The 144,179-nt window shown below is 41.8% G+C and overlaps 5 protein-coding genes across 9 annotated transcripts in view; 2 read left to right on the forward strand and 3 right to left on the reverse strand.

Annotated features, from left to right (window-relative positions):
* Positions 1-2,173: 2,173 nt before the first annotated feature.
* Positions 2,174-62,435, reverse strand: pth3r (parathyroid hormone 3 receptor). Of its 2 annotated transcripts, XM_014158628.2 has the most exons (13): positions 61,755-62,434; positions 32,408-32,513; positions 28,430-28,540; positions 26,705-26,829; positions 25,098-25,192; positions 21,534-21,687; positions 19,012-19,165; positions 12,850-12,910; positions 12,697-12,763; positions 12,304-12,398; positions 11,705-11,846; positions 10,295-10,336; positions 2,174-3,048 (listed from the first exon to the last, which is right to left on the reverse strand). In XM_014158628.2, the coding sequence occupies exons 1-13, from the start codon at positions 61,815-61,817 to the stop codon at positions 2,521-2,523; spliced, it is 1,743 nt and encodes a 580-aa protein (XP_014014103.1). In that variant the 5' UTR covers positions 61,818-62,434; the 3' UTR covers positions 2,174-2,520. The 2 variants fall into 2 exon arrangements, with proteins under 2 accessions (XP_014014103.1, XP_014014104.1); XM_014158629.2 differs by lacking the exon at positions 10,295-10,336 and having other exon boundaries at positions 61,755-62,435.
* Positions 62,436-63,206: 771 nt separating this feature from the next.
* On the forward strand, positions 63,207-66,870 carry taco1 (translational activator of mitochondrially encoded cytochrome c oxidase I). Of its 3 annotated transcripts, none has more exons than XM_014158626.2 (6): positions 63,207-63,294; positions 63,630-63,928; positions 64,054-64,163; positions 65,398-65,531; positions 65,695-65,857; positions 66,199-66,870. In XM_014158626.2, the coding sequence occupies exons 2-6, from the start codon at positions 63,634-63,636 to the stop codon at positions 66,406-66,408; spliced, it is 912 nt and encodes a 303-aa protein (XP_014014101.1). In that variant the 5' UTR covers positions 63,207-63,294; positions 63,630-63,633; the 3' UTR covers positions 66,409-66,870. The 3 variants fall into 3 exon arrangements, with proteins under 3 accessions (XP_014014101.1, XP_014014100.1, XP_014014102.1); XM_014158625.2 differs by having other exon boundaries at positions 63,244-63,439; XM_014158627.2 differs by lacking the exon at positions 63,207-63,294 and adding an exon at positions 63,346-63,364.
* Positions 66,871-67,130: 260 nt separating this feature from the next.
* LOC106579083 (mitochondrial amidoxime-reducing component 1) lies at positions 67,131-70,701 on the reverse strand. The gene is made up of 2 exons (XM_014158624.2): positions 70,362-70,701; positions 67,131-68,251 (listed from the first exon to the last, which is right to left on the reverse strand). The coding sequence occupies exons 1-2, from the start codon at positions 70,613-70,615 to the stop codon at positions 67,513-67,515; spliced, it is 993 nt and encodes a 330-aa protein (XP_014014099.1). The 5' UTR covers positions 70,616-70,701; the 3' UTR covers positions 67,131-67,512.
* Positions 70,702-93,938: 23,237 nt separating this feature from the next.
* Positions 93,939-118,404, forward strand: kcnh6b (potassium voltage-gated channel, subfamily H (eag-related), member 6b). The gene is made up of 11 exons (XM_045702585.1): positions 93,939-95,804; positions 111,569-111,994; positions 112,462-112,855; positions 113,048-113,247; positions 113,685-113,937; positions 115,528-115,721; positions 115,930-116,041; positions 116,131-116,391; positions 116,486-116,675; positions 116,924-117,116; positions 117,262-118,404. The coding sequence occupies exons 1-11, from the start codon at positions 95,664-95,666 to the stop codon at positions 117,544-117,546; spliced, it is 2,649 nt and encodes an 882-aa protein (XP_045558541.1). The 5' UTR covers positions 93,939-95,663; the 3' UTR covers positions 117,547-118,404.
* Positions 118,405-136,868: 18,464 nt separating this feature from the next.
* The window catches only part of LOC106579081 (DDB1- and CUL4-associated factor 7), a 20,306-nt gene continuing 12,995 nt past the window's right edge, over positions 136,869-144,179 (reverse strand). Inside the window, exons 3-7 of one of the 2 annotated variants that reach the window (XM_014158619.2) lie at positions 141,289-141,400; positions 140,543-140,661; positions 140,003-140,212; positions 139,646-139,763; positions 136,869-139,015 (exon numbers count right to left, since the gene is read on the reverse strand). In XM_014158619.2, the coding sequence (XP_014014094.1) occupies positions 138,843-139,015; positions 139,646-139,763; positions 140,003-140,212; positions 140,543-140,661; positions 141,289-141,400 (732 nt within the window). In that variant the 3' untranslated portion in view covers positions 136,869-138,842. Of the gene's footprint in view, positions 139,019-139,645; positions 139,764-140,002; positions 140,213-140,542; positions 140,662-141,288; positions 141,401-144,179 lie in introns of both variants that reach the window. The other variant, XM_014158618.2, reaches the window with a different exon arrangement.

The raw sequence follows: 144,179 nt of genomic DNA on the forward strand, positions 1-144,179 counted from the left end.
GCAGTTCTATGGAGTAAGAGTTTGACAATGCATGGTTTATGTTATCAATACCACAATATACCGTACATAATCTGTCAACACTTTTCCCCCAAGATAAACAATGAAAAGAGTTGTTACAAAAGGGTGAGTGATCTTTAAGGCTTGAAATATACAATTCTTCGTTTGATTCTTTTTAAATTACAATACAAACCTGACTGCCTAATATAGCCAATTACATACAGTGCATTCGGAAAGTATTCAGACCCCTTCACTTCTTCCATATTTTGTTACGTTACAGCCTTATTCTAAAATGAAAAAATAAATAAAACATCTCACAATCTATAAGCAATACCACATTATGACAAAGTGAAAATAGTTATTTTGTAATTTTTGAAAATGTATTAATAATAAAAAGCAGAAATACCTTCTTTACATAAGTATTCAGACCCTTTGCTATGAGACTCAAAGTCCTTGAGATGTTTCTACAACTTGATTGGAGTCCACCTGTGAAAAATTCAATTGATTGGACATGATTTGGAAAAGCACACGCCTGTCTATATAAGGTCCCACAGTTGATAGTGCATCTCAGAGCATAAACCAAGACATGAGGTCAAAGGAATTGTCTGAAGGAATTGGCCTCAGTAATTGTCCGCCCTGCCAAACTGAGCAATCGGGGGGGGAAAGGGCCTTGGTCATTGAGGTGACAAATAACCCGATGGTTAATCTGACAGCGCTCCAGAGTTCCTTTGTGGAGATGGGAGAACCTTCCAGAATGACAACCATCTATGCAGCACTCCACCAATCAGGATTTTATGGTAGGGTGGCGAGATGGAAGCCACTCCTCAGTAAAAGGCACATGACAGCCTGCTTGGAGTTTGCCAAAAGGCACCTAAAGGACTCTCAGACCATGAGAAACAAGATTCTCTGGTCTAATGAAACCAAGATTGAAGTCTTTGGCCTGAATGCCAAGTGTCACATCTGGAGGAAACCTGCCACCATCCCTACAGTGAAGTATGGTGGTGGTAGCATCATGCTGAGGGGATGTTTCAGCAGCAGGGACTGGGAGTCTAGTCAGGATCGAGGGAAAGATGAACAGAGCCTTGATGAAAACCTGCTCCAGAGCACTCAGGACCTCACACTGGAGTGAAGGTTCACCTTCAAACAGGACAACAACCCTAAGCAAACAGCCAAGACAACGCAGGAGTGGCTTCAGGACAAGTCTCTGAATGTCCTTGAGTGGCCCAGCCAGAGCCCGGACTTGAACCCAATCAAGCATCTCTGGAGAACTGAAAATAGCTGTGCAGCAACTGTCCCCACCCAACCTGACAGAGCTTGAGAGGATCTGCAGAGAAGAATGGGAGAAACTCCCCAAATACAGGTGTGCCAAACTTGTAGCGTCATACCCAAAATATTCAAGGCTGTAATCGCTGCCAAAGCTGCTTCAACAAAGTACTGAGTAAAGGGTCTGAATACTTATGTACAGTAAATGTGATATTTACGTTGGTTTTATTTTTAATACATTTGCAAAAATTGAAAACCTGAAAACCTGTTTTTGCTTTGTCATTATCGGGTATTGTGTGTAGATTGATAAATAAATAAAAACTATTTAATACATTTTAGAATAAGGCTGTAACGTAACAAAATGTGTAAAAAGAGAAGGGGTCTGAATACTTACCGAATGCACTGTACATATCAAGTGTGCTATCACTATCCAAAATAACAATTTCTTTACATCTGTGCTTCCTGTGTGAAGCTAAGGTAAATCCTGAGCTGATATTTTACTGTTTTAGACATGTGTTTTTGTTATTTTATTAATCTATTATTGTTTTATGGTAAAGTGTATTGGGATTTTAAATGCACTAGTTTTGCTCGTTGGGCGATGGGCCCCAGGTAAGGATATCATCAAATGCAGCCTACTGCTGCTTATTCATCGCTGTAAAACACTTAATTTCCACGTTTTTCTCAGATAAAAATTACATCTCACTACAATAGACAAATAGTGCATGAATTGTTATGCAGACAGAGAAGAGATCAGAGAAAACAGACAAGCAGACAGACAGGCAAATATAAAAGGAAAAACAATAGTCTGTCTAACGATGATACAAAGCAGAAGATATCAAATGCACCTGACAAACAAATATGGCACGTGTACAAAGGCATGCAGGACTCCACATTCCATAATTGGTGCAGCAACTCACTAGTCATTGGTTTCTTTATTACAACCACTGATAAATTACATCACCAATCATGCTAAAAGTACATGTTATTTATTCATGATCAATGGATCAATGTTCCATTGGTAATCGTGTCATTAGACCAGTTTACACACAATGATTCTTTAACCCCAACTAAATGTACGTAGTAGCTAAGTCTTCAGACATCAGTCAATCAAACAAGGGATTCAGGGGAGATTCAAATAGGTCATTGGAGATCACTTGAATGGAGCCTTGATATGGATCCATGGCAGGAATCTGGATAAGTAAAGCTATCTGATACAGTGCTGCTCTCACTGTTAGACACCATAGATCTGACAGTTCCAGTTCACAAGATGGTCTCTAGTTCCTTTAGAGACAAAGAGCAGCAGGGGTCCTCATCTCCCAACCGCTGGGGCACAGAGACTGCAGTCTCTGTCTTGGCTCCACCACCACCCACTTGGATCCCCTCGTTAGCAGCCCTGGGGTGCCTGGGAAAGGCACCAACACCGGCCCCAGCTCCAGCCCCCACCCCGGGCCTCCAAATGACCAGTTTCTGCCTCGGGGTCTCCGTGTTGCTGGGCACATAACCTGGCAGGTTGGTGAGGGGATGGAAGGTGGAGGTGAGGCGTGGCTGCCTGCTTCCCCCTCCCACGTTGCTTCCCCCAGCTCCTCCCACCCCAGATGCCCCTCCCCCATTCAGGGACATTCCTCTGGGATTGGCCACAGTCAGACTCACGCTGTGGGTGGTGGTGTGTGACATCATACCGCCGTAGTAGCAGCTGCCCCCGCCCCCACTGCTGGTCACCCGGGTCTTCTGTTTGAGGTCCAGGGCCAGGCTCCGCCGTAGCCATGCCTTCTTTACCTCCGCCTGCACCTGGGAAGACAGGAATTAAAGTGGAACTGACAGTGTTTTAGCAACATTAAATCTTATAAAAATCTGTTACATTTTCTGACAAGCGAGCACTTAGATATGCTCGTTTTCATAAATTCATAGAATGTTTGGGAATGACAGAGTAAGGCATTTGTGAAAATTCTATAGTAATAAACAGTGAGAAAGCGGCCGTGTGTTTGGACAATTAATAGACACTGCTGTAAATATAACCTAATAAAAACATCGGTCTCATCCAGGACCGGAGTCTATGCAGACCGGTGTGCCATAACCAATCAGAGCTACAGTAGCCCTTTATGCAAAAAAGCTATTTGCCACACGGGCCTGCCATCATTCACTTTGAACTGGACTGTGTGTTTACAGGCAGTAGTAACAGCACGACTTTAGATTATTAGAATGCATTCGGCAAAAGCCACAAAAATATGTAAATATCAGGGGAGTCCTCTTACATTTGGGAACTTTACAGTCCTATTGATCAAACCATGATAAGGTAGGCTCTCTCTCCCTCAGTTATGCACATCAACAACAAGATCAACAACTAATAGCAAGAGCAAGATGAGCTAAAATCTAACGACGGAACATTAGATAAACCCTCTCAAAAATGTTCAGCTAGTTGGCTATCAAAATTGCACTGATTAACAATGGGGAATAGTAGCTTGCCCGTCCTTCTGCCGCTTGCCTGCCAATGCATGCTTGTCCCAACCCACGTTTTGACAACTGAATGGGAACTTGCCTGACCGCCCATTTGATCGATGCCAAATACATTTGATTGACAACTAAGTGTGTGTTTGTAAATTCCCTTCAGTGTGTCAGAGGGCGCTCTGGGTCGTTCGTAAATTCAGAGCATTGTCAAATAGTCTGTTCGTAAATTCAGAGCGTTTAGCTCTCCGAGCGTTCAGACTGCACAATTAAGTGATAATGCCCGAGAAGCCGGTGTTTGGAGGATATATTGGCACAGGTGTTGTTAGGCCCGAGACGAAACACCGGCTTCGAGGGCATTATCGCTTTTATACAACGGGTTACCAACATATTCAAATAATAATTGACATATTTTCATTAAAAACTTCATTTTGTTGAATTTATTCATACCATTTCATCCTTCCACAAGATATAGTTCCGACACAAATCTAGGATTGCTACCCAAGCCGGCTGGTCGTTCGTTCTATCGGTTCGGTTGCCAGAGACGCGACCCAGTCGTTCAGTCTTTTTGTTCTGTATCTACGGACGCGACGCAGTCATTCATTCTACATGTCCATTGCCATACTTGCTGTCAACATTCTTATCCCTTGATTGCTAGGTAGCCAACTTCGGCTAACTTACAGTCACGTCAAACAGTGCAGCCAGAATAACAACAGTAGCTGCATTTATTTAGATACATCCATAACAATGAGCTAAAGATGCACGATTTCGCCTGGCATAAAAAATGTGCACTCTCATCAGGACACTGTTGTTCAGAGGAGCTAGCCAACAACACAGCTAAAACAATCACTTCAAACTGAAGCTGGAATGACTGCAAACTAGCTGCACTTCGTTTCTTTTTACCTTTTTTCAATTGACATTTCTTTGTATATATCTATACAAATTATGGCAGCTGATTCATGATTTCGACTGGCTGAGAAATGCTGCCTGCCTGTCTCGTCCCGACTCCCGACACGTTCATTACTATGGGACAGCTGGAGATCGAATTCGCATTTGAAAATATTGAAACAATGTTGTAAATGTCAGACAGACAGACAAGGTTAATACAAATCTCTGCTGTTGAAAACGAAATGTTTGTCTAAAAGAAATGTGAGATAATGTGTAGTTGCATTTTATAGAGGAGATCAAGTTTATAAATTGCCTGGCTGGGCTGATGAGACAGTGGATTGAGCAGTCAGATGGAACAGAGTAAATAGGCATTTTAACATCATAGATTTAACCAGTGGTAACATGTGGAATAGGCACCGACAGGAATGCGGTTTTAACCAATCAGCAATCAGGATTAGAACCACCCGTTGTATAACGCACTATTGACACTGGACAGTTAATCTGAGCGTTCCTCACAATGGCAGTCAAGCACACAAAGTTGGGTAGCTTGCTAACTACTTCTGGACACAAATGATAGAAGAACTCACACACAGGAGGCTGGTGGCACCTTAATTGGGTAGAACGGGCTCATGATAATGACTGGAGCGGAATCAGTGGAATGGTATCAAATACGTCAAACACATGGTTTCCAGGTGTTTGATACCTTTCCATTTGCTCCGTTACGGCCATTATTATGAGCCGTTCTCCCCACGGTAGCCTCCACTGACCATTTACTCACCCTAGCAGGGCTGGTTAGGCTGTTTATATGTTATCTAGTGTGTTAGTGACCAACTGTGCTGCTGGCAACAATTTAATTACTTTTTTGGCAGACGTTTACTGACACCGGTCATATTCAATGGGTGTTGTGCTTTCGTTTGTAAATTCATTAGTTATTCTGCGCACCAGAGTGAATTTACGTATGCAAGAGATATGCTAACTGGATAATTTAAGTTCAGCAAAGCTAGCTAGCTAGCAAAGTGATTCACATTTATTGCTAGCTAACCAAATGGCAACATGTGGAACAACATGTGGAAAAAGAAAAGAGGTCTTATGACACAATGACATTCCCAAGCCATAAAACTGCTTAACAATTAATCAAATGGCCACCGGACTATTTACATTGACACCCCCCCTCCATTGGTTTTGTACACTGCTGCTACTCGCTGTTTATTATCTATGCATAGTCACTTCACCCCTACCTACATGTACAAATTACCTCAACTAACCTGTACCCCTGCACAATTATTCAGTACCGGTACCTCCTGTATATAGCCTCGTTATTGTTTTTTTATTGTGTTACTTTTTATAATTTTTTACTTTAGTTTATTTGGTAAATATTTTCTCAACTCTTCTTGAACTGCACTGTTGGTTAAGGGCTTGTATTTGGCGCATGTGACAAATAAAGTTTGATTTGATTTGATTCGATTAGTTACATTCATCCGTTTTTGTACAAAATATTGAGTCATTGAAACTGAAACAGTGCATCACGAATGAAGGAGGCAGCAAATAATGTACCAGGCCAGCTGTGCTTCAATGAACTGCATCCATCTACAGTGACAGCCTTATTCTAAAATGGATTGAATTGTTTGTTTTCCTCATCAATCTACACACAATACCCCATAATGACAAAGCAAAAACAGTTTGAGAATTTTTTTCTAATTTATAAAAAATAAATAAACTGAAATATCACATTTACATAAGTATTCAGACCCTTTACTCAGTACTTTGTGGAAGCACCTTCGGCAGCGATTACAGCCTCGAGTCATCTTGGGTATGACGCTACAAGCTTGGCACGCCTGTATTTGAGGAGTTTCTCACATTCTTCTCTGCAGATCCTCTCAAGCTCTGTCAGGTTGGATGGGGAGCGTCGCTGCACAGATATTTTCAGTTCTCTCCAGAGATGATCGATCAGGTTCAAGTCCGGGCTCTGGCTGGGCCACTCAAGGACATTCAGAGACTTGTTCCGAAGCCACTCCTGCATTGTCTTGGATGTGTGATTAGGGTCGTTGTCCTTTTGGAAGGTGAACTTTTGCCCCAGTCTGAGGTCCTGAGCGCTCTGGAGCAGATTTTAATCGAGGATCTCTCTGTACTTTGCTCCATTCATCTTTCCCTCGATCTTGACTAGTATCCCAGTCCCTGCCGCTGAAAAACATCCCCACAGCATGATGTTGCTACCACCATGCTTCACCGTAGGGATGGTGCCAGGTTTCCTCCAGACGTGACGCTTGGCATTCAGGCCATAGAGTTCAATCTTCATTTCATCAGACCAGAGAATCTTGTTTCACATGGTCAGAGTCATTTCGGTGCCTTTTGGCAAACTCCAAGCCGGGCTGTCATGTGCCTTTTACTGAGGAGTGGGTTTTGTCTAGCCACTCTAGCATAAAGGCCTGATTGGTGGAGTGATGCAGAGAAGGTTTTCCTTCTGTAAGGTTCTCCCATCTCCACAGAGGCACTCTGGAGCTCTGTCAGAGTAACCATTGGGTTGTTGGTCACCTCCCTGACCAAGGCACTTCTCCCCCAATTGCTCAGTTTGCAGCTCTAGGAAAAGTTTGTGGTTCCTAACTTCTTCCATTTAGGAATGATGGAGGCCACTGTGTTCTTGGGGAACCTCAATGCTGGGGAAATTCTTTGGTACCCTTTCCCAGATCTGTGCCTCGACACAATCCTGTCTTGGAGCTCTACAGACAATTCCTTCGACCTCATGGCTTGATTTTTGTTCTGACATGCACTGTCAACTGCGGGACATTAATAGACAGTGTGTCTTTCCAAATCATGTCCAATTAATTGAATTTACCACAGGTGGACTCCAATCAAGTTGTAGAAAAATCACAAGGATGATCAATGGAAACAGGATGCACATGAGCTCAATTTCGATTCTCATTGCAAAGGGTCTGAATTGTTATGTAAAGAAGGTATTTCATTTTTTTATTCTTAATACATTTGCAAATATTTCTAAAAACCTGTTTTCGCTTTGTCATTATGGGGTATTGTGTGTAGATTGATGAGGAAATGTATGTAATCAATTTTAGAATAAGGCTGTAATGTAACAACATGTGGAAAAAGAAAAGAGGTCTTAATACTTTCCGAATGCACTGTATTCTGCCAACAATGTTTGCAAGGAGCCTTACATATGAAACAGCCTACAAGGCAGCATCCTGATTCATCAGCCTGTGAGCATTCCAGGAATAGAGCTCACCCACTCCATGCGCGCAAAAAGGTTATTTATCTCGAAATTGGTTCACAAATTTGTTTTCATCCTTGTTACTGAGAATTTCTCCTTTGCCAAGATAATCCATACACCTGACAGGTGTGGCATATCAAAAAGCTGATTTAACAGCATGATCATTACACAGGTGCACCTTGTGCTGGGTACAATAAAAAGTCACTCAAATTTGCAGTTTTGTCACAGGACACAATGTCACAGATATCTCGTTTTGAGGGAGCGTGCAATTGGCATGATGATGGCAGGAATGTCCACCAGAGCTGTTGCCAGATAATTTAATGTTCATGTTCATCTACCGTAAGCCGCCTTCAACATCATTTTAGAGAATTTGGCAATATGTCCAACCGACCTACAACTGCAGACCACGTGTATTGTGTCATGTGGGAAAGAGGTTTTCTGATGCCAACATTGTGAACAGAGTGCCCCATATTGGCAGTGGGGCTATGATATGGGCAGGCATAAGCTATGGAAAACAAACACAATTGCCTTTTATCGATGGCAATTTGAATGCAGAGAGATACTGTGATGGGATCCTGAAGCCATTTTATCTGCCACCATCACCTCATGTTTCAGCATGATAATGCACGGCCCCATGTGGCAAGGATCTTTACACAATTCCTGGAAGCTGAAAATGTCCCAGTTCGTCCATGGCCTGCATACTCACCAGACATGTCACCCATTGAGGATGTTTGGGATGCTCCGGATTGACGTGTACAACAGTGTGTTCCAGTTCCTGCCAATATCCAGCAACTTCGCACAGCCATTGAAGAGGAGTGGGACAACATTCCACAGGCCAGAATCAACAGCCTGATCCACTCTATGCGAAGGAGATATGTCGTGCTGCATGAGGAAAATGGTGGTCACACCAGATACTGACTGGTTTTCTGATCCACGCCCCCACTTTTTTTAAAGGCATACTATATATACAGAAACGTATGTGGATAGCCCTTTAAATGAATGGATTTGGCTATTTCAGCTGCACCCATTGCTGACAGGTGTATAAAATTTAGCACACAGCCATGCAATCTCCATAGACAAACATTGGCAGTAGAATGGCCTTAGTGAAGAGCTCAGTGACTTTCAATGTGGCACCGTCATAGGATGCCACCTTTCCAACAAGTCAGTTCATCAAATTTCTGCTCTGCTACAGCTGCCCCAGTCAATTGTAAGTACTGTTGTTGTGAAGTGGAAAAGTCTAGGAGTAACAATGGCTCAACCAAGAAGTGGTAGGCCACACAAGCTCACAGAACGAGATTGCTGAGTCCTGATGCATGTACTGCGTACACATCGTTTGTCCTTGGTTGAAACAATCACTACCGAGTTCCAAACTGCCTCTGGAAGACACTTCAGCACAATAACTGTTCGTTGGGAGCTGTTTTTCATGGTTCGGGCTAGGATCCTTAGTTCCAGTGAAGGGAAATCTTAACGCTACAGCATACAATGACATTCGAGAGACGATTCTATGCTTCCAACCTTGTGACAACAGTTTGGGGAAGGCCCTTTCCTGTTTCATCATAACAATGCCCCAGTGCACAAAGCGATGCAGAAATGGTTTGTCGAGATTGGTGTGGAAGGACTTGACTGGTCTGTACAGAGCCCTGACCTCAACCCCATCGAACACCTTTGGGATGAATTGGAATGCCAACTGCGTGCCAGGCCTAATCGTCCAACATCAGTGCCGGACCTCACTAATGCTCTTGTGGCTGAATGGAAGGGAGTCTCTGGAGCAATATTCCAACAGCTAGTGGAAAGCCTTTCCAAAAGAGTGGAGGCTGCTAAAGCAGCAAAGGGGGGACCAACTCCATATTAATGCCCCTGATTTTGGAATGAGATGTTCGACGAGCAGGTGTCCACATACTTTTGGTCACGTAGAGTATCTGTGACCAACAGATGCATATCTGCATTTCCAGTCATGTGAAATCCATAGATTAGGGCCCAATTTATTTATTTAAATTTACTTATGTCCTTATATGAACTGTAACTCAGTAAAATCTTGGAAATTGTCACATGTTGCGTTTATATATTTGTTTAGGATATTTATACACAGTTATGCACGCTAACAACCAGCATAGGTAACAAGCTACTTAGCTAACTAGCTAGCTCACAAGTCTAGCCAAGTTAGCTGCGTTATTCCTTGAACGCGATTGACTGTAGTCTTTGGGGCACACAGCCAGGGAGACAATTGCCAGTCAAGCATTGTTCAGGGCTTAAAACATCAACGCAGCCACAGCGCTCCTTGATTAAGTGATTATTGTGCATCTGAACAAATCATTAGATGATGTGTGTAACTTTTGATTATATCTTCATCTCGACAAAACAATTGTTGTTATGTAGTGATTATGAGATAAGTCGTGACATAACGAGGGAAAATTATTTTTTATTCATATGTCCTCTCTGGACTTCCGTAGATATGCAAAATGAGGTAGGTTGTTCTGCATTTACCTCCCCATTGCAGAAACAGTAGATGAATGCCACAAAGAATCCCTGAAAGGATAAAAGGGAAAAAGCCCAAGTTTAGATAAAGGAAATAGATTTAGTGCTGTTCGACATTTATGAACAGGACTTAGGACAGATTTTTAGGATATAACATAAATCTGTCATCAATAGTCATCAACAGATGATGGACAATAGCCTGCATAAGATTAGCCTTTTTTCGTCATGAGTTTTGTACTGGAGGCAGCTCTGCAGAGTGGTGTCTAGCTAACACAGCCACAAAAAAAGACACACTGCTAACCATAATGCCTAACCCTAACCCTTCTTAGGGCTAGGCCCTTTTTTTTCTCAATTTCCGCCTGAATGACATGCCCAAAGTAAACTGCCTGTTCCTCAGGCCCTGAAGCTAATATATGCATATAATTGGTACCATTGGAAAGAAAACACTTTGAAGTTTGAAGAAATGTTAAAATAATGTAGGAGAGAGAATATAACACAATAGATATGGTAGAAGAAAATCCAAAGAAAAACCAAGCAGAATTATTTTTTTGAGAGACCATCCTCTTGGAATGGCAAGTATAAGGTCATATTGAATATTAGCTCCCTGGATGCAATTCTTATGGATTCCACAGGGTGTCAGCAGTCTATGTTCAAGGTTTCAGGCTTGTAACTTCAAAGACGAATACGAAATATCAGTTTTAGTACAGGAACACAGTCTTGGAAATTCGTGTTTGCGTGTGAGAGACCACTGTAGCTCAGTTGGTAGAGCATGGCGCTTGCAACGCCAGGGTTGTGGGTTCGATTCCCACGGGGGGCCAGTATTTAAAATATGTAATAAAATGTATGCACTCTACTGTAAGCTGCTCTGGATAAGAGCATCTGCTAAATGACTAAAATATCAATGTAAAAAATGTGTGCCATGAAGACAGGACGCACCTGCTAAAATCGGTTACCTATTGAACATACTTCTTTCCATAAGAAATATTATAGTTTGATTACATTTTAGGGTATCTGAGGAGTAAATAGAAACATATTTTGACTTGTTGAAATAAAGATTACATTTTCGGATTCCTTTCTCTGCATGTTGAACGAGTGGATTACTCAAATCGATGGTGCCAACTAAACAGACTTTTTGGGATATAAAGAAGGATTTTATCTAACAAAACGACACTACATGTTATAGCTGGAACCCTTTGGATGACAATCCCAAAATTAAATAAAGACCAAAAATCAAATGGTTTTTTTTATGAATTTTTACAATATAGCCAATTGTTACTTTTCAGCTGGCCTATCTATGGGGAAATCACTCAGTTCTGCCTCCAGGACAAGACTCGTGACAATAAACATCAACCTGCGATCAAAACACTAGAAAAATTATGTTTTTCTCTCAGGGAGTATTTGCCCTTTGGGGTGTCTGACCTGGGAAGAGTTGAAGAACATCTCGTAGTGCATCTGCACCTGCCACAACAGGCCCGTAACCTCAGTGTAGGGTAGAGCCATAAACACCATATAGTGCACTCCAAACAAGGGCATCAGGACAAGGGTGGATTTCAACAGCTTCCTGTGGACAGTAGCAGACACAATTTTACAGATAATATTATAGCAGTGAAGATGCTATTTATCTATGTTTGAATAGTGGCCTTGATTTAGAGAAACATGAAGCTATGTAAGACAACTTAGGATTTATCATCAAGATACAGCCATTGTATGGTGATTTCTGATTTCAAATTATATTTTTCAAAACCCAAATTTACAGTCACATGTCATGCAATCAGGAAAAACTAGCCTAGGCTGTATCGCAAGTGAAGAAATTGTGGGTTGTATCATATGCATAAAGCATGTATCCATTAATTTATCCATGCTATTACTAGTACTGTTTATTACATTACTAGTGCATTACTAGTTTATTACTAGTTTATTGTCAGTCTTTTACTGTTTATTACAAGTGCATTACCAGTTTATTACTAGTCTATTGTCAGTCTTTTACTGTTTATTATTAGTCTAATGCAGCCCCTCACCTGTACTGCTGACGGGGGTCCAGTTTGCCTGTGTTGGTCTCCCACAGCTTAGAGGCCAACACTCGGATGATGTTGAGGAACAAGAAGAAGTTCACCTGTAGGAAGAGTTAGAAATAGATGTAAGGTGTCCATATTAAGACAGCCTCAGAGTCACAAGGAGTTGGTGTAACAGTCACTCTGACTTCGGACACCGTATTCATGGTATAAAGTTGGAGATCAGCGGAAAGCGGAGACGTCCAATAAATAGTACCTTTCAGCTTTTGAGTTTATTTGGATTGTGTCAAATAAAATGTTTGATGTGAAATCAAGGATGCTATCAAACCATAAAAAAGGGACAAGAGACCAGTGCTTGTGAAGTGGATGAGTCTAGGTGAAAAGGAAATATTTGCTTACTACAATGGCTGCAAGAATTGGGACTTGATAGATCCACTTCAGATTTCCCGCACTGATGTCCCAGCACCTGCAAATGTGTGTAGAATAGCTACTGTTAAGTGTGATTATTCACTTCAATGTGATGTACACACAATTATGTATAAAGGGACTCACTGAGTGTCTGCCAATGATGCTCGCGCACTGACCCAAATGGACACAAACACCGCAGGGACACCTATGAGAGAGGGAGGCAAAGCGGTAGGAGGGTGAAATAGATTAATGTTGAATAATGTTGAATTCCCATCTGTGCTATCTTACATACACAACAAAGGTGTCTTTCCAGGGGGTCTTTTCCAATGGCGGAAAAAGTACCCAATTGTCATACTTGAGTAAAAGGAAAGACACTTTAAAAGAAAATGACTCAAGTAAAAGTAAAAGTCACCCAGTAAAATCCTACCTGTGTAAAAGTCTAAAAGTATTGTTATAAATATACTTAAGTATTAAAAGTAAATGGAATTCATAAAATATACTTAAGTATCAAAAGTAAAAATTATTTAAAATTCCTTATATTAAACAAACCAGACGGCACCATTTTCTTTGTTTTGTTTAATTTACGGATAGCGAGACATAATTTGCAAACAAAGCATGTGTTTAGTGAGCCCACCAGATATTTTTGTTATTTTTTAATTTAACTAAGCAACAGATCAGAGGCATTAGAGATGGCAAGGGATGTTCTCTTGATAGGTGTATGAATTAGACTATTTTCCTGTCCTGCTAAGCATTCAAAATGTAACAAGTACTTTTGGGTGTCAGGGAAAATGTGTGAAGTAAAAAGTACATAATTGTCTTTAGGAATGTAGTGAAGTAAAAGTAAAAGTTGTCAAAATATGAACAGTAAAGTTCAGTACAGATACCTAAAAAAACTACTTAAGTAGTACTTTGAAGTATTTTTTACTCAAGTACTTTACACCTCTGGTCTTTTCCTACAGGTGCACTACTCACATAATCTGATCTCACAACACATGGAGGAGTGTTTAAAGGGGCAATCTGTGGCTTCTTTTAAACCCTTTTTTGGATTTTTAGATTAATGATATATACCCAGTGGCGACCAGTCATTCAGGGCAGTTGTTTTGAGCCCCACATTTTTAGCATTAACATGCTTTGCATGTTCTTTTGGCATTAATACATGTCACATATCAGTTTACAAACAATGTAAAATAATATATACTGCTCAAAAAAATAAAGGGAACACTTAAAAAACACATCCTAGATCTGAATGAAAGAAATAATCTTATTAAATACTTTTTTCTTTACATAGTTGAATGTGCTGACAACAAAATCACACAAAAATAATCAATGGAAATCCAATTTATCAACCCATGGAGGTCTGGATTTGGAGTCGCACTCAAAATTAAAGTGGAAACACTACATTACTTTGATGTAATGTCCTTAAAACAAGTCAAAATGAGGCTCAGTAGTGTGTGTGGCCTCCACGTGCCTGTATGACCTCCCTACAACGCCTGGGCATGCTCCTGATGAGGTGGCGGATGGTCTCCTGAGGGATCTCCTCCCAGACCTGGACTAAAGCATCCGCCAACTCCTGGACAGTCTGTGGTGCAACGTGGCGTTGGTGGATGGAGCGAGACATGATGTCCCAGATGTGCTCAATTGGATTCAGGTCTGGGGAACGCGCGGGCCAGTCCATAGCATCAATGCCTTCCTCTTGCAGGAACTGCTGACACACTCCAGCCACATGAGGTCTAGCATTGTCTTGCATTAGGAGGAACCCAGGGCCAACCGCACCAGCATATGGTCTCACAAGGGGTCTGAGGATCTCATCTCGGTACCTAATGGCAGTCAGGCTACCTCTGGCGAGCACATGGAGGGCTGTGCGGCCCCCCAAAGAAATGCCACCCCACACCATGACTGACCCACCGCCAAACCGGTCATGCTGGAGGATGTTGCAGGCAGCAGAATGTTCTCCACGGCGTCTCCAGACTCTGTCACGTCTGTCACGTGCTCAGTGTGAACCTGCTTTCATCTGTGAAGAGCACAGGGCGCCAGTGGCGAATTTGCCAATCTTGGTGTTCTCTGGCAAATGCCAAACGTCCTGCACGGTGTTGGGCTGTAAGCACAACCCCCACCTGTGGACGTTGGGCCCTCATACCACCCTCATGGAGTCTGTTTCTGACCGTTTGAGCAGACACATGCACATTTGTGGCCTGCTGGAGGTCATTTTGCAGGGCTCTGGCAGTGCTTCTCCTGCTCCTCCTTGCACAAAGGCGGAGGTAGCGGTCCTGCTGCTGGGTTGTTGCCCTCCTACGGCCTCCTCCACGTCTCCTGATGTACTGGCCTGTCTCCTGGTAGCGCCTCCATGCTCTGGACACTACGCTGACAGACACAGCAAACCTTCTTGCCATAGCTCGCATTGATGTGCCATCCTGGATGAGCTGCACTACCTGAGCCACTTGTGTGGGTTGTAGACTCCGTCTCATGCTACCACTAGAGTGAAAGCACCGCCAGCATTCAAAAGTGACCAAAACATCAGCCAGGAAGAATAGGAACTGAGAAGTGGTCTGTGGTCCCAACCTGCAGAACCACTCCTTTATTGGGGGTGTCTTGCTAATTGCCTATAATTTCCACCTGTTGTCTATTCCATTTGCACAACAGCATACAAAATGTATTGTCAATCAGTGTTGCTTCCTAAGTGGACAGTTTGATTTCACAGAAGTGTGATTGACTTGGAGTTACATTGTGTTGTTTAAAACCTGTTGGGGCTACAGGTTAGCAATGAACCCCGAGCCGGGATTGCTAACAAGGCTGGAAATTCAAAACATAAAAAATCTAATAATTTCAATTTCTCAAACAATCAACTATTTTACACAATTTAAATGATAAACATCTCCTTAATCTAACCACATTGTTCGATTTTCAAAGAGGCTTTACGGCAAAAGCATAAAGTTAGATTATGTTAGGACAGTACATAGCCACAAAAGTACAAACATCCATTTTCAATTCAAGGTCAGGCATCACCAAAAGCAGAAACCAGCTTGAATTATGCACTAACTTTTGTCAATCTCCATCAGATGACACTCCTAGGACATTATGTTATACAATACATGCATTTCTTGTTCCATCAAGTTCATATTTATATCCAAAAACAGCATTTTACAGTAGCGTGAAATTCAGATTTTTTCTTCTCTGAAATGCTTCCGGTGAACATAACAAAATTACTATTCGAAAACATTGGTAAATTATAATATTGTCATTCAAAGAATAATATATTATCATCTCGTAATTGCTACCGAATGGCCAGATCTCAAAATAACTTTACTGGGAAATCACATTTTGCAATAAACGGGGTGCTATGCTAAGAACAACAGGCTATGCTATACAGTTAGCATCATCTAAAATCGATAATAACATTGTAAATACCCCCTTACCTTTGATTATCTCCATCAGAAGGCAGGATCCCAGGTCCGGAAGGCATTCCAGGTCCGGAACAAATGTGGTTTCTTTTGACAAAGTTCATAATTTATGTCCAAATAACACCAAGTACTTAGCGTTCATTATGCTCCCACAAAACGTGGTGTGGGGCTGGTAAAATCACGCCGAAAAGCAAAAAAACCTAGTAAATAATCTATTTATGTTCGTTCAAACATGTCAAATGTTGTTTAGCATTAATCTTTTGGTCCATTTTTAACGTTAAACATCAGTAATATTTTCACACAACCTATCCTATGTCTAGATAAAAATTATGACAAACTCACGTCTCTCAGATTTATGCGCAGGCGCAAAAAAATGAAGTGATGACATGTCAACTTCCTTGGATTCTAATTTGCTCTCTGTTTATCATAGACGCTTCAAACAACTTTATAAAGATCGTTGACATCTAGTGGAAGCCGTAGGTGTTGCGAAATGAATCCTTTCTCACTATGGTATCTATAAAACAATGACACTAAATAGTACAGTCACAAAATCCACATTTTTTTGGATCTATTTTTCACAGGTTTTTGCCTGCAATATGAGTTTTGTTATACTTACAGACACCATTCAAACTGTTTTAGAAAATTCAGAGTGTTTTCTATCCGAATGTGTTAATAATATGCATATCCTAGCTTCTGAGTTGGTGTAGGAGGCAGTTAAAAATGGGCACATATTTTTTTCAAAATGTCTCAATACTGCCCCCGAGCCCCAACAGGTTAAGTGTTCCCTTTATTTTTTTGAGCAGTGTATATCATTGAGTTAATAAAGCTGCATACAAACAGGGTCTCTTTTTTGTTTTCTTGAGTAAGCCGGCTCCAAAATGCAGGCGTTTCAGCCTAGCGCAATGCTTTCTGTGGTGGTGGGGCAAGCCAGCAGAAAATACAGAGCATTGCGCTGTGATTGGCTCAGTGTTCTGTCACTCATGGGGACTTTACTTCACTGCCAAGTGGAAGAGCAGACCTTGAAAATTCTAGCCCTTCGGCTGCTGCCATAGAAGTGCCCATCCAAGAAGGCTCAAGGTCATTGGCCACAGATAAAATGATGTCAAATCACGTTATATGTACAGTAGCTTTGATTGGACTGATCATGTCAACATCATACTTTCACAATCTTAGCTAGCAGTCATCATCATGAATCAAGTCGACAATCTACTGGCAAATCCTTTTTAATCCTTGTCATATGAAGAGAAATAATGGAGAAATTATAGATAAAACATATCGGTGCTCATCGGCCATTGGACAAACATTTCACAACAAGTTGGAAATCGCAAATTCAACAATGAGTGGTTTGGAAGGAATCAGTGACAGTGGCTCTGTGGTCCCAAATCTGGGATTAAGGGGTTATTTTCCAAGTTTAAAATGATAAGCATCCAACATTGGCCATGCTGTCAATGAAGCATGATTTGTGCCGCGCACAAAACAACTGTTAACTCGAATGACTGCCACGCCACCTTCCTGTTCAAGTGAGCCGAGCACAACAATGTGAGTCCAAAAATATATTGTTTGCTGCTTCATAAATTATGTAATATGCCAGGGAGATATGTATACTGTAACTAAGAAAGTAATGCTAAGTGTATGTTGTGTAGTAAGCTGTTAGTAGCCCATGTGCCTCACCCTAATAATTTGGTATATTTACCGCTCTTAATTTCGCCTACTGTTCTGACTGTTCTACTGTAGCCTATAACCTGTTTTAGAGAAATGTAATCATCAAATATTGTAAGAGCTTTCATTGTCTGCTTATATGCCCCCTTTACTTATCCTACGGTTCTAACTTGGTGTACAGGGAGAGCACTGTAAGAACGGCACATGTTCTGAATTCTGTTGTTGTACATTTCAGAAGTGCTAAACAAATAGTTATATTGACCAATGTAACAGTCCTAGCTCGGTCATTGTCTTAATCGAAATTATGGATTGCCTCTTATCCGCTTGTCGTTCCCTTATGCCATAGTTTGTACATCTCAACTGTCATTAGAAACCACATTTGTTTAAGCAAGTCAGCCATATCAGCTATGTTTTTTTAAAAGACAGTAAATGAGGCTGAATGAACTGTTTTGCTGCCAGACAAGGCTCCGCTGATAGCCAGGTGTAGCAGTGGTAAGATGTTGGGACAGCTTTATGTAGACCCTAACAGTTTGTGGGCACCGTTTGCCACTGTTATAGTGCAATTAATGTGTTGTGTTGTGTAGTGGTTTTGCTGGCATGCATTCGACGGTTTTTATTTTTTGCCCCACCAACATTTATATGCTAAAATCGCCACTGTATATACCCATTGATTCTTGAAGAATATCACTAATAAATGTTTTGTAAACAATGTAAATGTGAACAAACACTGTATTGCCTCAAAACATGATTAAAACTATCATTTTGAAATCATGGACGGCCAGTCCTTAGTATGGCCTGTCCTTGCAGCCTTAGCTCTGTCTATGATTTTGAGAGTGGTTACATTTCTCCAGCCCCATCCCCAGCTGTTTAATAAAACAGTGATGGGGTGCACGCTTTGTTATTGTTTTATACTGCAGATTGCCACTTTAACGCCTCAGGAACCCAATTCATACGATATATCAATCTTCTGAAATGGCTGCAAAAAAGACAACTTGAAACGTCAATGGGCTGAATCACTGGTCTACACGCTTAGAAAAAAAGGTACCATAAAACCTTAAAGGATTCTTTGGCTATCCCTGGAGAACCATTTTTTGGTTCCATAGTAGAACCCTTTTTGGTTCTAGAACCTTTTTAGGTTCAAGGTAAAACCGTTTCATCATAAAGATTTTTTTTAGGGTACCTCGTTAGGTGAAATGGTCCTACCTGGAACCAGAAAGTTGTATCCTGCAGGGTGTGTAGGAAAACTCACCCCAGCCGATGATGGTGAGTGCCCACAGGTAGTTCTTGTCTGAGAGGAAGGCCATGAAGATGAGGCTGTGCAGGTACAGTCCCTCCACCAGGATCCAGTAGTGATTGGTCGCCAGGAAATACAGGAAGAGAGTAACGGCCACCTTACAGCCCACCTATAGGGTGCCAGAGAGAAGAGAGTTGTCATGTTCATATTGTTAATAAGAGACCTGGGACATTCAACATATCATCAGATAATGGTTCAAATGGATCAATGGGTTAGAGCAGGTGGGGCAAACTATCTGTAGCTTAAACTAGATATAAAGTATGTCAAAATTATAATGGACCTATATATTTTCCAATAACGGCCCTTTTTCTGGCCCCCTGGGATAGAGCACGGTGTAAGGAACATCGAATTGTGGGATTGAATCCCGCATGGGCCACATATACTGAATGTTTGTGTCACTGTCAATGTTGACATTTCTGTAATTAACTTTGGATAAAATCATCTGCTAAATGAATATCTTATTTTTACTTGACATTTTCAGAGACATCAAGACTTGGGAGGAGTTTCATCACAGGGCCTATCACCAAGGGCAACTGAACACAAAAACCAACATCTCTAGTTGAAAACTGTGTCGTCGATATTGGTCAGAAACATTTATTTACAGTGCCAAAACTGACAAAGTGTAAGTAGGATAAGGTTGGTCATAAAGTCAATATATTCCAAAACAGAGTTTTGTGAGATTAGTGTAACTGAGATCGCAATGACTTACATGAGGGCTGGGTTTTGATTTTGATCATTCCCACTTGCCCACTAACACAGGATGGTAACGCCTAGGGAGAATTGTCATGCACGGAGTTTGCACACTATCCAATCGTACGGCAGAACCTACAGACAGTGAGACAGACCTGCCCACATTACGCAGCACCTCAGACTTGTTTACATAAGACAACACATTGCCAATGTTATGTTAAAAGAACACTTGGTCCCTAAGCCCTTGATGGAGTGGCCACTGCTGATGTGTTTGATAGTATTCACTCAAGTCTACCACTGTTTTGGAAAAATGAGAATTGAGACAATGCGCATCCCAACTGCCACTTGTCAATATTTCTAAATTCAAAACCTATTGGCGAGCATCCAATTTGGATATAAATGCCCTCAGATTAAAGCTGAAAGTCTGCACTTTCAGCTCATATTCATTATTTAATTTCAACTCCAATATGCTGTGGTTGACAGCTAAAATAATAATAACTTGGTCAATGTCCAAATATTTTTGGACCTGACTGTATACAGGGGTACCGGTACCAAGTCAATGTGCGGGGGTACAGGTTAGTCGAGGTAATTTGTACATGTAGTTAAGGGTAAAGTGACTACGCGTAGATAATAAACAGCAAGTAGCAGCAGTGTAAAAAACAAAGGGGGGGGGGGGGGGTCAATGCAAATAGTCTGGGTAGCCATTTGATTAAATGTTCAGCAGTCTTATGGCTTGGGGGTAGAATGTGTTAAGGAGCCATTTGGACCTAGACTTGGCACTCTGGTACCGCTTGCCGTGCTGTAGCAGAGAAAACAGTCTTCGACTTGGGTGACTGGAGTCTGACAATTTCTTGGGCCTTCCTCTGACACCGCCTAGTATATAGGTCCTGGATGGCAGGAAGCTTGGCCCCAGTGATGTACTGGGCTGTACGCACTACCCTCTGTAGCGCCTTACAGTCGGATGCCAAGCAGTTGCCATACCAAGTGGTGATGCAACCAGTCAGGATTCAATCTTAGTCCTGTATTGACGCTTTAACAGTTTGATGGTTCTGAGGGCATAGCGGGATTTCTTATAAGCGTCTGGATTAGTGTCCCGCTACTTGAAAGCGACAGCTCTAGCCTTTAGCTCGGTGTGGATTTTGCCTGTAATCCATAGCTTCTGGTTGGGATATGTACGTACGGTCACTATGGGGACCACATCATTGATGCACTTATTGATGAAGCCAGTGACTGAGGTGGTGTACTCCTCAATGCCATTTGATGAATCGCACAACATATTCCAGTCTTTGCTAGAAAAATAGTCCTGTAGAATAGCATCCGCGTCATCTGACTGTGCGCGAGCGAGTCACTGGTACTTCCTGCTTTAGTTTTTGCTTTTAAGCAGAAATCGGGAGGATAGAATTATGGTCAGATTTTCAAAAAGGAGGGCGAGGGAGAGCTTTGTACACATCTGTGTGGAGTAAAGGTGGTCTATGGTGATTCAAGAGGGACAAACAACAATAGCAAACATAACACAGCCACATCGAACCACATTTCTTAATGAGCAGCAGAAAAGCCCAGGGAAAAATCGGTGAGTTCAGCCACACTTTAAGAAAAGATCTATGTAGCTTCCTCCTATATGTGCAGGTGTGGGGGTACTACTTATATCTTACTGTTTACTGTTGTTTGTTTCCTGCTGTGTTTTTCTATGTGGTTTATGTATGTGTGAGCTGTGGGAAAATGTTCCTCGTATAGGACAATAAACTTCAATCTAATCTAATTTTAGTCAGTACAGAAGTGCACAGTACCATATGGGGTCTCTCTGCCAATTCCTCTGCTTCAGTCTTTCCGTCATCAGACATGGCATAGAGGACAGCATCCTTCACAAAGATACTGATGGCCCGAAACACAAAGGAAGTGAAGAGGTGAATGTGGATGTAGTTCCGTGTGCAGTGGAGACGCCTGGAGGGAAGAAAGAGAGCGAGAGCGAGAGATAATAATGTTTGCAATGCTTCTTTCACTAAATCAAACAACAGCTCAAATAAACTTTTGTCATAGTAACCATCCAGAACATGTGAAACAAAAAATAAAATGAATCCTCCAAAACCACCCACTGAAAACACATCAGATCTCAGCCGTCTGATAGCATTGTTGAGAAGTCATTCCAGTGCAGATTACAATAGGTTCAGAGACCCCAACAGCTACCTATGAGACCTACACTTGTCACATACTAATCACATGAATAACAGATAGGTATCTTAGTGTGCATTTTTAAATTATGAGCCTACTTGGTTTAGCCACAGAAAAAGAGTGCAACCTTCCCGCTAGCCATGATTGGCTAAGATAATGAGTGGGCTGGACATGCCGAGAGATGAGTTTAGATTGGTCTGCCATGTAGCACGCTTCTGTCTATTTGAGCTGGTCAGTATGTGTTGGTAATCCTGTCTAACGCGGCTTTTTTATGTATCATGTAGTAAAACTGTATAAGTGTTGCTCTCCACATTCTAGAGAACCCGAGTTCAGTGGAATTAGAGTATGCTAGCTAAGGAGATGTAGAAAACACCTGTCTCTGGATTACATTTTCAAACTAAGGGCAACCATGGCACCCGTGACAGGAGACGCGTCCATCTATGATGTACACAGGTAAGAAAGTAGTTTCATTTCAAGTTAAAGTGTACTGTTAGCTAGCTAACGTTAGCTGGCTGGCTCGCTAGCTAACGCTACGTGTATGATCTTATTATTCGTATCTCACAGCCATTTGCATGGCTAGCTAACATTGAACCTGGTTGGTTAGCTACCTGCAGATTCATGCAGAGTAGTAACGTCATGAGTTGGGATTATGGTTCATTGTTTAGCTAGCTAGCTACATGTCTTAACAAAAGACTGCAAGTAACCATTTCTGGCCATCTAACGTTACTCCGATTTCAGAACACTCTCGTCTGAGTGTGCCAGAGCACAGACTAACTGATGAATTTACTAATGCTCAATACCAGTTGAATATGGCCGTTGTCAGTAAACATTGGCAAAAAAGCATAATTAAATTGTTGCCAGCAGCAGTTACAGTCACCACTCCTCTGGATAACATGAATACAGCCTAACCAGCTCTGCTAGGGTGAGTAAAATGGTCAGAGTGGGGTGTTCTCTCATTATGTATTCGGAAGTAGCTAGCAAGCTAGCCAATGTTAGCCAGTTAGCTTGGGTGCTTGACAGCCGTTGTGAGGTCAGAACGTTCGGATCAACCCTACTCATCCGCCAGAGCATCCAGCGTGCACTCTGAACGCTCCGAGAGTGAAACGCTTTGAATTTACAAACGGACAATCTGACAGCACAGTTGCAGTCACCAACGCTCTGGATAACATAACAGACTAACCAGTTCTGCTAGTCGAGTAATGTTCAGTGAGCTGTTCTCTGATTTCTGTCTGGAAGTAGCAAGCAAGTTAGCTTGGGTTCTTGACTGCTATTTTTTATTATTATTATTATGAAAAAAAAAAAAAAAAAAGAAATACAGTTGAAGTCGGAAGTTTCCATACACTTAGGTTGGGGTCATTAAATCTCGTTTTTCAACCACTCCACAAATTTATTTTTAACAAACTATAGTTTTGGCAAGTCGGAACAGACATCTACTTTGTGCATGACACAAGTAATTTTTCCAACAATTGTTTACAGACAGATAATTTCACTTATAATTCACTGTATCACAACTTGATTGGAGTCCCCCTGTATTCAATTAAATGGATTGGACATGATTTGGAAAGGCACACAACTGTCTATATAAGGTCCCACAGTTGACAGTGCATGTAAGAGTAAAAATCAAGCCATGAGGTCAAAGGAATTCTCCGTAGAGCACATAGACAGGATTGTGTTGAGGCACAGATATGGGGAAGGGTACCAAATGAATTCTGCAGCATTGAAGGTCCCCAAGAACACAGTGGCCTCCATCATTCTTAAATGGAAGAAGTTTGGAACCACCAAGACTCTTCCTAGAGCTGGCCAACTGGCCAGACTGAGCAATCGGGGGAGAAGGGCCTTGGTCAGAGAAATCCGGAGTTCTGTGGAGATGGGAGAACCTTCCAGAAGAACAAGCATCTCTGCAGCACTCCATCAATCAGGCCTTTATGGTAGAGTAGCCAGGCGGAAGCCACTCCTCAGTAAAAGGCACATGACAGTCCATTGGGAGTTTGCCAAAAGGCTCCTAAAGATCTCTCAGACCATGAGAAACAAGATTCTCTGTTCTGATGAATCCAAGACTGAACTCTTTGGCCTGAATGCCAAGCGTCACGTCTGGACAAAACCTGGCGCCATCCCTACGGTGAAGCATGGTGGCAGCAGCATCATGCTGTGGGTATGTTTTTCAGTGGTAGGGACTGGGAGACTAATCAGGATCGAGGGAAAGATGAACGGAGCAAACTACAGAGAGATCCTTGATGAAAACATGACAACAACACTAAGCGCACAGCCAAGACAGTGCAGGAGTGGCTTAGGGACAAGTCTGTGAATGTCCTTGAGTGGCCCAGCCAGAGCTCGGACTTGAACCCGATCAAACATCTTTGGAAATACCTGAAAACAGCTGTACAGCGACGCTCCCCATCCAACCTGACAGAGCTTGAGAAGATCTGCAGAGAAGAATTGGAGAAACTCCCAAAATACAGGTGTGCCAAGCTTGTAGTGTCATACCCAAGAAGACTCGAAGCTGTAATCACTGCCAAAGGTGCTTCAACAAAGTACTGAGTAAAGGGTCTGAATACTTACGTAAATGTGATATGTTTTTATTTTGAATAAATTAACAAAAATATTTGCTTTGTCATTAAGTGGTATTGTGTGTAGATTGATGAGGGGAAAACACAATTCCATCCATTTTAGAATAAGGCTGTAACGTAACAATGTGCTAAAAGTCAAGGGGTCTGAATACTTTACGAATGCACTGTGTATAGTGCAAACTAATGGGGCGAAGTCAGTGAAGTTCAGTCTCTTGCATCTCTGCACAGCATGGCATTTCTTCTGCGCGGCAATCCTGGAGAAAGAGCGCTGCCATGTACGGGCGCAGTTTAGAGGGAACATTGAATGCCAGTGTGGCAGATTCATCTGATATATATATATATATATAAATAAACTGGAAATACGGGTCTTTATAAGGGGGTCCTAATTGTGCTTATATCACCGCAACTAATTATTACCACATCATAATGCAATATACCATTCTTAAGTAAAGTGCTATTATTTACTTTCTACTGACCAAATGTTTTCTTTGGTATTACACATGCAATAAATCACCTCTGTCTTAACTGAGTCTTATAGATTTGTATGAATGGTGGACTAGTGTATTGGTATTGCTATAGTAATACTACTGAAGAGGAGCATTAAAGGGGTCTTACTTGAAGTAGCAGAGAATCGAGACAGCCACCAGTAGGGATACCAGAGAGATGGAGTAGCCAATGGTGTACATCAAGTGTAGCCGCTCAAACACCTCCTAAAAATGGAGAACAAATACACTCAGCAAATGAGCGTGTGTGTGTGTGTGTGTGTGTGTGTGTGTGTGTGTGTGTGTGTGTGTGCGTGCGTGCGTGCATACGTGTCTCTGCATGTGTGTGTGTGTGAATGCGTGTGTGTGTACGTGCTTGTGCGTGTGAACAGGAACAAAGTCAAGAACATGCTGTTCACAAATGGCTACGGTCCACTGTTGAAGACCACAGCTCGTAGTGGGTGAGTATCATGATGGACTGATGAATTCCACATAGGGTTTTGATGTGATTCTTTTTTTTATGCCTGAAAAACATTCTTGCCACAAGCAAAATGCTTGGTCAACACAGGGTTACTAATTCATGCATTGTGGTTGACACCATGATACCTCTTCACTTAAAGAGACAGAGAGGGCTTTGTTCAGGTGATAATCCCTCCTGAAAAATAACACACTACCATTTCAGTCATTTAGCAGCCACTCTTACGCATTTTCACACTTTTTCCTTACTGATCTCACGTGGGAATCGAACATCCAACCCGGGCATTGCAAGCGCAATGCTCTACCAACTGAGCCACACAGGACTGACACACACACAAGCGCACGAATGTTCCCACACACGCACAGCACAACCACACACACAACCACAAACACACAGTCTTGTACAGCTAACCTTGTGGGGACACACAATTCAGTCCCATTCAAAATCCTATTTTCCCTAACCCTTAACCCTAACCCTCTCCAGACCGGTCGGATGTACAATATAGAAATAGGGCAGAAAGTTGCAATAGGCCCGTGCAACCCAAGTTTTGATACCAGCATAAACAGAAACCCTCTTAAACCTAACCCTAGAGGGGCTACCAACACGAGGAGGAAGTTCAATAAAAAATTATGTATTTATTTGCTCAATGAGGTTTTGTCTTTTTTATATTTAATTGTATTATATATAAAGCACATTAACATAGCACTTATCTTTGTCACACTTAATCCCTTCATCCCTTGGTGTGATTTCCAATTATGTACTTACTTATTTAATTGTTTATCTATTAATTTATTGATCCCGTTTGTCTGTTTTATTATGATTTATTATATAACATTTGTTTTAAAATTGAACTTGTTTACCCCCACTACTATCAACAATTGTCTTCCTCCTGTTGTTGAACTGTCATGGGTGACCCCTCTGAGCTCTCGGCCTCTCATGTTCTCTCACCTTCTCCTAACCAGTCTGATGTACAATATAGAAACAGGGCAGAAACCTGCAATAGGCCCGTGCAACCCAAAGTTTGATACCAGCATAAACAGAAACCCTCTTAAACCTAACCCTAATTCTAACCTTAACCCTAACCCTCTAGAAATAGCATTTGACCTTGTGGAGACTAACAAAATGTCCCCAGTTGGTCAAATGTGTGTTAGTTTACTATTCTACACACACACACACACACACACACACACACACACACACACACACACACACACACACACACACACACACACACACACACACACACACACACACACACACACCTCCTCCTGGCTTCTATGGCTAGACAACAGGTAGGTGGTACACTCAGTGTAGTTGGCCCAGGTGCGGTTGATGCTAGGCACCTGCTCCCAGTTCCCTGAGGCATCACATTGACGATAGGCCTGACCTGGGGGATGGGAAGAAGAGGGATACCATCAACATTAGTACAATAGCCTTAAAAGGGGCAAAACAGAGCTTTTGCCTCAGGAGAGGCTCTTGAGCCAAAAGAGGTCCCTTAAATGCACAGAAATATTGCCCAGAAATTAAAAAGACCCACCTCCCAAGCCCATGAGCAAAAGCATACACTGAGTGTATAAAACATTAGGAACACCTTCCTAATATTGATTTGCACAGCTTTTGCCCTCAGAATAGGCTCAATTCATCAGGGCACAAGGTGTCGAAAGCCAACATCCACAGGGATGCTGGCCCATGTTGACTCCAATGCTTCCCACAGTTGTGTCAAGTTGGCTGGATGTCCTTTGGGTGGTGGACTAATGTTAAATTGTTGAGCTTGAAAAACCCAGCCTTGCACCTAATACCCTACCCCGTTCAAAGGCACTTAAATCTTTTGTCTAGCCCATTCACCATCTGAATGGCACACATACACAAACCATGTCTCAATGGTCTCAAGGCTTAAACATCCTTCTTTAACCTGTCTGCTTCCTTCATCTATTTAACAGGTGACATCAATAAAGGTTCATAACTTTCACCTTGATTCATCTGGTAAGTGTATGTCATGGAAAGAGCAGGTGTTCCTAATGTTTTGTACACTCAGTGTATATTGTTAGACTTAAACTGAGGATTGTGTGCTTTTGTTGTATCTTATGTGTATGAACCATACAGACAACATTCAAGCCTGAATTTGATATTAACAACTACTGTAGCTACTAAACTTCCATCGTGTATATTTAAAGCAAGGCTGATACGTGTTACATCTAATGTAATGTGGAGTTAGACTCCTTATGATAGAGCTTGGGACTGTTGTAAACACATGAACAAACTTGAGTATGCATGCAGATGTCTGCAAGTACTGTGCAAAAAGAGTACTTGATTTGGGAAGGGTGAACTGCATAAACTGAATTTGCATTTTGCAATGTGCACTTATAAGGAATCGACTGTTATTAGAAGGTTGGATGAAAGGTTCAGTGTCCCAGCTTGCTAGCCGTGAGGCTACTGGTTTTGTTTGGTGGCCATGAGGCCTTTCGTTTGTTTCTTTGTGTTTAGTTTGGGCATTCCTTTGGTATTCTTCCTTTTTGTACATATTTATGTTTTGTCACCAATTTAACAAAGAATAATCCGCTTGGACTGGCTGACCAAGAGGTCAAGAGAGACAGAGCTGGCCAAGGTAAGGTTACTGTTTCCCTGGGCAAATGTACATTCAACACTTAGGCTTATACGCAGATTTCTCACATAGATGCATATAATTCATTCAAGTCACAGATCATGTAACTAGGCCTATGACCCCTAGACAAAGCGAGTGCAACAATATCCGTAGGCTTGTTATTGGTTTCGTAACACAATACATTTTACATTTAAAAACCTGAAGACCAGTGTCTGCTGGTAAACACAATCTATCACTGACTTGTCATGATTACGTAAGTGATTGATGTATGTGGCCAATGTACTGTATTTCCTTCTACTGTATGGGGTTTGTCCATTAGTGTATTTAAAAAGAACATAGCAGCTATTGAGGTTTAGGTTAGTGATCTAGTCATGAGCCAGCCCACCTCTGTGGTTGAAGTCGTAGATGTATTCTGGACATAGCACCGAGACCAGCTGACTAGGCTTCCCTCTGGGCCAGCAGATAATCCCATCCCACTCCGGTACACAGTCGTCTTCTGCAAAAATACAACAGCACAGATGGCCATTTTGTATGAGTCATTGTGCTCTTACTTTAAAATCAGTAGAAAATTCACCCGACATTTCATAATATACAATGCATTCAGAAAAACTCAGACCCCTTGACTTCTCCACATTTTGTTACGTTACAGCCTTATTCTAAAATTGATTCAATTGTTTTTTTCCCCCTCATCAATCGACACACAATACCTCATAATGACAAAGCAAAAACAGGCTTTTATACATTTTTGCAAATGTACAGTGAGGGAAAAAATATTTGATCGCCTGCTGATTTTGTATGTTTGCCCACTGACAAAGAAATGATCAGTCTATAATTTTAATGGTAGGTTTATTTGAACAGTGAGAGACAGAACAACAACAAAAAAATCCAGAAAAACGCATGTCAAAAATGTTATAAATTGATTTGTATTTTAATGAGGGAAATAAGTATTTGACCCCTCTGCAAAACATGACTTAGTACTTGGTGGAAAAACCCTTGTTGGCAATCACAGAGGTCAGATGTTTCTTGTAGTTGGCCACCAGGTTTGCACACATCTCAGGAGGGATTTTGTCCCACTCCTCTTTGCAGATCTTCTCCAAGTCATTAAGGTTTCAAGGCTGACGTTTGGCAACTCGAACCTTCAGCTCCCTCCACAGATTTTCTATGGGATTAAGGTCTGGAGACTGGCTAGGCCACTCCAGGACCTTAATGTACTTCTTCTTGAGCCACTCGTTTGTTGCCTTGGCCGTGTGTTTTTGGGTCATTGCCATGCTGGAATACCCATCCATGACCCATTTTCAATCCCCTGGCTGAGGGAAGGAGGTTCTCACCCAAGATTTGACGGTACATGGCCCCGTCCATCGTCCCTTTGATGCTGTGAAGTTGTCCTGTCCCCTTAGCAGAAAAACACCCCCAAAGCATAATGTTTCCACCTCCATGTTTGACAGTTGGGATGGTGTTCTTGGGGTCATAGGCAGCATTCTTCCTCCTCCAAACATGGTGAGTTGAGTTGATGTCAAAGAGCTCCATTTTGGTCTCATCTGACAACAACACTTTCACCCAGTTGTCCTCTGAATCATTCAGATGTTCATTGGCAAACTTCAGACGGGCATGTATATGTGCTTTCTTGAGCAGGGGGACATTGCGGGCGCTGCAGGATTTCAGTCCTTCACGGCATAGTGTGTTACCAATTGTTTTCTTGGTGACTATGGTCCCAGCTGCCTTGAGATCATTGACAAGACCCTCCCATGTAGTTCTGGGCTGATTCCTCACCGTTCTCATGATCATTGCAACTCCATGAGGTGAGATCTTGCATGGAGCCCCAGGCCGAGGGAGATTGACAGTTCTTTTGTGTTTCTTCCATTTGTGAATAATCGCACCAACTGTTGTCACCTTCTCACCAAGCTGCTTGGCGATGGTCTTGTAGCCCATTCCAGCCTTGTGTAGGTCTACAATCTTGTCCCTGATATCCTTGGAGAGCTCTTTGGTCTTGGCCATGGTGGAGAGTTTGGAATCTGATTGATTGATTGCTTCTGTGGACAGGTGTCTTTTATACAGGTAACAAACTGAGATTAGGAGCACTCCCTTTAAGAGTGTGCTCCTAATCTCAGCTCGTTACCTGTATAAAAGACACCTGGGAGCCAGAAATCTTTCTGATTGAGAGTGGGTCAAATATTTATTTCCCTCATTAAAATGCAAATCAATTTATAACATTTTTGACATGCGTTTTTCTGGATTTTTTGTTGTTATTCTGTCTCTCACTGTTCAAATAAACCTACCATTCAAATTATAGACTGATAATTTCTTTGTCAGTGGGCAAACGTACAAAATTAGCAGGGGATCAAATACTTTTTCCCTCACTGTATAAAAAGTGAAAACAGAAATATCACATTTACATAAGTATTCAGACTCTTTACTCAGTACTTTGTTGAAGCACCTTTGGAAGCGATTACAGCCTTGAATCTTCTTGAGTATGACGCTACAAGCTTGGCACACCTGTATTTGGGGAGTTTCTCCCATTCTTCTCTGCAGATCCTTTCAAGCTCTGTCAGGTTGGATAGGGTGCGTTGATGCACAGTTATTTTCAAGTCTCTCCAGAGATGTTTGATCGGGATCAATCCAAGGCTCTGGCTGGGCCACTCAAGGACATTCAGAGACTTGTCCTGAAGCCATTCCTGCATTGTCTTGGCTGTGTGCTTAGGGTCGTTGTCCTGTTGGAAGGTGAACCATCGCCCCAGTCTGAGGTCTTGAGCGCTCTGGAGCAGGTTTTCATCAAGGATCTCTCTGTACTTTGCTCCGTTCATCTTTCCCTCGATCCTGACTAGCCTCCCTGCTGCTGAAAAACATCCCCACAGCATGATGCTGCCACCACCGTGCTTCACCGTAGGGATGGTGCCAGGTTTCCTCCAGATGTGACGTTTGGCATTCAGGCCAAAGAGTTCAATCTTGGTTTCATCATACCGGAGAATCTTGGTCTGAGAGTGGTCTGAGAGTCCTTTAGGTGCCTTTTGGCAAACTCCAAGCAGGGCTGCCATGTGCCTTTTACTGAGGAGGGGTTTCTATCTGGCCACTCTATCATAAAGGCCTGATTGGTGGAGTGCTGCAGAGATGGTTGTCATTCTGGAAGGTTCTCCCATCGCAACAGAGGCACTCTGGAGCTCTGTCAGAGTGACCATCGGGTTCTTGGTCACCTCCCTGACCAAGGCCCTTCTCCCCCTATTGCTCAGTTTGGCCAGGTGGCCAGCTCTAGGAAGAGTCTTGGTGGTTCCAAACTTCTTCCATTTAACAATGATGTAGGCCACTGTGTTCTTGGGGACCTTCAATGCTGCAGAATTTTTTTTGTACCCTTCCCCAGATCTTTGCCTCGACACAATCCTGTCTCGGAGCTCTACGGACAGTTCCTTCAACCTCACGGCTTGGTTTTGTTTCTGACATGAACTGTTAACTGTGGGACCTTATATAGACAGGTGTGTGCCTTTCCAAATCATGTCCAATCAATTGAATTTACCACAGTTAGACTCCAATCAAGTTGTAGAGACATCTGAAGGATGATCAATGGAAACAGGATGCACCTGAGCTCAATTTCGAGTCTCATAGCAAAGGGTCTGAATACTTATGCAAATAAGGTATTTCTGTTTTTTATTTGTAGTACATTTGCAAACATTTCTAAAAACCTATTTTTGTTTTGTCATTGTGGTGTATTGCGTGAAGATTGATGCATTTTTTTATTTATTTAATCCATTTTAGAATAAGGCTTTAACATAACACAATGTGGACAAAATCAAGAAATCGGAATACTTTCTGAATGCACTGTATCTCAGATGATACGATACATCTGTAATTACATTTCTAACAGAGGGCCATTAACAATCTGTATCGAAACACTGCATCATAAGTCACGTGACGGTGAGTCGAGCTGGTTTTCCTATCATTTATCTCACATCTAACCTTCTGTTACTATGGAAATACTTCCCTCCAGGATATTGGATTGATATAGCTTTTGACTGTACATAAACAGGAGGAAGTGACAAACAATCTTATTTGTAATCAATTACAATTTATCCGATATTGGACTGATGGTGGTTGACACAAGATAAGATGATTTTACACTTTCATTCATAATCTGGACAACCACTGCACCAGAAACCTTTTCTGTACCTTGATTTTCAGTTGGGTGCATAACTGAAGCTTAAGGGGATCCCAGTGAAATCATAAAAAAGTATAGGCTATGTCCTGTAACAGTGTTTCCCATACCTCTCCTCCAATACAACCAGACTTCCCATGTATTTGATGTATTCTAGAAGTATACCTAGGTTTGGGAAACACTGTCCTATAACTTGCGATGTGGTTAAAGTAGTTAACACACCTTTGACTATGGCCAGCTGTGAATGGATTATCCTCTCACATTTGGCACGGGGACCAATCAGGAGGTAAATCTGCTCGTCTCGTGTGATGACATCATCAGAGTCTATCTATGGTAGAGGGACAGAAGAAGATCATATTACCAAGTCAGGAATGATGACTTGACACCAACGTGACACATGCCATGATTTAGGCGAGACAGTTGGCTAGCAGCCAGCATATCAACAGTCAATGGTCAGACTGTCCACTGCTGCATGTGACATGACATTAAAAAGTTGTTTGTCTCAAATGATGCGGCTCTCGAATGACAGTTGTCATGTCGTGTTCATGAATCATTGCATTATGTAGTGTTTGTTTAACAAGTAGGGTTGTGTGTGCAGACAGGGCGACATTTGTTTTATCCTTCAGGTGTGAAGTCTAAGGTCTATCTACTTCTTATCTTACCCTTTGTCTGATCATGCCCTTATGTCCAAAACCTCCACCAATGAAATCTGAGGGACAATTAACTCCTCTGTCATGGATGTCGTAGGAAGGAGAAGCAGACCAAAGTGCAGCGTGTGTGTCATTCCACATTTTATTTACACTGTGAAACTATGCGATACATAAACATAAACTAAAGAATAAAACGTGACGCAGAGTTGAACCATACACTACTCAAAAAAAACATCTCCCACAAACACAGGTGGAAAAAAACCCTACTTAAGTATGATCTCCAATTAGAGACAACAAGGACCAGCTGCCTCTAATTGGAGATCATCTCAAACAAAACCAACATAGAAATACAAAACTAGAACATGAACATAGAAATAGAAAACATAGGGGAAAAAAACCTGTCACGCCCTGACCTACTCTACCCTAGAAAATAATATCTTTCTATGGTCAGGACGTGACACCCTCAATCGAAGCCTCGGAATCCAAACTGAATCGTTCTGTTTCACAGTTGTTTTACTTCACTGATTCAGTATGGCCATCTTTTCATTAAAACCGTGTGTGCCTGTAAAGAGCGGCATTGTTCAAAACTAATTTGTCAGTGATTAGATCACCTTTAACCAATCAGAAAACAATCTAATCCAAAGCTATGGGACTCCTAGAAGAGCAGCTGTTGTGATTGTTTATTTGGATCCCCATTAGCTTTTGCAGAAGCAGCAGCTACTCTGCCCGGAGTCCACAAAAACACAACATGACAAGAAACAAAACACTGATAAACAAGGAAAGTCACACAAATGTAAAATATATAACTAGATACAGACAACGCAACTAAAAAATTATGCAAACAATACAGCACAACAAATGTATGTGTTAGTGTCTGGGTGTGCCTGTGTTTATGTGTGTGTCCCCTCCATGAATCGTTTCTCTATCTGTTTTTTAAAGGCTATTTTGCTGTTTGCTTGAGCAATTGCAGATGGAAGGGAGTTCCATGTGATCATGGTTCTGTATAAAACTGTGCATTGCTGTAAATTTGTTTTTGGACTCGGGGACTGTGAAGAAACCCCTGGTGGTATGTATGGGTGTCTGAGCTGAATGTTATTTGACTATGCAGACAATCTGGAATTTACAGCACAGTGATATTTCTCATAAAAACTAGAAGAGAAGCAGTTGATCTCTCGTCAACCCTCAACTAGGAAAGACTGGCATGCATGTTGTTGACGTTAGTTCTGTATGTGCAGTTAAGGGCAAGGGGTGCTGCTCTGTTTTGAGCCAGCTGCTGCTTTGCTAGATATTTATTTTCTGCAGTTGACCATATTACCGGACAGTAAACAATACGGGACAATTCCAGAGCTTGAATAACTAGTACAGATGATTTTGGTGTAAAAAATGCATAACATCTTTTTATAACAGACATACCCCACCCCAACTTCACAACAATTTTGTCAATATGACTTGCCCATGATAATTGACGAGCCAATGTTATAGTAAAATCTAATGGGGAGTCACACTCAAAATTAAAGTGGAAAACCACACTACAGGCTGATCCAACTTTGATGTAATGTCCTTAAAACAAGTCAAAATGAGGCTCAGTAGTGTGTGTGGTCTCCACGTGCCTGTATGACCTCCCTACAACGCCTGGGCATGCTCCTGATGAGGTGGCGGATGGTCTCCTGAGGGATCTCCTCCCAGACCTGGACTAAAGCATCCGCCAACTCCTGGACAGTCTGTGGTGCAACGTGGCGTTGGTGGATGGAGCGAGACATGATGTCCCAGATGTGCTCAATTGGATTCAGGTCTGGGGAACGGGCGGGCCAGTCCATAGCATCAATGCCTTCCTCTTGCAGGAACTGCTGACACACTCCAGCCACATGAGGTCTAGTTAGGAGGAACCCAGGGCCAACCGCACCAGCATATGGTCTCACAAGGGGTCTGAGGATCTCATCTCGGTACCTAATGGCAGTCAGGCTGCCTCTGGCGAGCACATGGAGGGCTGTGTGGCCCCCCAAAGAAATGCCAACCCACACCATGACTGACCCACCGCCAAACCGGTCATGCTGGAGAATGTTGCAGGCAGCAGAACGTTCTCCACGGCGTCTCCAGACTCTATCACGTCTGTCACATGTGCTCAGTGTGAACCTGCTTTCATCTGTGAAGAGCACAGGGTGCCAGTGGCGAATTTGCCAATCTTGGTGTTCTCTGGCAAATGCCAAACGTCCTGCACGGTGTTGGGCTGTAAGCACAACCCCACCTGTGGACGTCGGGCCCTCATACCACCCTCGTGGAGTCTGTTTCTGACCGTTTGACCAGACACATGCACATTTGTGGCCTGCTGGAGGTCATTTTGCAGGGCTCTGGCAGTGCTCCTCCTGCTCCTCCTTACACAAAGGCGGAGGTAGCGGTGCTGCTGCTGGGTTGTTGCCCTCCTACGGCCTCCTCCACGTCTCCTGATGTACTGGCCTGTCTCCTGGTAGCGCCTCCATGCTCTGGACACTACGCTGACAGACACAGCAAACCTTCTTGCCACAGCTCGCATTGATGTGCCATCCTGGATGAGCTGCACTACCTGAGCCACTTGTGTGGGTTGTAGACTCCGGCTCATGCTACCACTAGAGTGAAAGCACCGCCAGCATTCAAAAGTGACCAAAACATCAGCCAGGAAGCATAGGAACTGAGAAGTGGTCTGTGGTCCCAACCTGCAGAACCACTCCTTTATTGGGGGTGTCTTGCTAATTGCCTATAATTTCCACCTGTTGTCTGTTCCATTTGCACAACAGCATGTGAAATTTATTGTCAATCAGTGTTGCTTCCTAAGTGGACAGTTTGATTTCACAGAAGTGTGATTGACTTGGAGTTACATTGTGTTGTTTAAGTGTTCCCTTTATTTTTTTGAGCAGTGTATATAAAATCAATTGTGGCTTGTTTGTCTGTGCAGCCACTCACTTACACTACTGACTATATGCACCATTGTTGATTGTATATACAGTTGAAGTCGGAAGTTTCCATACACTTAAAACCTGTTGAGGACAATGGAACAGCAGGGCGTGAAATACAAAACATCAAAAATCGAATAATTTCAATTTCTCAAACATACGACTATTTTACACCATTTTAAAGATACACTTCTCCTTAATGTAACCGCATTGTCAGATTTCAAAAAGGCTTTACAGCGAAAGCAAAACATTAGATTATGTTAGGAGAGTACATAGACAAAAATAACCACACAGCCATTTTCCAAGCAAGGAGATGTGTCACAAAAACCCAAAATACAGCTAAATGAAGCACTAACCTTTGACGATCTTCATCAGATGACACTCCTAGGACATCATGTTACACAATACATGTATGTTTTGTTCGATAAAGTTCATATTTATATTCAAAAACAGAATTTTACATTGGCGCGTGATGTTCAGAAAATGTATTCCCACCAAAAACTTCCGGTGAATGAGCACATCAATTTACAAAAATACTCATCATAAACGTTGACAAAATACATAACAATTATTTAAAGAATTATAGATACACTACTTCTTGATGCAACCGCTGTGTCAGATTTTAAAATAGCTTTACGGAAAAAGCACATTTTTCAATATTCTGAGTACATAGCTCGCCATCAAAGCAAGCTATACAGACACAAACTACAGTTTTGGCAAGTCGGTTAGGACAAATACTTTGTGAATGACATATGTAATTTTTCCAACAATTGTTTACAGACAGATTATTTAACTTATAATTCACTGTATCACAATTCCAGTGGGTCAGAAGTTTACATACACTATAGCCTTTCTTTTCCCCCGTTAGGCTTAGCGACGTGTTTCACTTCGGAATATGTTTGGCATGGCTATTTTGTTATTTTTGTGTGGTGTCTGTGGACTGAGCAGTTGTCTCGGGGGCACATCCGTGGCTTGGTGGAATCTGCCAGCGTGCTGGGGGGTTACTTCCTTGCCAGCGCGCTACAGCACGTAATTGCCCACCGCGAATCCGCACGAAGGCTAGGGTTGAGTTATTGTAGGATTTGGGCTCCTTATATATCACATCACTCTCCTGTGGTTCCCAGTGTGATTGGGGTTTTTCTTGTTGTGGTCCGGTCTGGTGTGCTCGTAGAGGGGAAGAGCGAGTTTGTTTTTAGCAGTTATTTGTGATTATGGTCTCTTATATATATATATATTTTTTTTTTCCACCTTTATTTAACCAGGTAGGCAAGTTGAGAACAAGTTCTCATTCACAACTGCGACCTGGTCAAGATAAAGCAAAGCAGTGTGACACAGAGTTCATTTGCGTTCTATCAGAGGAACTACTCGAGTTATGTACTAAAGAATAGCTGTTTAAGATTTGATTACTACCAGGTTGAAATGAGTGATAAACGTCAACAAAAATTATGTTAGGTTGATATTGAAGGCCAATCTGATGAAGAGCGGTATACTAGAAGTTACCACTGGGGCAGCCTCTGCCGAGGACTCGCCACCTCCCCAGCCGTCTCCCCAATTTTGCTACAATGGCCACCCCGTCTGTTAGCCCTAGTAGTCTTTCTTTTGAAAAACAGAAAGAACTGCTTCTGTTACAACTGGAGCATGATCGTGAGAATGCTCGTGTTAAGCTGGAGCATGAGCTAGAGCATGATCGTTTTAAGTGTGAAAAGGAACTGGAATTTAAACAGGATTTGGAGCGTGCTAAAATCAAGCTGCAACAAGAGCGGCTACAATTGGTTAGGGAAGGAAAGCTCTCGGGGGAGAGTTTGCTCTGGGAAGGTGACCCAGGAGTCGCTCCTCTAGATCGTGCCCCGGACTCATTTGATATTGTTGGAAATTTACGGTTGTTGCCAAAATTTTATGAGAAGGACCCTGAGATGTTCTTTTTGTTGTTTGAGCATGTTGCTGATGCTAGGAGTTGGCCTGATTCTGACCGCACTTTAATGTTGCAGTGCGTGTTGACTGGTAAAGCGCAGGAAGCATATTCAGCTCTTTGTGTAGCTGACAGTGTCAGTTATGATAAGGTTAAAATGGCTGTGTTACAGATTTACAAATTGGTTCCTGAGGCTTACCGCTTACATTTTTCTGCAAGAATATCGTCAGATCTGTATACTTGGACTTGATTTAGCTTTTCCAGTATTAGTATTATAAGTTCCACATTTGCAAAACACCCAGTTTTCCTAACTTCATACCCCTGAATATTCTTATAATTTTTACCCAAAAGGAAAAGGCATGCTGTCGTACAAGGTTAGTAGCTACATTTTACGACAGATACAGGGTTGCTAGTTTTGTTTTACCCCGATTGGTGCTTATTTGACAAAGTTAGAGTCGTTTAAGTGAAGACTGCCTGCGTCATCAACGTGCCATGAAGGCGTCGCTCTCTGACCAAATATGGTGTCCTATAGGATATACTACACCCCTAATGATATAGTGAAGTCGGGTTACGTTCTAGGATCTCTGAGTAATACATACGAACATGATTTGACTGGTTGAAACAACGTTTAGGGTTAGATTTTCACAGATTCCTTTCTTTGCAAATTGAACGAGTGGAAATACAAAATCTATTGTGCATGCTATATGGACCTTTTTAGGATATGAAAAAATATTTTATCTAACAAAACGACACTTCATGTTATCTCTGGGACCCTTTGGATGATAAATCAGAGCAAGATTTCAGAATGTAAGTACACATTTCACCTTCAGAGGTGAATTTATCAAACCTATCGCGTTGAAAAAAGGGTTTTGTTGTTCGGAGCGCTCCTTAAACAATAGCATGGCATTTTTTCGCAGTAATAGCTACTGTAAATTGGACAGTGAAGTTATTTAAGAATTTAAGCTTTCAGCCGATATAAGACACTTATATGTACCAACATTTGTTGTTTCTCTAAAATCTGCGCTGCATCCCTAAGAAGCTGTAGTCTACATGATGAGATTATGGATAAGAGAAAGAATATTTGTATTTGTCAAACGACAGTCAAGCATCAATCATCATGTCACCAGAATAAGACCCTTGATATTTATTAGAAAGGAGCATTAAGCTCATAGCGTGCAACACCCTGTGAAGTTCCTCATAATTTACTTAATCTATAGCCTTATAAATTGCATGGTTTCCCTAGTCATAGTGGGAGGACCACACACCATATCACATGACTCCAAGTTTACTTAGATATGATGATTATTAGGGGGAGTATTGGAAAAGTGGGACACTTAAGCTTTGTAATGGATATCTTCAATTGTGTACAATAACATACCCAAAAATCTATGCCTGTGTGTTAGTGAAGTATGTGATGATAAAAAATGGGTTCAATAGTTATGAAGTCATCATTGTGGCTGTGGCATCCCGTGTAATAACACATGTCTCTAGAGGCATAATGGTAAGTAAAATGACATAGGGTTCTGAGGAAAATAATGTAGGTTTATTTAAAAAAAAGTAAGGATATTCAATGTTTCATTACAACATACAGTATTTTGTAATGGGATGTAATTGTAAAAAAATGACTCTAAATGGTTTGCTTACTACTTTCACCTTTTTCGAACATTGACATTTTGACTGTGTTCCAGTTGCCAATCGCCTACTGTCAAACTGGGAAACCCTGTTACTGTTAACCTGGGACTCTCCTCTAGGCCATTTTAATGCATATTTTTTTCTTCTTCTGGGGATTGTGAAATACATGTTTTCTTAACAGAAATCCATTTTCGAAATAGGATCAAACCAACGTAGAAAATCATAGCTAGCTACAGTATATTCATAGGTATATGATGACAAAAACATTATAGTTTGCTGTATTCGACTCTGGTGACAATTAAACAGTTATTGAAATTGTTGAGGGGCGAGGTCTTTCTTGTTTCATTCTACAACATGTCCACTAGAGTGTAGTGTTGAGAATGTTGAGCTGATAGGCCTAGATGACGTTTATTTAATTGTATTTATAGGCAATACAATTACATATAGGCTACATCATATAATTATAATCAAGTATGATGATGATAATAATAATTGATCATTCTTAATGTTCCACAAAAATACCTAAATGTTTTAATACATTTCATTTGTAATTATAATTGAAGTTTATTATTAAAATATTGAAATTACTCATACTCTTTAATTTATCCTTCTTTACAATAAAGAATTAAGTGCCCCACTTTGTCAATCAAGGTGTCCCAATTTACCAGTATCAACTGAAAAGGACAATTTGTGTTTGAAGAAGAGTCATTCATCCTGTTTTTAATTTCTCTTTCTTTTGTATAGCGTAGTAGAGTTCCAAAACTGTTTAGAATGGTATCATGATGGGAGTCAATGGGATGATTCTGTAAGGTGTTCCGGAAAACACATTTTCAGAAAGTGTCCGACTTTACCAATACTCACCCTATCAGTATTTGCACATAAAATGATTTCCACCACCATTTCTTGCGCGATACATTTTACAGACACAAAAAGATCACACCATGTCGAATTAACAAATTATCTGTCAGCATTTATAAAATTGTACCAAAACTTCCTGTTTCCATATGTGGTTTATGTCGCACTTTAGAGCCATGCTCCCGAGGAGCTGATGTGCTGCCTCCAGGTGTTGTGAAATAGTTGTACTGGGGTGCAGTATGTGTCGATCCCTCTTGAACCCTTTTTTTCTGTGGCTCCTGGGTGCCTTGTCCTCAGGGCCCTTGCCTTGCGAGTGATGGGCAAGCGCAAAACAAAGACGCTTTGTGAGCCCGGTACATTTCACAACCACACAGCAAAACTAGCAGCTAGTCAGCTAGCAATGACTAGCTATACTAGCCATAAGAGAAAGAGAGCAAGAGAGAGTGATTGACAGAGAGATATACAGTGTATTCGGAAAGTATTCAGACCCCTTCCCTTTTCCACATTTTGTTATGTTACAACCTTATTCTAAAATGGATTAAACTACAACAACAAAAATTATCTAATCAATCTACAAACAATACCCCATAACATATGACAAAGCAAAAATGTATTTTTAGACATTTTTGCACATACAAAAAAAAATTATACAGAAATACCTTATTTACATAAGTATTCAGACCCTGTGCTATGAGACTCAAAATTGAGCTCAGGTGCATCCTGTTTCCATTGATCATCCTTGTTGATGTTTCTTCAACTTGATTGGAGACCACCTGTGGAAAATTCAATTGATTGGACATGAAAAGGCACACACCTGTCTATACATGGTCCTACAATTGACAGTGCATGTCGGAGCAAAAACCAAGCCAGGAGGTCGAAGGAATTGTACTTAAAGCCCGAGACATGATTGTGTCGAGGCACAGATCTGGGGAAGGGTAACAAAAAATGTCTGCAGCATTGAAGGTCCCCAAGAACACAGTGGCCTCCATCATTCCTAAATGCAAGAAGTTTGGAACCACCAAGACTCTTCCTAGAGCTGGCCGCCTGGCCAAACTGAGCAATTGGGGGAGAAGGGCCTTGGTCAGGGAGGTGACCAAGAGCCTGATGGTCACTCTGACAGAGCTCCAGAGTTCCTCTGTGGAGATGGGAGAACCTTCTCTGCAGTACTCCACCAATCAGACCTTTATGGTAGAGTGGCCAGACGGAAACCACTCCTCAGTAAAAGGCACATGAGTATGCCAAAAGGCACCTAAAGGACTCTGACCATGAGAAACAAGATTCTCTGGACTGATGAAACAAAGATTGAACTCTTTGGCCTGAATTCCAAGTGTCACGTCTGGAGGAAACTAGGCACCATCCCTGCGGTGAAGCATGGTGGTGGTGGCAGCATCATGCTGTTGGGATGTTTTTCAGCGGCAGGGACTGAGAGACTTGTCAGGATCGAGGAAAAGATAAACGGAGCAAAGTACACAGAGATCCTTGATGAAAATCTGCTCCAGAGTGCTCAGAACCTCGGACTGGGACGAAGGTTCACCTTTCAACAGGACAATGACCTTAAGCACACAGCCAAGACGATGCAGGAGAGGCTTCGGGACAAGTCTCTGAATGTCTTTGAGTGACTCAGACAGAGCCCGGACTTGAACCAGATCGAACATCTTTGGAGAGACCTGAAAATAGCTGTGCAGCGATGCTCCCCATCCAACCTGACAGACCTTGAGAGGATCTACAGAGAAAAATGGGAGAAATTCCTCAAATACAGGTATGCCAAGCGTCATACCAAAGAAGACTTAAGATTGTAATCACTGCCAAAGGTGCTTCAACAAAGTACTGAGTAAAGGGTCTGAATACTTATGTAAAAAAAACATTTTTTGCTTTGTCATTATGGGGTATTTTATCAATTTTAGAATAAGGCTGTAACGTAACAAAACGTGGAAAAAGTCAAGGGGTCTGAATACTTTCCAAATGCACTGTAGTTGATAATATAACACTTGAAATGTCTTTATCTTTATGAAACCTTTTTGAGTGCAAGATTTACTGTTAAATTCAAAAAAAAATTGTTGATGTTGTTTTGTCTTCTCACTTTTGTTTATTGTTTATTGCACTTGCTTTGGCAATGTGAACATGTTTCCCATGCCAATAAAGCCCCTTTGAATTGAATTGAGAGTTTTTTGTTGAGTTTTTAGAATACATTTTATTTTATATTTAATTATTAACACAAATAATGGCACACTGTGCCTTTTCAGAAGATAAACAACAAAATTGTGATTCATAAAAAAAAAGATATATATACAACTCATTTCATCAACAAAAAATAGTTTTCCCTCCTCCAGAAAACAAACTGATCCTTCGTAAGCCCACTTCTCCTCAAACAATGGGATATCTTTTACAGCCGAGAAGAACTCAAAATCCACTTTTATTCTCGCATTGACTAATCCTTTCAAAACACGTCTTACATCCTGCCAATATCCTGTGTCTATTTTGTTTCCTACTCGTCTTAGCTTGTCCCAAAATAAAATGTAACAGTTGATATTTTATTTTCTGTTGCTTACTATATTGAAACCCCAAAATAAAAACAGTGTTATTGAAAATGTCCCCTACAGCTGAAAACAAAGACTCCAGTATTTCAAATAGAGACTTTATCCTCTAACACTCCATAAAACAGTGAAAATGGTTTCTCTTATGTTACAAAAAGGACATCCATCTCCAACATCTGAATTAATAACTGACACAAAAGCGTTAACTGCAATGATGCCATGCAAAACCCTCCATTGCATGTCACCAGTGCCCTTTTGTAATGGTGGCTTGTACAATGCTCTACATGCTGGCTTTAACTTGTCACCAATGCCCAGTTGTACCCTCAAAGGAGTTGTCTTTTCTATTCTTCAATTTATCTTTATTCAAAACCTTGATATAAGTATTTCCCATTCACCTCATCCAAACCCACTTCTTCCAACCCTCTCAAATCTAATAACAACACCTTTCTTTCTGACTCTGGGATATTGGGTGTAATCCCTAGTCTTGGAAATGGGACGTTTTCATTTTGTACCTTCTTCTTGTGACTATTAAGCATAAACCACTCTTCTACTGACAGAGCCTTCCTGTAACTTCCCAGCAGTTGTCTGGTAATTCTTTTTGACCTCAACCCCAAATGTTCAGCCAATTGTCCTCCATCCATTAAGGTGGGCCTAACCATGACCATTAACTGTTTTAGGGTGATGATTTTGCCCTTCACCAGAATCTTGGAGAAATGTGGAACAGCTGCAGTTGTACAATCCAGTCTTGCCCCATACACTCTGCTGGAGTGCGTCTGGACACTTTCATTATGCTCCAAACCCTAAGAAGGCCTCTGTAAAATGGAGGTACTCCCTCCCTAGAAATATGTCTACTATCAACCAAAAATAAAGCCTTCTTTAAACCTAATCCCCCGACCTACTGTAATACAACACCTGCCACCCCTCTCCAAACCACATTTTCCGGACCATAAAGCAACCTTTGAATAAACTGAAACCGGAAAGCAGCAGCCCTACTAGCAAGATGTACAAGACCTTCTCCTCCCTCCTCTTTTGACAAATACAAAACACTTTGTAGAACCCAATGGTATTTATCCCAAAATAAATCTGCAATAATCACCTGTATCTTAGCCAGAAGGCCAGATGGTGGCTCTAAACATTACAACCGATGCCACAGTGCAGACCAACCACATTGTTAACAATAATAGTGCGCCCCCTGTATGACATACGAGATAACAACCAATGACATATCCTCATCCTCCCTTCCACCATTTCAAGCACCCCATTCAATTTTTTTCTCCATTGTCCCCACATCCACTAGGTACACTCCAAGATACTTAAAACCTCCCTTACACCATTCCAGCCCCCTGGCAAAGCAATGATCCCTCCAGACCATTTTCCACTCTTTAAGGCACAACTTTTTTCCCAATTTACCTTTGCAGAGGATATTCCCCTAAACCGATCAACCAAGAGACTCAAACTATCCACCCCTGCTTGATTTTTCACAAAAATAACTACATCAGCATAAGCTGAGAGACAAATAGGAAGAATATCCTCTGAAAGGTATACCCCTTCAATGCAACTTCTAATGGTAGTAGTGGCTCTATAGCGATGGCATATAACATTCCTGACAAAGAACACCCCTGCCTAATACCTCTACAAACTTTAAAAGGAGCACTCAATCCAATGTTAACTTTCAGTACACTTTCAATGTCACCATATATCACTCTGATCATGGCAATAAAACCAGAGCTGAAACCAAACACCTCAAAAGTGTTCAACTCGGTCAAATGCCTTTTCCAGATCAATCGAAATTAGACCAGTATCCAACCTAATAGCCCTAGAGACGTCCAAAAAAAACGGAATCAGAAAAATGTTTTCCCCTATCTGCCTGCCGGGAACACAGTAGGAATGGTCCGTATGTATGATTTGCCCCATCACCTCCCTCAGCCTGTTGGACAAAGCCTTGCACAATAAAGTCCCCGGCCTGCAGTTCTTCACCTCCCTAGGTTCACCCTTTTTTGGCAGTAAAGTGAGGACAGCCCTCCTGCAGCTTATCGGTAGTAACCCTCCGGTCAAAGTATTGTTAACTACTGCTAGCCAATCCTCTCCCCAAAAAGTCAACGGGAAACCCATCAATGCCTGGTGCCCTTCCATTTTTCAAGCCTTTTAATGCAGTGTATAGCTCCTGCAAAAACAATGGTTGCTCTAGCTCAACCTGAACTTCTGCAGCCACCTGTGGGAGCCCATCAAGGAACTGCTGTGTCACTGTTTTATCCTCTGTGTACTCACACCTGTAGAGCTCAGCATAGAACTCTACTGCCCACTTTCTAATTTCACTAGGGCTAGTGAGCTCTTGTCCAACAGCTGATTTGAGCCCCCACTAGGGCTAGTGAGCTTTTGTCCAACCGCTGATTTGAGCCCCCTGTGCTCTGATACTGTCACGATTCCCACCGACGGTGGCGCCCCCTCCTGCTCGGGTGGCGCTCGGCGGTCGTCGTCACCGGCCTATTAGCTGCCACCGATTCCCTTTTTGCTTTTCCCTTTTTTTTTATTTTAGACACCTGTGGTCAATTAGCCATTAGAGGGGCTATTTAGTTTAGCTGGCCCGCTCCTTGTCGTGCGGGATTAATTGTTGTATTCGACTGTCTAGTTCGTGTCGGCTTGGCATTGTCATACCTTATATTTATTCCCCTGTGTTTGGGAACTTTGTTTTTCTCTCAAAGTGTTATTAAAAAACAACACTCCCTGTGCTCATTGCTTCCTGCGCCTCATTCCTAACACCACGACTACCAACGCCGTTACAGATACCCAGCAGGTCTGCCAATGTGGCTTTTTTTCACTTGGGGCCTGAGTATGGCCTCAATCTGAATCCGGATTTTCCCTATTTCCCACCACTGTTGAAGGGATACAAAACTGGCCTATTGAGACCGCCACCTCTCCCAGAAAAAACTAAAACATTCCTGGAAGTGAGCATCACTCAATAAAGTTGTATTAATATGCCAGTATGCGCTTTTGTGTTTTACAGCGTTAATGAAACTGTTATGAAACAATGGTCAGAAAATCCCACTGGGGTTATCACACTTGATTTACAGACCTGTGGTTTTATTGTTTTGAGCAGCAATCTATGTAACCTAGCCAGAGAGATGGTATTCTCTCTCACATGGGCCCATGTGTACTGTCTCGTGCCTTCATGTTGACTCTGCCAAATATCACACAGTTCATGTGTCAAAATAAGGCATTTAAAAAAGTCCTTGAGGCTATATGAGGTCCTTTGTGGTTTCTATCTAAACCACTGCGGCATATACATTTATTAAACACATAGTGATGTTGTCATACCTCGCTCTAACTTTTAATAACCTACCCTCAACTACCTCTTCAACTTCATATGACAAAGGCAAAAACCCTTTTGAGAACAGGATAGCCAAACCCGAGCTTTTATGACTACATGACTTTATGACGAGATAACTCTCGCTCCAACACTTCATCTTTATGACTTTATGACGAGATAACTCTCGCTCCAACACTTGATCTCTAACAAATGGTGGCATGTTAGACTTTCTAACTTTCTTCGACGGATTAATTACAGGAAATACCGACGTCTGTGTATCCCGCAATACAACACCACTCTCAACTATCGTATTCACCTTTACAATGGAATCTAAGAATATCACTACAGTGCTATTCATACTTGAGGCTGATTTTTATGATATCATACCCAATGATAGTGCCAACTGCTAAGCTACATTCTTCCAACTAACACCCCGCCGCAGCAGGAATCTTCACTCCACGCCGCCGACTAAGTTTTTCAAACCCCAAACCTCCGCGAGTGGCCATTGCTACCAGTCCCACCCGCTGGTTGCACCCTCGATAAAAACAACCTCGACGATCACAATCCCCTATATGTGCTTACAGTGAAACAAGATAACTTTAAAACAACTAATTTAATCAATATGTATACACACACACACACTGAAAACACCGAAACCCAATAGAGTGAAAAAAATTCAGTCGCTCCCACAATCGCTCCTGCTTCCCACCTCACTCCAGCGTGCACTCCGACGAGAGAGAGGACATCACAAGCTATTATGGTAAACAGACATTAGAAGAGGGGGAGCGGGGGAGAGGGGAAGACAAATAAATAAAAGGAAAGTCCATAGGCATGAGGTACTGTAGATACACCAGTGTGCATATTTTCATCAACTACGTCAACTTTGGAGTAGGGAATTTTGTGTATATAGTGTCGTTTTTTTTTCTACAAGATATGTACATACATTTCACAGCACTATAATGGCTGCCTCTCACAAAAGTGAAAGAAAACTGTTTCTGTGTCTTCGAACAAACCAAGACCAACTGGAACAACTCATAAATGTAAAAATGTGACAATCACATTCTACGCATAATTCGCGTAAACAAACTGCCTGAGGGAACAGTATTTTAGATATAGAGCACATGATCAATATCACCAAAAATATGTTTACACGATATCATCTCCAAGTGAATAGTTGCATAGATACAGCATAGAGCACATAATAATCAATATCACCAACAATATGTTTCAGTGATATCATCTCAACGCATGACTTGATGTTTGAGAGGCCTCAATGTTACTTTTACATCCAGGTCAAGCCAAAGTCAACACAGACACCGAAGTTACTGTGAGAGTTTTACTGTTAACTGTAGACACATACTGGAAGTGTTGGCAGTGCAATGCTGACAAATTCTCTGCTGCGTGTATGGGCGTGCGTGTGTGTGTGTGTGTGTGTGTGTGTGTGTGTGTGTGTGTGTGTGTGTGTGTGTGTGTGTGTGTGTGTGTGTGTGTGTGTGTGTGTGTGTGTGTGTGTGTGTGTGTGTGTGTGTACGGCGCACACCACCCTTGTGTGTGTTACTGAACCCCCCCCCCAATTGTCTCAAGGCTTAAAAATTATTCTTTAACCTGTTTCCTACCATTCATCTACACTGATTGAAGTGGATTTAACAAGTGACATCAATAAGGGACCTTAGCTTTCATCTGGATTCACCTGGTCAGTCTGTCTTCGAAAGAGCAAGTGTCCTTAATGTCTTGTATACTCAGTGTATGCTTGAATGATACAAATGTTTTAAAAATGCATAGAACCTATTAAATCCTGCGACTCTGCAGGCATAATGTACACTACATGCCCAAAAGTATGTGGACACCTGCTCGTTGAACATCTCATTCCATAATCATGGGCATTAATATGGAGTTGGTCCCCTCTTTACTGCTATAACAGCCTCCACTCTTCTGGGAAGGCTTTCCACTAGATGTTGGAACATTGCTGAAGGGATTTGCTTCCATTCAGCCACGAGCAACAGTGAGGTCGGGCACTGATGTTGGGCAATTAGGCCTTGCTCGCAGTCGGCGTTCCAATTCATCCCAAAGGTGTTCGATGGGTTTGAGGTTAGGGCTCTGTGCAGGCCAGTCAAGTTCTTGCACACTGATCTCAACAAACCATTTCTGTATGGACCTCGCTTTGTGAATGGGGGCATTGTCATGCTGAAACAGAAAAGGGCCTTCCCCAAACTGTTGCCACAAAGTTGGAACCACAGAATCATCTAGAATGTCATTGTATGCTGTAGCATTAAGATTTCCTTTCACTGGAACTAAGAGGCCTAGCCCGAACCATGAAAAACAGCCCCAGACCATTATTCCTCCTCCACCAAACTTTACAGTTGGCACTATGCATTGGGGCAGGTAGCGTTCTCTTGGCATCTGCCAAACCCATATTCGTCCATCGGACTGCCAGATGGTGAAGCGTGATTCATCACTCCAGAGAACGTGTTTCCACTGCTCCAGAGTCCAATGGCGGCGAGCTTTACACCACTCCAACCTACGTTTGGCATTGCACAACGTGATCTTAGGCTTGTGTGTGCCTGCTCAGCCATGGAACCCATTTAATGAAGCTCCCGACAAACAGTTATTGTGCTGATGTTGCTTCCAGAGGCAGTTTGGAACTCGGCAGTGAATGTTGCAATCGAGGACAGACGTTTTTTACGTGCTACTTTTTCAGTACTCGGCGGTCCCGTTGTGTGAGCTTGTGTGGCCTACCACTTCGCAGCTGAGCCATTGTTGCTCCTAGGCGTTTCGACTTCAAAATAACAGCACTTACATTTGACCAGGGCAGCTCTAGCAGGGCAGAAATTTGATGAATTGACTTGTTGGGAAGGTGGCATCCTATGACGGTGTCACGTTGAAAGTCACTGAACTCTTCAGTAAGGCCATTCTACTGCCAATGTTGTCTATGGTGATTGCATGGCGGTGGCTCGATTTTATACACCTGTCAGCAATGGGTATGCCTGAAATAGCCGAATCCACTAATTTGAAGGGGTGTCCACATACGTTTGTATATATAGTGTATGTACATATACAGTGCATTGATCGATATATCGACCATTCATTTTCTGTCATTGTCAGTGTGGTATTTTTGCTGACAGGAAGGATGGGTTTTAAAAAACAATTAGTGCAGGACCTTTCCTTGGCATTGTCTCTTAATTAGTTTTTTTTCCAACCCAAGTGATTTTCAGGTTGGCTGAGCAGTGTACGGCTGGCTGTATGTCTGCCTCAGGTCGACACTGATCGACTTCAGGAGATGAAGAGATGATGGAGCATAGATTAGTGGTACAGACATCAATTATAGGAGGGGTTAGAGGTCAGGGATGAGAGGTAATTTCAGAGCTGCTTTGTGGTTATGATTCTGAGGTAAGGCAGACTTCATGAGCTTTGGGCATATAGATGGCTATGTCTAAAAGGCTTTTGTGATGGGGGAACACCAGCTGTCTTAACAAGTCAAAACAAAAAATGAAGATTAATGACTCGTTAAGAAGTCGCAAGGGTTCTATTAGGAAATGTTGTGTTGAATTGATGGATCACTCATAACAGGGATATTGACTATTCACAATGACATAGGCACTATGATAAGCACAGACACTATGGCATAAGCACTGTGTAAAAGCACAAGAACTGTTTATACCCCCAGTCGGTATTAGATAGAACGTCCACTTTGGGAGAAAACCAATGACTGTATATATGAATGTACAAAGCCATCGATCCCGTGACACTTTTCATTCCTATGTGAAGTTATAGCGCATTGAAGCCAAATGCAGTCGGTTAAGATGGCTGCTGTGCGTTTTGTTGCCGATCTTACTTTGCTACCTGACGGTTTTTACTTTTTCATTACCGTATATTTTTACTTTTTCCCTCACTCAACTTTTTTCATTCAACTTTTTCACCCCGGAGGTTTTATCTGGACATGGTTCGTCAGGACTTCAAACAGCCGAAGCTAAGTAACATTAACATGATGCCTTCTAATTGCAGTCGTTGTACTTATAATATACAGGAGAACGATCGCCTTACGGCAAGGATAGCTGTGCTGCAAGCCCAGCTTCAGACGCAATCGTTAGGCAGGGGCAATTTCAGTGTAGGAAAGGATGAAACAGCGTCTGTGCCACCAGTAAGTACAGATAGTAACGTTAGTATAAACCCCCTCGCATGGTCCCCGCAGCCGGACAACTTTCTCATGGCTTCTGGAGGGAAACGCTGTAGGAATGCTCAACCGGTGTCGCTTATTCAGCCGACAGAAACTTTCAACCGGTTCTCCCCATTAAGCGAGTCGGAGTCGGAGGCCGAGACTTCTCTGGTCTCTACTCCTCCCGTTGTGGGGTCTGAGACGCCGACGGCTCCCACCATTAGCTCTGACAAATTGAAAACCCTAGTCATTGGCGACTCCATTACCCGCAGTATTAGACTTAAAACTAATCATCCAGCGATCATTCACTGTTTACCAGGGGGCAGGGCTACCGACGTTAAGGCTAATCTAAAGACGGTGCTGGCTAAGGCTAAAACTGGTGAGTGTAGAGAGTATAGAGATATTGTTATCCACGTCGGCACCAACGATGTTAGGATGAAACAGTCAGAGGTCTCCAAGCGCAACATAGCTTCAGCATGTAAATCAGCTAGAAAGATGTGTCGGCATCGATTAATTGTCTCTGGCCCCCTCCCAGTTAGGGGGAGTGATGAGCTCTACAGCAGAGTCTCACAACTCAATCGCTGGTTGAAAACTGTTTTCTGCCCCTCCCAAAAGATAGATTTTGTAGATAATTGGCCCTCTTTCTGGGACTCACCCACAAACAGGACCAAGCCTGGCCTGTTGAGGAGTGACGGACTCCATCCTAGCTGGAGGGGTGCTCTCATCTTATCTACGAACATAGACAGGGCTCTAACTCCTCTAGCTCCACAATGAAATAGGGTGCAGGCCAGGCAGCAGGCTGTTAGCCAGCCTGCCAGCTTAGTGGAGTCTGCCACTAGCACAGTCAGCGTAGTCAGCTCAGCTTTCCCCATTGAGACCGTGTCTGTGCCTCGATCTAGGTTGGGCAAAAAAAAAATGCCGGTGTTCGCTTTAGCAATCTCACTAGTATAAAGACCTCCTCCATTCCTGCCATTATTGAAAGAGATTGTGTTACCTCACATCTCAAAATTGGTTTACTTAATGTTAGATTCCTCACATCCAAGGCAGTTATAGTCAATGAACTAATCACTGATCATAATCTTGATGTGATTGGCCTGACTGAAACATGGCTTATGCCTGATGAATTTACTGTGTTAAATGAGGCCTCACCCCCTGGTTACACTAGTGACCATACCCCACGTGCATCCGGCAAAGGCGGAGGTGTTGCTAACATTTACGATAGCAAATTTCAATTTACAAAAAAAAAAACAATGACGTTTTCGTCTTTTGAGCTTCTAGTCATGAAATCTATGCAGCCTACTCACTCACTTTTTATAGCTACTGTTTACAGGCCTCCTGGGCCATATGCAGTGTTCCTCACTGAGTTCCCTGAATTCCTATCGGATCTTGTAGTCATAGCAGATAATATTCTAATTTTTGGTGACTTTAACATTCACATGGAAAAGTCCACAGACCCACTCCAAAAGGCTTTCGGAGCCAACATCGACTCAGTGGGTTTTGTCCAACATGTCTCTGGACCTCCTCACTGCCACAGTCATACTCTGGACCTAGTTTTGTCCCATGGAATAAATGTTGTGGATCTTAATGTTTTTCCTCATAATCCTGGACTATCGGACCACCATTTTATTACGTTTGCAATCGCAACAAATAATCTGCTCAGACCCCAACCAAGGAGCATTAAAAGTCATGCTATAAATTCTCAGACAACCCAAAGATTCCTTGACGCCCTTCCAGACTCCCTCTGCCTACCCAAGGACGTCAGAGGACAAAAATCAGTTAACCACCTAACCGAGGAACTCAATTTAACCTTGCGCAATACCCTAGATGCAGTTGCACCCCTAAAAACTAAAAACATCTGTCATAAGAAACTAGCTCCCTGGTATACAGAAAATACACGAGCTCTGAAGCAAGCGTCCAGAAAATTGGAATGGAAATGGCGCCACACCAAACTGGAAGTCTTCTGACTAGCTTGGAAAGACAGTACCGTGCAGTATCGAAGAGCCCTCACTGCTGCTCGATCATCCTATTTTTCCAACTTAATTGAGGAAAATAAGAACAATCCTAAATTTCTTTTTGATACTGTCGCAAAGCTAACTAAAAAGCAGCCTTCGCAAATGGAGGATGGCTTTCACTTCAGCAGTAATAAATTTATGAACTTCTTTGAGGAAAAGATCATGATCATTAGAAAGCAAATTACAGACTCCTCTTTAAATCTGGGTATTCCTCCAAAGCTCCATTGTCCTGAGTCTACACAACTCTGCCAGGACCTAGGATCAAGGGAGATACTAAAGTGTTTTAGTACTATATCTCTTGACACAATGATGAAAATAATCATGGCCTCCAAACCCTCAAGCTGCATACTGGACCCTATTCCAACTAAACTACTGAAAGAGCTGCTTCCTGTGCTTGGCCCTCCTATGTTGAACATAATAAACGGCTCTCTATCCACCAGATGTGTACCAAGCTCACTAAAAGTGGCAGTAATAAAGCCTCTCTTGAAAAAGCTGAATCTTGATCCAGAAATTATAAAAAACTATCGGCCTATATCGAATCTTCCATTCCTCTCAAAAAATTTTGAAAAAGCTGTTGCACAGCAACTCACTGCCTTCCTGAAGACAAACAATGTATACGAAACGCTTCAGTCTGGTTTTAGACCCCATCATAGCACTGAGACTGCACTTGTGAAGGTGGTAAATGACCTTTTAATGACGTCAGACCGAGGCTCTGCATCTGTCCTCATGCTGCTAGATCTTAGTGCCGCTTTTGATACCATCGATCACCACATTCTTTTGGAGAGATTGGAAACCCAAATTGGTCTACATGGACAAGTTCTGGCCTGGTTTAGATCTTATCTGTCGGAAAGATATCAGTTTGTCTCTGTGAATGGTTTGTCCTCTGACAAATCAATTGTAAATTTCGGTGTTGCTCAAGGTTCCGTTTTAGGACCACTATTGTTTTCACTATATATTTTACCTCTTGGGGATGTCATTCGAAAACATAATGTTAAATTTCACTGATATGCGGACGACACACAGCTGTACATTTCAATGAAACATGGTGAAGCCCCAAAATTGCCCTCGCTAGAAGCCTGTGTTTCAGACATAAAGAAGTGGATGGCTGCAAACTTTCTACTTTTAAACTCGGACAAAACAGAGATGCTTGTTCTAGGTCCCAAGAAACAAAGAGATCTTCTGTTGAATCTGACAATTAATCTGGATGGTTGTACAGTCGTCTCAAATAAAACTGTGAAGGACCTCGGCGTTACTCTGGACCCTGATCTCTCTTTTGAAGAACATATCAAGACTGTTTCAAGGACAGCTTTTTTCCATCTACGTAACATTGCAAAAATCAGAAATTTTCTGGCCAAAAATGACGCAGAAAAATTAATCCATGCTTTTGTTACTTCTAGGCTGGACTACTGCAATGCTCTACTTTCCGGATACCCGGATAAAGCACTAAACAAACTTCAGTTGCTAAATACGGCTGCTAGAATCCTGACTAGAACCAACAAATTTGATCATATTACTCCAGTGCTAGCCTCCCTACACTGGCTTCCTGTTAAAGCAAGGGCTGATTTCAAGGTTTTACTGCTAACCTACAAAGCATTACATGGGCTTGCTCCTACCTATCTTTCCGATTTGGTCCTGCCGTACATACCTACACGTACGCTACGGTCACAAGACGCAGGCCTCCTAATTGTCCCTAGAATTTCTAAGCAAACGGCTGGAGGTAGGGCTTTCTCCTATAGAGCTCCATTTTTATGGAATGGTCTGCCTACCAATGTGAGAGACGCAGACTCAGTCTCAACCTTTAAGTCTTTACTGAAGACTTATCTCTTCAGTAGGTCCTATGATTAAGTATAGTCTGGCCCAGGAGTGTGAAGGTGAACGGAAAGGCTGGAGCAACGAACCACCCTTGCTGTCTCTGCCTTGCCGGTTCCCCTCTTTCCACTGGGATTCTCTGCCTCTAACCCTTTTACAGGGGCTGAGTCACTGGCTTACTGGTGTTCTTCCATGCCGTCCATGGGAGGGGTGCGTCACTTGAGTGGGTTGAGTCACTGACGTGGTCTTCCTGTCTGGGTTGGCGCCCCCCCCTTGGGTTGTGCCTTGGCGGAGATCGTTGTGGGCTATACTCGGCCTTGTCTTAGGACGGTAAGTTGAAGGTTGGAGACATCCCTCTAGTGGTGTGGGGGCTGTGCTTTGGCAAAGTGGGTGGGGTTATATCCTGCCTGTTTGGCCCTGTCCGGGGGGTATCATCGGATGGGGCCACAGTGTCTTCTGATCCCTCCTGTCTCAGCCTCCAGTATTTATGCTGCAGTAGTTTGTGTCGGGGGGCTAGGGTCAGTCTGTTACATCTGGAGTATTTCTCTTGTCTTATCCGGTGTCCTGTGTGAATTTAAATATGCTCTCTCTAATTCTCTCTTTCTCTCTTTCTGTCTTTCTCTCGGAGGACCTGAGCCCTAGGACCATGCCTCAGGACTACCTGGTATGATGACTCCTTGCTGTCCCCAGTCCACCTGGCCGTGCTGCTGCTCCAGTTTCAACTGTTCTGCCTGCGGCTATGGAACCCTGACCTGTTCACCGGACGTGCTTGTTGCACCCTCGACAACTACTATGATTATTATTATTTGACCATGCTGGTCATTTATGAACATTTTAACATCTTGACCATGTTCTGTTATAATATCCACCCTGCACAGCCAGAAGAGGACTGGCCACCCCTCATAGCCTGGTTCCTCTCTAGGTTTCTTCCTAGGTTTTTGGCCTTTCCAGGGAGTTTTTCCTAGGGAGTTTTTCCTAGCCACCGTGCTTCTTTCACATGCATTGCTTGCTGTTTGGGTTTTAGGCTGGGTTTCTGTACAGCACTTTGAGATATCAGCTGATGTACGAAGGGCTATATAAATAAATTTGATTTGATTTGATTTGATAACATGCGCAGTTTGAGCTACTCCAGGAAATGACTTTGCAGGCTAGCTCAGTGCTGCTCCCTCTCAAGTTGAGAGAGGTGGGGTACTGCAGGTACCATTAGCATTACTTTTTCTGTGTGATTTTAATATAATCGGTTCAAGGACATACAGTACATGCAATTATTGGTACCATGAGTGTCTTTTTCTTTTTTTAAATGAAGATTGACATTTTTCCATTCACTATGATGTGGGATCCTGTTTTCTTTTAGCAATGCCTGCAGGGATTAACAATAGCAGGACCTAACCAAGATGGCGGACTGAACACAGCGTGGCAGATCGTATCAAGATAAAACCACAACATTCAATATCTGTAAGATAGAGTAAATATTAGCACTTCACATACTCGTGGGTAATAACCTTCAATCTGGATAACAACACAAAACAAATCATTAAGCTACAGAAATGTATCGACAAATATTACGGAAACAGCAACACCCAAACATGACAGAGAGTAAACAAGGAGAACCAATCTCCAAAAGAAAACGTGACTCCTTGACGGACACAGACGATTTATGCTTTTCACCACCGGAAATGGTAAGGGTGGAAACGGATCTGTTAAAATCGATAAATGACAAACTGGGCATACTTGAATTAGTCAGTAAAGATATAAAGGAGTTGAAAGCGAGCCTCAAGATGAGTGACGAAAATGCTGCGACAATGGAGAAAAAAATAGCTAAAAGGAACAGTCAATAAGATTGAAACGGATGTTAATGAACTTAAAAATGACAACATCCTTCTGAGAGAAGCCTTACTTGACACATAGACTAGATCTATGAGAGAAAATCGGGTACTTACCGGTATCCAAGAAAAAGAAGGACAAGTTCCTGAAAGTTTGGTGAAGGAATTCTTTCTTACAGTGCTTCAGATCCCACACGAAGCTGTCGACAAAATCCAACTCGAATGTGTACACCGTTTCGGACAGAGAGGACAGAGATATGAGCGCCCAATCATTGCCAAATTTGCTTTCTTTAAAGATAAAATAATGGTTCAAAACAAAAATAGGCACAAATGATCAGTTTCTGAAGGAAATTGCAGAACGGCACAAAGTTCTGTGCCCAATCTTCAAGGAAAATAGATTAAAAGGGAAACGTGTAGCTCTCGTAGTCGAAAAACTGTATATAGATAACCAAATGTTCCGAGACACAAATATAAGGAACTGGAACACAAACACAGCAAACAGAGGACATAGAAGGCATAGTACATGGGTGTGTGCGGATTTATTGTAATGGAAGGTGGGGTGTGTGCTTTTGTGTTTGGAAAAGTGTGGAGTTAAATGAATGAAAAAGGAACACGGTTACAAATCCCAGAGCCCATGTGTTTTTGTGAGATGGGGTTGTGAGAGAGAGATTTCAATTTTGTGCAGGTATGGGATATACATTTTAAAATAAATAATAAATATAGTTTATTTATTTATCGTGCTATCATGATGGAACAGTCCCCAACCCTATACCCTAGACACCCACCTGAGCAACCTATACACTAAGGAGAAGTCCTTATCTGTTTTATAGGCCTACTGTGCAGTGGTTCCTCCTTTAAAGTTGTGAGCTTATGCCATGGGATTTAGAGGTAATTTGTGGTTTAGTACGGTACCCTGCGTCACCACTTCATTGCTCCAGACCAGCGCAAGGGGGAGTTAGAGCACTGATTATGCTTTTGGGTCCTATTCTGTCTCTAAATGACAATGAATGGGTGACATAAACCTAAATAGAAACTGATAATTGTGCACAACTTCAGTATTACTCAGTGTAACAACAGTTTTAGTAAGGTTTTTATTATTTTATTTTGCTAGGATTATTTTGCTCTTACTGTAGGACACTACTGACCAGTCACATTGTACAGCGCCTGAGTGGTGCAACGGTCTAAGACACTGTGTTGCTACAGATGCTGGTTCAATATCTGTGCTGGCCTCAACTGGGAGACCAATGAGATGACTGTAGGTTTTTGGTTTTTCTCTCTCTAAAAACAGAAATAAATAATTCTACATAACAAACTGGCTTTACTTACAAATTAGTAACAATGTCTCACCCAATGTTCAAGAATGGCCTTTTTCTTGCTCATTTTACATTATTTGAAATCTCCAAAATATTTAAGGGGCATTGCACTAATAATGGCGCTGACTAGGGAAACGTTCCTGCTGTTCTTAGTGCCAGTCTGCACGTTCAAACTAAAACAATGTAACTAATAATGGCATCTTTATGCTTTTATTAATAAAGTAATGATAAAAAATACACGGTTAAAATGACAATGTTTATTTAGTTATGGATCCATAACGAATTACTATGGGAATAAATATCAGTGAATTACAGAAATATTGGAACAAAGTTGCCTAATGAAGGTAAACAAAATGTTTCAGAAGAAAGTTATTTGTTTCTGGCCATTTTGAGCCTGTAATCGAACCCACAAATGCTGATGCTCCAGATACTCAACTAGTCTAAAGAAGGCCAGTTGTATTGCTTCTTTAATCAGGACAACAGTTTTCAGCTAGGCTAACATCATTTCAAAAGGGGTTTCTAATGATCAATTACCCTTTTAAAATGATAAACTAAGAGGAAGGTAGAAATCGATAAAGCTAACTCAACGTGCCATTGGAACACAGGAGTGATGGTTGCTGATAATGGGCCTCTGTACGCCTATGTCAATATTCCATAAAAAAAAATCTGCCGTTTCCAGCAACAACAGTCATTTACAACATTAACGATGTCTACACTGTATTTCGGATCAATTTGATGTTATTTTAATGGACAATTTCTTTCTTTTTTTTCCAAAACAAGGACATTTCTAAGTGACCCCAAACTTTTGAATGGTAGTGTATATTTACAAAACAATATATGGGGATGGAAAATGATGCAAACAATTACATTGATGGAAGCTACAAACTATCTGCAATATTAAAACTGATCTACCCCCTAAAATAAAATAACAATGCCTGCAGTAATGCGTTCGGCCTTGTACTGCCGTGGCTTCAATGAGAGCAGACAGTTGTTCCCCCATGGGGAAAACAACCTGTGGTTACCTTGGTTACTACATCAGCTCATAGCAAAAAAACTTGACCTTTTTCAAACACAATTTTCTTGTTGTCTGCTTGTTTTAATCAAATTAATTTAAGAAAAGTACAATGTCTAAAGATTACTTTTCAACATTGCTAGCTCCCCAGCGTTCTCACTACTTAGAAAATCTTAATATTGTAGGGCTACCCTGTCCCTGATGAACCATTTTCATGACGGCGCTAGCCACGTGAATGAGTGCTAGGTAGCTGCCAACCACAACATTAGAAATCTAGCCAAAGCCAACAACACAAGCAAATGGACTATACAGCCTCAAGTAGTGAATGTCTTACTTGTGATTATATGTTTTCCACACACATAGTTATGTGCACTTTCCCACTCTCCCTCAATGAATAGCCTGAAGCCACAGGACTCTCCTTGCAGGAGAAGAAATTATTATTTTATAATGGGGGTCAATAGGGAAGACAGATTTTTTTTCTGCCAAGGTGTGGGTGGTTTAGGGGAATTCCTTCTTATTACGTGAATATCGACAGGGGAGTATAAGCACAAACACTATGACATAAGCACTGTAAAAACACAAACACTATGACATAAGCACTGTGTAAAAACACAGGCACTATGATATAAGCATTATGCAGTGCCTTCAGAAAGAATTCACACCCCTTGACTTTTTCCACATTTTGTTGTGTTACAGCCTGGATATAAAATTGATTAAATTGAAATATTGTGTTACTGATCTACACACAATGCCCCATAATGTGACAGTGGAATTTTGTTTTTAGAAATGTTTACAAATTAATAAAAAATTAAAAGCTCAAATGTCTTGAGTCAAAAAGTATTCAACTCCTTTTATGGCAAGCCTAAATACGTTCAGGAGTAAAAATGTTGCTTAAACAAGTCACATAATAAGTTGCATGGATTCACTCTGTGTGCAATAATAGTGGTTTATTTTTGAATGACTACTCCAGCTCTGTAGCCCACTCATACAGATAATTGTAAGGTCCTTCAGTCGAGTAGTGAATTTCAAGCACAAAGTCAACCACAAAGACCAGGGAGGTTTTCCAATGCCTCGCAAAGAAGGGCACCTATTGATAGATAGGTTAAAAAAATAAGCAAATATTGAATATCCCTTTGAGCATGGTGAAGTTATCAATTATGCTTTTGATGGTGTATCAGTACACCCAGTCACTACAAAAATACAGGCATACTTCCTAACTCAGTTGCCAGAGAGGAAGGAAACCACTCAGGGATTTCACCATGAGGCCAATGGTGATTTTAAAACAGATAAAGAGTTTAATGGCTCTGATAGGAAAAAACTGAGGATGGATCAACAACATTGTAGTTACTCCACAATGCTAACCTAAATGACAGAGTGAAATAAGGAAGCTTGTATCGGTCGTCAGTTGAACAGTGTTTCCTCCAACACATTGGTGCAGCTGGCTTCCGGGTTAAGCGGGTGGGTGTTAAGAAGTGCGGTTTGGCGGGTCATGTTTCGGAGGACGCATTACTCAACCTTCGCGTCTCCAAAGCCCGTTGGGGAGTTACAGCGATGAGACAAGATCATAATTGGATCGCAATTGGATATCACGAAATTGGGGAGAAAAAGGAGATAAAAAGAATATGTATTAGAGCTAAGCATAGGCAAAGAGGAAAACCTGGTTCAATCTGCTTTCCAACAGACACTTGGAGATATATGCACCTTTCTGCAAGACAATATCCTAAAACACAAGGCCAAATATACACTGGAGTTTCTTACCAAGACGATATTGAATGTTCCTGAGTGGCCCAATTAAAGTTTTGACTTAAATGAGCTTGAAAATCTATGGCAAGATGTGAAAATGGCTGTCTAGCACTGATCAACAACCAACTTGACAGAGCTTGAAGAATTGTTAAAAGAATAATGGTCAAATATTGTACAATCCAGGTGTGCAAAGCTCTTAGAGACTTACCCAGAAAGACTCACAGCTGTAATCCTTGCCAAAGGTGATTCTAACATGTATTGACTCAGGGGGATGAATACTTTTCTAATCAAGATATATTAGTGTTTTATTTTCCATAAATGTAAAAAAAAAACATTCGATTTTTTCTTACACTTTCACATGACAAATTACTGTGTGTTGATCGTTGACAAAAATGACAATTAAATCCATTTTAATATCCTATTGTAACCCAACATAATTTGGAAAATGTCTAGGGGTGTGAATAATTTCTGACGGCACTGTATAAGAACAGACACTATATAAGATAAACACTGTGTATAAGCACAGGCATCATGATTTTATACTTGTTAATGTATCATGATTGTGACTTTAAAGCAATGATTGGCAATGGACTAGCCTTGTGGCCAAATGCTAACATACTGTAGCAAATTTAGCTAATTGTAAGATACTGGAAATCCAGCCATTTCATTGTTACTCAAGATCCTTATAGTTTTGTTCCAAGCCACCATTTACACAGTTAGCCATGAAAATCATGTTGGATAAATAAATATTAGCAATGTAAAGAGTAGAGATTCAAGAGTGAACGCTGCACTTCAGGGATTTTTGGTCTGATTATGAAACGTTATTTGCCATACGCACACCTTTCCTTACGGTCATCTGTGTGAAAATACACACTTCACTACAAATCTGTGTTTAGGCTTAGCACATAAAAGAGCTGCAGCACTCTCTTTGTTTGCATGGATAACTAACTAGTAAGTCAATTGACTATTTATTCATGTTTGCATGGATAACTACTCAATTGACTATTTATTTTAATAGCAATCCACATAAATTATGTGAGTTATTGATTTTGTCTTATTGATGACTGGCTTCCCAGAATTTATGACATAGTCAGAAGATTAAATGCCTCAGCAACGGTATTACACATCAAATTTAATGCACTTATTATTTTTTATGTAATTTAAATTTGGTCATTTAGCAGACGCTAGTATCCGGAGCGTAAATTTTCATACTGGTCCGCCGTGGGAATCAAACCCGCAACCCTGGCGTTGCAAGCACCATGCTCTACCAAATGAGCCACACAGGTCATCAAATGCAATGTAGCTACTTACCATTTTATGGCATTTAAACATGGTGTGAAATATGCATGATATTTTCTGTCATAGTTGTGAATGGAAGAGGTAGGGGGATAACTTGAAAAGTCCTTTCATAAGAAATTTGTCAAGAGTGGAACAGCAGCAACGTGTAGCCTATGGAATAATACAGTATGATCACTGACTACATTGTTTCAACAATGAGCTACTTCTCAATTATACAGTGGCCGCTATCTGAATATTTGTAAAAGCATATCCAACATAAGTCTATCTCCAGCTCATGTGTGTTGTAGATAATCAGTTAATATCACACATGATCAGTGTCTTACAGGAGAAAAACAAATTAGGCCTAATAAACTTACTATTAATAAATATGTATTTCATTACTTGGAAACATTTATAAGCATTTGATAATGTGAGTATGTGGTAATATATAAAGCATTTATAACGTCTTACTCATATTATAAAGTGTTACAGAAATACATTTAATGCTTTCTTAAAAATTGCTAATACATGAATGAATGAATGAATGAATGAATCAATCAATCAAATGAATCAATACAAATTATTTAGCAGTTACATGGATAGGATACTTACCACTGCACTGACATTCATCAATACGCAGCAGAGAACAATTCTGATTCTCCCCACGGACACCATGACTTCCTTGTGACCTTCAACCTGAACCAAAACTTTTAATCACCAAGACACCCCCTGCTCACAACTCCTTATCCTCTCTAGGTTGCAGCGAAGGGAAACGTCCCCCGAAACATGTAGAGTGGTGGTCCTCGAGGCTGTGTCCCATTGCCGCTCCTATTACCTTGGTGCCTGCACACGTCTCACTGACAGTGATGATGATGTCGTAACTTTGTTTCACAAGAGGCTAAACGCTTAGGTAGGAGGTGATCCTTCTATACTTCTCATGAATGGCACCACATGAACCATGGCATTGTTGGATGGGAAGTTATTCAATCAAAACGTCCAGCTTCTCCGGCACAGCTGAGAGTGACAATAGAATCAGTTGTGGAAGTTAAGTAAAGGATTCTCTATAACCACTGGTAGTCTTCAAATGCGCACTCTCTTCTCTTTTTTCAATCTTCTGTATGTAGTGCTTCTCTTGTGAACAATGAGCATTGGTAAGGTCAGGTCCCAGTGACTAGGTATGGAATTCCTCATGTATCTCAGGGATGAGTACCTCTAGCATGTTCCTTTGTGTGAGCATGATGTTAGTTAGTAAGGGGAGGAGGGAAGAGTAGGGGAGCTGCTCATCTACTGCAGCTCCTTCCATTGTTGACTGTGGGAATGGGCTGTCCTCTTGGCGTTCCACCTCAGTTAACTCTTTGCTGCCTGGTGCAGCCAACAATCCCCATCATGTATCTCTCTCTGTGTTTCTCTCTCCCTCCACACCTCCTTTCCTGCTGTGTAGACTACTCTCCCCATCTGCCTCTCCAGGTGACTCAGTATCTCAGGTTTTTTCTCTATCTATTCCCTCAGTATCTATTTTTCTCCTTCTCTAAATATGCTCGGTTCAATAGGTGATAGTTATCTTTTAGAATGTATATCATCAGAACAGCCATAGTCCATCAAAGATGGGGGCCACACACCAAAAACATACACCATGGAGCAAATGCATCCCATTACATTTCCACATGCTTAAAACAACGTCACTCAATGAGAACAATGTATTACTCTAAAAAAGATTTGAAGTCATACAAATAATTAGCTTATAAAGTCCTCTACAACAAAAACATTAACAATGAAAATGGTCCTTGTTTTTTATATCACTCAAAATCTATGTATTTAAAGGAAATGAAATCTTAGAAACTGGCTTTAACATGATTATAACAAAACAACGTGCATTACTTTACCTCCAATTTTATCACGAAGACATTTTAAGAGGCTGTAAGAAATGTTGGCTTGTTTTTTTTTTTACAATCAAGACACACTTTAAATAATGTCTATACAAATGCTGACGATAACATTTATTGTTAGAAATATTGTCTGTCGCCCTCTTGTGGCAACAGTAAAGCTTTAAATGGCGGACTTTTATTTTGAAAGGTCCGCTTCTTTCGTCACTAGACAACCCGGAAGCGTCAATTTGACCTCAAAGGACACCAACACTTACTCTTTATAAAGTGTACGTTTACGGAAAATGTGATACATTCAATAATTCATACGTTTTCCATTAGGAACAGGCATTATAGCTAGTAAGATAGCAGACATACTGTTATGTGGTCTTCTTAGCAGCAAGTAGTAACGTCAGCTAGCTAAGCTTATCAAATGTAGGTACTTTTTTATGTGGTATTAGCAGCAAGTAGTAACGTTAGCTAGTTAGCTAAGCTTAACAAATGTCGTTTTTTTTTTGTTTTACATAAAAACGAGGCAACTGTTTCTTCTGGTTCTCGCATGTATACCAAACATATACTACTGTTTGTCAATGCAATGCCCTTACATTTTCATTTTCTGACTCAGGGCAATGGGATGGGGAGTGGTGTTGAGGGGTTTCTTGCCTCTGTGTTTACGTCGACTTGCCTGCTTGACCACCAACAATTACATGGGCGCAAGGATTCGTCCAGTCCGCACAGACCTGACGGTGACATGTCGCTACCCTCTTTGGACAACCCATCCTGTAAGAACACTACATCTGTGCCCGAACTTGTGTGCTGGTCATAATAAGTGGTCAAAGGTGAAAAATATAAAAGGACCCAAAGATGCAGCCCGGAGTCGAATGTTCATGAAGTTTGGGATGATGATAAGAATTGCAGTCAAAGGTAAGCTTGACTGATAACTTGTTTGCGCCAATTCAATGCACTACATGTGAGCATTATGAGGAATGCTTTGACTGGTGCTGCATCAACCATTCTTGTGATTTGCTTGTTAATTCTATTTTCGACAGAAGGGGGATCTAGTAATCCAGAATTCAATCTAGCATTGGCGAATGTAGTGGAGCAATGCCGAGGCAAGAACATGCCCAAAGCGTCCATAGAAGCTGCCATCAAGGGAGCGGTAAGTTGACGGAATGATCAAAGTGAAATGTTTTTGTAACACTTATAACACTCGGATGTAATGCATTATCATACAATTACACTGAACAAAAATATAAATGCAACAATTCCAAAGATTGTACTGTGTTAATAAGGAAATCAGTCAATTTAAATAAATTCATTAGGGCCTAATCTATGGATTTCACATGAATGGGAATAAAGATATGCATCTTCTGGTCACAGATACCTTTAAAAAAAAAAGTAGGGGCGTGGACAGAACCAGTCAGTATCTGGTGTGACCACCATTTGCCTCAAGCAGCGTGACATCTCCTTCGCATCGAGTTGGATCAGGCTGTTGATTGTGGCCAGTGGAATGTTGTCCCACTCCCCTTCAATGGCTGTGCGAAGTTGCTGGATATTGGCGGCAACTACCCCACCTCCACCATGGGGGACTCTTTTCACGTCAGCAAACCGCTCGGCAAAACGACAACATACACGCTGACGTCGTTGAAACCGGGATTCATCCATGAAGAGCACACTTCTCCAACGTGCCAGTGGCCATCAAAGGTGAGCATTTGCCCACTGAAGACGGTTAAGACGCCAAACTGCAGTCAGGTCAAGACCCTGGTGTGTCTAAAGATTTCTTACAGTTTGTGCAGAAATTCTTCAGTTGTGCAAATCCACAGTTTCATCAGCTGTCCGGGTGGCTGGTCTCAGACGATCCCACAGGTGATGAAGCTGGATGTGGAGGTCCTGAGCTGGCATGGTTACACGTGGTCTGAGGTTGAGGCCAGTTGGACGTACTGCCAAATTCTCTAAATTGACGTTGGAGGCAGCTTATGGTAGAGAAATAAACATTCAATTTTCTTGCAACAGCTCTTGTGAACATTCCTGCAGTCAGCATGCCATTTGCATGCTCCCTCAACTTGAGACATCTGTGGCATTGTGCTGTGTGACAAAACCGCACATTTTAGAGTGGCCTTTTATTGTCCCCAGCACAATGTCCACCTGTGTAACGATCACTTCTTGATATGCCACACCTGTCAGGTGGATGAATTATCTTTGCAAAGGAGAAATGCTCACTAACAGGGATGTAAACAAATGTGTGCACAAAATTTGAGACAAATAAGCTTTTGTGCATATGGAACATTTCTGTGGTCTTTTATTTCAGCTCATGAAACATTTGTGATTCGAGTCAGACTCGAGTCCAAGTCGTGTGACTCGAGTCCACACCTCTGCTTTTGTCCTCTTCTCAGGAAAAGTCCAAGGCAGGAACCCAGCACACGTATGAAGCCAGGGGGCCTGGTGGCTGCATGCTGCTCATCGATATGCTAACTGACAACAACACCCGAAGTCACCAGGACCTCAAACATCTGCTCAACAAACACGGGTCAGACCAGGGACTGGGGGGGGGTGTTGGTAAATGTTTTAAGTGTTTCTTATGTTCAGTTTAGATAGTTTTCATTATGTTGTGAGTAATTGCATTATGTCAGAGAGCCAGAGTCTGTGTATGTTTACTGATCCATAGTTAATTTTTCTGTGTTTGTCCACAGGGCAGCGCTGTGCGACGGGGTGCGTCATAACTTCAGCAGGAAGGGGGTGGTGGTGGCGCAGGGGCAGGGTGTGTCGTCCGAGCGAGCTCTGGAACTGGCCATCGAGGCGGGGGCCGAGGACGTTCAAGAGACAGAGGATGAGGATGATAAGTCCCTCTTACAGGTGAGACGTGGTTAGGGTCAATACATGCAGGAGTGCACTGATTTGGCCCTTGAGGGCTGCAGACCTGCTGGACTATGGAAAATCCAGTGCTGTGTTCATTAGGCACCGAACATGAAAAAAATGATTGAAATGGGGTCTACCTGGATGATATTTTCCATTGCAAACCATTTTAGAACACCCTAATGAACACAACTGGTTTTCACGTCAATGTATAACATGAGTTGAACAAGGAAACATTGTGCCAGGGACAAATTAAAACCTGACCTCAAGGGTCTCAGTTGTACACCCTTGAACTAGTGTCCTATCCAGCATCAATACATTACTTTCTCTCGCTCTGTCAGTTTGTGTGTGACATGACAGAGCTGAAGAAGGTGCGGACCTCGCTTGAAGAACTGGGGGTGCGTACTGTGTCCGCTGGCCTGGAGTTTGTGTCCCACACACCCACGCAGCTTCCACAAGCCCAGCTGGAGGCAGCCTTATCTCTGATAGAAGCCCTGAGCGACTGCCTAGACGTGGTGCGGGTCTGGGACAACATCCAGGCCCATGACTGACAGTCTTATGTACTAATGTCATATTACATATTATGGACATTTCACGTTAGGATATATTGCACGTTTGGACATTTGAATTGAGCAGACAAATCTTAACACCAGATCTGCTCATCTATGGACTGTACAAAAGTCATGGTTGCAGTTATTTTAAGAAGACATTGCGTTTGTCAGTGCTAAGAAAAATGCATTTCTCTGGAAGCAAGAGAAGTTGGACAGGATTCAGACTTGAGATCTGTGTGCTTAACTCAAATTTTCACACAAGTCTCCCAAGTCCGAGTTGCAGGTGCTTATTTCAACTCTGAATCGTCCCGATTGTGACTAGCCGGACTGAATCTGTGAGGAAAAAGGAGTTTGTGTCAGGAAACCATGTAACACTCTTGTGTACCTACTTAAAGGATATCTTGGCTATGAATGTAAAAACAACTATCATGTCCAAATAAAACTATTTAATTTCTGTGTTAACTGCTCAGTACTCTGGAAGGACTTGGCTACAATGTCACTGCATGAATGTGAAGTTATCAAACATGCATTATCTGATACTGTTTGTTTCAGCGCTGCTGATATTGTAAATAATCAACACTTAAAATTTCAGCCTTTCTTGGAACAAATATGAACTATTTCTAAACAAAATGCATTTGATAGATGTTAAAGTTCAATGTCAGTTTGGTTTATTGTTTTCTATGATAAACATTACATCAGGAAGGAAAAGGCGCAACTCGCTCTCAATTAAAAACGTGGTGCTTTATTTTTCTAAATATTACAAATTGTGACGTTTTGGCAGTCAATGGTCTTCATCAGACTAAATGTTACAAGTCTTTGTGCTCATACAATATAGAATCCATCTATAACGTTCTCAATCATAAGGGTGCTGAATTGATTTTTCATATTTCTATTATTAACATTTAATCTGATCTGACAAAAAATAGCTTACTTTAACCTTTACTTTATTTTGGGACAGGAAACGGTCTGACCTTTACAAAGCCTGCTCCCAGATATGTTTGTGCTTTTTCCCACTCCATTGATGTCCTTGTCAAGCCAAACATGACAAGGAATTGTCATGATAGCACAAACAGACTGGAACTGTGGCTAAGTCCTCCATCTATCTCAGTGGCTTATCTTGTACACCACATCTCCAACCTGCAGGATCCCAGTCTTGCTGACGGTGTACATCTGTCCAAACAGTGGCGATGTCTTATAGATGTGCTTCTCAGCTTCATCACACAGTCTGTAGTTTTTTAGCGTCTCCAGTGGCTGTTTCCTACTGATGACTCCTGTTTCAGGGTCGACCGTGGTGAAGATGCACCTTCCGCACGCCATCACGCGGTGCATCCGCACATCGCCAATCTGGATGTCTTCCCAAGAATCCTCATCAAACGCTTCGCAACTGCTAACAATGATATTTGGTCGAAAGCGTGCAACTGTGACGTCATTCTCCAGCCTGCTGTTTAGATCTTTCACAGAGGCTTCAGACAGCAACATTATCGGGCCACAATCAGGGTACGCAATTTTTTCCCTTTGAGGATAGAGAGACTCTGTCTCTGCTGGCCTCCTGGGCTTCATTTGGGGCTCAAAGTGCACCAAGCGAAAGGTTTTTCCAGCAGCCAGGTAGCTGGTGAGCCAGTTAGACACTTCGTCGCCACAGTCCCTGCCTTGGATGTCGCTGCTAAACACCCTGCAGTTGATGATGGGATTGTCAGGCTGCAGAACGGGGAACCTCAGCTGCTCCATGTCAGGTCCATTCAGACACATCTGTCCCCCCTCACTGGTCAACGACACCAGCACCAGGCGAGGCTCTTGCCTCCCCGTCACCATGTGGCCATCCTCAGTGATCACCAGCCAGTGGCTGCATTAAAACACAAAGGGGGGGGGGGCAGCCATTATCACCTCGCTTCAGTCACCTCAGTCAATAGGGGACTTTCTTTTCTATGCACACCTAGACTCACACACATACACGGACAGTCCAGCACACTACATACGCTCATACACAAAACACACTTTCACAAATATTTGTCTTTTTAATTGTATGAAATGTATGCATTCACTACTGTAAGTCGCTCTGGATAAGAGCGTCTGCTAAATGACTAAAATGTAAATGTAAGTATTTCACTGTAAAGTCTACACCTGTTGTATTCGGCGCATGTGACCAATAACATTTTATTTGACTTAACATTCTACAAAACACATGTTATACAAGAATTAGCTGCTATGCACAAGCTCAGTACGGTATTAAAACTAGTTTAGTTTCATGTCTAGACAACAGCAGTTACCTAGCCAAAGCCCTGACTACAACCATCTTTACCTCTGCACTGTTTCGAGAAAAGTCCCTGCAGCTGCATCAATGTACTCTCCACAATAATTTATACTAGATTACATATAGGACGCTGTTTTGAAGCCACCGCTCCCCCACCATTGTAAAAAGGTTTTTGGGAAGCTAAAGAAATACATTTATTCATGTCTACATTTGTTTTTGCCACATGTATTATATTACAGACACTTTAATGCATACTCTTAAATTATATTATGAGAGCTAAACATAAAAATAATTAAAAAACATCTAAAAACTATTTATTTAAAGTATAATTTTTTTTTAACTATAAATGTTACTGTCCCCACTACAACAAATACTTAAATACATACAATTTCTCCTTGAAACATTTAAATTAAATACTATGGAACTACATGTTGTGGGTTCAATTACTCTCACCCAGGGGCCCATGTAGGCAGGTTTTGCAATGGGTGAAAGTTGATTCCATTCGTTTTGGAACCGGGCTGCCTCCCGGGCGTGAGCCAAGTGCCCCGTTCAAAACCCTTGGCAAAGTCAGCTAAAAACAATGTGAAGTAGGAGCACGTAGAGTAATGAGTAGATTTATGTGTTTTCACATGGAAAAGTGATTGCTTTTAAGCTTTATCAGCCTTCTCAATGAAAACGAGTAAGAAAATTCTAACATTTATTTTATGGAAAAGAGATATGATTCTGGATGATGCACTATGCAGCCTTGTTGACAAAATGGCACAGATTACTGTTTGATTTGAGAAGGGCGCTCCTCCCTCCCCTCTTTTGTCCGATGACGTAACAGGCCTTTATTCAATTTAATTTAACCTTTATTTAACTAGGCAAGTCAGTTAAGAAAAAAATCGTATTTACAATGACGGCCTAGCCCGGATGACACTGGGCCAATTGTGCGCCGCCCAATGGGACTCCCAATCACGGCCGGATTTGAACCAGGGACTGTAGTGACACTTCTTGCACTGAGATGCAGTGCCTTACACCACTGTGCCACCCAGTGCTCTGCGGCACAGCACAATCGAATCTGCCCATTCATTCCTATGGAGGACTGCTTTTCTGAGGAATGCCAATATGGCCGACCGTGGCTTCAAAGCCTCTCATATCTGCAATCAAGGGTTTATATTCATCATTGGCTCGCCATAAAGCCAGCCAAACAAACAAACAAACAGCCTTCCCTCCCTCCCCTCTGCTCCTAGAGGTCCGCATGGTCCTAAAGTCAGCGTGTAGGCTGCATTTGCCTTTTAAAATCAGGATTGGAACGATTTTAGTAGCTTATTTTACAGAACAGAACATTCTGCCCCATTGACCTCCATTTAAAAAGTGCAAGGTGCCAATATATTTGACTGGATCTGTACATTGTTGAGTGGTACCTCATCAGAATGACCACCACAACATTTCCATGGCATGTTCTGATCTTTTACTTAAGTGATTCACTTGAATAATTGATAAACATACTATTTGTTATTGTTGTTGTTAGGGTTAGGCAACATGCAATTACTTCGATCAATAAATGTGAGAAAGGATGATGACAACATAAAATACAGTAGCTGTTGACATGGCTTATGTAACGTTCGGGACCAGTACAAGCAGTGCATTAGCAACCTGTAAAAAAAAAAACATATTGCAATAATATATTAGGAAAAGGTCAAAATAAAATGTTACTAACCGATCTCGAAGTTCACCGTACTTCAAACCGATCGGTTGACATTCTGCAAGGGCCACCGACACAGCTCTACCCGACTTCAGTGGGTGAATCAGTAGCTGTGACACAACTCCCACACGATTAAGTTTATTAGGCCTTAGTAAAAACTTATATCCAAGTCCAAGTGCGACAACAGTAATACCACCACCTACAGCCCAGAGCTGGGCTTTCTTATATATAAATGTAAACGCATTTCTCAACACCTCTACTAAGTTCATCTTTACTTTTGGAAGGCGCAACAGATATACATTCAACTTCGCAAAAATAACACCTCAGTAAATGGGGCTGGTCTGTGATGACGTCGGAGAATGGCTAGTTACAGGGCATATTGACGCGTTCAGAACAACTCGGAACTGGGAAATCGGAAATCTCAGACTTTTGACTTCAGTGCTTTCAAAACAACTGGGAACTCGGAAAAAAACGAGCTCCAACTGGGAACAATCGATGTGAATAGTCATGCAACAAGGAATTCCAGGTCGAGAACCTAGTTGCTTTCAGCGCAGGACTAATGCCGTGTTCATGTGCTAGTTGGAACTAGGAAACTCTGAAATGTCCGACTTGATAACTGGCTGGAGCTACAGTTGAAGTCGGAAGTTTACATAAACTTAGGTTGGAGTCATTAAAACTCGTTTTTCAACCACTCCACAAATTTCTTGTTAACAAACTATAGTTTTGGCAAGTCGTTTAGGACATCTACTTTGTGCATGATGCAAGTCATGTTTCCAACAATTGTTTACAGACAGATTACTTCACTTATCATCCACTTTATCACAATTCCAGTGAGTCAGAAGTTTACATACACTAAGTTGACTGTGCCTTTAAACAGCTTGGAAAATGTCAGAAAATTATGTCATGGCTTTAGAAGCTTCTGCAAGCCGAAGAACACCATCCCAACCGTGAAGCACAGGGGTGGCAGCATCATGTTGTGGGGGTGCTTTGCTGCAGGAGGGACTGGTGCACTTCACAAAATAGATGGCATCATGAGGCAGGAAAATTATGTGGATATATTGAAGCAACATCTCAAGACATCAGTCAGGAAAAATCTTGGTCGCAAATGGGTCTTCCAAATGGACAATGACCCCAAGCATACTTCCAAAGTTGTGGCAAAATGCCTTAAGGACAACAAAGTCAAGGTATTGGAGTGGCCATCACAAGCCCTGACCTCAATCCTATAGAAAATCTGTGGCCAGAACTGAAAAAAACGTGTGCTAGCAAGGAGGCCTACAAACCCGACTCAGTTATACCAGCTCTGTCAGGAGGAATGGGCCAGAATTCACCCAACTTTTTGTGGGAAGCTTGTGGAAGGCTACCCGAAACGTTTTACCCAAGTTTAAATTGTTTAAGGCAATGCTGCCAAATACTAATTGAGTGTATGTAAAGTTCTGACCCACTGGGAATGTGATGAAAGAAATAAAAGCTGAAATAAATCATTCTCTCTACTATTATTCTGACATTTCACATTCTTAAAATAAAGTGGTGATCCTAACTGACCTAAGACAGGGAATTTTTGCTAGGATTAAATGTCAGGATTTGTGAAAACTGAATGTAAATGTATTTGGCTAAAGTGTATGTAAACTTCTGACTTCAACTGTATATAGGTGCCGCGTTTAACCGTTTAGCAGTCAGACATTTCAGAGTTTCCTAGTTCCCAACTAGTTGATTACATTAAAATGGTGGAAGCCCTCAATGGCACTGCCCATGCTATGACGGCCTTTATGGCCACTAGAGGCCTGCATCATTCTCTATGGTTGAATATAAAATGTTAATGTAGGCATGACCAAAGACATGACTGAAACAGGAACCAATGTTCATTTCGACATTATGAACAATATCTTTTATAAACAATGGCAACACTGCCATGTTGGTCTGAGCCTTGTTGTTGGAAAACCACATTAGTGTCTGACTTTGGGCTGTCACAGATGCACCTCCCTGACTTCACTCCTCTTCTTTTGTCTACAGTTGGTTGCTTTCGCCCCATGCACACAGTAGATTGACTGGTAAGCTTAATGTGGCTCATTTCACAGTGGTTTCAGAGTCCTGCAATAAGAACTATGATGCTAATATTTATGTAAACTCTACATAGTTGTGTTCTGTGGGTGTCATTGAGTAGGCTGATATCTATAGTGTGCACTCATGAAATGGGGTAAGGCTGTACAGTATAATATGAATTCCATTAGACATAGATTGACTGGTAAGCTTAATGTGGCTAATTTCACAGTGGTTTCAGAGTCCTGCAGTAGGAGCTAAAATGCTAATATTTGTGTAAACTACATAGTTGTGTTCTGTGGGTGTCACTTAGTAGGCTGCATAGTTCATTTACAGTGCCTTCTGAAAGTATTCACGCCACTTCACTTTTTACACATTTTGTTGTGTTACAGCCTGAATTTAGCTTGTGCGTCGCTGACCTATACACAATACCCCATAGTGTCAAAGTGAAATTATGTTTTTATATATTTTTACAAATGAATTACAAATGAAAAGCTGACAAACTGTTGAATCAAGTCAAGGAGTGCCATACAGAACCTCTATACCAGGCGGTGTCAGAGGAAAGCCCCAAAAATCACCCAAGACTCAAGCCACACAATCCATAGACTGTTCTCTCTACTAACGCATAACAAGCGGTACCAGTGCACCAAGTCTAGAACCAACTGGACCCTGAACTGATTCTACCCCCAAGCTGCTAAATAGCTCATCAAAAAGTTACCCGGACTATCTGCATTGACCCTTTTTTGAACAAACTCTATTGCACTGACTCTATACACACACACTGAACTCTACCCACACACACACACACACACACACACACACACACACACACACACACACACACACACACACACACACACACACACACACACACACACACACACACACACACACACACACACACACACACACTTACATTGACACCCAAACACACACACACACAAAGACACAGACACCCACACCAGTGGAGGCTGCTGAGGGGAGGACGGCTCATGATAATGGCTGAAACGGAACCATGTGTATGATGTATTTGATACCATTCCATTCATTCCGCTCCAACCATTACCACGAGCATGTCCTCCCCAATTAAGGTGCCACCAACCTCTTCTGGCCCAGACACATATAACATGGGCACACATTCATACTGATGCCACACACACATACTGTACACACACTTTTACACTCACCACATACGCTGCTGCTGCAGTTCAGTCTATTATCTATCCCATTGCCTAATCACTTTACCGCAACCTTATATATACATAGCTACCTCAATTACCTCGTATCCCTGCACATCGACTCGGTACTGGTACTCCCTGTATACAGCCATGTTATTTGTACTTGTTATTCACTGTGTATTTATTTCTTGTGACACTATTTTTATTTTATATATTTTTGTATCTTTATCTTTAACTCTGGATTGTTGGAAAATGACACATAAGTACTTTTATTTGTTTGCTTCACTTTCAATGAGAGACATTAATTTTGAAAGCAAAACACACACACACACACACACACACACACACACACACACACACACACACACACACACACACACACACACACACACACACACACACGATGACAGTGGCCGGTGACCATAGCAACGGAGTAAATAAACACCAAAAGCATGCATAATAAGTATTTACAGTCAACAAAAATTCTTAACTGAAAAATAAATTAGAAACAATTATTTGTGTTGTTAGATGTGTCTGTAAACCAATAAAGGCCATGTTAGCTGACTGATATTATCTCATTGTAGAACAGGGCTAACATTTTTCTAATATTTTTTTGTTAACTGTCCCTTTAATTGCACATTTTAGTTAATTGTCCCTTTAATTGCAGGCACCTCTGAGCCATAGAGATGTATAGAGATCACAACGTATCAGTCCACAATGGTGCTGCCTTTCGTAATATAGGCTTTTGGGTACCAGAGGTCTCTGTACATCTCTATGCTCTGAGCAACCTGCAACCAATTTCATTTGTTAAATACCTGAGTTTCTTTCGACTTTTAGTTTCAGTGCTAGGCAGTAGTACAAACCTCTCCAGCATTCATCCTTTTATTTTTATTATCCCATTATTTCATAAGTCAGACAGCCATCCAGGCTTCCTAGTTAAATAAAGGTTAAATAAATTATATATTGTTTTAAATAGGACCATATAAATGTCCTGTCAAAAACTTGTATTTGCCTTCCTCTGGTGGCCGGCTGCATCATTACATCAATTTATATCACTTCACTTCAACGTTACATCAAACGGGCGGTACTTAGAAAAACATTTTTATCCAGCTCTACTGCTTCATGGCAAAGCAATCGCTGAATGTCTTGAGCAGCCGGATCTAAATACATAACTTTCATAGCTCTACAATAAAGAATGCAACCTACACACTTCCTTAAACCTAAAATAAGTAAAGAGGTAATTTTGTGTGTAAGTCAAACATTTTGTTTTACGTCGGAGGTAGACACATTGCACATGCTCAGAACGACAAATCGATCCCTTTACATAGCCATTCGCCCCTTTGTCTATAGGACGCATGCTGTTTAATTTGGCCCAAATGTTGATTTTTAGAAGTGAACAGATTTTGACTATCACTAATGTCATGATGTTTGGTAAAGTAATAAAGGGGAAATATTTATGTGTGTGTGTGTGTGTGTGTGTGTGTGTGTGTGTGTGTGTGTGTGTGTGTGTGTGTGTGTGTGTGTGTGTGTGTGTGTGTGTGTGTGTGTGTGTGTGTGTGTGTGTGTGTGTGTACACCTGTTAAAAGTTTAGACACCTACTCATTCGAGGGTTTTTCTTTATTTTTACTATTTTCTGAATTGTAGAATAATTGTGAAGACATCAAAACTATGAAATAACAGATTTCCACTGGTCTAATGTCCATTGCTTGTGTTTCTTGGTCCAAGCAAGTCTCTTCTTACTATTGGTGTCCTTTAGTAGTGGTTTATAGGGCAATATTCTATTGCTGTAGTAGCGTTCCTCCCCAGAAAGCTATGACTTTTTGCTTTCGCCTGGAATTGTTTGTCTGAGAATAAAAATAACACGTTTCAACCCATGTGATCTAGTACACAAAAGTATTTTGATTTATTTCAACTTTATTTAAATTATAATAAACATACAAATATGATTACAAAAGTGTGAATGAATAACATATATATATATATATATATATATAGTACCAGTCAAAAGTTTGGATACCTACTCATTCAAGGGTTGTTTTTAACTGACTTGCCTAGTTAAGTAAAGGTTAAATTAAAAAAAGTAAAGGGACACCTGTTAATTGAAATGCATTCCAGGTGACTATCTCATCAAATCAAATTTTATTAGTCACATGTGCTGAATACACTGTAGACCTTACAGTGAAATGCTTACTTACAAGCCCCTAACAACAATGCAGTTAAAAAAAAGAATGTGGGTAAGAATAAGAGATAAAAGTAGCAAGTAATTAAACAAGTCATTGCCTGTATAGAATTTTATTTACTTGACTTGAAAAACCTTGTGACTCGACATGCTCTTAGAATGCATAACTTGGCCTTGACTCGACACGTTCTACTTGGGACTTGACTTGAGACTTGAATCTTGTGACTTGGGCCCACCTATGCCTCTATGATTTAGCATTTTAACCATTCTGGTTTAACCAGTTGAGCTGACAGATGTTTTGCACTGCTTCGATATGGTTTTGGTCAATTTAGCAAGAGGGCAATATTTTATTGCTGCAGAAAGGTATGACTTTTTGCTTTCGCCTGGAATTGTTTGTCTGAGAAAAGAAATAACACGTTTCAACCCATGTGATCTAGTACACAAAAGTATTTTGATTTATTTCACCTTTGTTTAAAGTATAATACACATACAAATATGATTACAAAAGTGTGAATGAATAACCCTTATATATATAGTCACATGTGCTGAATACACTGTAGACCTTACAGTGAAATGCTTACTTAGGAGCCCCTAACAACAATGCAGTTTATATATATATATATAGTACCAGTCAAAAGTTTGGACACCTACTCATTCAAGGGTTTTTATTTTTACTATTTTCTACATTGTAGAATAATAGTGAAGACATAAAAACTATGAAATAACACATGGAATCATGTAGTAACCAAAAATTAATAAACAAATCAAATTATAGTCTATTTTTGAGATTCTTCAAACTAGCCACCCTTTGCATTGATGACAGCGTTGCACATTCTTGGCATTCTCTCAACCAGCTTCATGATTCTGTATTCTTCGTAGCTGTTTACATACCACCACAGTCAGAGGCTGGCACTAAGACAGCAGCTGTGTTCCGCCATAAGCAAATAAGAAAATGCTCACCCAGAGGTGTGCTCCTAGTAACCGAGGACTTTAATGCAGGGAAACTTAAATCCGTTTGACCGAATTTCTATCAGCATGTTAAATGTGCAACCAGAGGAAAAATAACTCTGGACCACCATTACTCCACACACAGAGACGCATACAAAGCTTTCCCTCGCCCTCCATTTTTAAAATCTGATCATAATTTTATCCTCCTGATTCCTGCTTACAAGCAAAAATTAAAGCAGGATGCACCAGTGACTAGCTCAATAAAAAAGTGGTCAGATGCTACAGGACTGTTTTGCTAGCACAGACTATGTTCCAGGATTCCTCCGATGGCATCATCCATTTTTTTTACCTTTATTTAACTAGGCAAGTCAGTTAAGAACAAATTCTTATTTTCAATGACAGCCTAGGAACAGTGGGTTAACTGCCTGTTCAGGGGCAGAACAACAGATTTGTACCTTGTCAGCTCAGGGATTTGAACTTGCAACCTTTCGGTTACTAGTCCAACGCTCTAACAAATAGGCTACCCTGCCGCCCCAAGAGCATCAATAAGTGCATCGATGATGTCGTCCCCACAGTGACCGTACGTACATACCCCAACCAGAAGCCATGGATTACAGGCAGCATCCGCACTGAGCTAAAGGCTAGAGTTGCCGCTTTCAAGAAGCTTATAAGAATTCCCGCTATGCCCTCCAACAAACCATCAAACAGGCAAAGCGTCAATACAGGACTAAGATCGAATCGTAATACACCGGTTCTGATGCTCGTCGAATGTGGCAGGGCTTGGAAACCATTACAGACTACAAAGGGAAGCACAGCCGAGAGCTGCCCAGTGACACAAGCCTACCAGACGAGCTAAACTACTCGAGGCAAAAAACACTGAAACATGCATGAGAGCACCAGCTGTTCCGGAAGACTGTGTGATCATGCTCTCCACAGCCGATGTGAGTAAGACCTTTAAGCAGGTCAATATTCACAAGGCCGCAGGGCCAGACGGATTACCAGGACGTGTACTGCGAGCGTGCGCTGACCAACTGGCAAGTGTCTTCACTGACATTTTCAACCTCTCCCTGTCCGTGTCTGTAATGCAAAAATGTTTTAAGCAGACCACCATAGTGCCTGTGCCCAAGAACACTAAGGTAACCCGCCTAAATGACTACCGACCCGTAGCACTCATGTCTGTAGCCATGAAGTGCTTTGAAAGGCTGGTCATGGCTCACATCAACACCATTATCCCAGAAACTCTAGACCCACTCCAATTTGAGTACCGCCCCAACAGATCCACTGATGACGCAGTCTCTATTTCACTCCACACTGCCCTTTCCCACCTGGACAAAAGGAACACCTATGTGAGAATGCTATTCATTGACTACAGCTCAGCGTTCAACACCATAGTGCCCTCAAAGCGCATCAATAAGCTAAGGACCCTGGGACGTAACACCTCCCATTTTCAATGCCCTGGCTGAGGGAAGGAGGTTCTCACCCAAGATTTGATGGTACATGGCCCCATCCATTGTCCCTTTGATGCAGTGAAGTTGTCCTGTCCCCTTAGCAGAAAAACACCCCCAAAGCATAATGTTTCCACCTCCATGTTTGACGGTGGGGATAGTGTTCTTGGGGTCATAGGCAGCATTCCTCCTCCTCCAAACACGGCGAGTTGATGCCAAAGAGCTCCATTTTGGTCTCATCTCACCACAACACTTTCACCCAGTTGTCCTCTGAATCATTCAGATGTTCATTGGCAAACTTCAGACGGGCATGTATATGTGCTTTCTTGAGAAGGGGGACCTTGCGGGCGCTGCAGGATTTCAGTCCTTCACGGCGTAGTGTGTTACCAATTGTTTTCTTGGTGACTATGGTCCCAGTTGCCTTGAGATCATTGACAAGATCCTCCCGTGTAGTTCTGGGCTGATTCCTCACCGTTCTCATGATCATTGCAACTCCACGAGGTGAGATCTTGCATGGAGCCCCAGGCCGAGGGAGATTGACAGTTCTTTTGTGTTTCTTCCGTTCGCAAATAATCACACCAACTGTTGTCACCTTCTCACCAAGCTGCTTGGCGATGGTCTTGTAGCCCATTCCAGCCTTGTGTAGGTCTACAATCTTGTCCCTGATATCCTTGGAGAGCTCTTTGGTCTTGGCCATGGTGGAGAGTTTGGAATCTGATTGATTGATTGCTTCTGTGGACACGTGTCTTTTATACAGGTAACAAACTGAGATTAGGAGCACTCCCTTTAAGAGTGTGCTCCTAATCTCAGCTCGTTACCTGTATAAAAGACACCTGGGAGCCAGAAATCTTTCTGATTGCGAGGGGGTCAAAAACGTATTTCCCTCATTAAAATGCAAATCAATTTATAATATTTTTGACATGCGATTTTCATGGATTTTTTTGTTGCTATTCTGTCTCTCACTGTTCAAATAAACTTACCATTAAAATTATAGACTGATCATTTATTTGTCAGTGGGCAAACGTACAAAATCAGCAGGGGATCAAATACTTTTTTCCCTCACTGTACATACTACCTCAACTAACCGGTGCCACTGCACATTGACTCTGTGGTACCCCCCTGTATTATGTCTTGCTAATGTTATTTTACTGCTGCTCTTTAACTACAAATATACATAAACAATCTTTGTCAATTTATTGAGGCCACCAGACAGCCCTTTTCATTATGTAGTCTACAGCATACATGATTATTCAATAATACATTTTAACAAATTTCAAATGCAAGCTTCATAATTAAATGATTAATTTTAAGCAATTTTGACATACCAAAAGACCAGAAGGCCTATGCTAGTAATTGTTGCTTGATTTTTTATTTTATTTATTTGATTTATTTCACCTTTATTTAACCAGGTAGGCAAGTTGAGAACAAGTTCTCATTTACAATTGCGACCTGGCCAAGATAAAGCAAAGCAGTTCGACAACATACAAAAACACAGAGTTACACATGGAGTAAAACAACATACAATCAATGATGCAGTAGAAGAAAAAAAAATAAGACTATATAAAATGTGAGCAAATGATGTGAGATAAGGGTGGTAAAGGCAAAAAAAATGCCATGGTGGCAAAGTAAATAAAGTATAGCAAGAAAAACACTGGAATGGTAGATTTGTAGTTTGAAGAAAGTTCAGAGATAAAATATAAATAATATGATGCAAAGGAGCAAAATAAATTAAATAAATAAATACAGTAGGGGAAGAGGTAGTATTTTGGGCTAAATTATAGATGGGCTATGTACAGGTACAGTGATCTGTGAGCTGCTCTGACAGCTGGTGCTTAAAGCTAGTGAGGGAGATAAGTGTTTCCAGTTTCAGAGATTTTTGTAGTTCGTTCCAGTCATTGGCAGCAGAGAACTGGAAGGAGAGACGACCAAAGGAGGAGTTGGCTTTAGGGGTGACCAGAGAGATATACCTGCTGGAGCAAGTGCTACAGGTGGGTGCTGCTATGGTGACCAGTGAGCGGAGATAAGGGGGGACTTTACCTAGCAGGGTCTTGTAGATGACCTGGAGCCAATGTGTTTGGCGACGATTATGAAGCGAAGGCCAGCCAACGAGAGCGTACAGGTCGCAGTGGTGGGTAGTATATGGGGCTTTGGTGACAAAACGGATGGCACTGTGATAGACTGCATCCAGCTTGTTGAGTAGGGTATTGGAAGCTATTTTGTAAATGACATCGCCGAAGTCGAGGATTGGTAGGATGGTCAGTTTTACGAGGGTATGTTTGGCAGCATGAGTGAAGGATGCTTTGTTGCGAAATAGGAAGCCAATTCGAGATTTCACTTTGGATTGGAGATGATTGATGTGAGTCTGGAAGGAGAGTTTACAGTCTAACCAGACACCTAGGTATTTGTAGTTGTCCACAAATTCTAAGTTAGAACCGTCCAGAGAAGTGATGCTGGACAGGCGGGCAGGTGCAGGCAGCGATCGGTTGAAGAGCATGCATTTAGTTTTACTTGTGTTTAGGAGCAGTTGGAGACCACGGAAGGAGAGTTGAATGGCATTGAAGCTCGTCTGGAGGGTTGTTAACACAGTGTCCAAAGAAGGGCCAGAAGTGTACAGAATGGTGTCGTCTGCGTAGAGGTGGATCAGAGATTCACCAGCAGCAAGAGCGACATCATTTATGTATACAGAGAAAAGAGTTGGCCCAAGAATTGAACCCTGTGGTACCCCCATAGAGACTGCCAGAGGTTCAGACAGTAGGCCCTCCGATTTGACACACTGAACTCTGTCAGAGAAGTAGTTGGTGAACCAGGCGACGCAATCGTTTGAGAAACCAAGGCTACTGAGTCTGCCGATGAGGATGTGGTGATTAACAGAGTCAAAAGCTTTGGCCAGGTCAATGAATACGGCAGCACAGTATTGTTTCTTATAGATGGCGGTTACGATGTCATTTAGGACCTTGAGCGTGGCTGAGGTGCACCCATGACCAGCTCTGAAACCAGATTGCATAGCGGAGAGGGTGCGGTGGGATTCGAAATGGTCGGTAATCTGTTTGTTGACTTGGCTTTCGAAGACCTTAGAAAGGCAGGGTAGGATGGATATAGGTCTGTAGCAATTTGGGTCAAGAGTGTCACCTCCTTTGAAGAGGGGGATGACAGCAGCTGCTTTCCAATCTATGGGAATCTCAGACGACACGAAAGAGAGGTTGAACAGGCTAGTAATAGGGGTTGCAATAATTTCGGCAGATAATTTTAGAAAGAAAGGGTCCAGATTGTCAAGCCCAGCTGATTTGTAGGGGTCCAGATTTTTGATGACCCATTGCTGGTGAGCTTTCAAGGTAAACAGTTAATATTCTCGATCACCACTTTTTTATTTATTTTTATTTTGGAGCTGCATATTTATGGCAATTCTCTCTCGCTACAATTTGACAGTTTTCAAACTTTTTGACCCATGACATCCAAAAAAAAGAGTGGTTCAAAACTTGCAGCCCACACACATGCACGAGCGTGCAAATGTAGCCTGTCATTACAGCCATAAACAGTAACGCATTTTCAAAACTCAAGATACAGAAATAAACTGTGTTTTACACCTGCACATGACACCCAAAAGTAATTTTTACATTTTGAATGCTTATGTAACCGATGTGCACGCAAATAGTGTTTCAATCGGTGAAGTCACTCGCTCTGAGACCGTGAAGCAGTTGTTCCCCTTGCTCTGCAAGGGCCCTGGCTTTTGTGGAGCGATGGGTAACGATGCTTCGAGGGTGGCTGTGGTCGATGTGTGCAGAGGGTCCCTGGTTTGAGCCCAGGTAGGGGCGAGGAGAGGGACGGAAGGTATACTGTTACACTTAGCAGGACAGGAAAATGCTTCACTCACTTATAAAGAGAACATCTCTGGTCATGTCTTCTGCCTCTGATCTGGCAGACTCACTAAACACACATGCTTCATTTGTAAATTATGTCTGTGTTTGAGTGTGCCCCTGGCTAGCCGTAAATTTTAAAAACCCATTGTGCCGTCTGATTTGCTTAATATAGGGAATTTGAAATTATTTATACTTTTACTTTTGACACTTAAATATATTTTAGTAATTACATTTACTTTAGATACATGAGTATTATTTAAACTAAATACTTTTAGACTTTTTCTCAAGTAGTATTTTACTGGGTGACTTTCACTCTTACTTGAGTCATTTTCAAACAACAAGCAATGCAGATGTAGAAATGTTTATGCAACTTGATTGGAGTCCACCTGTAGTAAATTCAATGATTCTATTGTTCAAACTGCAGATTGCTCTGCTGATTCCAATTGCAGTCTGTTTTCATTAAAGACCCAGTGCAGTAAAAAAACATGCTTTTCCTGTATTTTAACCTATATAGTATTTCCACGCTATGAGGTTTGAATAATACTGTGAAAATGATGATAATGCCCTTTTAGTGTAAGAGCTGTTTGAAAAGACCGGCTGAAATTTCAGCCTGTTTTGGTGGGATGGAGTTTTGGCCTGCCTGGTGACATCACCAGGCAGTAAATTAGTTAATAGACCCATTCTTTTTTAAATTAAAAAATAAATAATATTTCACATTTATTTAACCAGGTAGGCTAGCTGAGAACAAGTTCTCATTTACAACTGCGACCTGGCCAAGATAAAGCAAAGCAGTTTGACACATACAACACAGAGTTACAGATGGAATAAACAAACACACAGTCAATAATACAGTAGAAAAAGTCTATATACAGTGTGTGCAAATGAGGTAAGTTAAGGGAGGTAAGGCAATAAAATAGGCCATAGTGGCAAGGTAATTACGATATAGCAATTAAACACTGGAGTGATAGATGTGCAGAAGATGAATGTGCAAGTAGAGATACTGGGGTGCAAAGGAACAAAATAAAGAAATAAATACAGTATGGGGATGAGGTAGTTGGATGGGCTATTTACAGACGTACAGGTGCAATGATCTGTGAGCTGCTCTGACAGCTGGTGCTTGAAGTTAGTGAGGGAGATATGAGTCTCCAGCATCAGTGATTTTTGCAGTTTGTTCCAGTCATTGGCAGCAGTGAACTGGAAGGAAAGGCGGCCAAAGGAGGAATTGGCTTTGGGGGTGACCAGTGAAATATACCTGCTGGAGCGCATGCTGCGGGTGGGTGCTGCTATGGTGATCAGTGAACTGAGATAAGGCAGGGCTTTACCTAGCAAAGACTTATAGATGACCTGGAGCCAGTGGGTTTGGCAACGAGTATGAAGCGAGGGCCAGCCAACGAGAGCGTACAGGTCGCAGTGGTGGGTAGTATATGGGGCTTTGGTGACAAAACGGATGGCACTGTGTTAGATTGCATCCAATTTGTTGAGTAGAGTGTTGGAGGCTATTTTGCAATGTGCTTAATATGGCTTAATGTGGGTCTGGAAGGAGAGTTTACAGTCTAACCAGACACCTAGGTATTTGTAGTTGTCCACATATTCTAGGTCAGAACCGTCCAGTAGTGATGCTGGATGGGCAGGCAGGTTGAAGAGCATGCATTTAGTTTTACTTGCATGTAAGAGCAGTTGGAGGCCACGTAAGGAGAGTTGTATGGCATTGAAGCTCCAATAAGAAAGAGTTCCAAACCTGTCTGCCAATAACAGATACTTTTCAGTTTTCCCCTCCGCACTCGGACCACTCCCAGACAGTCTTAGCATAATTCTTGCTTGAGAAATTCCTCTTTGCTAGGAAGCTATTTTTGTTTCATTTTGAGCATTTTAATTGAAAACAATCACAGTAAGGTACTTCGTTGTTACCCTCAAACAGTAGCGGTGCATAGATAAAATCACTGGTGAAGCCAAGCCAGAGTTATTACAACCTATGTTGTAATAATTGTGGTGTTTGCTCTATAACCCATTGGTCCGTGATACTGTATACAATAAGGCAGAGAAAACAAATAGACAAAAGCCACGCAGTGGCGGAATAAATTCAACCACGTGTGTTTTATCACAAAACCGGAGAACAACATCTGTCTGGTGAAGTCCACAAAGCCAATATTGCATGTAAGAAATAGTTACATGACCTACACAGCATGGTCAATCAACAGTGGTGTAAAAAGTACCCAATTGTCATACTTGAGTAAAAGTAAAGATAACTTAATAGAAAATGACTGAACTGAAAGTCACCCAGTAAAATCCTACTTGGGTAAAAGTATTTGGTTTTAAATCTAAAAAGTAATTGTATACTTAAAAACCTCTCTTGGGTAGGGGGCAGTATTTTCACCTCCGGATGAAAAGCGTGCCCAAAGTAAACTGCCTGTTACTCAGGCCCAGAAGCTAAGATATGCATATAATTGGTAGATTTCAGGCTTTTATTTTGAAAAACGGCGAGTAAAAAGCCATTTTGGTCAGAGGACAGAGGAAGTATGCAGACCTGATTTTGGCGCCCTCCCGTGAGCGCGCCGTTTGTTACTTTTCCTTTCTATTGAAAACGGTATTGTCCGGTTGAAATATTATTGATTATAAAGACAATAAACAACCTGAGGATTAATTATAAACATTGTTTGACATGTTTTCGACGAACTTTACCAGTACTTTTAGTATTTATTCGTCTGCCTGTTGTGACCGCCTTGGAGTCATTGGATTACTGAACAAAATGCGCCAACAAAACAGAGTTTTTGGGACATAAAGACTTTATCGAACAAAGTGAACATTTACTGTGTAACTGTGAGTCTTGTGAGTGCAACCATATGAAGATCATCAAAGGTAAGTGATTAATTTTATCGCTATTTCTGACTTTAGTGACTCCTCTACTTGGCTGGTAAATGTTTGTATGCTTTTTTACACGGGGCGCTGTCCTCAGATAATCGCATGGTATGCTTTCACCGTAAAGCCTTTTTGAAATCTGACAAAGCGGCTGGATTAACAAGAAGTTAATCTTTAAGTCGATGTATAACACTTGTATATTTTATGAATGCTTATTATGTGTATTTCTGTACTTTGAATTTGGCGCTCTGCAATTTCACCCGGATGTTGGCCAGGTGGGACGCTAGCGTCCCACATACCCTAGAGAGGTTGTATCAAAAGTAAAATAATAAATCATTTCAAATTCCTTAAGCAAACCAGATGCACCTTTTATTTATTTTTTGATGTTAGCCAGGGGGACACTCCAACCCTCAGACATAATTTAAAAATGTGTTTAGTGAGTCTGCCAGATCAGAGGCAGTAAGGATGACATCTTGATAAGTGTGTGAATTAGATCATTTTCCTGTCCTGCTAAGCTTTAAAAATATAAAGAGTACTTCTGGGTGTCAGGGAAAATGTATGGAGTAAATAGTACATAATTTCCTTTAGGAATGTAGTGAAGTAAAAGTATAAAGTTGTCAAATATAAATAGTAAAGTACAGATACCCCAAAAAAACGACTTAAGTAGTACTTTCAAGTATTTTTACTTAAGTACTTTACATCACTGTCAATCAAGTTAATGTAAACAACTATTGTTTTTGGACCATGTAGAGTTGTCAGCACAAAGAAAACAGGAGCACTGCCTCCGCTATTCCAGCACCATTTCAACTTAAACATTTCAACATCATCAAATCAACTAGGCTATATGCTTAGCTTAATAAAGTGAAAACTTATAGATGCCAAAAACTATTTGGTTCAATCAACATTGCTAAATATCATGTGGCTGTCCTTGGTACTGATTTTTTTTTGTGTGTGTGTGTGTGTGTGTGTGTGTGTGTGTGTGTGTGTGTGTGTGTGTGTGTGTGTGTGTGTGTGTGTGTGTGTGTGTGTGTGTGTGTGTGTGTGTGTGTGTGTGTGTGTGTGTGTGTGTGTGTGTGTGTGTGTGTGTGTGTGTGTGTGTGTGTGTGCTACAGCTTTCACTACTTTATGTATTTATTTGCTCCGTGCACATAGTATTTATGTTCTAACTTTGAACGTTCTTGCAGATAGCCGATCACCTTTTGAGCTATTTACACTTGCGGTAGAATCAGTTTACGCTCCAGCATGGCTTCTTGCCTTGGTACCCTGGTACTCACATCATTTGCTCACATTGTATATAGTCTTATTTTTTTCTACTGTATCATTGATTGTATGTTGTTTTACTCCATGTGTAACTCTGTGTTTTTGTATGTTGTCGAACTGCTTTGCTTTATCTTGGCCAGGTCGCAATTGTAAATGAGAACTTGTTCTCAACTTGCCTACCTGGTTAAATAAAGGTGAAATAAATAAATAAAATACATTTTCCAATTATGTTCCTATTTTACAAGTCAAAAAAATTGAGAACCTTTCATAATGTTGCCAAACAAAGACTCTGAGACTCCCTGTCTCTGCCAGTCTGTCCCTGCATATCTGTCCCCAACTCTGCTGTCTGTGTGCCATCTGTTGCCTGCTCTGCCTAATGACATCATTGTGAAACATTTCCATTAGAATTTCATTTCTTTCTTATGAACATTTTATCGACTAGTCTTTGAGATATTAGGCTACTAGGGTTCTTACTTTGCGTTTTGGTGTACAGAAAAATACTCTGATCTTTTATTTTTCTCCGTCTTTTATTTTTCTGCCATTTTTCTATCTGGCTGGCTGGCTACACACACACAGTGTGTAGGTTATTTACAGTAGGAGATGGGCTTCTATCATCTTATCTTGTATCATTCTATTTGGGCTTCGATCTAAAAGGTAGCTAGCAAATGTGAAACGGATTAAAATGACAAGAGTTGACAGCTGTATGAGTTCACCATTTACACAACATATGCTGCAACCTTTTGTAATTTTAATAGTTTGTTTCATATTGGCTGGCTTCCAACAATAGCTGAATTTGCAAAGCAAGCGAGCACCAATTCCGTTTCAGTGGTGTTTGCTATAATCTTTGCTACCCGGGTTAAATAAAATAAATAAATAAAAGTTCCCTTACGACAATTTAGCTTTTGCAACGAGACCATTAAATATATTTAAGACAATGGTAGAAGAGAGTGTAGGTCTGTTCAGTTTGGACTTCAGTTTATCGCTAACCTTATCACAGGGATTTTGAAGCACTAACTTACATCATCTGCATGTTGATTTCGGAATAAATTGACGATAGCAAAGATTCCATCTTTGACGAGGCCACATAAATGGAATAGGTACTAGCTAGCTTAATAGTTAATATTTGCGCGCTAGCTCTGCATATTCAGCTAGTGTGTGTGCGCGATTGACTGGATTAACCTCACGTCAGTTACGTTCATTGAGTGCCTTTCAGACAGTAGATACGACCTCTACGTTACCTTGCCAGTGGATCAAAAAATTGTGAGGCAAAGGGTGGGGGGGTCGCAATCTCTTTGAAACTTAAAAACGCGCTATTAAGTGTCTATAATCAGTACAATTGCTTTCATTGCGTATTATTAATATTATTTAAATTACATAGTTATGTTTCAGTGATATATTGCGGGGGACAAATCATATTTTTCCCAGGAAGGGGGGGTCGTGTCCCCCCGTCCCCCCCGGGATTTCCGCCCCTGTATACGAAGGAAATGTATCGCGGTGCATGAGGCAAATGCTGGCCACACCAGATACTGACTGGTTTTCTAATCCAGGCCCCTACCTTTTTATTTTTAAGGTATCTGTGACCACCGTTCCCAGTCATGTGAAATCCATAGATTAGGGCCTAATTCATTCATTTCAATTGACTGGTTTCCTTATGAACTGTAACTCAGTAAAATCGTTGAATTGGTTGCATGTTGCATTTTATATTTTTGTTCAGTATACATCTAGGATACATATGGAACTTCATACATCTCAGGCCAGTGGCACAATGTATAGATTTATGGTTAGACCAGAATTTCCTTTATAATCATTGGCCTGTACAAATCCAAATCTCCATCCATGACTTATGAAAGAGGCCGATTTGAGCTAGCTAGCTACTGCAGGACAACAACATAAGCAGACCAAGAACAGACAAGTTTTCTTTCTAACAATTAAGTTTCGCTTTTGATGTGATTTGATTGGTGTGAAGCTAAATCTAGATTGTGCTTTTTTGAGGGGTGGTTTTTGCTGTGCCAGCTCAATGCTGATTGGCTAATTCTTATATTTTTTTTTCATTAAGGGAGGCTAAATGCTAGCTGGCATCAATCAATGAAATGCTACGGGTGGCAAAATGTCAAACTCTTTTTGGCCAGACAACATCCAATACATGGGCTACACCTCATGAGACAGCGGTGTTTCCCTCGCTCGGAGATAGATTCAGCCACTAGGGTATTGAAGCTAAATCATAAAAACACAGACACAAAAGAGATTATTTTACAAAATCACTTTTCCTGAGCAATTGTAGCTTAGTATTTGTATTAATTTTATACAGTTGTTTTTGCTCATCTTCTTTCAAGGGTGGCAATAATTTTGGACCTGACTGTATTAGCAGTAAAATCTACCATTCAATTCTGTCAACATCTTTAAATTGTCTGAAAATATTTGATTTGATTTAGTTTAAGAATTTTCTCAAACCTGTATTATTCTACAAAAATATGTGTATAATCAAATAAGTGGATTTAACACTAGCTACTATGGCCTGTTACCAATCTGTTACTCAAGTATCAAATCTGTTATCACAGCTCTTTGCATGAGGGGGATGTGTGAAACTTACTCCTCAGCCTGAAGTGTCACCACTTGCGCTGCTGAATAGCTAGCTTTTCTCTGGTGTGACTGGTAAGACGCATCTGGAGGGTTATCCCGTGTGTTTTCCAGGCAGAGGTCCTGGGTTCAAGCCTTGGTATGAGGTGAATCAGGAGGACACGGTACTCGCTAAGCAAAATAAGAATTTGTTCTTAACCCTTGTGTAGTCTTATCATTCTGTATACTCCCCTTGTCCAAAGGGTAAAAAATGACCCGCCTTCACTAAACCCCTAAAATAAAGCAGCCTAATTGAATTTTAAACCCCAAATCTATTTTGCATGAAGAAACAACCTGTCATTCATCACAAACTTTGTGAATATCTGGGTTTTCTCTTCACAATGCCGAAAGACTGCATTTTTTTATTTCATTTTTAATTTTTATTTCACCTTTATTTAAGCAGTTAGGCCAGTTGAGAACAAGTTCTCATTTACAACTGTGACCTGGCCAAGATAAAGCAAAGCAGTGCGACAAAAACAACAACACAGAGTTACACATGGGATAAACAAACGTAGTCAATAAAACAATAGAAAATCGGTATACAGTGTGTGCAAATGAAGTAAGGAGGTAAGGCAATGAATAGGCCAAAGTGGTAAAGTAATTACATTTTAGCAATTAACACTGGAGTTATAGATGTGCAGATGAGGATGTGCAAGTAGAAATACTGGGGTGCAAAAGAGCAGAAAAAAACAATAACAAATATGTGGATGAGGTAGGTAGTTGGTTGGATGGGCTATTTACAGATGGGCTGTGTAAAGCTGCAGCGATCGATAAGCTGCTCTGACAGCCGATGCTTGAAGTTAGTGAGGGAGATAAACAATTGAAGTCGGAAGCTTACATACACCTTAGCCAAATACATTTAAACTCAGTTTTTCACAATTCCTGACATTTAATCCTAATAAATATTCCCTGTCTTAGGTCAGTTAGGATGACCACTTTATTTTAAGAATATGAAATGTCAGAATAATAGTAGAGAGAATGATTTATTTCAGGTTTTATTTCTTTCATCACATTCCAAGTGGGTCAGAAATGTACATACACTCAATTAGTATGTGGTAGCATTGCCTTAAACAATTTAAACTTGGGTAAAACGTTTCAGGTGGACTTCGACAAGCTTCCCACAATAAGTTGGGTGAATTCAGGCCCATTCCTCCTGACAGAGCTGGTGTAACTGAGTCAGGTTTGTAGGCCTCCTTGCTCGCACACGCCTTTTCAGTTCTGCCCACAAATGTTCTATAGGATTGAGGTCAGGGCTTGTGATGGCCACTCCAATACCTTGACTTTGTTGTCCTTAAGGCATTTTGCCACAACTTTGGAAGTATGCTTGGGGTCATTGTACATTTGGAAGACCCATTTGCGACCAAGCTTTAACTTCTTGACTGATGTCTTGAGATGTTGCTTCAATATATCCACATAATTTTCCTCCCTCATTATGCCATCTATTTTGTGAAGTGCACCAGTCCCTCCTGCTGCAAAGCACCCCCACAACATGATGCTGCCACCCCCGTGCTTCACGGTTGGGATGGTGTTCTTCGGCTTGCAAGCCTCCCCCTTTTTCCTCCAAACATAATGATGGTCATTATGGCCAAACAGTTCTATTTTTGTTTCATCAGACCAGAGGACATTTCTCCAAAAAGTACCATCTTCGTCCCCATGTGCAGATGCAAACCGTAGTCTGGCTTTTTTATGGCGGTTTTGGAGCAGTGGCGTCTTCCTTGCTGAGCGGCCTTTCAGGTTATGGGACGATATAGGACTCATTTTTCTATGGATATAGATACTTTTGTACCTGTTTCCTCCAGCATCTTCACAAGGTCCTTTGCTGTTGTTCTGGGATTGATTTGCACTTTTCACACCAAAGTACATTCATCTCTAGGAGACAGAATGCGTCTCCTTCCTCAGCAGTATGACAGCTGTGGGGTCCCATGGTGTTTATACTTGCGTACTATTGTTTGTACAGATGAACGTGGCACCTTCAGGCATTTGGAAATTGCTCCCAAGGATGAACCAGACTTGTGGTGGTCTACAAACATTTTTGTGAGGTCTTGGCTGATTTCTTTTGATTTTCCCATGATGTCAAGCAAAGAGGCATTGAGTTTGAAGGTAGGCCTTGAAATACATCCACAGGTACACCTCCAATTGACTCAAATTATGTCAATTAGCTTATCAGAAGCTTCTAAAGCCAAGACATCATTTTCTGGATTTTTCCAAGCTGTTTAAAGGCACAGTCAACTGTATGTTAACTTCTGACTCACTGGAATTGTGATACAGTGAATGATAAGTGAAATAATCTGATTGTAAATAATTGTTGGAAAAATTACTTGTATCCTAACCGACTTGCCAAAACTATAGTTTGTTAACAAGACATTTGTGGAGTGGTTGAAAAACAAGTTTTAATGACTTCAACCTAAGTGTATGTAAACTTTCGACTTCAACTGTAAGTCTCCAACTTCAGTGACTTTTGCAATTGGTTCAAGTCATTGGCAGCAGAGAACTGGAAGGAAAGGCGGCCAAATGAGGTGCTGGCTTTGGGGATGACCAGTGAAATATACCTGCTGGAGCACGTGCTATGGGTAGGTGTTGCTATGGTGATCAGTGAGCTGAGATAAGGCGGGGCTTTACCTGGTAAATACTTATAGATGACCTGGAGCCAGTGGGTTTGGCGACGAATATGTAGCGAGGACCAGCCAATGAGAGCAGACAGGTCGCAATGGTGGGTAGTATATGGGGCTTTGGTGACAAAACGGATGGCACTGTGATAGACTGCATCCAATTTGCTGAATGAAGTGTTGGAGGCTATTTTGTAAATGACATCGCCGAAGTCAAGGATCAGCAGGATAGTCAGTTTTATGAGGGTATGTTTGGCAGCATGAGTGAAGGAGGCCTTGTTGCGAAATAGGAAGACGATTCTAGATTTAATTTTGGATTGGAGATGCTTAATATGAGTCTGGAAGGAGAGTTTACGGTCTAGCCAGACACCTAGGTATTTGTAGTTGTCCACATATTCTAAGTCAGAACCGTCCAGAGTAGTGATGCTAGGTGGGCGGGCGGGTGCGGGCAGCGATCGGTTGAAGAGCATGCATTTAGTTTTACTAGCATTTAAGAGCAGTTGGAGGCCACATAAGGAGTGTTGTGTGGCATTGAAGCTCATTTGGAGGTTTGTTAACACCGTGTCCAAAGAAGGGCCAGATGTATACAGAATGGTGTCGTCTGCGTAGAGGGGGATCAAATAATCACCCGCAGCAAGAGCGACATCATTGATAAATACAGAGAAAAGAGTTGGGCTGAGATTTGAACCCTGTGGCACCCCATAGAGACTGCCAGAGGTCCAGACAACAGGCCCTCCGATTTGACACACTGAACTCTATCTGAGAAGTAGTTAGTGAACCAGGCGAGGCAGTCATTAGAGAAACCAAGGCTGTTGAGTCTGCTGATAAGTATACGGTGATTGACAGAGTCGAAAGCCTTGGCCAGGTTGATGAAGACGGCTGCACAGTACTGTTTTTTTATCGATGGTGGTTATGATACTGTTTAGTACGGTGGGATTCAAGATGGTCGGTGATCTGTTTGTTCACTTGGCTTTCGAAGACTAGAAAGGCAGGGCAGGGTGGATATAGGTCTGTAACAGTTTGGGTCTAGAGTATCTCCCCCTTTGAAGAGGGGGATGACCGCGGCCACTTTCCAATCTTTAGGAATCTCGGACAATACAAAAGAGGTTGAACAGACTAGTAATAGGGGTTGCGAAAATGGCGGCAGATAATTTTAGGAAGAGAGGGTCAAGATTGTCTAGTCCAGCTGATTTGTAGGGATCCAGATTCTGCAGCTCTTTCAGGACATCAGCAGTCTGGATTTGGGTGAAGGAGAAGTGTGGGGGGGGGGCTTCGGGCCAGTTACTGCGGGGGGTGCAGAGCTGTTGGCCGGGGTTGGGGTAGCCAGGTGGAAAGCGTGGCCAGCCGTAGAGAAATGCTTATTGAAATTCTCGATTATCGTGGATTTATCGGTGGTGCCAGTGTTTCCTAGCCTCAGTGCAGTGGGCAGCAGAGAGGAGGTGCTCTTATTCTCCATGGACTTTATAGTGTCCCAAAACTTTTTGGAATTAGTGTTGCAGGATGCAAATTTTTGTTTGAAAAAGCTAGCCTTTCCTTTCCTAACTGACTGTGTATATTGGTTCCTGACTTCCCTGAAAGGTTGCATATCGCAGGGACCATTTGAAGCTAATGCAGTGCGCCACAGGATATGGTGACAAGGGCTATGTTATTTTGCTGTTCTTTGACAAAAATGTCTCTCTTTCAGCTTGTGGGATTTGTTCTTCATCTGAAGATGATGCATTGTGCTTTGGGTTGTATTCTTCCCCATCTTCTTCTTCAGATACCTCCTCCTCTTCTAAATCATTGTTCTCTTGTTCCTCCTGGACATCTGAAAAAATCTGATCTACGACCTGTTGGGCACTGAAATGTGCACTCATGGCTTCAGCACAGAGAGAACTGGGGGGACTGTCATCTGCAGCACCTTTATAGCCTCTGACTGCATTCCCCATTAGTAAACAATGCTTTCAAGAAATGTTTATTTTGTCTGAAATTGTTTTTATTTTGTCTGTGAACTTGAGTCATGTGTGGGGTCGTGGAGGGGAGATGCTGCACATGCACAAGAAAGTTTTAGTTTTGTCTGAGTTCAATCAGTAGCACACATAATATCAATTTCTCATTGTGTGTGTGTGTGTGTGTGTGTGTGTGTGTGTGTGTGTGTGTGTGTGTGTGTGTGTGTGTGTGTGTGTGTGTGTGTGTGTGTGTGTGTGTGTGTGTGTGTGTGTGTGTGTGTGTGTGTGTGTGTGTGTGTGTGTAATGTGTGTGTTTGTACCCTGTGGTGTGCTTTGTATGACGGTGTTTCTTTTTATGTGTCACTAGGAAAAGTAAAATGTGTTTTACGTGCTGTTTTTGAGGTTGAGTTCCCCACACATCACAACATGTTTCGGTGACTGCGTGATACTTATAGCAAAACTGAAAGGATCCTTTGAATGTAGTGACAGGAATGTCCATTGTAATAACATTGAGCCCATTTCCTGTTGTTATCCGTGATTTGGGATTGATTTTATTTGTCAGCGGCTCTCTGCTGTAGTCATTGATCAGTTCACTGTGTTAGTGAATGAGGCATAGAGGCATAGCCACGTGTTAACGCTAACCCAGTTCACTGGCCTGTGGGAGTCAGACTCCAGAGGGTATGACCCTAAGAGAGGTTGTCATCTGCGCAGACTAAAGGAGAGCATTCTAATGTATATTATGAGCAAAAAAGGAACCAGAAAACAACTGGCAAACACTTTGACGAAATCTCTTCAAAGTATTTACACAAATCGCAATTTTGGCAGACATTTTCTGACGGAACTGGTTTTATACTGGTAAAGTTTTTTGGGGAGGAGAGGAAGACCAACAGAGGACATTTTCTCAGAGGAGATACGTTTTTAAAACTGTCTCTGACTTTTATTTGTGGTGGAACAAGTTGCTGAACCAGTTTCTTGTTGGAACATTCTGTGGAGGACCATCTTAGTGGAACTAGTATCCTGAGGGGATATCCTTTCTGTCTCTCCCAGGGACATGAGGGCGGATTGGGGAGCCCAGGGTGGGGAAGTGCGCGTCACCACCAGTAAGTCCGTCTGCATTCGAAATTGCAACCTATTCCCTATGTAGTACACTTGTTTTATGGGCAAAAGTAGCATACGTAGGGAGTAGGATGCCATTTCAGACATTCCCTCTGTCAGTGTTAAAATACATTCAAAATCAATTTTGTGCTTGCTCAACAGACCTGGGTTCAAATACTATTTCAAAAATCTCAATTACTTTCACATACATTTTGAAGTATGTATTCAGATATATTTTATTTGACAAGACAAGTAGTTTAATATTTTTTATTATTTGGAAATACACTTGGAAAGTATATGAAAAACTGTAATACACTAACTCTAAGACACTCCCATGCATTTAACCCAGGTATTTCAAAATAGTATTTGAAATAAGTATTTCAACATACTAGTTGGTTTTGACAAATAACCATTCAAATACTCAAATAAAAGTACTTGTTTTGGGCTGTGTACACAGAAATTATTTGAAATACCAGATATTCAAATACACACGTATTTGAAGCCAGGTCTTTTGCTCGCAACCTAATAATAATAAAGTTTCCTTTTTAAAAGCCATTTTTCTAATGTTTGTTATAGTAATGTACATGAATTCTAGTCCTGAAATCAAGTCAAACATAGTCAAACATTTCCTCCCCCTACTAAAATGGAGGTCGGAATTAATTCAAAGGAGTGTTGTAGCGCTGCGCATGGCCCTACAGACAATGTGCCTTTTAAAAGGCTATTTCCCTGACATTCTACAACGTGCCTTTTAATGATTCCGACCGGAGGCAATGAAAATAGGGATGTTTATGTGTTTTCTGGTATGCATCTACATCAACAAGAGTGCAATTTGTCACAGATACAGTAAAAGAAAATTGGTTTGATGGGGAAACACCCCCATTACCTCATTTAGCTGCCACAAATTAGGGGAGGGGAGATATACACCTTAATTTAGGTAACTATATGGATTTTCTATTAGCATCACAACACTCCAAACTTGTGGGGAGTTTTGAAAAGAGAAAGGGAGCTGAAAGGTTGAATTCTGCCACAATAGTCACTCTATAATAGGATATTTGCAAATTCTAGTCTCCTGTGACAAACTTGGTTCTGGGTCAAGATAGGAAATCATATTTTGGTTCTTCATCAAAATGTTAATAAGCAAATGCATACATAACCACATTGGGACTCATGTCATTGTCTCTTTAACTAAACATGGGTGCCTGTTTTTCTTTGTCTCCTGTCATTGGCCCCGAATTACCTGTCTGGTGGGAACACTGGAGCTCCATCAGACCTCCAGCTTTGCCAGCTGAACTCCACGTCCGACTCGGACCTAATGAAGACTTGGGGAACAGCCAACCGGGCCCCCCCTCCCTTCAAACCCGACATGCTGTCCCCCCCAGCCTCCAGGGTGGAGCTCCTTGCCTCAGCCAAGGTGAAGGAGCGTACACAGAATGTCACAGAGAAGGTCACACAGGTAGGGTGGTGTGTGTGTGTGTGTGTGTGTGTGTGTGTGTGTGTGTGTGTGTGTGTGTGTGTGTGTGTGTGTGTGTGTGTGTGTGTGTGTGTGTGTGTGTGTGTGTGTGTGTGTGTGTGTGTGTGTATATATAAGTATAGTATAACAATTTATACAGTGTATTCACACCCCTTTTCCACATTTTGTGTTACAGCCTGAATTCAAATTGATTAAATGTAGATTTTGTGTCACTGGCCTACACACAATACCCAATCATGTCAAAGTGGAATTATGTTAATAAAAAAATGTTAAGCTGAAATGTCTTGATTCAGTAAGTAGTCAACCCCTTTGTTATACAGCAAGCCTAAATAAGTTCAGGAATAAACATTTGCTTAACAAGTCACATAATAAGTTGCCTGGACTTTCTGTTTGCAATAGTAGTGTTTAACATGATTTTCGAATGACTACCTCCTCTCTGTACCCCACACATACAATTATCTATAAAGTCCCTCAATTGAGCAGTGAATTTCAAACACAGATTCAACCACAACGACAAGGGAGGTTTTCCAATGCCTTGCAAAGAAGGGCACCTATCAGCAACCATCACTCCTGTGTTCCAATGGCACATTGTGTTAGCTAATCCAAGTTTATCATTTTAAAAGGCTAATTGACCATTAGAAAACCCTTTTGCAATTATGTTAGCACAGCTGAAAACTGTTGTCCTGATTAAAGAAGCATTAAAACTGGTCTTCTTTAGACTAGTTGAGTATCTGGAGAATCAGCATTTGTGGGTTTGATTACAGGCTCAAAATGGCCAGAAACAAAGAACTCCTCACAAGTCTCACAAGTCCTCAACTGGCACCTTCATTAAATAGTACCCGCAAAACACCAGTCTCAACGTTAACAGTAAAGTGGTCTCTAACCAGAATAGTAGAGATGCCCAAAGCATGTCTAGTTTGAGAAACAGATGCCTCACAATGGCGACTCCGGGATGCTGGCCTTGTAGGCAGAGTTACAATGTCCAAGCCTTGTCTCAGACTTGCGAATAAAAATAAAATATTAAGATGCGCCAAAGAACACAGACACTGGACAGAGCAACTCTGCCTACAAGGCCAGCATCCCGGAGTCGCCGCCAGTTGTGAGGCATCTGTTTCTCAAACTAGACATGCTAATGTACTTGTCCTCTTGCTCAGTTGTGCACCGGGGCCTCCCACTCCTCTTTATATTCTGGTTAGAGCCAGTTTGTGCTGTTCTGTGAAGGGAGTAGTACACAGCGTTGTACAAGATCTTTCTTGGCAATTTCTCGCATGGAATAGCCTTCATTTCTCAGAACAAGAATAGACTGACAAGTTTCCGAAGAAAGTATTTGTTTCTGGCCATTTTGAGCCTGTAATCGAACCCACAAATGCTGATGCTCCAGATACTCAACTATTCTTAAGAAGTTTTATTGCTTCTTTAATCAGGACAACCGTTTTCAGCTGTGCTAACATAATTGCAAAAGGGCTTTCTAATGGTCAATTAGCCTTTTAAAATTATAAACTTGGATTAGCTAACACAACGTGCCATTGGAACACAGGAGTGATGGTTGCTGATAATGGGCGATGTACGTCTATGTAGATATTCCATAAAGAATCTGCCATTTCCAGCTACAATAGTCATTTATAACGTTAACAATGTATACACTGTATTTCTGATCAATTTGATGTTATTTTAATGGACCATTTTGTTTTTGCTTTTCTTTAAAAAACAAGGACATTTCTAAGTGACCACAAACTTTTGAACGGTAGTGTATATGTATATTATATTTAAGCATTCCTCAGGATTCAGTCTCGCCGTGTTTGTATATCTCAGATAGCAACATTTGAGTTGACTTATCAGAGTTTGGTATTGTGAGACAGCGTAAGCACTTGGAATTACTGTCACCATGAACATCTTAATTCCATATGACGTTACACATAGCAGTCAATTCGTCTAGTTAGTAATATCATATCGTATTTTGTATCATGTCATATAATAGTAGGCATCACTTCCAATATAGGGACAGGGGAATAGTGTAGAAATGTAGAAACTAGATAGTGTAGAAATGCCATAACTTAGCATAGAAAGGCAAAACATTCTAGGGGAAGGTCTCCACCTCTCCACACACACACATTTCTAATCAAAGTTACACAACTTGCATAGAGCTGTCTCCGATCGCTCACTGAATTTATTTGCTCAATGCGGTGCTTTGTTGGTGTATTGAGATTTGTCCTCTAACCCGTGACTCATACTGACTTGGCACCCTACAGGGAAATCATTGATGCCTGGTATCAGTATTAGGGCACGTGGGAGGCAATGTGGTTGACCAGCTAGTGGAAAAATCACTACGGGGGTTGAATAGATGTTATATCTCCTGGGTGTGGAGAATGGCTGGCTGCCACTGTCCAATCTATGCCTGCTGGAGCCCCAGGGACAGTATCCTGGTTCAGTGCCATGGTATAATGTGTGTTTGATATCAGTGAAGGACAACAGGGTGTAGTTTTGTACTGTGGAGTCTATAATGCATGTATGGGACCCATGGCCATGACTGTTGACCTTTCTGTCAAAAGGTGATTAGCACATTTAATTGAATCCAATTGAAATGGACATCAACTTAAAGGCTTCATAGAGCATTCCTAGTCTTCATGAGCCCTATATACAGTACCAGTCAAAAGTTTGGAGACACCTACTCATTCCAGGGTTTTTATTTATTTTTACTATTTTCTACGTTGTAGAATAATAGTGAAGACATAACTATGAAATAACACATATGGAATCATGTAGTAACCCAAAAAGTGTTAAATCAATGTTTTATGTTTTATATTCTTTAAAGTAGCCTTGATGACAGCTTTGCACACTCTTGGCATTCTCTCAACCAGCTTCATGAGGAATGCTTTTCCAACAGTCTTGAAGGAGTTCCCACATATGCTGAGCACTTGTTGGCTGCTTTTCCTTCACTTTGTGGTCCAAATCATATCAACTGGGTTGGGTTGGGTGATTGTGGAGGCCAGGTCAGCTGATGCAGCACTCCATCAATCTCCTTCTTGGTCAAATAGCCCTTACACAGCCTGGAGGTGTGTTTTGGGTCATTGTCCTGTTAAAAAACAAATGATAGTCCCATTAAGCGCAAACCAGATGGGATGGCATATTGCTGCAGAATGCTGTGGTAGCCATGCTGGTTAAGTGTGCCATGAAATCTAAATAAATCACAAACTATGTCACCAGCAAAGCACCATCACAACTCCTCCTCCATGCTTCACGGTGGGAACCACATATGAAGAGATAATCCGTTTACCTACTCTGCATCTCACAAAGACACGGTGGTTGGAACCAATAATCTCAAATTTGGACTCATCAGACCAAAGGACAGATTTCCACCGGTCTAATGTCCATTGCTTGTGTTTCTTGGCCCAAGCAAGTCTCTTCTTATTATTGGTGTCCTTTAGTGGTGGTTTAGTGAAGGCAGTCTCCTCTGAACAGTTGATGTTGAGATGTCTGTTACTTGAACTTTGTGAAGCATTTATTTGGGCTGCAATTTATGAGGCTGGTTACTCTAATGAACATATCCTCTGCAGCAGAGATAACTCTGGGTTTCCTTTCCTGTGGCGTCCTCATGAGAGCCAGTTTCATCATAGCGCTTGATGGTTTTTGCGACTGCACTCTTAGAAACTTTCAAAGTTCTTGATATGTTCCGTATTGACTGACCATCATGTCTTAAAGTAATAATGAACGGTCGTTTCTCTTTGTTATTTGAGCTGTACTTGCCATAATATGGACTTGGTCTTTTACCAAATAGGGCTATCTTCTGTATACCAACCCTACCTTGTCACAACACAACTGATTGGCTCAAACGCATTAAGGAAAGAAATTCCACAAGTTAACTTTTAACAAGGCACACCTGTTAAGTTTGATTTGTTTAACACTTTTTTTGGTTACTACATGATTCCATATGTGTTATTTCATAGGTTTTATGTCTTCACTATTATTCTACAATGTAGGAAATAGTAAAAAATAAATAAAAACCCTGGAATGAGTAGGTGTGTCAACTTTTGACTGGTACTGTAAATTGAACAAAAATATAAAAGCAATATACAACAATTTGTGTGTATTAAACATTTCTGGGATCTTTTATTCCAGCTCATGAAACATGGGACCAAAACTTTACATGTTGCATTTTATATTTTTATTCAGTGTAGATGCTTCACAAATCATGCATAAACAAGGTCATAGTAGAGGGTGATGTAGCCTAAAATGTCATTACATCTGGTGCTTTTCCATATGGGCCATAACCCTTTTCCTGCCCTTTTTATGGCATGGCATTTGCTTATTAATGATTTCTGAAGCATGTAGGCCTTATAAATTATTTATGAAGGCTTCCTTTGTCTCTGGTTTCTTTGCCCCTTTTTCCACCTTTTGGTTTCTCTTACTGTGTCCCTCTTTCTTCCTTTCTCTTTCTCTCTATTTTTATTCAAATGGGGTCAGTATTAGTGGTGTGCGGGGTCAGCTGTTTTTTCACCTGCAACTGCCCTCAATTGCTAATTAAAATCGCTGGGGAAACAAAGCCAGTAAAAAAGCCATATTGCAACTTTTGTTGTGATATTTGCTCTATAACCCATTCGTTCATACTCCACAGTGATATACAATAAGGCTGTGACAATAAAAAAACAAGTCACACAGTGGCGGAATAAATTCAACTACACATAAGTTTGTTTCATCACAAAACCGGAGAGAAACATCCGAAGAGCAACAACAAAGCAAATGTTGCATGTAACAAACAGTTATATAACCTGCAGCTTGTTCAAGCAAGTTAATGTTTGACAGTTTACTAAACAACTACTGATTTAAAACCACAGTTATCACAAGTCAGCACAAAGACAATTGGAGTACTGCCTCCGCTATTCCAGGACTATTTCAACTTCAACATCATCAAATCAACAAGGCTATCTATATATGCTTAGTTTAATACTCTGAAAACAAACTTAAAGATACCAAAAACCTTTTTTTATAAATTGGGGACTCACCCTACTTGTAGACTAGTTGAACACCAATGCCGTCCTCCTCTCATGTTGGCAAAACAGTCTATGGCATTGTACGCTTTGTTTTTGTTTTCATAGGCTAGCAAGCATTTTACCTAGGCAGCCTAACTTCCTCATATGGGCAACAATAAACCAGCTAAGTTAGCTAGCTAGTTAACGTGAGCCTCCTAGGCTACATATCGAACTTTGTCTCAGGCCATTCGCACAATATATGAATTTATGGTTGGATCAGAATCGCCATCATAATTATTGTATTGTACAGAGAATTAAGTCAAAACCACGAGTCCAAATCCCCATCTCCATCCAAGGCTTAGGGACCATTTTAGCAAGCAAGCTAGCGACGCAGAACATCAACACAAGCAGATCAGAAAGGGACACGTGTTTCTGACAATGATGACATTTGCTCAAGGATATGATTTGATTGGTGTGAAGCCAAATCCAAACCGTTGTTTTACTGCTCCAGGACGATATTTTTTTTATCAAGGGAGGCCAAATGCTTGCTTGAATCTATCAAACGCTACGGCGGCAACATGCCATACTCTTTTGTTCCAGACAGCATCAGATACATGGCCTACACAGACAGGGGCGCTGTTTCCCTTGCTCTGATGATTTCTCCTGTGAGATTCAGCCACACAGACAAAATTAATTATTTTATCATTTTTATTGGTGAAATATTTGGGGAAGCCTGCCTTCCCTTGGCATCCATGAATGCACACTGCTGCTGCAAGCCTGACAATATGTGATAAAGTGACAATCTGAGGCATACACCAACCCGCAAATATTTGTTTTGTTTTATTTACCCAGATAAATTGACTAAGAACACATTCTCATTTACAGCAACAACCTGGGGAATAGTTACAGGGGAGAGGAGGGGGGATGAAAGAGCCAATTGTAAGATAGGGATGATTAGATTACCGTGATGGTTAGAGGGCCAGATTGGGAATTTTGCCAGGACACCGGGGTTAACACCCCTACTTTTATGGTAAGTATCATGGGATCTTTAGTGACCACAGAGAGTCAAGACACCCGTTTAACATCCCAAAAAAATGAGACAGAAAGACAGCACCCGAAATAGGGCAACGTCCCCAATCACAGCCCTGGGGGAATAGTTTGTTTACAAGAAATTTGGAAGACCCATTTGCGACCAAGCTTCAACTTCCTGACTGATGTCTTGAGATGTTGCTTCAATATATCCACATCATTTTCCTGCTTCATGATGCCATCTATTTTGTGAAGTGCACCAGTAGGAGGCACCCTTTCCACTGGTCAAAAACATATACATATATATATATATATATATATATATATATATATATATATATATATATATATATATGTTTTTATTTTTTGACCAGTGGAAAGGGTGCCTCCTACTGGCCACCACCACTTCCAGCAGCATTTGGTCTCCCATCCGCGACCAACCCTCCTTTGCTTCAAAAGCAAGCTAGCAGTAGGATGCAGGATGGTATGCTGCTGGCTTATAGAAATTGTGTTGTAGGCTACAGTCAGAGACATCAGATTATTTCTGGGACAAGGTGCAGAATATTTTTGGGACTAATTTAGATATGTTTCTGCTTATATAATGAACATAAATACAGTTGAAGTCGGAAGTTTACATACACCTTCCAAAATTCCTGACATTTAATCCTAATAAAAATTCCCTGTCTTAGGTCAGTTAGGATCACCACTTTATTTTAAGAATGTGAAATGTCAGAATAATAAGAGAGAATGATTTATTTCAGCTTTTATTTCTTTCATCACATTCCCAGTGGGTCAGACGTTTACATACACTCAATTAGTATTTGGTAGCATTGCCTTTAAATTGTTGAACTTGGGTTAAGCTTCTCAGGTAGACTTCTACAAGCTTCCCACAGTAAGTTGGGTGAATTCTGGCCCATTCCTCCTGACAGAGCTGGTGTAACTGAGTCAGTTTTGTAGGCCTCCTTGCTAGCACACGTTTTTTCAGTTCTGGCCACACATTTTCTATAGGATTGAGGTCAGGGCTTTGTGATGACCACTCCAATACCTTGACTTTGTTGTCCTTAAGCCATTTTGCCACAACTTTGGAAGTATGCTTGGGGTCATTGTACATTTGGAAGACCCATTTGCGACCAAGCTTCAACTTCCTGACTGATGTCTTGAGATGTTGCTTCAATATATCCACATCATTTTCCTGCTTCATGATGCCATCTATTTTGTGAAGTGCACCAGTCCCTCCTGCAGCAAAGCACCCCCACAACATGATGCTGCCACCCCCGTGCTTCACGGTTGGGATGGTGTCCTTCGGCTTGCAAGCCTCCCCCTTTTTCCTCCAAACATAATGATGGTCATTATGGCCAAACAGTTCTATTTTTGTTTCATCAGACCAGAGGACATTTCTCCAAAAAGTACGATCTTTGTCCCCATGTGCAGTAGTCTGGCTTTTTTATGGCGGTTTTGGAGCAGTGGCTTCTTCCTTGCTGAGCTGCCTTTCGGGTTATGTCGATATAGGACTCGTTTTACTGTGGATATAGATACTTTTGTACCTGTTTCCTCCAGCATCTTCACAAGGTCCTTTGCTGCTGTTCTGGGATTGATTTGCACTTTTTGCGTCAAAGTACGTTCATCTCTAGGAGACAAAATGCGTCTCCTTCCTGAGTGGTATGACAGCTGCGTGGTCCCATGGTGTTTATACTTGCGTACTATTGTTTGTACAGATGAACCTGGTACCTTCAGGCGTTTGGAAATTGCTCCCAAGGATGAACCAGACTTGTGGAGGTCCACAAATTTTTTTCTGAGGTCTTGGCTGATTTCTTTTGATTTTCCCATGATGTCAAGCAGAGGTACTGAGTTCGAAGGTAGGTCTTGAAATACATCCACAGGTACACCTCCAATTGACTCAAATTATGATTGGCTTAACAGAAGCTTCTATAGCCATGACATCATTTTCTGGAATTTTCTAAGCTGCTTAAAGGCACAGTCAACTTGGTGTATTTAAACTTCTGACCCACTGAAATTGTGATATAGTGAATTATAAGTGAAATAATCTGTAAACAATTGTTGGAAAAATTACTTATGTCATGCACAAAGTAGATGTCCCAACCGACTTGCCAAAACTGTAGTTTGTTTACAAGAAATTTGTGGAGTGGTTGAAAAACTAGTTTTAATGACTCCAACCTAAATGTATGTAAACTTCTGACTTCAACTGTATAAACACAACATGCAACAATTTCACTAAGTTACAGTATATATATATATAAGGAAATCAGTCAATTAAAATAAACGTATTGGGCCCTAATATATAGATTTCACATGACTGTGCAGGGACGCAGCCATGGGTGGACCTGGGAGGACATAGGCCCACCCACTGTGGAGCAAGGCCCAGCCTATCAGAATGAGTTTTCCCCCACAAACAGGCTTTATTACAGACAGAAATACTCCTCAGTTTCATCAGCTGTCCAGGTGGCTGGTCTCAGATGATCCTGCAGGTGAAGATTTCGGATGTGGGAGGTCATGGGCTGGCGTGGTTACACATGGTCTGCAGATGTGAGGCCGGTTGGACGTACTGCCAAATTCTCTAAAAAGACATTCAATTCTCTGGCAACAGCTCTGGTGGTCATTCCTGCAGTCAGCATGCCAAATGCATCTGTTGAATTGTGTTGCGCCTTAGGGTCCTGTAAGAACCCCCAACAACTAACTGCCCAACTGAAACTTTAGATTTTAATTTGAAAGGACAGCCGGTGCAGGCACTTAACTTAAATTGAGATATTAACATTTTTCAGTTAAGTGCTTGCACCTGCTGTCCTTTCAAATTCAAATCCAAAAGTTCAGTTGGCAGTTAGGGTCCTACAAGAACCCCCACCAACTAAGGCGGTTCCTCAATGAATCCCACCTCCTATGGTGTTCTTGGAAGAACCTTTTTGGGGCTATTTTCAGTGACAAGAACCAATAGGTTCTTCGAAGAACGTTGAGGATCTTAGAAGAACATTTGTTGAACCCCTAATTTGTAGAGTGTAGAAGACTAATAAACCCTTGCTTACCAGAATAATGTCATAAATGATAGAATGAATGCTTCAATTTAGTTAACATCATAAAGTTTTTTTCTGTCATCTCTGCTTCTTTTATGGAGCTAAGACATTTAGGGACCAGGGAGAAAATGCAATAAATAACTCAACAAAAAAATATGAAACAGTAAGCCGTGAAAATGACATGTTTCTGATAAAATATGCATCTAAGCCCAACTGAAATCTTGTGGTTAAAATACTATTAGCTTTTATGATGCTGATAAAGATATATACATCTGTAGAGGTGCTAACTGCGCATTCGTATTCTCTGAAGATGCTGAATGAAATATATATTTCTCCACTCTTGTTCCCAAGTCAAAATTTACATTTGGTGTATCATTTTACTGCAAGAAATAGTTAATTCTGCAGGAGTTAATATTAAGGATAGGTTATAGACATGCAGTCAGTGTCCAGATTTCAGTTTCCATTTAACCCATTTGCACAGTAGGCTAAAGTTACCGTGGCGTGCCTTAGGCCTATTTGAAGTCCCCATCTTGTGACAGTCGAATGAGTATAGTGCCTCACAATCATCACACATACTGTAACATAGGCATTGCTATCATCCTCTATTTCCATTACGCCAAATCTTTCCCAAACCATACTTTTCTGGCCCTCTCTTTTCTTTATTTTCAACTCTCCATTTCACAGCTTTTCCCTTACTGAATTAAACTCAAACATGGTCCTTTTTGCTTCAGTGGATCAAGGTTAACTTTTTCTGATGGTTCTTAAAAGTGTTTAGCAATTGGCTTGTAGGCTATTTGGCATATGTAAAGTTAGGCCTTAAAGCTTATGCAGTAATGCTAGATAGCCTAAAAATAATGAAAGAAAAACCAAAATGATAGATATAAATTGCACAACAAATATACATTTTATGATATTTTTTTTAATGTATTGTTTTCGCTTTATTGAACCCGCTTTATTGAAACCTGAGGAAAATCCATCCAGGAAGTGGGATTTTGTTGATGTGGGTATTTTCAATTGAATGCCTATACAGTATCTAATGGGTTAGGACCCAGATTGCAGTTGCTATGGCTTCCACTAGATGTCAACAGTCTTTAGACATTGTTTCAGGCTTGTTTTCTGAAAAATTAAGAAGAACGAGACCTTTTTGTCAGTGGACTGAGGAAGAATGCAGAGTTGGTTTGCGCGCATGACCGATTGCGCGCCCTTCGTTGTTTTTCCTTTCTATTGAATACGCTATTGTCCGGTTGAAATATTGTTGATTATTTAGACAATTGACAACCTGAGGATTAATTATAAACATCGTTTGACATGTTTCGACAAACTTTACTGGTACTATTAGGATGTATTCGTCTGCATGTTTTGACCACCTTGGAGCCAGTGGATTACTGAACAAAATGCGCCAACTAACTGAGTTTTTGGGCTATAAAGAGGGACTTTATCAAACAAAACGAACATTTATTGTGTAGTTGGGACTCTTGTGACTGCAACCATATGAAGCTCTTCAAAGGTAAGTGATTAATTTTATAGCTATTTCTGACTTTTGTAATTCCTTTACTTGGTTGTAAAATGTTTGTATGCTTTCTTAAGTGGGGCGCTGTCCTCAGATAATCGCATGGTATGCTTTTGCCGTAAAGCCTTTTTGAAATCTGACAAAGCAGCTGGATTAACAAGAAGTTAATCTTTAAGCCGATGTATAACACTTATATTTTTTATAAATGTTTATTATGACTATTTCTGTATTTTGAATTTGGCACTCTGCAATTTCACCGGATGTTGTCGAGGTGGGTCGCTATCGCAACGCCTGCGCCAGAAAGGTTAACTTTGATGTTAACATATCTAGTTTTACGATATAGAAATGTATATTTGTAAGTAAGTAACCATCTGTCTTATGTAACCATACCAAACGTATGAAATCATACTAATTTGAGTGCCGGATTTATGTTTACTATGTTACGTCTAGTCTGAGACCAGGCTGGGCCCGCAGTTAAACCGTTGGGACTGTGGGTTATGAGTCAACCCAAGCATCACTAATCAGTATTGTGTGTTTGTCGGGGTGGGGTACTCATGAGAGGCAGGACCACATGCTGCTTTGAACAACAGTTTATGAAAATTAGCCAGTTCACAGATGTCCACCAGATGGGAGAGTATTTGAGGACTAGAGTCAGTTTGTAAACACAGGTGTTCCCCCGATCTCACGCCTGATTGATTATGAACATAATCAGAGACAAGGTTATCAGACAGCAAGATCCCTTATTCCTCTCCACCTATAAATGTGAAAGGGAGAAAATACCTTACAGTTGTCTTTTCTATGTGATCTGGAGTTAATCAGCGACACTATTGCTATGCTGGGGTTGTGATACACAATAGTTGACTACTTTGTCCATAAGAGCTGGTCTGGATGGCTTTGTTAAGGCGGTAAATTAGTTAATAGACCAATAAGAAAGAGTTTCAAAACTCTGCAAATAAAAACTAGTTTTCCTCTCCCCACTCAGCCCACTGACAGTCCGAGCAAAATTCTTGCTTGAGAAATTATTTTTGACCATTTTAATTGAAAAACAATCACAGTAAGGCACTTAATTGTTCCCCAGAAATAATTTGATATTGAGAAAAAAAAATAGACCTTTAAGACGATATAATTTTTTGTATTTTTTATATTTACATTTATTTTGACCCTGAAAGTGGGCTAGGAGAAAATGTAATCCAGTGTTGCTTTAATCAGCCAACTTCAACTAACTTTAGCCATGGCTAACCAACAACACAATAGCATTAAAATGGGGAAACAATGACAGAAGATATTTACAAATCCGGACCACAGATTTGTTTTTCTTGCGCAGATTACTACGTTCAAGGTAAGATTAAACATTTTAAGCAACAAGTAAAAAAAAAAAAACTTGTCCTTTAAGAACTGTTGTTTTTGTGTGTGTTTGTTATGTAGTACATGGTGGAGGAAGTGCTTGAATATATATTTTAATGTTTTTGAATAGTGAATACAATAGACAGAAATGTACATCAATGTGAGTATAAATGAGCCTATTTCAATCTCACCCTCAATGTAACACGTTATGTACAGTCCCTTCAGAAAGTATTTATACCCCTTGACTTACAGCTGTGTCTTTCAGGGTAAGTCTCTAAGAGCTTTCCACACTTGGATTGTGCAACATTTGGCAATTCATTATTAAAAAAAAATATTTAAGCTCTGTCAAATTGGTTGTTGATCATTGCTAGAGAACCATTTTCAGGTCTTGCCATAGATTTTGAAGTAGATTTAAGTCAAAACTGTAACCTGGCCACTCAGGAACATTCACGGTCTTCTTGGTAAGCAACTCCAGTGTAGATTTGGCCTTGTGTTTTAGGTTATTGTCCTGATGGAAAGCAGACTGAACCAGGTTGTCTAGGTTTTTTCTGTGCTGAGCACCATTCTGTTTCTTTTTATCCTTAAAACTCCAATCCTTAACGATACAAGCATACCCATAACATGATGCAGCCACCATTATGCTTGAAAATATGGAGAGTGATACTCAGTAATGTGTTGTCTTGGTTTGCCTCAAACATAACATTTTGTAATCAGGACAAAGTTAATTGCGCAGCAATTTTTTTTGGCCAGTATTACATGCTGACCACACCGCTCACGTCGCGTGCGTTGCAAAATACATTTACACATACATGTTATTCAATCATTACACCCTCACGCGCGTCAACAAGCATCTGTATAGCCAGGCGCTAAAATAGAACTTGGTTCTATTTGTGACGCGCTGCAAGTCCTGATCTCCCATCTCATTAGTTTTTAGGATCATATACCCACGTGGGCGATTGAAAGCTGAACTGAGGTCCACACTCCAGTCAGTTGTGGTAATGCACCTTAAAGTTGGTTTGCCAACCACCATATACAGTGAGGGAATAAAGTATTTGATCCCCTGCTGATTTTGAACATTTGCCCACCGACAAAGAAATTATCAGTCTATAATTTTAATGGTAGGTTTATTTGAACAGTGAGAGACAGAATAACAACAAAAAAATCCAGAAAAACGCATGTCAAAAATATTATAAAATGATTTGCATTTTAATGAGGGAAATAAGTATTTGACCCCTCTGCAAAACATGACTTAGTACTTGGTGGAAAAACCCTTGTTGGCAATCACAGAGGTCAGACGTTTCTTGTAGTTGGCCACCAGGTTTGCACACATCTCAGGAGGGATTTTGTCCCAATCCTCTTTGCAGATCTTCTCCAAGTCTTTAAGGTTTCGAGGCTGACGTTTGGCAACTCGAACCTTCAGCTCCCTCCACAGATTTTCTATGGGATTAAGGTCTGGAGACTGGCTAGGCCACTCCAGGGCCTTAATGTGCTTCTTCTTGAGCCACTCCTTTGTTGCCTTGGCCGTGTGTTTTGGGTCATTGTCATGCTGGAATACCCATCCACGACCCATTTTCAATGCCCTGGCTGAGGGAAGGAGATTCTCACCCAAGATTTGACGGTACATGGCCCCGTCCATCGTCCCTTTGATGCGGTGAAGTTGTCCTGTCCCCTTAGCAGAAAAACACCCCAAAGCATAATGTTTCCACCTCCATGTTTGATGGTGGGGATGGTGTTCTTGAGGTCATAGGCAGCATTCCTCCTCCTCCAAACACAGCGAGTTGAGTTGATGCCAAAGAGCTCCATTTTGGTCTCATCTGACCACAACACTTTAACCCAGTTGTCCTCTGAATCATTCAGATGTTCATTGGCAAACTTCAGTCGGGCATGTATGTGTGCTTTCTTGAGCAGGGGGACCTTGCGGGCGCTGCAGGATTTCAGTCCTTCACGGTGTAGTGTGTTACCAATTGTTTTCTTGGTGACTATGGTCCCAGCTGCCTTGAGATCATTGACAAGATCCTCCCGTGTAGTTCTGGGCTGATTCCTCACCGTTCTCATGATCATTGCAACTCCACAAGGTGAGATCTTGCATGGAGCCCCAGGCCGAGGGAGATTGACAGTTCTTTTGTGTTTCTTCCATTTGCGAATTATTGCACCAACTGTTGTCACCTTCTCACCAAGCTGCTTGGTGATGGTCATGTAGCCCATTCCAGCTTTTTGTAGGTCTACAATCTTCTCCCTGACATCCTTGGAGATCTCTTTGGTCTTGGCCATGGTGGAGATTTTGGAATCTGATTGATTGCTTCTGTGGACAGGTGTCTTTTATACAGGTAACAAGCTGAGATTAGGGGCACTCCCTTTAACAGTGTGCTCCTAATCTCAGCTCGTTACCTGTATAAAAGACACCTGGGAGCCAGAAATCTTTCAGATTGAGAGGGGGTCAAATACTTATTTCCCTTATTAAAATGCAAATCAATTTATAACATTTTTGACATGCGTTTTTCTGGATTTTTTTGTTGTTATTCTGTCTCTCACTGTTCAAATAAACCTACCATTAAAATTATAGACTGATCATTTCTTTGTCGGTGGGCAAACGTACAAAATCAGCAGGGGATCAAATACTTTTTTCCCTCACTGTAAAGTCCAAAGAACAAGCCTGTAGGAGATTACTAGAAACTAACTCGGTTTAACGTTACCCTTTCATCTGTGGATTAATTGTCGGAGTAGAGGACAAATTAACTAGCAACAGAAAGCTAGCTAGCTATTGTCATAAATGTTTAATACTTTTCGACCTGTTCCCAAATTAATATAGTTGGTTCAGAGTTTGTTTTGATATTTCAACCTGTGTGTCCCGATCGCGTCTGGTGTGGGTGGAAAAGAATCTACATACGCACGATGGTGATCTGGTCAGCATGTTACTTTAGTGCCTTGTTGCAAACAGGATGCATGTGTTTGAATATTTCTATTCTGTACAGGCTTTCTTCTTTTCATTCTTCCAATTAGGTTAGTATTGTGGAGTAACTGCAATGTTGTTGATCCATTCTCAGTTTTCTCATATCACAGCCATTAAACTCTAACGGTTTTATATTCACCATTGGCCTCATGGTGAAATTCCTGAGCAGTTTCCTTCCTCTTCAGCAACTGAGTTAGTGACTGGGTGTATTGGCAACTGCATCTCTGTAGTGACTGGGTGTATCGATACACCATCCAAAGTGTAATTAATCGTCACCATGCTCAAAGGGATATTCAATGTCTGCTTTTTTTACCCATTTACCAATAGGTGCCCTTCTTTGCAAGATATTGGAAAACTGCCCTGGTCTTTGTGGTTGAAATTCACTGCTCGACTGAGGGACCTGGTTTATGGGGCTACAGAGATGGGGTAGTCATTAAACAAAACACGTTAAACACTTATTGCACACAAAGTGAGTCCATGCAACTTATTATGTGACTTAAGTTTTACTCCTGAACTTATTTAGGCTTGCCGTAACAAAGGGGTTGAATACTTATTGACTAAAAACATTTCAGTTTTTAATTTGTAAAAATTCCACTTAGACATTATGGGGTATTGTGTGTAGGCCAGTGATAAAAAAAAATCTGAATTTAATCCATTTTAAATTCAGGATGTAACACAAAACGTGGAAAAGGTCAAGGGGTGTGAATACTTTCTCAAGGCACCGTATCTGTTTACTGAGAAAAGCAATAGATGAACATATACACAATCACTAGGCTACAGCAGGTTGCACTACTTGCCTTCAAATAGAATTAACAAAGTAATAAGTATTGATTAGTAATTGGTGTGCGAGCACTTGCTGAATGCCTCTGGCCCCACTCTATGCTGATGAAACACTCAAATATAATTTGGATCTCTGTTAGGTTCTATCTCTGGGTGCTGACGTCCTACCGGAGTACAAAATCAAGGCCCCAGTCACCCACGCATGGACCATGCTGCACTACAGCCCTGTCAAAGCGGCGTGGGACTGGGTCATCCTCCTCCTGGTCCTCTACACAGCCCTCTTCACCCCCTACTCGGCCGCCTTCCTATTGGATGAGCGTGGGGACTCGCTGCGACGGCGTTGCGGCTATACCTGCAATCCACTAAACGTGGTGGACCTCATGGTGGATGTGCTGTTCATCGTGGATATCGGGATCAACTTTCGCACAACGTTCGTCAACCCCAACGACGAGGTGGTGACCCAGCCGTGGAAGATCGCTGTGCATTACCTCAAGGGGTGGTTTGCCATCGACCTGGTGGCCGCCCTACCCTTCGACCTGCTTATCTTCCGCTCAGGGTCTGACGAGGTGAGAATAATGCAACCAACCTTTTTGGTGGGCTAACACTTTACTTGAAGCCAACAGGTATAATGCATTATAAAGCATTTACGCCTTTAATAAGACATCAAAAGTGGGTTAATCTCTCAATGATCCTGAGTAAATACCAACCAGATAGGCATAGAATATTATAACCCTTATAAGACAATATAAAGGTTAAAGCTTATTTAGCGGACATGAGTTGGGCTCATGCAATAAAAAAAAGTCAGTTGCCATCAGTCCAAGAAAGAATTCCCTTTTGATCTAATGGTCAAGATGCTGGTTTCTCCCGTGGGAGAACAGGTTTCAGATCCCACTAGGGACACCAAGCATGAATATTACTTATTTACTTATTTAAAACAAAATTTGCTAGTAACCTGTAGCCATTTTCCCATCAATTCTGCATCTCTTTTCCCATCTTCTCGCTACTGTTCTCAATAAATGCCCACCTACTAAAGATGGCCACCTTGATTGGCCTGCTGAAAACAGCGCGGCTGCTTCGGTTGGTTCGTGTGGCGCGGAAGCTCGACCGCTACTCGGAGTACGGGGCAGCTGTCCTCTTCCTGCTCATGTGCACCTTTGTGCTCATCGCCCATTGGCTGGCCTGTATCTGGTACGCTGTTGGCTACGTGGAGCGGCCCTACACTGAGACAGGTTGGCTGGACAACCTGGCTGAGCAGCTGGGCAAGGCGTACAACGCAAGTGAACCTGGCTCGGGTCCGTCCGCTAAGGACTATTACATCACTGCACTCTACTTTACCTTCAGCAGCTTGACCAGTGTGGGCTTTGGGAACGTCTCCCCCAACACCAACTCAGAGAAGCTCTTCTCCATCTGTGTTATGGTTATTGGCTGTAAGTGCCTAAATGTTCAATTTATTCAGACCACATTCACAATCCATACACACTGCATTCAATAGTACATTTCATAAATACTTATGTCAACAACTGCAAGATATTTGTATTATGTCACTTATACTGAATTATCAACGTGCAATTGTTGACATAAGCCTTTATAAGCCCCATTGGCTCCTCCTCATTCTCCAGCTCTCATGTACGCCAGCATCTTTGGAAACGTGTCGGCCATCATCCAGCGCCTATACTCAGGGACGACGCGCTACCACACCCAGATGCTGCGGGTCAAGGAGTTTATCCGCTTCCACCAGATCCCCAGCGGGCTTCGCAATCGCCTGGAGGAGTACTTCCAGCACGCCTGGTCCTACACCAATGGCATTGACATGAATGCAGTGAGTAGAAAACCGGCCACCAAACTCGTAAGAAACACTTTCTTCGGTAACACTTTACGTAAAACCTGCAGGTATAATGCATTATGATGCAGTTATAATGCATTGTAAGACTTGTCATGAGCATGTATGACCTCCTTATGTCTTATAATCCTGTCATCATGATCCTGACTAAATACCAGCCATTTTCAGTCAGTTAGGGTGTAGTACATTGAGAAATAACATATTATAAGCCTGAAGAAATTATAAAGGCTATGTGCTTATAACATGTTTTAAAGCATTATACCTGTAGTCTATCTTCTGGTCAACAAATCTATTCAAATCCCCAAGGCATCTAGCGTAATAAACCGCAGTGCTGAAAACTCAGTTTACATTGAGAATGCCCGATTGCAAAGTTACTGATTTTGACATTTATGTTGACTTTCCATCTTCCTCCCAAGGTGCTGAAGGGTTTTCCAGAGTGCTTGCAGGCTGATATATGTCTGCACCTGAACCGCAGTCTGCTGCAAAACTGCAAGGCGTTCCGGGGGGGCAGCAAGGCCTGTCTGCGGGCTCTGGCAATGTGCTTCAAGACTGTGCATGCCCCACCAGGGGATACACTCATCCACTCTGGAGACATCCTCAACTCTCTCTTCTTCATCACTCGCGGTACCATCCAGGTCACCCATGATGATGTTGTGGTGGCCATACTGGGTAAGGAAGGCTATGAAATCTATTGTTCAGTTCGCTGCAGCTGGAACGAGCTGCAGCTGGAACGAGCTGCAACAAACACTCAAACTGGACAGTTTTATCTCAATCTCTTCATTCAAATACTCAATCATGGACACTTACTGACAGTTGTGGCTGCTTGGCGTGATATTGTTGTCTCTACCTTCTTGCCCTTTGTGCTGTTGTCTGTGCCCAATAATGTTTGTACCATGTTGTGTGCTGCTACCATGCTGTCTTGTCGTGTTTCTGCCATGCTATGTTGTTGTCTTAGGTCTCTCTTTATGTAGTGTTCTCGTAGGGATGTGTGTTGTGTCCTATATTCTTTTTTTAATCCCAACCCCCGTCCCCGCAGGAGGCCTTTTGCCTTTTGATAGGCCGTCATTGTAAATAAGAATTTGTTCTTAACCGACTTGCCTAGTGAAATAAATACGTGTCAGATCTGCTGCATTGACTTTAGCTATATGTTAGTCATTGATGTCTTTCAAACTATTTTAGAAATGTAAATGTAGTTTCAGAAGATCATTTTCCTTCTCATGTCTATGGTTAACAGCAGAAAGAGGCTAAATATTCTATTTACCGTAAATTCCGGACTATAAGCCGCAACTTTTTTCCCAGGCTTTGAACCTCGCGGCTTAAACAATGACGCCGCTAATATGGATTTTTCCCGCTTTCAATGAAAAAAAAAAAAAAAAAACACATTCTGTGACGTGCTCAGTTTTTTGGCGGCATGAAGCTTTCATTAGACCAGAAATTGCCGAACGGGTTAAGGTCAAACAACTTTTTTGTTTACTGTTTAGATTAAATCGAGCGCTCTCAAACTTCCCATCATTCTGATTACGGTAGTCATTTTGTCACCCTCATCATGGCAAAGACACGGAGAAATGCATATGATGCAGCTTTCAAGTTGAAGGCGATTGATCTGGCTGTTGGAAAAGGAAATAGAGCTGCTGCACGGGAGCTTGGTCTTAATGAGTCGATGATACGACGTTGGAAACAGCAGCGTGAGGAATTGACTCAGTGCAAAAAGACAACTAAAGCTTACTGCAAATTTTTTATTTTTTGTTACAAGCCGTGTTTCGTTAAAGCCTATTTATTTTTGTTACAAGCCGTGTTTCGTTAAAGCCTGTGTAAAGTTCATTTGTTTCAATGTACCAGTAGGCACCTGCGGCTTATAGACATGTGCGGCTTATTTATGTTCCAAAAAAAAAAACAATTAAATTCAGTGGGTGCGGCTTATATTCAGGTGCGCTTAATAGTCCGGAAATTACGGTAAGGTATTTTCTGATTTTATTAAACAGATATAGAATGACAGTGGGGGAAGGATAGAGAAGTTGTCAAAGGGCAGTAGGTCAGACTCGAACCTATGCCGACACCGTAGACGTGTGCTGGAGGCTGTGGCATTGCCACTAGACCAGCCAGACCACAGCTAAATACAGTATCCTCTTAAACAGATATGAATCATATACAGTAACTACATCTTATAGTTCAGCATTCTTTAAAATAACAGCCATCTATAAGTGATGCCATCTCCCTTAATGTACTCTCACTGTCCCCCTTCCTCCCTCTATCCTGTAGGGAAGAATGACATCTTTGGGGAGCCTATCCACATGTATGCAGAGCCAGGCAAGTCCAACTCTGACGTGCGCGCCATCACTTACTGTGACCTGCACCGGATTCAGAGGGATGACCTGCTCGAAGTTCTAGACATTTATCCAGGCTTTGCCGACAACTTTTGGGCAAACTTGGAGTTCACCTTTGACCTACGAGACGTAAGAAAAACACACACACGCACGCACGTACGCACGCACGTGGCTAAACTGAGAAAATGGACACATTTTATTTGGGATATTTATGGTATTGATAAACAAGATCCTTTTGGTTCACTGTGTCCAATGAAATGGGATTGTTGGCACTGTATCAGTGTATTGGGATGTGTTCAGTTTGTGTCTTGCCATTTCTGTATGTCTGGTATGTCAGGCTGACCAGGTCCCACCAATACTGTTGGCTGATGATTCTGGTGATGATTGTGGATACAGTCGTAGTAAGCCACGACACAGGGGACACTCCCTGGACTGTCGCAACGGTCCTGGTAAGTTAAGTTGATTAGTTGAATCAGGGGCTGTATGTATCAAGCGAGCTAGCTGTATGGACTTATTTTTTACATTCTACTTTGGACAGACGGCATGGACCAGGACGACCCGTACCCCTACCGCCAACGCCATTTGGCCCCACAGCCCCACTGGGAAGAGGGCTGCAGCTGTGAGTCGCCTTGCTCCCAGTCCAGCGAGGACCTAAACAAGCCCCTAACCCAAGGGGGTAAGGTGGAGCTGTACCCTCCGGACGACGATTGGCTGGAATACTCCCCCTCAGTGGTGCGGCTGAAGCCCCCTAGTGGCTCCACAGTGGGCAGAGAGGCCCCCATGGACAGGGCTCAACCAGGTACAGTATGATCAGTATGGTACCTCCATTTCAATTGTATGTTATGTAGCATTACTGGACCGTTCTGTTATTTTCACTCTGTAAATGTTTCCAGCCACCTCTAACCTCTCACCGAACATGTCTGGGTATGTTCAATACTGGCCAGAGAGGCAGTCGGTCCAGTACTCCAACAGGCAGTGGCGCTCCTCTTCGGTTCGGACCTCATACCACCCGCCCCCGTTCACAGAGGAGAGGCCCAGTGAGCTGGAGTCCCGACTGGAACTACTACAGTCACAGCTTAACAGGTGCGAGGAACAACACGCTTACTATTACAAAACTATTTTCAACAGTTGAGCCAGACAAACAGCTGAGCCTGCACGTTTTAGCTTATTTTCAACTTACCTAGGGTGCAACGCTGGCTGATACAATCTGAAATAAAATGTTTACTGAGCTGAAATAAGATTCCAGAAATGTTCCATATGCACAAAAATAGCTTATTTAGCTCACATTTTGTGCACTAATTTGTTCACCCCCTTTATCCCTCCATTACCAGACTGGAGATTCAAATGACTGCCGATATCAACGTCATCCTGCAGCTGCTCCAAAGGCAGATAACGCCGGTACCGCCCGCTTACAGCACTGTGTCAGCCATAGACTCACCTGGCCTATATGGGACGGGAGCGCCAGTGTTGCACACCATGTACCAGATCCCACCCATACAGATGGACAACCAAGCATCCACGCAGGTAGGAATTCTGATACATGGAGAGCATGATGGTGAACACAAAAACAAAATCTGTCAAAGCACGTGAAACATTCACAGAAGCTGTGTTACCGTAGTTAAATCTCCAACCTGTGACTGAATACTCACCCTTGATTGTTTTGTTGTAGAGCTCTGCCCAGCCTGACCTCAAATTACCCCTGAAATCCCAGGAGTCGCTGTCCAGCGGTATCCATCTGACTGTAGAGTCCGACGACACCATGTCCGTCACCCCAGAGATGGAGCCGACCGTGTCACTCTCCTCCCAGCCGACGGTCAAACGGTCACTGTCTCTCATGGAAACATCCAGACTAAGTGGCAGCCTCCGCTTTCCCTCATTGCCCGGGAACCTGGACGCCTCAGGGCAGGTGGAGATCCAGAAACATCTCTCAGATCCTTTGCTTTCTGTGACCTAAGACCCCTGTCCCTAGTTCCCCAAACCTGGGATCCTACAGACTGCTTCCACTCATATACAGATTGCAAGATAGTAGAAAAACATGTCTTTCCAGGCCCTGCCCATTAACAGCCCCTACCCCCTATGTACTGAGATCGGAGTAGGGGATGAGCTTTAACAGCCGTTACAAAGTCCTGCCAACTTTAGCCCCCACTAGCCAAAAAATCTATGAAATTGATGGGGACATGGCATGCGGAACTGTACGAAAAAGGCCAAATCATGTAACGTCAAACCAAATAATTTGTTGATTACAGTTGTTTTGGCCATGTTTATACAAGTACTGAATGCCCCCATCCCTTTCATAGATTTCTTTGCTAGCGTCGGCTAGGGTTAGCTGAAGATTTTAATGGCTGTTCAGAGAAAACCGAACAATGAATACGATTCTCATGGCTCATAAAATACTTTCAGGGTGAAAAACCATCTAACATTAAGTTGGAAAACACTGAACTTCCCCTTTAAGATGAAGTGCCTAGGGGAGGGGGTTGAGGTTGTTTATGGAAAGGCTGAATTCCATGTCACCCCCTTCCCCTTGTCCTTCCATTTGCGCATTCACGCGCTCCTCCGACATATGCAAATGTCCCACAGCAAAGGGAGTGAAAATTAGTGGGTGTAGGGGCTAATTAGACCCTCCAATAGCCACTTCAAATCAAATCAAATGTATTTGTCACATATGTGTTTAGCAGATGTTATTGTGGGTGTAGCAAAATGCTTGTTTCTAGCTCCAACAGTGCAGTAATATCTAATAATATACACAATCTAAAGTAAAGGAATTACGACTAAATAAATATTTGGACGAGCAACATCAGAGCAGGATAGACTAAGATACAGTAGAATAGGATAGAATACAGTATATACATATGAGATGAGTAATGCAAAATATGTAAACATTAAAGTGACTAGTGTTCCATTATTTAACTGGCCATTGATTTCAAGTCTATGTATATAGGGCAGCAGCCTCTAATGTGCTAGTGATGGCTATTTAACAGTCTGATGGCCTTGAGATAGCTGTTTTTTCAGTCTCTCGGTCCCAGCTTTGATGCACCTGTACTGACCTCGCCTTCTGGATGATAACGAGGTGAACAGGCAGTGGCTCGGGTGGTTGTAGTCCTTGATATTTTTGACCTTCCTGTGACATTGGGTGCTGTAGCTGTCCTGGAGGGCAGGTAGCTTGCCCCCGGTGACGTGTTGAACAGACCGCACCACCCTCTGGAGAACCCTGTGGTTGCGGGCGGTGCAACAGGATGTTTTCAATTGTGCATCTGTAAAGGTTTGTGAGGGTTTTAGGTGCCTTCTTCACCATACTGTCTCACCTCCTCCCTGTAGGCTGTCACATCATTGTTGGTAATCAGGCCTATTACTGTTGTGTCATTTACAAACTTGATGATTGAGTTGGAGTCATAGGTGAACAGGGAGTACAAGAGGGGGCTGAGCACGCATCCTTGTGGGGCCCCAGTGTTGAGGATCAGCAAAGTGGAGGTGTTGTTTCCTACCTTCACCACCTGGGGGGCGGCCCGTCAGGAAGTCCAGGACCCAGTTGCACAAGGCGGGGTTCAGACCCAGGGCCTCGAGCTTAATGATGAGCTTAGAGGGTAGTATGGTGTTGAATGCTGAGCTACAGACAACATTCTTACATAGGTATTCCGCTTGTCCAGATGGGATAGGGCAGTATGCAGTGCGATGGCATCGTCTGTGGATCTATCGGGGCGGTAAGAAAATTGAAGTAGGTCATAGGTGATATGATCCTTGACTAGTCTCTCAAAGCACTTCATGATGACAGAAGTGAGTGCTCCGGGGCGATAGTCAATTAGTTCAGTTACCTTTGCTTTCTTGGGTACAGGAACAATGGTGGACATCTTGAAGCATGTGGGGAAAACAGACCGGGATAGGGAGAGATTGAATATGTCTGTTAACACTCCAGCCAGCTGGTCTGCGCATGCTCTGAGGACGCGGCAAGGGATGCCGTCTTGCCCAGCAGCCCTGCGAGGGTTAACAAGCTTAAATGTCTTACTCACGTCGGCCACGGAGAAGGAGAGCCCACAGTCCTTGGCAGCGGGCCACGTCGGTGGCACTGTGTTAGCCTCAAAGTGGGTGAAGTCAGCTGTAGCTTCAGAGCAAAGCGGTATCAAATGTATTTATAAAGCCCTTTTTACATCATCAGATGTTATAAAGTGCTTATACAGAAACCCAGCCTAAAACCCCAAACAGCAAACAATGCAGAAGCACAGCAGCTAGAAAAAACTCCCTAGAAAGGCAGGAACCTAGGAAGAAACTTAGAGAGGAACCAGGCTCTGAGGGGTGGCCAGTCATCTTCTGACTGGGCCGGGTGGAGATAAGAGTACATTAGCCATTAAGGCCAGATAGTTCTTCAAAATGTTCAAACGTTCATAGATGACCAGCAGGGTCAAATAATAATCACACTGGTTATAGAGGGCGCAACAGGTCAACACCTCAGGAACAAGTCTGTTGGCTTTTCATAGCCGAGCATATAAACCTGGTATCCCATAACGCACCACTTTATTTTGTGAGTTTTACATAACATAATTGAGGCATGCCTAATTATGAGCCACCTTTATTTGTTGGTGTCTGATTGAGAATTGACACATGTAACATTTGAAATACCTCCCAAATGAAATGTTTAACTGTTAGGTTGAATTTTGTTATCATTTTACAAAAAAATAAATATCTGAATTTCATGCACATTTTATTATTTAAATGTCAAACATGAACCGCATCATTCAAGTCACCAGTGTCTCCCGAACAGGGGAGAATGACTGCCCTCTCTCATTGAAGCCACAAAGTTCAAGGTTGATCGCAGTACTGCAGGCATTATTTGCAGAAAACAGGATCCCCCATTATAGAGAAGGGGAAAATGGCAATCTTTGTGTAAAAAATAAATACAAATTTAAGACAATAATGGTACCTATTATTACCAATAATAATTACTACAGCAGATGTATGTCCTTGAACTGATGATTTTAACGTCGTAGCCAGTAGCCTGCAGTACCCCAGTTGGCCTTCAACTTGACATACTCAATGAGAGGGGGAGGCACTGAGCTAGCCTGCAACGACACTTCCTGGACTAGCTCAAACTGTACATGTTATGGGGGAATCTCAATACATACTACTCACGTCGTCACCTTCTTAAAACCCATTGGATGAGAAAGCCAGAGGTCCATCCCAGCCAGAGGCCAGCTCTGACACTCGTCGGATGAGGCAATTCAAGCAAACTATAACGGATTACGAAAGGGAAACACAGCAGCGAGCTGCCCAGTGGTACACACCTGCCAGATGAGCTAAATGACTTCAATGCTTGCGTCGAGGCAAGCAACACTGAACCATGTATGAGAGAACCAGCTGTTCCGGACGACTACGTGATCTCGTGATCTAGGAGATCTCGTGATCTAGTCGATGTGAGTAAGACATTTAAAAAAGGTCAACTATCACAAGGCCGCGGAACCAGGTGGATTACCATGACTACACTGCTCTGATCAGTTGGAAAGTGTCTTCGCAGACATTTTCAAACTCTCCATTACCCAGTCTGTAATACCTACATGTTTCAAGCAGACAACCATTGTCCCTGTGCCCAAGAATGCCAAGGTAATCGGTCTAAATTACTATCACCATGTAGCACTCACATCTGAAATGCTTTGAAAGGCTGGTAATGACTCACATCAACTCCATCCCAGAACCACTACAATTAGCATACCGCCCCAACAGATCCACAGATGATGGTCTCTCTATTGCACACCACACTGCCCTCTCCCACCTGGATAAGAGGAACACTCCAGTGTCTTCGGAAAGTATTCAGACCCCTTGACTTTTTCCACATTTTGTTACAGCCTTATTCTAAAATGATACAAAATTAAAAGAAATACACCTCAATCTACACACAATATCCCATAATGACTAAGCAAAAACAGCTTTTTAGAAATTTTGGGATAATATATTAAAAATAAAAAACAGATACCTTATTTAAAGAAGTACTCAGGCCCTTTACTCAGCACCTTTGGCAGTAATTACAGCCTCAAGTCTTCTTGGGTATGACGCTAAAAGCTTGGCACACCTGTATTTGGGGAGTTCCTCCATTCTTCTCTGCAGATCCTCTCAAGCTGTCAGGTTGGATGGGGAGCGTTACTGCATAGCCATTTTCAGGTCTCTCCAGAGATGTTCGATCGGGTTCAATCCCAGGCTTTGGCTGGGCCACTCAAGGACATTCAGAGACTTGTCCCAAAGCCACTCCTGTGTTGTCTTGGCTGTGAGTTTAGGGTCGTTGTCCTGTTGGAAGGTGAACCTTTGCCCCAGTCTGAGGTCCTGGTCGCTCTGGAGTAGGTTTTCATCAAGGAACTCTGTACTTTGCTCCGTTCATCTTTCCCTCGATCCTGACTAGTCTCCCAGACCCTACCGCTGAAAAACATCCCCACACATGATGCTGCCACCAACATGCTTCACCGAAGGAATGGTGCCAGGTTTCCTCCAGACATGACACTTGGCATTCAAATCTTGGTTTCATCAGACCAGAGAATCTTGTTTCTCATGACGGTGGAAGGCCAGATCACCAACTATGATGAGAAGCCTACAAGAAGGAGGTCAGTGACCTAGCAGTGTGGTGCCAGGACAAGAACATTTTCCTCAATGTCATAAAGACAAAAGGAGCTGATCATGGACTACAGGAAATGGAGGGCGGAGCAATCCCCCATCCACATTGACAGGGCTGTAGTGGAGCGGGTTGAGCGCTTCAAATTCCTTGGCGTCCACATCACTAAGGAATTAACATGGTCCACACACCAACACAGTTGTGAAGAAGGCACGACAATGCCTCTTCCCCCTCAGGAGGCTGAAAAAATGTGGCCGCACCATTTGAAAAGCTGCACCGATACCGTAAGATAGCGTACTTTAGACAAATTAAACACACTAGGCAGACTGGTGCAGAGGTTAAAGGGCAATCTGTAGTTAGACGCTGGATAGGGGAGGAGAAATGCAACCACTCACACAGTCATTTTTTACAATGTAAGTGTAATACAAAATAAAAAACATGGCAAAATAACCTCACATTTTAGGCTCTGATAGGGCAAGAGGAATAAGGCATCCACAAGTCACATTATCAACCTCAATGTCCTCCCAAAATACCCACAAAGAAATGCTCCTCCAACCAGTAAGCCACAGGGTGTCAAATACAGACTTGTTTTAGTAACAATGCCATCAGAGGGTGGACTGTTCAAAGTAAGACCGGAATGGAGCCATGCATCATAAAACAGTTTGGAGCTCCCACGTGTATTGAATAAGATTCTCTCTCTTTCAGAGAGCACAACACATTTCCAACCAAATATGTATAAGATGGGGGAACAAAACTCAGCAAAAAAAAGAAACCGTCCTCTCACTGTCAACTGCATTTATTTTCAGCAAGCTTAACATGTGTAAATATTTGTATGAACATAACAAGATTCAACAACTGAGACATAAACTGAACAAGTTCCACAGACATGTGACTAACAGAAATGGAATTATGTGTCCCTGAACAAAGGGGTGGGGGGGGGGGGGTAAAAATCAAAAGTCAGTATCTGGTGTGGCCACCAGCTGCAACAAATACTGCAGTCCTCCTCACGGACTGCACCAGATTTGCCAGTTATTGCTGTGAGATGTTAACCCACTATTCCACCCAGGCACCTGCAAGTTCCCAGACATTTCTCGGGGGGAATTGGCCCTAGCCCTCGCCCTCCAATCCAACAGGTCCCAGACGTGCTCAATGGGATTGAGATCCGGGCTTTTCGCTGGCCATGGCAGAACACTGACATTCCTGTCTTGCAGGAAATCACGCACAGAATGAGCAGTATGGCTGGTGGCATTGTCATGCTGGAGGGTCATGTCAGGATGAACCTGCAGGAAGGGTACCACAATGAGGGAGGATGTCTTACCTGTAACACACAGCGTTGAGATTGCCTGCAATGACAACAAGCTCAGTCCGATGATGCTATGACACACCGACCCCAGACCATGATGGACCCTCCACCTCCAAATCGATTCCGCTCCAGAGTACAGGCCTCGGTGTAACACTCATTCCATCGACGATAAACGCGAATCTGTCCAGCACCCCTGGTGAGACAAAACCACGACTCGTCAGTGAAGAGCACTTTTTGCCAGTCCTGTCTGGTCCAGCGACGGTGGGTTTGTGCTCATAGGCAACCTTGTTGCCGGTGATGTCTGGTGAGGACCTGCCTTACAACATGCCTTCAAGCCCTCAGTCCAGCCTCTCTCAGCCTATTGCGGACAGTCTGAGCACTGATGGAGGGATTGTGCGTTCCTGGTGTAACTCGGGCAGTTGTTGCTGCCATCCTGTACCTGTCCCGCAGGTGTGATGTTTGGATGTACCGATCCTGTGCAGGTGTTGTTACACATGGTCTGCCACTGCGAGGACAATCAGCTGTCCGTCCTGTCTCCCTGTAGCGCTGTCTTAGGCGTCTCACAGTACAGACATAGCAATTCATTGCCATGGCCACATCTGCAGTCCTCATGCCTCTATGCAGCATGCCTAAGGCACGTTCGCGCAGATGAGCAGGGACCTTTCTGGGCATCTTCCTTTTGGTGTTTTTCAGAGTCCGTAGAAAGGCCTCTTTAGTGTCCTAAGTTTTCATAACTGTGACCTTAATTGCCTACCGTCTGTAAGCTGTTAGTGTCTTAATGACCGTTCCACAGGTGCGTGTTCATTAATTGTTTATGGTTCATTGAACAAGCATGGGAAACAGTGTTTAAACCCTTTGCAATGAAGATCTGTGAAGTTATTTGATTTTTTATGAATTATCTTTGAAAGACAGGGTCCTGAAAAAGGGACGTTTCTTTTTTTGCTGAGTTACCATCTTCCAGTTCTGGAGTACTAGCCGTCTAGCTAAAACAGTTGTATAAGCAACAGTGTCCGACTGAATTCTTGACTGGGGGGTACCTATGTGCAGTACTCCAAAAACGTCTGTAAGGGGAGACGGATCTAAAATAGTGCCATTTACACACACACACACACACACATATATATATATGATGAACATTTAAATATGAATTCCCAGAAACCAGACAGTTTATGACAGCCACAAAACATATGAACCAGTGTGGCTGGTTTCCGTTTTACTTCAAACCCTAGTAGGATCAAAAATCAAATAATATTTTTCAGAGTTTGGCCCCAGACCAGTGGATACGGTGAACGACCTTGAATTGAATGAGGCTGAGTCTAGTGCTAAAAGAGGACGAAGGCACCCTGTGCAGCACAGATTCCCAGGTGTCATCCCCAAGTTCCTCCCCCAAATCCTTTTCCCATTGAGTGTCACGAAGTCGGTCCCTCTCCTTGTTCGGGCGGTGTTCGGCAGTCGACGTCACCGACCTTCTAACCATCGCTGATCCATTTTTCATTGGTTTTGTCTTGTCTTCCTTCACACCTGGTTCCAATCCCATCAATTACATGTTGTGTATTTAACCCTCTGTTTCCCCTCATGTCCTTGTCGGTGATTGTATGTTATGTGCAAGTTATGTTCTGGTGTGCAACGGGTTTTGTACCCACTTTCATTATTTGTATATTTTGGTTTTCGGAGTTTTGTGAGCACTTATTAAAAGACTCAGTTTATACCAAGTTCGTTCTCCTGCACCTAACTTCCCTGCCACCAGCACGCACCCATTACATTGAGTCTTTAAAGGCAACAAAGAAGGGTTCTGTAAGTCATTGATGATTTCATACACATCTGAAATTGCACCCTTGAAGTTTGTTTTGCTCAAAGATGCTCTCTATAGCTGTACTCGCAGGGCTATTGGGACATTCAGGTGTGTTAGTTCTAACAATGTTCCTAGTCTGGAGATAGCGGAACAAGTGGGATTGGGGGAACTTTTCCTGTAACTGAACTGTTTTTCTTTAATAGTAATGAAATTGAAGCCTGATAAAGACTAAGCAGTAGCTTTGATGTATTAAGGCACTCTGCAAATAATTGAGACAGGAATTGGCAAAACAGACAGGAAAACGTCCTGTAAAATTAGTTTGGAATACCGCCCGGACCCGGTGATTTACCAGTTTTCATTGCAATCTCCTCAGGTGTAAATTCTTCTTCTAAACCGTCATGGGAGTCTGTATCAATTGAAGGCATATTCAGACCATCGAAGAACAAAATCAGAAAAGGGTCTTGAGGTGTATTGCGCAGAGTAAAATTGTTTGAATTGGTCATTGATCTCTATGTACAACTGTGGTAGCACCAGACATGGTCCTTGTTTGTGGGATTAAACGTGAAGCCTCAAATTTACGGATCTGATGTGCAAGGAGTTTACTGGCCTTGTCGCCTTGCTCATACACTGTATCGAGCTCGTAAGAGTAATTGTTAAACTTGTCTGTTAGAGAGCTCGTCAAATTCAGATTTGAGTAACTGCCGTTCTTTATATAGATCAGAGGAAGGATCTGTAGCATACTTCTCATCCAATGTAGCTATGGCTTTGCTCAGGTCTCGAAGCCAATGAGAGCGAGCTTTGTTTTTGTTGGCTGTATAACAAATGATTTGGCTATGTAAGTATGCTTTGAGGGACTCCCATATTGAAGAGCAGGTCATACCTGGGGTTGAATTAATTTCTAGGAATAAACTCCTTATCTGAGAATAAAATAACAAAACTCTCATAAGTACACCTCTGAAGGTTAGGCAGAAGTTTTTTGTCCAAAAATAAGTAAATCAATGCGGGAGTGTTTGATGAACATGAGAAAAAAATGAATACTGTCTGTAGGAAACACCAGGCCTCACACATAGCATATTTCTGCAGAAAATATTGAATAAGTAGGGCACATTTAGTTGGGCCTGTAGTTCTTCGTGAGGACTTGTCAAGAACCAGGGATATTGTACAGTTGAAATCCCCCCTAACATCAACGAATGGGAATCTAAATTGGGTATAGCAAATAAAAAAAGGTAGAAATTAAACTTGTATCATCAATTGTTACTATGTCCTATTGTCCCTTAGGATCAGGAATAACCTCAGAAGCTACAAAGGGAGTAGATTTAAAAGCGCACTCGAAGAATGATGTCACGGGGCCTCTCATAGTCCCGGGGCTTTGGGTGCAGTCACCGGTGGGCACGATCAATCAAGGGCTTCTCATCCATGGCGAGAACATCCGTCAGCAGCCCGGAGACGAAATCCGTGGCGCAAGGTATTTCCGCATACTCTGGGACCGATACCAGTCTCAGAGGGATTTTCTCCCCGCAATAACCTAAGCTCACACAGTTCTCCTGTACCATTTTCAGATCCACAGTCAGGCGTTTCACATCAGCCTCCAGGCAGGTAGTCAGGTCAGAGACACTGGTAGTGGAGGTCTACAGTGCTGCAATCGGCATGGTGTGCAACTCTGTTGTTTTGAGTAATGTGATAGCTGCCGCCGTCTCATAGAATAGAATAGTTAAATCTGCTTTTAAAGTATTAGAAACCTCTTGTATTCTGGCCTCAATCGTAGCAACTACCTCCGTTTTCATTTCAACTATCTCCGAGCGTAGTAGCCTGATGGCCTCAAATGTTCATTTCAGCGCCACCAGGCAAAGCCGCATCCCCAGGTAAAGTGCTAGTCTCCGGGTCCTCAGACTCAGGAGAGGGGGCGCTGATAAAAATGGGTCTTGTAGGCCGGGTTTTCGGCCTTATGTTTCATCGACATGCTTACATTTGAAAGCAAAGTAGTCTTGGGTAATACAGAAAGGGATCACCAAAACTAATATTTGAAAATAAATACGGTTTTGCTGCAAAATTCAAACTTTAAGAACACTGCGGGAGCAAACGGAAAACGCGTCAGTTGCACATTGCGCCCCACCCTTACAACCCGTTAACCAACAATGCAGTTCAAGAAAGAGTTAAGAAAATATTTACTAAATAAACTAAAGTAAAACATAAAAAAATTTTTTAAACTAAATAACTAACTAGGCTATATACATGGTGTACAGGTACCGAGTCAATGTGCAGGGGTACAGGTTAGTCAAGGTAATTTGTACATGTAGGTAGGGGTAGCATGACTATGAATAGATAATGAACAGCGAGTAGCAGCAGTGTAAAAACAAAGCAGGGGGGGTGTCAATGTAAATAGTCCGGGTGGCCATTTGATTAATTGTTCAGCAGTCTTATGGCTTGGGGGTAGAAGCTGTTGAGGAGCCTCTTGGACCTAGACTTGGTGTTCTGGTACAGCTTTCCGTGCGGTAGGAGAGAGAAGTCCATGACTAGTCTGACAATTTTTTGGGGCCTTCCTTGGACACTGCCTCGTATAGAGGTCCTGGATGGCAGGAAGCTTGGCCCCAGTGATGTACTGGGCCATACACACCACCCTCTGTAGCGCCTTACAGTCAGATACCAAGCAGTTGCCATATCAGGCGGTGATGCAACCAGACAGGATGCTCGCAATGGTGCAGCTGTAGAACCTTTAGGATCTGGGGACCCATGCCAATTATTTTCAGTCTCCTGAGGGGGAAAAGGTGTTGTGCCCTCTTCACGACTGTCTTGGTGTGTTTGGACCAAGATAGTTTGTTGGTGATGTGGACACCAAGGAACTTGAAGCTCTCAAACTGCTCTACTGCAGTGCCATCAATGTTAATGAGGGCCTGTTTGCCCTCTTTTTCCTGTAGTCCACGATCAGCTCCTTTGTTTTGCTCACATTGAGGGAGAGGTCGTTGTCCTGGCACCCCACTGCCAGGTCTCTGACCTCCCTATAGGCTGTCTCATCGTTGTCGGTTATCAGGCCTACCACTGTTGTGTCATCAGGAAACTTGGTCATGCAGTCGTGGGTGAACAGGGAGTATAGGGCGGATTAAGCACGCACCCATGAGGGGCCCCCTGTGTTGAGGATCAGCGTGGGGGAAGTGTTGTTAATCTACCCTGACCACATGGGGGAGGCCTGTCAGGAAGTCCAGGATCCAGTTGCAGTGAGAGGTGTTTAGTCCCAGGGTCCTTAGCTTATTGATGAGCTTTAAGGGCACTATGGTGTCGAACGCTGACTCGTAGTCAATGAACAGCATTCTCACATAGGTGTTCCTTTTGTCCAGGTGGGAAAGGGTGTTGTGGAGTGCAATTGCATCATCTGTGGATCCGTTGGGGCGGTATACGAATTGGAGTGGGTCTAGGGTTTCCGGGATGATGCGAGACATGACAAGCCTTTCAAAGCACTTCATGGCTACAGACGTGAGTGCTACGGGACGGTAGTCATTTAGGCAGGTTACCTTCGCTTTCTTGGGCACAGGGACTATGGTGGTCTGCTTGAAACATATAGGTATTACAGACTCGGTCAGGTAAAGGTTGAAAATGTCTGTGAAGACACTTTCCAGATGAATCACGTATTCTCGGAGTACACGTCCTGGTAATCCGTCTGGCCAGGCGGTCTTGTGAATGTTGACCTGTTTAAAAGGTCTTGCTCAAATCAGCTACGGAGAGCGTGATCACACAGTCCTCCGTAACAGCTGTTGCTCTCATGCATGCTTCCATGCATTTAGCTCGCCTGGTAGGCTCATGTCACTGGGCAGCTCGTGGCTGGGTTTCCCTTTGTAGTCCATAATAGTTTGCAAGCCCTGCCACATCCGGCGAGCGTCAGAGCTGGTGCAACAATTTCAAAGATTTTACTGAGCTACAGTTCATACAAGGAAGTCAGTCAATTGAAATAAATTAAGTCCTAATTTATAGATTTCACAACTGGGAATACAGATATGCTGGGGCACGGTTCAGAAAATCGGTCCGTGACGACCATTTGCCATATCTCCTTAGCATAGAGTTGATCAGGCTGTTAATTGTGGCCTATGGAATTTTGTCCCAGTCCACTTCAATGGCTGTGCAAAGTTGCTGGTTATTGGCGAGAACTGGAACTAACTGTCATACACGTCGACCCAGAGCATCCCAAACATGCTAAATAGGTGACACATCTGGTGAGTGCAGGCCATGGAAGAACTGGGACATTTTCAGCTTCCAGGAATTGTGTGCAGATCCTTACAACATGAGGCTGTGGATTATCATGATGAAACATGAGGTGATGGTGGTTGATGAATGGGATGACAACGGGCCTCAGGATCTCATCACGGTATCTCTGTGCATTCAAATAGCCATTGATAAAATGCAATTGTGTTCGTTGGCCTTAGCCTACTCTGCCCATACCATAACCCCACTGTCACCGTGGGGCACTCAGCAAACTGCTGGCCCACACAACGCCATACACGTAGTCTGCAGTTCTGGGGCCGGTGGGACGTACTGCCAAATTCTCTAAAATGACGGAGGTGGCTTATGACAAAGAAATGAACAGTCAATTCTCTGGCAACAGCTCTGGTGGACATTCCTGCAGTCAGCATGTCAATTGCATGCTCCCTCAAAACTTGCGATACCTGTGGCATTGTGTTGGGTGACAAAACTGCACATTTTAGAGTGGACTTTTATTGTCCCCAGCACATTACAATGTATAATGATCATGCTGTTTAATCAGCTTCTTGATATGCCACATCTGTCAGGTGAATGGACTATCGCAGCAAAGGAGAAATGCTAACTAACAGGGATGTAACAAATTTGTGCACAAAATGAGAAATAAGCTTTGTGCATATACAACATTTCTGTGATATTTTATTTTAGCTCATGACACATGGGGCAAACACTTCACATGTTGCGTTTATATTTTTGTTCAGTGTAGTTAACCAATTAGCAACCCGGACTATCTGTATTGACCCCTTTTGCACTAACTCTTTAGACTCATCACATACGCTGCTGCTACTGTTTACGATTTTTACTGTTGCCTAGTCACTTTACCCCTATGTACATATCTACCTCAATTACCTCGTACCCCTGCACATAGCAAAGTTATCGTTACTCAGTGTGTATTTATTTGTGTTCTATTATTTTTCCATGTTTCTCTACATTGTGGGGAATGGCCCGAAAGTAAACAATTCACAGTTAGTCTACACCGGTTGTTTATGAAGCATGACAAATTAAAAAATATTTTATTTGAGGTGGGGAGTATGGAATTGAGATTCTCCCTGTCTACGGAAATCTCCCACCTTAACCGACTTCCTGGGTTTCAAATGCACTATTGAGTCTTCACATAGGAATGAATCGTGTCACGTGATCAATGGCTTTATCCATTCATATGCACTGAGTGCACAAAACATAAAGAACACCTTCCTTATATTGAGTTGCATCCCCTTTTGCCCTCAGAACAGCCTCAATTCGTCGGGGCAGGGGCTCTACAAGGTGTTCGAAAGCGTTCCACAGGGATGCTGGCCCATGTTGACTCCAATGCTTCCCACAATTGTGTCTAGTTGGCTGGATGTCCTTTGGGTGGTGGACCATTAACATTTTTTACACTCAATGTATACAGTCATTGGTCCCAAAGTTGATGGGTTTATTTGATACAAAAGCCACTTTTGAAGTCAACCTCTAGTCAGCAACACGTGACAACGGAAGCCCCACTGAGTGAGTTGGTAAGGTCGAGGGGCTGGTTTGGGATTCACCGATGATCTGACACCACAATCCTCTCTTTTTCGGCTGCTATTTCTCTGTTAAATACAGACGGCAAGATAGAATAGTGGCTTATCTTGTCCATTCTTCTCTTCCTTCCTGTACTGGCCTCCACTGTCTTCCATCACTTTTCCATGTAGCCAACCCATCTCTCCAGCTAAACTGAAGTGTTGATGATTTTGATGTACCTTGAAGGGATAGTTCTCAAAGTACAAAAAATGAACATGATTAACGCTTATCCTTCAAAAGCCTTAGTCACTTTGTGCTAAAATCCACTTGGGGGGGGGTTCACTGACCGACAGATGTGCCAACTCTTCCCTGCATGTTTCAGACTACAAATAGAGTCAACTGCAGAAAATGATCAGCTTGGTAGGTTCAACACTGATGCTATACCTATAATGATGTAAAATATACACTATTAATTTTCCACCAACAGGTTTCTGTGCCAATGTACTACACAACCAATATGCAAAGCATAGACTTCGGGCGCTTCTACATCGTGGTGTGTTTTCAACACCACAATCAAATAGACTACTGTCAATCTCGACAAACAGAATAGGGCTACATCCCTCCCCATCTTGTAAGCCTACCCAGTATCAAAGGCTTGGCAATCTTGGTGTTTGGTAACAGATGTATTTTTCCATTCAACAAATGGCCCCTACACAGTTTGGATAATGGAATTATATTTTGGATGAACATGTGCACAGACCGCTTTTGAAGTAGCCTAAATCAGATGAAAACATTGACTGGTTGTGTTTATGCCACATGTAAAAGGCAAAACATTTTACAAGTTAAATCACAAATATTTAGAATACATTGAAGCGATAAGTTCAAGGTGCGTGAGGAATAGCCGCTCGGATTGGAGAGGAGGCAGAGCATGTTAAGCTTTCCTGAATAACTGGGCCTGCTGGGAGTATTCAGTGCATTCGGAAAGTATTCAGACCCCTTGACTTAATCCACATTTTGTTACAGTGTTGGGATAGGTTCCTTGTCAATCATTTGCTTATTGGTGAAATCAGCAATCAGACTATCTTTAAGTAAATCAATCATTCATTTATTAATGCAATTGCAGACAGAAGTTGACAACGGGAACATAGCATGCATGTTTCCGAATAAGTTCTGCAAAATAGGAAAGGGTCCAAGTTGCTTTAATATGCTTGCAGTCAACCCCTAGTGATGTAACTGCCTACGTCAACACCTTCTAATCATGAAACCAAGCCTATGCATATACAGTTACAAACTTGCACGAGAGAACAATAGTTCTAGTGTTTTCTAAGGGCTCAGAAGTAATTTTCCACTCCCCAAGTTGCTTTATAGTGGTATGTCTGACTTGTCTCTTATCTCTTTCACTCCCCTGCAGGGGGTTCTGTGTCTATGGAACTCTTTTAGCCTTGAGGCGCTTTCTCAGAGACACCCTATTTTGACTGCAATAACTCACATCTCTCAGACCGTTTCTTATAAGAAGCAGAGACTAGAAAAGAACTGTGGAACAATAAACCCTATAATGCATATATATATATATTGCTAATCTCTAGTCCAGGACCCTATAAATCTATTATTACAACATAAGCCTAATCAATTATTATAATACAGCAATCATTTGGTGCAGCCCCTATCATGACCCCAAGGTGAACCCCATCAACAGCCTTATTATAAAATGGATACAATAGTTTCCCCTCCCCCATCAATCTACCCACAATGACAAAGCAAAAACAGGTTTAGAAATGTTTGCTAAATTATAAAAAATTAACAGAAATACCTTATTTTCATAAGTATTCAGACCCTTTGCTATGAGACTCGAAATTGAGCTCAGGTGTATCCTGTTTCCATTGATTATCCTTGAGATGTTTCTACAACTTGATTGGAGTCCACCTGGGCTAAATTCAAATGATTGGACATTATTTATAAAAGCACACACCTGTCTATATAAGGTCCTACAGTTGACAGTGTATGTCAGAGCAAAAACCAAGCCATGAGGTCAAAGGAATTGTCCATAGAGCTCCAAGACAGGATTGCTTCGACGCTCAGATCTTGGGAAGGTAACCATAACGTTTCTGTAGAATTGAAGGTCCAAAAGAACACAGTGGCCTTCATCATTCTTAAAGGGAAGAAGTTTGGAACCACCAAGACTTTTCCTAGAGCTGACCGCCCGGCCAAACTGAGAAAGTCGAGAGAGAAGGGCCTTGGTCAGGGAGGTGACCAAGAACCCGATGGTCACTCTGAGATGAGAGAACCTTCTAGAAGGACCACCATATCTGCAGCACTCCACCAATAAGGCCTTTATGGTAGAGTGGCCAGACAGAAGCCACTCAGTAAAAGGCACAACAGCCTGCTTGGAGTTTGCCAAAAGGCACCTAAAGTACTCTCAGACCACGAGAGACAAGATTCTCTGGTCTGATGAAACCAATATTGAACTCTTTGGACTGAATGCCAAGCGTCACGTCTGGAGGAAACCGGGCACCATCCCTACGGTGAAGCATGGTGGCGGCAGCATCATGCGTGATGTTTTTCAGCGGCAGGGACTGGGAGACTAGTCAGGATCAAGGTAGAGATGAACGAAGCAAAGTACAGAGTTCTATGATGAAAACCTGCTACAGAGCGCTCAGGACCTCAAACTGGGGCGAAGGTTCACCTTCCAACAGGAAAATGACACAGCCAAGACAACGCAGGAGTGGCTTCGGACAAGTCGCTGAATGTCCTCGAGTGGCCCAGCCAAAGCCCAAACTTGAACCTAATCGAACCTCTCTGTGGAGACCTGAAAACAGCTGTGCAGCGACACTCCCCATCCAACCTGACAGAGCTTGAGAGGCTCTGCAGAGAAGAATGGGGGGAAACTCGCCAAATACAGGTGTGCCAAAATTGTAGCATCATACACAAGACTCAATGCTCTAATTGCTGCCAAAATGTGCTACAACAAAGTACTGAATAAAGGGTCTGAATATTGTTTAAAATGTGATCTTTTTTTATATACATTGGCAAAAATTTCCAAAAACCTGTTTTTGCTGTGTCATGGGGTATTGTGTGTAGATTGATGAAGAAAAAAAACAAACAATTGAATCCATTTCAGAATAAGGCTGTAACGTAACAAAATGTGTAAAAAGTCAAGGGGTCTGAATACTTTCCGAGTGCACTGTATGTGGCACGCTATTATATTTAGACTTGGGAAAAGAATGATCTGCAACAGACAGCGCATCTCAGTATCAGAACTTAAAATACAGCCAGACTGGCCTGCTACTGCACCTTTCTAGACTGTATAAAAACTGTAGAGTAGACCCACAACTGATCCAAATGGATAAAATACAAAAATCACAACGCTTTTGCGCCGTTATTCAAATGACATTGTCACTGCAGTTTACAGCCTAGAGTATAATTCTGTACTCCCTTGACAACAACGTAATTATTGATTGCATTGTGGTGTTGTAGGCTAGTCTAGGTAAGATAATTGTATCGTCCCTAAACTGCCTGTCTCATGTCTTCACTGTGCTTTCATGCTCAAATGATGCACCTGGCCTGTGCTTATACTGAACATTGGTGCAGCTTCGAATGATTTTGTGTGTGGTATAAGACTAGTTAGCCTACTGTCACTATGAATGGTGGCTAGATAGAGGGCCGGATAAACTATTGACCTGTGGTATAGTTTGCGCATGGAAACGTGTAGTGCATAAGGGAAGTACCAAAACACCTTGATACAGGTCGTTATCAATGAAAAGACAAGTTGCAGGGTGTTTCATTTGCCTACTGGGGGGCAAGGAGACTTCATGCTTTTCATGATCAACTAATCATGTAATTTCAGATACAGAAGCCTCAAGATTTGTCACCAGAAATTGTATTTCAGTAATATAAAATAAACTTTACCTGACAAGCATGAGTGGTTTAGGTTAATTTCCCATCCTTTGTGGGCTCTTGCATGTCAAGCAGCAGAAGGGCGTATTTGCCGATGTACTATTAGCTGTTAATGTTTACTTGGCAAGCTACCAGTAGAAATATTGTTCAGTTCGCATAAACAGTGGTGAGTAGACCTAATGTACTTTTTCCTCCAACCAACATAGGCCTACCTAGTGAAGTTAGCTAAAATTATCCCCTTTTCAAAATTGTTTTTAAGAGTGTTTAAGCACGATTTCTGCTGACAGACAAGTCACATTGATTGATGGGCCACATCAAATGAGCTAGCTCATAACAGATCACGTCAATATGGCTTGTTAACAAACTAACTGTCAGGTGATAAACTAGATGGTTATATTTGCTTGCCATCTATAGGGGTGATGGCAGTAGTCCGACTGACAACTTTACCAGGACGAGGACTTGCCGATGTCAACCTCTTTCCAAAAGCCTAATCAACTAGCTACATGCCAAATGGATAAGCTGAAAATACAATACAAATGATGTTTACTGATCATGAGAAGCATGCAGTTACTTGCTGTATAACTGATGCGGCCAAATGTGGAATAATCGGAAATGTGTAGTTCTATGCTCTTTCAAGAGGTGATGATATTAAAACAAAGCACACTGAAAAAAATATTCAAAATGCAACATGTTAAGTGTTAGTCCTATGTTTCATGAGCTGAAATATAACATTTCTGGGATCTTATTTCTCTCAAATGTTGTGCACAAATTTGTTTACATCCCTGTTAGTCAGCATTTATAGTTTGCCAAGATAATCCATCCACCTGACAGGTGTGGCATGTCAAGAAGCTGATTAAACAGCATGATCAATAAACAGGTGCATCTTGTGCTGGGGGCAATAAAAAGGCCACTAAAATGTGAAGTTTTGTCACACAACACAATGCCACAGATGTCTCAAGTTGAGCAATTGGCATGCTGACTGCAGGATTGTTCACCAGAGCTGTAGCCAGATAATTTAATGTTAATTTCTCTACCATAAGCAGCCTCCAGTCGTTTTAGAGAATTTGGCACGTCCAACCGGGCCTCACAACCGCAGACCATGTGTAACCACGCCCGCCAGGACCTCCACATCCAGCTTCTTCACATGCGAGATTCTCTGAAACAAGCCACCCGGACAGCTGATGAAACTGTGGGTATGCAAAAACAAATAATTTCTGCACAAACAGTCAGAAACCGTCTCAGGGAAGCTCATCTGCGTGCTCTTCATCCTCACCAGGGTCTTGACCTGACTGCAGTTCGGCATCGTAACCACCTTCGATGGTCACTGGCACGCTGGAGAAGTGTGCTCTTCACAGTACCGGGCAGATGGCAGACCGCATCTATGGCAGACCGCATCTATGGCGTCGTGTGGGAGAGCGGTTTGCTGATGTGAACAGAGTGCCCCGTGGTGGTGGGGTTATGGTATGGACAGGCATAAGCTATTGACAATGAACACAATTGCACTTTATTGAAGGCGATACCGTGACGAGATCCTGAAGCCCATTTTATCTGCCGCCATCACCTCATCTCTCAGTATGATAATGCGCGGCCCCATGTCACAAATATCTGTACACAATTCCTGGAAGCTGAAAATGTCCCAGTTCTTCTACGGCCTGCATACCCACCAGACATGTCATCCATTGAGCCTGTTTGGGATGCTCTGGATATCCCGCCAATATCCAGAAACTTCGCACAGCCATTGAAGAGGAGTGGGACAGCAATACACAACTCTATGTGAAGGAGATGTGTCGCACTGCATGATGCACAGTGGTCACACCAGATACTGACTGGTTTTCTGATCCACGACCCTCTTTTTTTGCATCTGTAACCAACAGATGCATATCTGTATTCCCAGTCATGTGAAAGCCATAGATTAGGGCCTAATTAATTAATTTAAATTGACTGATTACCTTATATGAATTGTAACTCAGTAAAATCTTTGAAATTGTTGCATGTTGCATTTATTTTTGTTCAGTGTAGTTCATATTTATTTAACAATCCCTTAAACAGCACACAGGCTTAGTTGTCAATGGTTTTAGCAGAGCTGGGGGTCTCCTTGACCCAGAGCAGCCAAATCGAACGCTCTGCACCGTATTGTGACGTTTTATTGATAACAACCTATAGGGGGGGGGTGCACTCAAGCAGATGAGGAAATCTGTCTAGGATAGAATAAATGATACAGTAAAACCTGCAAAAAGGGTGAATGTAAACAGAGAAGAGAAAAAAAAAGCATTACCCTCCCCTGTACCCAATAAAAAAAAAGTTAAACAAAGAAACTTATTTTGACAACCCTCCCTTATTCCCCTCCCCCCACCACCACTGACTAAGCCTATTAATGGTGTCATTTTTTTAAAGTTGGTTGCCATAAGGTGACACCAGCTGTCATGGCTGTTTATGTCATTGTGACAGTGTTACGTAGCCCTTACGACCGAGGCTTGAAGTAAAATGTAAAAAGTAGAACCACTTCTTGATATGACGTTTGCACCTCAACAATACAATATCCCTCTCTGTACATTACAACAATTCATATACATTCACCTAATCTAGTTTATACACAAAGTGTTTAGGGTTACCTTTAGCACTAAGAACATGTTTTACAATATTTTACAGGCAGAACCAAGTAAGACAAATAGGAAAGCTGTATTGTAGTAGTGGATGAATAAGTTCAATGCAGATATTAACTGTAGTTTGTATTAAAGATGTTTTTCATATCACAATTGTCACTGTGTTCAATGGCAAAATTGTAAATGTGAAGATAACAAAAAAAACTATTGAATACCTGAACAGTTGAATTCAGTCCCGTTTTAAATATAACCATATGATCTGAAACTGTGATTCAGACATAAATGGGGTGTTAAGAGAATAAAGCTATTGTAAATTACAATGGCCACTCAACTAATAACTACGTACATTATACTGCATTTAAAATAAAAAATTTTTTAAAAAAGAGTTTAAAAGCGGAACTGGCAGTAGAAACAATAAGACTCCCTGCCCCCGTTTCGGTCAAAAGCTGAGGGGTGGGGCTAGAGAAATCTAACCACTCAAATTCGTAGACAGCTATAGATGCAAGTACTGACCATTCATGATATCAAAACTATAGTTTTACCATGTTTTGAGGCTATACAGTGTTTACATTTACTTTGTTGACAAACATGAGCTTATATTTTGGGTTCTGATTCGGAACGACTTTGAACTAAGTTCATGAAGCATTTATAGGTTATAGTCTTCAAGAATCAAATGGGTACACATCATTAAATGTATAAGTCCAAAAATGGATCTAGCAACGGCCGATTCTACCAAAGACCACTTTAAAGAAATAGACCCATTCACATGTTAAAGCCTATACGCTTATCAAACAACATGCTGAAACGTCTCAGATTTAAACAAAGTGCCCTGGTAAGTGTGGGTATAATTGTGATAAGTTGAGTCTTTTGGCTACTCTTGATTTGTGTTCTTGTTTTCCTTTCAAAAACATGATCTCACAATGAACCGCATCTTATTCAAACATGTCTGTCAAAAATAACAGCCGCTGAGAAAATTCTAAATTGAGAGGCAGCCATGGGGAGTCTTGAGCATTTCCGTAAATTACTCAGGAGGGTGTAAACATTGTCTGTGGGTAACGTTGTCACCCCCCTTTTGAATGTAAAGGGCGTCTATAACATTATCCTCAAATGAAAAGGGCAACAACACATACACAATCCAGTATCATACAGTTCAGTCCTACATGAACAGGAGTCCCTGTTGACGTCAGATCATCAAAATGAAGTTGCCATGTCCGTTCTTGAGCGGGCCGGAGTTATACTATCCCTCTCGGTTTACCAACTGTATTAAAATAGGACGTCGACACTGAGCTCAGATCAGATTCCAAGGATCACCTCAGACTGTCCCGCTAAGAGCTGAGCCCAGGTTATGTCAGACGCGGAGAATCTCTAGGCAGTTGTTATAGCAGATTGCGATCCAGTCAGGCTGGGTGGATGCCCACTGGACGTTATTGATCTCGCCTTCGGCCGTGTAGGCCAGGATGGGGTCCTCGATGGCCCTGGGCATCTGCTGGATGTCCCAGATCAGCGCCTGATGGTCATCCGCTACTTTCCGGACAGGAAAGGGGACAGTAGTTAGTGTATTGTAGACTGAAATCAATGCTCGTGTTCTGGGCTACTAGAGGGCAGATTTGATAATCGATGGTATACATTTTTCAGCCCTGTGCTCTAGATTTACTAATAATTCCATGGGGATGTTATGGAACAACGATTTAGAAAACCTCACCAGCGGTGCAGATGTGCCATTTCATTTATATTCATATTTTCTGAGAATGTCTGATGTTTTTGTCAACAGAATCTTATGGATTAATCGATCAATAATATACATTTAAGGGATAGTTCAACCAAATTTCAAATTGACATACATGTTTCCATACCTTGTAAGCACTCTATTGAAGGACGGAGTGCATTGCAAGCTTTGAGTTTGTTTACCTAGCCACTGCCACCATCCGCCAACTTTAGCATTTTACAACCAAAAACCAATTTAAGTAACTGTACCCTATATTATCATGTTTTAATTTAAGTACAAATAATCCCAAAGTCCTTGGCATTTTCCATATATTGCTTAAAAAAACAAAGGAAACAAATACATTTTGTTTTTTTAACTTGGAAGGTTAGCACATTTGCACATGGATAATACTGTATAAGATAAGCGGGAGGAAACAGAGGGCTTACCTGCTGTACAGATGTGGCAGGAGGAGTGGGGCGCCCAGGCGATGCCGTTGACACAGGCGCGGTGGTTGTTAAGTCTGGCCACTGGGGTGCATGGCACACGGACATCCAAGATCACCACCTGGGACAGACAGAGAAAAACGCGCATGCTAAGGTAGAATACATATAATCATAGACCACTAGAATTTTTATTTAGCATAATTGACCGACTTTTACTGGTCCAATATTGTAGCCAGATAACCAAACATGCATTATTTGAATTGCTATAGCATTGATCAATCACATGAACGTAATCACATGCAGTACAATGAAGGATGGGACAGACACGCAGATGAACAGGCAAACAGATGCAGAGCTGACCTCCATTCCATCCATCGCCATGGTAGCCAGGTAGTTTGGGTCTTGTTTGTTCCAGCAGAGGCGGAGCAGCGGGTGGTGCTGGGGGTCTTCGTAGATGATGGTGCTGTGCTCCAAGTGGCGCAAGTCAAACATGCGCACAGAGCCGTCTGCCCCCACCGACGCAAACATGTCCCGGCCACCACCGGCTCGGCTGAATGCAATGTCATAGACCTGCGACAAGGACACACACGCATACGACAGACATTTGGTGAAATAACAGGTGACATCTGTTTCGATAGAAAATATGGTTTGTTCATAGTCTATTGACTTGACAGATACTTTAGGCAAGTATGGCTAAAATACAACTGACAATGGGTGGAGGCCATCATTTCATTGATCACTTAGGCAATGTAATGGTATAGCAATGTTCTATGCCCAATATCCAGACTAGCATACTACTTAGCATGAATGGCCAATACATCACCACATACTAAGTACGCAAGTGTGGATATTGGAACTTAATTTATTTCAGCTCTGGCCTAACCCCTGCAGTGCCTTTACCTCTTTGTCATGGGCGATGAGCTGAGTCTTGACATGGCCAGACACCAGGTTGACCCTGCCCAGTACCTGACCTGTCTCCAGGCCCCAGATAGTGCAGGTGGTGTCAATACTGGAGGTACCTACAGAGAAGAAACATGAGATTTATTGAACACTTAAGCACTTATAAATTCGTAACATGTTGTATGAACTGGAATTTCTAACATATCATTTCAATTGCAGGGGACCCGTTTTGGCTTGTGAGAGATAAAACTACTGGCTGAAATTATACAAAATCTTTACAACACATCTTTAATGATGCCTTCCTATACCCTTTAAGGCCTATGTATCATTCATAAGCAAATGGCATGCTATATAAAGGGTGGCAAAAGCGTTACGCTGCATTTGGCAAAGCAACAGATGTAAGGACCTTTTATATCACCTTTCATATAGTATGACTTTGCTTAAAAAATGTCAAGTGAAGTGTCAATGTAGAGCTAATGAAGACATGAATGCTCTATATAAAGTCTTAGGGTTTTTTTTATTTTTTTTAATGAGACCAACCAAGGCTGTATAACAATGACACCTGGAGAGCTAATGGTATATGCTAGTGTCTCTTGATTGTGAAGAGGCATCAAGAGATCATACTTGCTAAAGACTCAATTGTTTGCTATTGACATTTAGTGTTAAAAATAAGCTAATCTGGAAGAGGCGTCCAGAGAATCCGGTAATGTAGTCTATCCATAAAAAAAGGATAAAGTTATTCTCACCCAGCAGGTTAGGGTCCACCTCATTCCAGTCAAAGGATGTCAGCGGTGCACAGAAGTCAGAGTTTTTGTTGTTGTTGAGCAGGCATTCCAGACGAGTCTCAGTGTCGCTCACCTGTCAGGACCAACAAAAGTTTTTTTTTTTAATCACCTCATCAAATGAAGCAGACATATTTATACCCCGGAGTGTCCCCCCTGGATAATTTGTATGTCCACCCTGGATAAGTTTTATGTAGAAAGACCGCGAAGCTCAGTTCTGGTGACTTTTCAAAAAGGGCATTCTACTCTAAAATGAAGGAACATTTTATTATGCTGACACCATCTAAAATATACATTTCCAACTCCAGAAATGAGCACAACAACATATTGGGAAAATGATTTGTTACAAATATTTATACATATTGGACCATGCATCTAGACTATGCTTGGTCTATATTATCAGGTATGCCATTAGCAATAAGCATTATCACCTGTAGACCAACTGATGCAGCATTATGGCTATAATTAAATAGGCAGAAGCATGGGGTAGCCCATCTGCATTTACTCTATTGGGCTAAACACCAGACAGTTCCCAAATGTGATCTCTAGATTTAAATTGGTGCAGTTCACAAATATTTAGGAGTTGAGAAATAAATAAAGTAGAAATGGAAAGCTGGGATCCCCCGCTTTAAAAAGAGTCGATTAAAACTTCTGTTTCCACCTACGATTGCAAGAACTGGTATGCATTGAATGCTTGTCAGAATGCATGTTTCTCTCACATAGAACACACAAGCCGACTAGGTAAATAGATAACCAAATAGTACAATTTTTTCCCGATTTTTCTATTCATTACTTGTTTTCATTGCAGAGGAAAAGATAAAATGTGGACTGTTCTAGCATCTTCAAAGTGCGCCTCGGCAGAAATATTTTAATGTTTTTTTTTGTCCTGGCGGCAAATAACTGCAGCGGAAACACAAATACCCTGCTCCACCCTCCCCTTTTTTGCTTTATATGCCAAGCCTATAAATAACTCCAACATGCAGCTATGAGCTTTTGACAGTTGTAGAGATAAAGCAGGAAAGCAGAGACCAATTTTCATATACTAGTTGCAATAAAATTATTTCCCCAATTAAGAGGGGAAACCTGGCACAAGTGACTGTCAACCCAACACCTTAACCGTTGCGCCAACTGATCCGAACCTCTTCACAAAGTCACTAGGTATAAAATTAGGAACCCCATTAGCTGTTGTAAAAGAAGCAGCTACTTTTCCTAGGGTCCACAGAAAACATGACATAATACAGAACATTAGACGAGAACAGCTCAAGAACAAAAACTACAAATATTAAAAAGTATATATATTTTTTTAAAAGGCACACAGTTTATGTACTGTACTGTAAGCTATCTAGGTCAAATAGGGGAGAGACGTTGTGCCTTGAGGTGTTGCTTTTAGTGACACACCGACATGACATTTTTGGCCGATATCAATATCAGATATTTTTCTTGCCCCCCCCCAAACAAACGATACTGATAACCGGTATTAAATTTTTTTGCAGCCTTAAGCATTCTAGTACAGTTAACACACAAAGTGGTTTAAGGCACTGCATCTCAGTGCAAGAGGCATCACTACAGTCCCTGGTTCGAATCCAGGCTTTATCATATCCGGCCGTGATTGGAAGTCTTATAGGGCGGTGCACAATTGGCCCAGCGTCATCCGGTTTGGCCGTCATTGTAAATAAGAATTTGTTCTTAACCGACTGGCCTAGTTAGATAAAGGTTACACACACCAAAAAGTTATTGTTGGCACTTACGCATGTCCCCATTACCAAACCTATATTTCTTTCACTTACTTCCTGTGCTGTTTCGTTGTTCATTCGTTTCATTCTCAACCAGGATTTCTATGGAACGCCGTTTGGGTCTTTGCATGTCAAAAAAAATATACTATTTAACACGATTTGACTTGTCAAATAGTTATTTGACATGTCAATTAAGCGTGCTGACCAAATCAGGACCTGAAAATGACTGCACGTCACATAAATTGAACGTGTTCATACGTTTTTTTACGTAGTTATTACACATTGATTACCTATCACTCGTATTTCATATGTCACGACGATTCATCGATACGTATGCTATGATGCTGGTAAAGTTGTCTCGCGCACCTACAGTGCTGGTCATAAAAAAAGCTAGCTAGCTCATGGATGCAAACGATGTTCTTTCCCAAAAACATAGCGAAACGACATCTGTTTCAGTAGCTATATAGTTAGCTAGCTAACTATATAGCTAGGTGTCATCTAAAATAACCTTAATATAAAAGAGTTCTTATTTGATTAATTGTGGTCAGACCCACCTATGTGAAGCTATCCACAATAACGATTAGCCACAACAGTGGACTTTGCGTTTAGCCTTCAAAATAAAAGTATGGCATTATTCAATTTGTATTCATTTGCATCACTGTCAATGGCATACTTTTATTTTGAAAGCAAACTGCAAATGTCACTATTGTGCCTAATCCATTTTGTGGCTAGCTTCACAACACATAACCCTGTCCGGTCGAGCCTCAATAGCTAGATGAAGCTCGCTGGCTGCTTATAACGTTAGCTTTGGGCAACAGGGTTAAGTAGCTGGCTAGCTATTTATTTAAGTCAATTTCAATAGACGAACAACAAGTGGCAACCTAGCTAATACTCACAAGGTTTCCTAAATCATTGCAAAGAATAATGAAAATGACTGCAGTTTCTACTGGTAATTTTTTTCAGGCTGGTTGTATTGGTGCTAGCTAGGTACCAAGCTAAAGCTAGCTACCCCAGAAGTTGCGGTCCAACAAATGCTTTATAACCAACGCGGTATTGAAAACACATCGTTCGTGGCCGGTGTTTGCAGACTTTTGTACAGCTTTGACAGTGCTACTGTAATTT

Source organism: Salmo salar, chromosome ssa19, assembly GCF_905237065.1.
Source record: "Salmo salar chromosome ssa19, Ssal_v3.1, whole genome shotgun sequence".
In the NCBI taxonomy this organism is placed as follows: domain Eukaryota; kingdom Metazoa; phylum Chordata; class Actinopteri; order Salmoniformes; family Salmonidae; genus Salmo; species Salmo salar.

Excerpts from the sequence above, each read along its gene's own strand:
- kcnh6b (XM_045702585.1), top strand. The coding sequence starts at position 95,664 with ATGAAGACTTGGGGAACAGCCAACCGGGCCCCCCCTCCCTTCAAACCC. Across the intron at positions 115,722-115,929 it reads TCACCTTTGACCTACGAGAC|GCTGACCAGGTCCCACCAAT; the intron begins GTAAGAAAAACA and ends CTGGTATGTCAG. Across the intron at positions 116,676-116,923 it reads CTACAGTCACAGCTTAACAG|ACTGGAGATTCAAATGACTG; the intron begins GTGCGAGGAACA and ends CTCCATTACCAG.
- taco1 (XM_014158625.2), top strand. Across the intron at positions 63,929-64,053 it reads GATAAGAATTGCAGTCAAAG|AAGGGGGATCTAGTAATCCA; the intron begins GTAAGCTTGACT and ends TATTTTCGACAG. Across the intron at positions 64,164-65,397 it reads AAGCTGCCATCAAGGGAGCG|GAAAAGTCCAAGGCAGGAAC; the intron begins GTAAGTTGACGG and ends TCCTCTTCTCAG.
- LOC106579083 (XM_014158624.2), bottom strand. The coding sequence starts at position 70,615 with ATGAACTTAGTAGAGGTGTTGAGAAATGCGTTTACATTTATATATAAG. Across the intron at positions 68,252-70,361 it reads TACGGTGAACTTCGAGATCG|CCACTGGCTGGTGATCACTG; the intron begins GTTAGTAACATT and ends GTTTTAATGCAG.
- pth3r (XM_014158628.2), bottom strand. The coding sequence starts at position 61,817 with ATGGTGTCCGTGGGGAGAATCAGAATTGTTCTCTGCTGCGTATTGATG. Across the intron at positions 12,764-12,849 it reads GCATCATTGGCAGACACTCA|GTGCTGGGACATCAGTGCGG; the intron begins GTGAGTCCCTTT and ends ACACATTTGCAG. Across the intron at positions 10,337-11,704 it reads TGTTCTTCAACTCTTCCCAG|GGATTCTTTGTGGCATTCAT; the intron begins GTCAGACACCCC and ends TTATCCTTTCAG.